Source organism: Neovison vison, chromosome 12, assembly GCF_020171115.1.
Source record: "Neovison vison isolate M4711 chromosome 12, ASM_NN_V1, whole genome shotgun sequence".
NCBI classification, from domain to species: Eukaryota; Metazoa; Chordata; class Mammalia; order Carnivora; family Mustelidae; genus Neogale; species Neogale vison.
In genome coordinates, this window is record NC_058102.1 from 95,134,696 (window position 1) to 95,270,730 (window position 136,035).

General features: G+C 44.5%; 3 protein-coding genes and 2 pseudogenes across 4 annotated transcripts; 4 read left to right on the forward strand and 1 right to left on the reverse strand.

Moving 5' to 3' along the window:
* Positions 1–9,717: 9,717 nt before the first annotated feature.
* Positions 9,718–10,290, reverse strand: LOC122890973 (annotated as a pseudogene).
* Positions 10,291–20,787: 10,497 nt separating this feature from the next.
* NANOGNB (NANOG neighbor homeobox) lies at positions 20,788–77,611 on the forward strand. The gene is made up of 6 exons (XM_044226393.1): positions 20,788–20,806; positions 25,208–25,357; positions 70,248–70,391; positions 76,267–76,535; positions 76,641–76,720; positions 77,605–77,611. The coding sequence occupies exons 1-6, from the start codon at positions 20,788–20,790 to the stop codon at positions 77,609–77,611; spliced, it is 669 nt and encodes a 222-aa protein (XP_044082328.1).
* A 16,304-nt stretch (positions 77,612–93,915) lies between these two features.
* On the forward strand, positions 93,916–95,217 carry LOC122891957 (NF-kappa-B-activating protein-like). The gene is given in 2 exon segments (XM_044228014.1): positions 93,916–94,320; positions 94,323–95,217. Coding segments are annotated over 2 exon segments (1,239 nt in total). The 5' UTR covers positions 93,916–93,932; the 3' UTR covers positions 95,174–95,217.
* Positions 95,218–95,401: 184 nt separating this feature from the next.
* LOC122892737 lies at positions 95,402–95,555 on the forward strand (annotated as a pseudogene).
* An 18,571-nt stretch (positions 95,556–114,126) lies between these two features.
* Positions 114,127–119,288, forward strand: NANOG (Nanog homeobox). Of its 2 annotated transcripts, none has more exons than XM_044227678.1 (4): positions 114,127–114,405; positions 117,452–117,717; positions 118,636–118,722; positions 118,860–119,288. In XM_044227678.1, exons 1-4 carry the CDS (start codon positions 114,255–114,257, stop codon positions 119,286–119,288), a joined length of 933 nt encoding a protein of 310 aa, XP_044083613.1. In that variant the 5' UTR covers positions 114,127–114,254. The 2 variants fall into 2 exon arrangements, with proteins under 2 accessions (XP_044083613.1, XP_044083614.1); XM_044227679.1 differs by having other exon boundaries at positions 114,318–114,405; positions 118,908–119,288.
* Positions 119,289–136,035: the final 16,747 nt, after the last annotated feature.

Below are 136,035 nucleotides of genomic sequence, written 5' to 3' on the forward strand. Positions count from 1 at the left end.
TATCCAACCCTCAGGGACAGTTGGGAACCTAGGGTCAAGAGAGTGAGGGACTCACCCAGGACAAATGAGGGGCACAGAGTCCAAGAAGCAGGCTGATCTCCAGTCCCAAGCCAGCCCCAACCCTCCCATGAGATTTGCTTTGGGGGTGAGAGACCCTCAGATCCCCAGGGATAATGACCCACCCCATCCCATGTGCGGACACGACCTTGGGCATCCCCAGACAAGTAGAGGCATGTGTGCCTGACACGCGCGCACACACACACACACACACACACACACACCACTCTGACTGCCTAGCTCATTGTCAGAAGGGGCAGACACCCTGAGAACGAGGTGGATGACAAGGGGTAAAGAAGAAGGAGGTCAAAGACAGCTGGGCCATGGAGCAGGGTTATCAGGACCCCTGGCAAGAACCCTGGCAAGATCCATAGCATGGGGATGGGAGACAGGCCAGGCTGATAGTCGGTGGGTCCCCAAGTTGTCCAGGAGGGTTTCCAGGGCACTGGGAGAGGATAGGGTCTGGGGTCTGGTGTCCCTCACCATCCTGAGCTACTGGAAGTAGTAAGAGATACACCCCCAAAGTCCAGACAGCACAAAAGGCCTCAGCTTACTCTTCTGTCAATTGGGCCATAGTGATAGGGTATCCCTAGAGTCCTACAGGCTTGTGGACAAGTCTGTTGGCCTTGGATCTTCATCCCTGATCCACTGTGCTCCCAGTCCTAGGAAAATGCTTTGTACTTCCTTGAGATCCTTCTAAGCAGAGGACAGCCTGGGGGCTTGGGGGCCTGATGACCTGGGTTTGCAGAACATGGCAGAGCACTGGACCACTGGTCTAGGGACCAAGGTCAGTACCCTCCTTGTTGCAGCCTCAGGGTCCCCATTTGGAAGAGGTTCCAGAGTCAGTGCTCTGGTCTGGATGAGGAGGCCTTAGGAAGGAACCAAGCACCAGGACAGGAGAGGAAAATGGGGAGAAGGTAGGCTTCTAAAGTTTCTCACATCACCCCCAGAGCCCCCAGGTCCTGCTCCTGGGAGAGACACAGAGAAGACAAAGATAGAGAATGAACACAAGAGAAAGAACCAGAAGAAGTCACAGACTTTCTTCAATCGGTTGGAAACAACATCCCATCATTTTGCTCCATTCTATTCCTTACAGCGCAGTCACACAAGCCATCCACCCTGCAGGGGAGAGAATTCCACAGGGATGTGTGACCAGGATTTGGGAATGCCAGGAACCACTGTGGGGACTGCCCAGCACATGGGGACAGACGAGGCCCTGGGACTGGGCCCAAACCTAATGGGAGCCCCTGGACATCTGTGTCTCAAGAGGACAAGGTCAGAATCAGCTCACTGCAACCTTCCCACAGGGGCTGGGAGACAGGCAGGAGGAGGATGGCTTTGCCTGGACCCCAGAGCAGTCCCAGCACCCTCTGAGCTGTGTCCTATACCCCCCAAGCCCCCTCACTCATCCTTGCATTGCCAGGTGCATGTCTCGGCCTCCTGTGATAGTAGGAATGTATGTAGAGATCCTACCCTTAATGGTGTCCCTAGAAGTAGAAGACAGAAGACCCCACTGTGCAGATGGGGAGCCTGGGGAGGACCTGAGAGGCACAGGGTCTGTCCAGGGTCACAGTCCTGGGCATGAGCAGGAGCCTGGTCTGAACCCAGTTCTGTGTCCTCACAGTAGGGACACTGTCCACACCCAGGCCTCACAGGGGCTGTGGGGAAGCTGTGTGGATGTCACTGTATGGATGGGGCATGGGGCAGAGGATGAGCATTGAGCAGCTGGGGGAGGTGGCCCTCAGGGGCCTCTGGTGTGAGGAGGAAGTCAGGTAAGGGGTCCCCAGACAGTGGTGACTTCACTTCCCTGACAATAGAGCCTAACAAAATTTGGAACCCAGGTAACCAGGCACCCACATTCCAGAGACAGTCCCCTGCCCAGCTTATGTCATTGGAGATCCTCAAAAGAAGAACTTGTTCACATATTGCATCCCAAAGTCCAGAGGCTGCAGGCTGAAGAAAGCACACCCTGCAAACACTTTCCCTCCCTGCGGATGTCATATCAGGGATCCCTGACATCTCTGATCATTTGGCCTGAAGTATAGAAAGGTGACACCATGAGGCCCAGAGGCAGCCCCCAGCCCCATATGCTCTGATCCGACCTGTGCAGTCCCCAGTCTCCTCCCCATGCCTGCATGTGTGTGTGTGTCTGTGTGTTTGTAAAGAAGGCTCACATGAGGTGTACCAACCACATTCAAGAGCAGGGGTCAGATGCCCAGGGGGCAGGTCATGTTCACACCCCAGGTCAAGGCTGGCTGGGTGGGATGGGGTGTGGGGGGCTGCAAGCTTCTTTCTGGGGTTTATCATGTGTCCTGCAGCTATGGGTCCCTGTCCCAGGTGTAGGGCTGTGCATGCACAGGTCCGTGTCTGATCTGGGAGCAGCAGGGGGACTGGGTAGGAGGACAGTGAGGGTGGCCGGGCAGGGCTGTGATGCATCCAGGCCAGCTACCAGTCCCTGTCTTTGCAGAACACCAGGGATGATGAAACAGGGAGGAGGGTGATGAACACCAGCCCCATCCCCCTGAAACAGGGAGTGACCGTAGGGGGCTCTCCAGGAGCAGGGACTGGGGACTGACAGGGAAGGCCTCTGACACTGCTCAGGCCACTGTCCCTGCTGGTACCACACCGGACTGTGGTCCAGCACACGGAGGCTGAGTCCAAGCATGAGAAGCTGGGGGCTGGTTGTATGTGGGCGTCTGGGGATGGGACAGTGCTAGGCTTCACAGGCGGGAGACCCCAGAGGCTGGTGTGGAGCCAGGAGCAAGGACTGGGCTCAGAGCACCCACTGGGTGGACTGCAGTTGGGGAGATGTCCTGGTGAGGGTTCTGTCCTGGCTGTAGCCACTCTGGGAGGCCCTGGGCTGAGCTCTATCTCTGCAAAGGCAAGCAAACATGTTCTTTGTTCCACAATCTCCAATGAAATGAGCTGGGCAGGGGGCTGTCTCTGGAATGTGGGGGCCTGGATACCTGGGTCTAGCTCTGAAGAGCCAGAGCTGGCCCCAACTTCATCCGCAGCTTCAGATGGGGGGATGGTGCCTGGAGAAACTTCAGCAGGAGACCAGGAGCCAGCAGGTGACCAGGCACCTGCCCAGGGAAGAGCTGGCACCTGCCCCTGCCCCAGCCCCTGCTCCTGCTCTAGTTCCTGCTCCTGTTCCTGCCCCTGCCCCTGCCAGAGCCGCTCCCCCTTCCCCTTCCCCTGCCCCAGCCTGTGCTCCTGCTTTTGAATCTGTCCGGCTTCTATCCCTGCCCCTATCCCAACCCCTGCCCCTACTCCTGCTCCTGCGGGGGCTCCCAGAGCCACACCCAGAGCCCGCAGCCCGGCTCCTCCTATGATTATCCCTCATTCTATCCCCCAAACCCTGACAGCCTGCAGGAATATTTCATCCCCTACCTGTATATTCTCTCTGGTACATATTATTTTATCTTTCCATGGTCTGCATACTGTTTATTATTTATTTTAAGTAAAATTACTTGTTTTCACTTGAACACATCACGAGCGTTAAGTATATTCCCAACACTGTACCACCGCACCACAGAACACCGCTGCAGGACATCTCCTTCCCCAAAGGAGACCCTGAACCCAAAGCCATTTCTCCTCCAGTCCAGCCTCTCGCAACCCCTAACCTGCTTTCTCTCTCTGTTCCTTTACCTATTCTGGATGTTTCTGCATGTGGAATCACACAATATGTGCCTTTGTGTCTGCCCACCTATTATCAAAGAGGACTTTTTCTGTGTTTATGTGACATAATTTCCTTTATTTGATATTGAGATGCCCGATGGATTACAGATGAGATGTAATCATAGAGGCCCCATTAGGCATTATGAGCATAATCTCAGGGTCAAGACCCCTGTTCCTGCTGGGACACCACAGCCTGACCCCAGACAGGACAAGGCTGGTTACTCCTGTGGCCCTCACAGAAACCAGGGAAATGCAGAAAGCTGGCAGACACACCAGAGAGGGCAAACACATCGCTCAGAACCCAAGGCCAGAGAAAAGTTCCACCTGATTCTGCTCCCAATCAGGCTTCAAGTCACGGGGTTCCACAGGGACAGAGACCATATGCATGAGAGTCCAGGGGGGAGGACAGGCACGTGGGGAGTGTATGTCAGAGATGTGGGAGCTCTCGGGGAAGGGCTCTGGCAAAAGAAACTCTATGAAGGCAGCGCTGGTCACCCTCAGAGGGGCAGGTGTCTGATCTGGGGACCGGCACCCTGGGAAGAATGTGAAAAATCAGAGGTCCAATGCAGGTGCCCTGGAGAGAGGGGTGATGGGCACCCCCATCTGGGAGAACAGTGAGCAGCGCCCATCCCAGGCCGCAGGTGCACCCATCACCTAGCAGTGCTCGGCCTCAGCCCCAGAAACTCTGCCATGATTTTTCACAGATGTATTGTCAGGCGTGTTCAGCACATCGGTGGTGGAGAGAGCAGGGAATGGAACAGTGCTAATGCTCAAGGAGATGGTTGGAATCCATGGTCCCGGTCCTCATAATAGAATGTCCTGTAGCTACTGTCGCACGGTTGTCCGGGCACAGGGTCTGGGAAGCCCCTCCTGAGACACCCCCCACCTCCTGCCACCCTGCTCCTGGGAACATTCAGAATTGTTTGAGAAGGTGGAGAGGAGCCAGGGTGACAGCAGGGCCAAGGAGAAGGAAGGTCAGCACTGGGAGGACAGAGGAATGTGCCCTGTGCCACCATCCAGGGCCCAGGCTGTGATGCCCTCAGACCTCGCCCCAAATAATGGCTTCTGATGTATGGACCAGACTTCTGCTCTTTCACTCCCTGCTTTCCTACCTCATTTATTCACCATCTCATTCATTACCCCGTCTCTCCTTCCACTCCACCCCTCCCTCCCCTCCCCCACTGCATCACCCTCCCTGTCTCCCTCACATGCCTCCTCCCTCCTTCCGGTCACTCCCTCCCTCTCATCCTTCCTCCTTCCTTCTCCTCTCTCCCTCTCATCCTTCTTCCCTCTCTTTCCCTCTCCCTCCCTCCCAAGCTCCTGCCTTCCCTCCCATCCCACCTCCCCCACTCCCACTCTGCCATCTTCCTTCCCTTTCTCCCTCACTACATCCCTGCCTCCGCCATCCCTCCCTCCCTTCCTTCTTTCCTTCCTTCCCTCTTTTCCCTCCCTCCCTCCTCACATTCCCTCCCTCATACCCTCCTTCATTCAGCAGATCTGGGGTCCCTGCTCTGTACTGAGCACTTGGGCTTCATCAGTGAGCACTCGCCCAACCCACGTGGTCCTGTCTACTGTGGGAGGAGACAGGGGGCAGCCCTCAGGCCTAGCAGTGGTGAGGAGCACCAAAAATCTCCTGAGAACAGAGGACAGTTGCACAAAGAATGGAGACACCCATGCTTAGCACTTCCTCCAGAAAAATCTAGTCCTGAAAAGTGATGAAAAGTAAATATATCCTAGACTTCATGCAACGTGAGTGCTAATGGCCCATACGCCCTGAAGCAACAAAGAGTAAGTCATCCAGTGTCGACTGGGGGGTCTCTGACACAACTTTTCTGACCAAATGACAGCATTTCAGCCAACATCTCCAGGGCCTCCGAGTTTTCCCAAGGGTCTCTGTGATCCTCTGACTCTTCCATCGACCTCCTTGTGAAGCTCTGTCCTTTCATCTTCCTTGTCTTCTGCCTTTTCTGCGACCCTTCTATGGTCTTCCCTGCCCACACCAGGGCCACCTCACCAGGATTTTCCATGAACCTTGGCTGGGTGCCCACATCCCACACTGGGCTCCATGACCCCTATGTTTTGTGCAAGGCCTATGGGCTCCCTCTGGGGTCACCTGGCTTCTCCATTGAAGCGGCCTGCATCTTCCTGCTCTGGGTCTCCTCTGATGAGTCTGTGAGGCCAGCCTGTGCCCATGTCATAGGCATGGAAGCGCGAGTCCAGAAGGTCCAGACAATCTGCTCCCAGTCTTAGCCTGGGCCAAGAGTGATGCCTGAGCAAGGGAGGAGTTGGGCCCAGGGAGCCCCCAGGATGAGAGTGAGCACCGTGGGGGCCTGGCGCTCAGGCCTGCTGGGATACCATGTCCCACCTGCACTGGATCTGTCCCCAGGGCTGGAGGTGTTCGGGGGTATACACCTTCCCAGGCTGCAGGCTGGGAGTGACTGGCAAGGGAGGAGCACAGCTGGTGCAGGAGAGAGTCCTCGGGTAGAGAGGAGGGGGCAGGCACTCCCCAGCAGCAGGAGAACTGGGGCAGAATGAGGGGGCATCAGTGGACAGCAGTGTCTGCAGCTGGGGTTTCCACACAGACCCCCTCCTGAGGCTCAGCACAAGCTTGTCTGGATGGCCTATGTCCCCAACCACAAAGTCTGGCCCAGGACCTCCCCTCAAGCTCCTACTCCCAATCCTTTGTACTCAGCTCAAGTGCAAGAAATGGCCAATAGTTTAGGTGGTGTTGGGCACACAGAGACATGTGATTTTCTGGCCCATGCTGTAACACTGCTGGCATTTTAAAGATCTCTGGGCTTTGATTCAAAAATGGTAGAATGCGGGGTGCCTGGGTGGCTCAGTGTACTAAGCCTCTGCCTTCAACTCGTGTCATGATCTCAGGGTTCTGGGATCGAGCCTCACATTGGGCTCTCTGCTCAGTGGGGAGTCTGCTTCCCCCTCTCTCTCTGCCTGCTCTTTCTGCCTACTTATAATCTCTCTCTGTGTCAAATAAATAAATAAATAAAATCTTTTTTTAAAATGGTAGAATGCCAGGGACCCCAGACAGCTTTCTAGAGACCTGCCTTTGTGTCTTGCAGCCCTCCTATTCCCCCAGCTCTGCTCAGAAACCCTCCAGGCCACAGGTCCATGGTCTTGGGTCCTCAGATGCCCAGATGATTTACCTTCAAAAAGCGATCTAGGTGGGGCAGCAGGACACACTGCGGATTCCAGTAACCCCCACTCCCAGAAAGTGAGGGTACTGCTGGACAAGCTGTCCAAAAACAGCCAGATCAGCATTCCAGGAAGACACCAGAGGCACAGGAGTAACTGAGGAGCATCTGAAGGTCAGATAGGGACAGTGGGAATCTCGGGTGGTTTTGCCTAGGGGCAGCTCCTGTCCCCCCAAACCCTCAGGGTGATGGCTCCACTGGGGGATGGGGGTTGGGCCATGCCTGGAGGACCCGTGGCTCCACTGGTGGCCAACTTGATCTGTGCACAGGTGGGAAAACCCAGCCACATCCCGAAGAATTTCTGGAAACAGTAGCCATCTCAGGAGCAGCCGACCTGGGAGGTCAACCTTCCATCTGCCCGAGGCAGGATCGAACCACAGACCAGCACCCTAGCCAGAAAAGGAAGGAGGAGAACTGCTTCTTCATCCCAATAGTTTCTGAGTTACCGGTTTGTTCTTATGGTTAGTATACTGTGCAAGGCCTTGAAAATGTTCTCCTCATGTTCTCTGCTGGAAAGGATCTTGAAAAATCTCTGGTTTAAAGGCAAAATCACCCAGAATTGACCTTGGTTGGCACAACCATGCTGGGAAAAGTATGCAGTTTCCCCCCCCAATACTAAAAATAGTAGTCCTGTATGATTCCACTATTGGGTCATTTGCAGGAAATGAAGTCAGTTTCTCCAAGTAAGATCTGCACACTCTCACCCAGTCTCCCCGAGGAGCGGCAGCCACCCTTAGCAACAGGGTACCCGTGTGGGAAGCTTCCCCACGAGGCAGGTGCCTCCCTGGACAAGGGGCTGCCCCAGGGCTGGGAGGTCTCCACAGCAGTGCATTCAATGTCCTGGTTACTAGGAGGAGACAAAGTGTAGCACCAGGCCAGTGAGGGTCAGGACACACTGCCCCAAATATGGCACGATGGCAAATTAAATATAGAAACTGAAAGAATTTTCCATAGAGCAGAAGCGGGAAGGTCCCTCTGATCCCCAGCCGTCAGCCCTCCTTCCCTGAAGCAGGTCAGAATACTCCCATGTGGCACTTTCTCTCCCCAGATGGCAGGGAGGACATGCTTATCACCAGAGTCAAGGAATTTAGAGCCACAAAGGCTAGAGAAACAAATCTGGTTAAACTAACCTTTATCGGGTCCCTGGGTGGCTCAGTGGGTTAAGCTGCTGCCTTCGGCTCGGGTCATGATCTCAGGGTCCTGGGATCAAGTCCCACATCAGGCTCTCTGCTCAGCAGGGAGCCTGTTTCCCTCTCTCTCTCTCTCTCTCTGCCTGCCTCTCTACCTACTTGTGATCTCTCTGTCAAATAAATAAAATCTTTGAAAAAATTAACTTACCTTTATCTTCCTAGTTACTTTTTTACCATTTACCAGTCCTAGCTCAAACCCCTGTGTCTCTCAGTTCTTCACACATTGATTGCTTCTTTGCCTAAAACGTAGAAGAACTCTCTGCTTCAATTTCCTCTGCTGGTCTCCATATTCTTGTGAGGCTCCCAGCAAAAAAAATCAATACGCTTTGCCAGTTTTTCTTCTGTTTATCTGTCTTTGTCAATTTCTAGACCCAGTCAGGGACCTTAAGAAGAGGTGAAGAAAACTTCCCTCTCTTGCAGCCCTGGACCGGAGAGGGGAGTGGGATATGTCAGAAAAATCTATCCCATCTTCCTGACCTTGGTTAAAACTGCCCTCTGCTGGGAAGCAACACAGGGCTGTGCAGGGCTGGGGGAGCCAGTGAGAGGCAGGTGGAACATGTAGGAAGCTACCTAACCCTCAGCCAGGGAACTTGGTCCCACTGACAGAAGGGACGGGGGTGGGAGGATGGGGTAGCTGGGTGACAGGTAATAAGGAGGACATATGCTGTAATGAGCACTGGGTGTTACAGGCAACTAATGAACCACTGAATGCTCTATTAAAATCTACTGATGTACTATATGTTGGCTAATGGATTTAAATTTTTTTAAGATTATTTATTTATTTATTTGACAGACGGAGATCACAAGTAGGCAGAGAGGCAGGCAGAGAGAGAGGAGGAAGCAGGCTCCCTGCAGAGAGAGCAGAGCAGAGAGCCCGATGCGGGGCTCGATCCCAGGACTCTGAGATCATGACCTGAGCAGAAAGCAGAGGCTTTAACCCACTGAGCTACCCAGGCACCCCCTAATGGATTTAAATTTTAAAAATTAAATTCAATTAAAAAACAAAAAATAAAACCAAGGCAGAAACCATACATAACTCAGAGGAATCCATGCTCCTGGAGGCTGAGCTGGTGGTCACAGCCCAGGCCTCTGGCAGTCAGGGGTCAGGGCACTGAAGGTCTGAGAGATGGCTCAGTGCAGCCCTGCCCCTGAAGCCCCACGGCTGTGGCAACGTGTAGGCACTGGGAGGGAAGACCCGACCAGAAGCCATCCATGGCCACTGCAGGATCACTCCCAGCCCCAGCAGGCCGTGTCTGTCTAAAACCAGGAAGAAAACCTTTTCCCTTGATTGTTTTTTTTTAAAGATGGTTTCTCAGCATTGACACAGAATCATCCAGCAAAACTGGAGCCATTCAAAGCTGCAAATGACCCAGAAGTTATCAAAATGTAAAGACCATAAAGAGAGGACCTTGTGTCCCCCACCTCCTGGGTGTAGGTGCTGCTGGGGGCCCTGGACATGCCTGTGTGGGCAGAGCTAGGCTCCACGGTCTCCCTAGAGGAGACAGAAGTAGGAACCTGCTCTCACAACTCTGCTCAGGACAGCACCCCCTGATGGAGATGGGGACAGCCCCTCATGAGTCCTAGATGTCCTGGTGATTCTTGGGCATAACCTGAATCTCAACTTCTTCATGAAGGGCAGGGAGGGCAGCCCAGCCACCACCGGTCCCACAGGTCCTCCGGGTGTAGCACGTTGGTGGGCTTGTGGTCCAGCAGGTACCTGTTCAAGTGGCTCTCATCACGCCATACAACCTTGATCCCATTGGCCAGGTCGATCCCCATCACTGGGTGACAGGCCAAGATCAATGAACCTCCACCACCAACCCCTCAAAAAAGGCCCTCGTGTAATAAATGTCACCCTGGTCCCTGGGGATGTGGGCCTGGAACTGTGTCTGGCACTGGTAGCTGAAGTCTTCATGGGACACTCAGTAGAAACTGGGGCGCAGGGTGCCAAAGAGAGAGGACAGGATCTTCATGCCCACATGGTTGCAGAACTTCATGTTCGCATCCACACATGGCAGGTCGTCCACCTCACGGAGGAAATGCTGCTCACAGATGCAGCTGACCATCGCCACGTGCTGCATGGAAACATCCTGCCAGTGTGGGGTGCCAAGGACCTCGAGGGCCACCACCCTCCCGCCTTCCCAGGGGGACATACAGGCCTGGCAGCCCGCTGGTCGGTGATGACCTAGTAGGTGAACTTGTGTCCCACCATGACAGGCTTCTCTGCCCTCTGCAGGGACAGCTCCAGGACGATCACCGATCTGCAGGGATGAGGGACAAGGTGGGAGGAGGGTCACTGTCAGAGGCTGGCTGCAGGACTCCAGAGCTGACGGCCATGGACGTGTACATCTTCTATAAGGGGGCAGGCCCTGGGCTGCTTTAAGCTACAGCCACTCCCTCAGTCTGTCCTGAGTAAGTCGGCTTGTGGGGCCTCCCTACCGTCTGCTCCCAGAGATGGGGGCCATCAGCACCCCATCAAAGGGGAGCCTGAGGCTTCAGAGGCAGGAAACCAACCACACAGTCAGCATTTTGGAGGCAGGAACACTCCCCCTGTGCCAAGCTCCCAGGCAAACCCTGCGGGTGCCCTTCCCTGGCTGACCCCCTGCAGGTCCTGTCCCCACCTGCCAGGAGCGGAGCACCTCTGGGCAGAGCCCTCCTTTCCATGGCCTACAGACTGCCTAGAATCAGCATGGCTGGCCTCCTGCCCCACTTTGTTTTGATGGGGGCTGTCGCTGGCCCCCACAGAGCTGTCTCCATATCCATAGGGTCCTCCCTCAAAGGCTACTGGGCCTCTTGCTGACAAGATCCATCAGTCAACCAGTGCTATTCCTAGGAGGGTCACCATCGAACTCCCCCAGATCAGGAATCAGGGCCAGGCTGTGGGCAGGAAAGGGGAAAGAGGACCACTGGAAGAGGAGGGGGCTTGCTTAGGCCCCAGCTGTGCATCCAAGAGTGGAAGCTTCCAGGTCCAAGTCTACAACTCCTAGGCTCCAAGAAGTTGGAAGTCTTGTCTCTCTGAGGGGACTATTTGTGGGGACAGCAGCTTCCCCCACTGTTAGCAAGGGTGGTGAGCCCCTTTGAGACTGATTTTTGTTAAGGTTTTATTTATTTGACAGAGAGAGAGATGGCTAGCGAGGGAACACAAGCAGTGGGAGAGGGAGGATCATGCTCCCCCATGAGCAGGGAGCCCAACATGGCAGGGTTCAATCCCAGGACGCCAGGATCATGACCAGAGCTGAAGGCAGATGCTTAATGACTGAGCCACCCAGGCACCCTGAGACTGATTTTTTCACACAGGCACTATGGCTACTTCCCAGTGCCTGCCCCATACCTGGAGGCTTAGTAAATGGCTCATACAGGGAAAGTGGGCACTACATTTTAAATAAGGGACAAGGCGGGCACCTGGGTGGCTCAGTGCGTTAAGCCGCTGCCTTCGGCTCAGGACATGATCTCAGGGTCCTGGGATCGAGTCCCACATCGGGCTCTCTGCTCAGCAGGGAGCCTGCTTCCTCCTCTCTCTCTGCCTGCCTCTCTTCCTACTTGTGATCTCTCTCTGTCAAATAAATAAATTAAATAAATAAATAATTAAATTAATAAATAAATAAATAAGGGACAAGGCCACACACAGCGGGCAGACACAAGTCAGCTCAGCGGGGGACAAGTCCAGGTCTAGCCAACAGGGGAACAAGCCGGCCGTGAAGCAGGGGGACAGAAGAGTGCTCCTGGAAGAGGGCAGAGAGAATGTGAAGGCCTGGAGTCAGGCCTGAGGCACATGGAGGATGACCACACACCTGGGAAGGGATACGGTAGGAGAAGAAAGATGGGAGGACAGGCAGCTGGGAGCAGATCACAGAGAGGCTCAAAGGCTATGTTCTGAAAAGATCACTCTGCTGGTTACCGGAGAAGAATGGGCTCTGTACAGTGGGGGCAGGAGACCCTAAACCTAAGCCCTAAACCCCGCCCTAACCCTAATCAAACACTGTGCTCAATTTTAAGGACTGACCGCTCTGCTCTGAAATCACAAACAAGTCTATCATGCTGGCTTTCACTCCTTGCTCAGTATTGCACTGAAAGTTCTACCCAGAACAATAAGGCAAGAAATAAGGAATCCACATGTGAAAGGAAACAGTAGAACTAGGTCTATTCACAGACCAGAGATGGCAGCATCTTATACAGAGAGCTTCCTAAAGAATCACCAAAAATGATCACAGCCAGTTCCCTAATTCCACAAAGTTACAGGACAAAATATTAATACACAAAAATCTCTTATTTGTATACACTAGCAATGAATCATCCAAAAAGGAATTTAAGGGGCACCTGGGTGGCTCAGTGGGTTAAGCCGCTGCCTTCGCCTCAGGTCATGATCTCAGAGTCCTGGGATCGAGCCCTGCATAGGGCTCTCTGCTCGGCAGGGAGCCTGCTTCTCTCTCTCTCTGCCTGCCTCTCTGCCTGCTTGTGATCTCTCTGTCAGATGAATAGATAAATAAAATCTTTAAAAAAAAAAAAAAAGAACAAAAAGGAATTTAAGAAAACAATTCCATTTTAGGGAACATCAATATTGACAAAATACTTACAAATAGATGTAATCAAGGTATATGTCTTATACACCAAAAATTACAAAACATTGCTGAAAGAAAGTAAGGGAAGCCTAAGTAAATCTGAGAATACTGCATGGTGATGAAAAGACGTACTAATGATAAGATGGCAACAGTACACAAAGCAATGTGGAAATTCAGTATTTTCCGGAGAAATTTCACAAAGGCCTTTGGGAAGAAATGCACAAGCTAATTGTAACAGTTATATGGAATTTTAAGGGACCACAAAATAGCCAAAACCACCTTGAAAAAGAAAATCAAAGGTGAAAGGTCATACTTCCAAAGTTCAAATCTTAATACAAAGCAACAGTAAATAAAACATTATATGCATGTATGGTATGCATATGCCCTGAAACAAATAATATATTATATGTTAATTAAGTGATTCTAAATTCACACACCAAAAAATTTTATAAATAAATAAATAAAAATAATTTTTTTTAAAAGTATGCATACAGATCAGTGGCATTTAACTAAGAGCCCAGAAATAAATACTTTCATCTATGGTCCACTGAATTTTGACAGGGGTAGACAATATTACACTGGGGAGGCAGAATAGTCTTTTCAACAAAGGGTCCTAGACAATCAGCTATCCATGTACAGAAGAATAGAACTGGACCCTTACCTCACCCCACATATACACATTAACTCAAAATAAGTTAAAGGCTTAAATGTAAACCCTATAAACCTATAAACCCTAGAAGAAACAAATGGGGATAAGTCTTCATAACCTTCATAACCTTGGATTTATCAATGCTTTTAGATCTGACACCAAAGCATAAGAAGACTCCAGACCAATCGTGAAGCGGGTGTGGATATGTGAAGGACCCTGCAGGGCCGAGGCGCGAGGATCATGAGCTACGAGACAGGCGCCCGCTCCCTGACTGCAGACTCTCTCGGGAGCCCCAGGAGCCGAATCTGTGTGTGCACAAAGCCCAGAAAGTGGAGACCCCACAGCCCTGCTCACAGCACCACAGGAGGCCATGTCACCACACACAAAACCACAGGACCCCCAGTGTCTACACAGCACGGCCTTCCTCCACCGGGTCCTCAGACCACGCAACACCTCGATAGTCCCTGCTCAGGCGGCTTCTCCTCACTTTCTCCTCCAGGGGCCGGTCCTGAGGGGGCTGGACTGTTGTCAGTGTGGACACAGCCCCACGTCCTCCACAATGTGTCCTGTCAGTGTGGATGTGGACCCACATCCTTCCCAGCTTGTCCTGTCAGCAGGGGAGCAGCCCCACCTCCTCCAGAAGTCTCCACAGCGGGTCCTGAGGAGGCCAGGCTCCTGTCCCAGCTGGAGATGCACAGGCCAGGCTCAGGGCAGGAGCTGGGGTCCTGCGCCCTCTGCAGGCGGTGGAGGGCAGTTCAGGACTAGGGGAGCTCACCCTTCCATGGAAGCACCTGCTCCCTCCCAGGGTCCAGCTGAAGCCATTTCATTCTGGAAATTCAAGCTACATGGAGCCCAATATTCCCCAACTTCTCCAAAAAGAGCTAAGGAACAATGAATTGGAAACAATATGGAATGACAACAGTCCCAAGCATGACCCTGGCCCTGACACAGACGCACAAGCCTGACCCTGACCCCAATCCAAGACCCTAACCCTAGCCCCCAACCCAAACAGTGTTCACAAGAATCAAACATAGAAACTGCAAATATCCATCAGTGGTGAATGCATAAACAAAGTGTGGTGAAGGGATTAAATTTGGGTTCAGGTTCAGGTTTCAGTCAGAGTTCTAGATCAGGCTTTGGGTTTAGAGATTAGGCTTTGGGATTTAGAGTGAGGGGCAAGGAAACAGAGTTGGAGTTTGCGGCTTTAGGTTTATGATTTAAGGTTTAAGACTCAGGGCTTCTGGGATAAATTTCAAGGTCAAGTTTGGGGTTTGGGTTCATGCTGGGATTTGGGTTCAGGATTCATGGCTCAGAGTTCTGGTTTAGGGTTTGGGTTCACGGTTCAGGGCTTGGATGCAGGGCTCAGGTTCAGAGTCTAGGCTTTGGGTTCAATTTCATGTTTGGGATTCAGGGTTCCAGTTGGGGCTTTAAGGTCAGGTTAGGTTTCAGTTTAAAGTTAGGGGTTAAGGTTAGGTTTAGGGATGACACATTTTCTTCAGTTGTCATGGACACAAAATTTCTATCTGAACTTTCTAAATCTGAAATGCATTTGTCTGGGTATCAAGAGCTGGTTCATATTTAGGATCTCAGTAACTCCCTACCGACAGCATTCTGATCCCAGGGTCTCCCAGTCACCCAAATTCGCTTTTGTCTTGGCTCAAACATACCCTTGGCAGAGAAGGCCGAGCTGGTGCCAAAGTTGGGTTGACTTTACAATGGTAGAGGCGTGAAACCAAATATCGGGGAAATGTTCATGGAAAATGAAACAGGAGATAAATAATTGGTCGGCTCCTGATTCTTCCACAATAACAAAGACCAAGTCTCCAATAGAATCTAATTATATTCCCTAGGAAGGCCTATGGTCCTCATTAGCAGTACTGAAAGAGGGCCCCTGCCCCTGCTTTAAACTAAGAATCACAGCAGGACACTAGGATACTTCCTACTTTGTGTCAACAATAAAATTTTATTAGTTGGCTGTTCCAGTGTACAATTTGTGGAAGCACTGACAACATTTTCCTTTTTCAAATCCTCATGAACACATGGGTAGAATGCAGGCAACATTGTAATGCACTGCTCATTGGAACACCGAATGCAAGGAGGGCTATCAGAAGCAATAAAAAGGTATCGAATATGAGACTCAGAAAAAGCACCCTTGATGGGCACTCAATGAGATCCCTAACCATAAGATCTAACATCTCATCCTATGGAATTCACCCATATAACTCATCAATAACAACAGCCTGCTGACCACCATAACCACCTCACCATTGACTTCTAGGCTTGTAATACACACTCCAAACGCTAGAGACACACTTCTCAGCAGCAGAATGGGTCTTGCCCACTCCCAGTGGACCAGCTCTTACAGTGAAGCCAAAAACTCCCAGTCCTTGGAAATCCCAGCCATTAGGACACAGTCACAGAAACCACACCCAGAACTCAATAAAGGACAGACATTTCATGAAGTGGTCGCTGCAGATCACCACCACTCTGAAGAAGTAATTCTACAGTGGACTCCAGGTCTGTCCCTTCCCGGGATTACACGGGGCACCGCATTCTTCCATTACTCCATCCTCAGAACAAAACCATGACTGTCCTCATCAGTCCTGTGTGCAGGCTCACAGTGAGCCCTGAGAAAGCCAGATACCTTCTTGAGAGCACTCAGCCTCTCACACCTCTCCTAGCAGGTGGAGGGTACAGTCTCCCCGACTTCTGTACCAACTAGAGAATACTTGGAACAAGCCTTGCCATACTCCATGCAAAAGGCATTTTCTCCATCTGCAAAATCATGGACAGTGAAATGCCATGGATTCCCTGCACCTTCTTGAACCTAGATAAGGTGGAGCTACATCTTGGCCAGAGCTATTATCCCCAACAACCCCTCCCCCACAAACACACACACACACATCCTTCCCTTGTGCACTCGAGACCAGTTTCCATCCACTTTGCTCATTCTCGGGCATTGTCTCTGCATGGTAGTACAGTAGAACTGAGGTGCTGGGACTGAGGTGCTAGGTGCTAAGCCAGCACCTTGAACCCACATACTATCATAAGTTAATATTCATTTTATTAACAGATGCATCCCAGAAGAAATTGCCACCATGGCCATTAGAAAAGTCATTACCTAACAGCCTGTCCTGACAGCCTGTGCCAATCTCCATGGCTTCACTCCCTGGCTCCAGGGATTGGCCCATCCATGAGCATGTGACTTGGTCTCTGCTAATGAGCTGGGAGGAACCTTGGGTCTCAGCCTACAGAGCCAAGCAGGGGGTGGACCACCCATGCCAGGGACTTTTCTATCATGACTGCAGAAGTGGCACAAGCCAGGCCTGAGCCAGTGCCACAGAGGGCCAGGAAGCCAGGTGCTTCATAACGTTGCTGAGAGTGCAATCAGACTCGTCCTGAAGCCCACGCATGCACTCAGGAGAACCCCAATGTGCTCATGGTCTTGGCCTGAACAAGATGAACGTTGGTATGGTATAGAACCCATAAGGTATAGAACCTGCAAGATTTTCAGCCAAAAAATACCTACATGGAATTCAACCACAGACAAATGTGTTGTGGGAAGCTCAAGGCCTCTGGAGATATGGGAGGGGTGGGGGGGTAGGAGGGAATTCCTGAGGCCTTAACTGTTGGCCAATCTCACTCTCATCTTTTTTTCCTTTCAAGTGCAGGGGCCGAGGTCATGCAGGACAGATCCCACTCTGCCCCTGGAAAAGAAGAGCCCTCTCCCCCATCATCCATCCTGTTGTAAATCTTGGGTGTGGGAAACTACCACCCATGGACCAAACGGACCTCCCCCTGTATTCTCTCCATCAAGTGTCTGGAACATTCGTTATGGACGGTCTGTGGCTCCTATCAAGCCACAATGTAAGAGTGGAGTCATTGTCAGAGACACCACATAGACTGCAACACCTAACAGAAAATCTTTCCAGAACACTTTCCAGAAAATTCTGTGCCAATCCCTGGCCTCCAAAATCCTAGGATCATGTCCCTTCTTTGAGGATAACATAGCGCCTTATGGGTTAAATCTTATTTCTTCACCCTCACAGGCAAGGACTTCCATCCTCTTAGCCAGAACTCCATCTCCATCATCCTCTGTTGCACCTTGAATGGAGTGTCTACAGGTCTGCAGCCCAACGGCAATTCACCATCATTTCCATGGCAGTGGTGCTCAGAAACGGAGGTGTAAGTGTGAATTTATGAGGGTGAGCATGTGTTTCCTCTTTGGTAGCCAGAGTGTGCAAGGAAGATACAATACAGCGGCATGCTTTTCTGTCCCACAGGAATGGCCACACAATGTGGTTGCATAGTGATCTCAGAAGGAAGCCACCTTCACAGAACAAACTTCATCTGGGAAGACTCCCAAGTCCCTTGTCCTGGACACTAGGTTCCACCGAGGCTGGGGGCACACAGAGGGACAGAGACTCTCCCTACCCATCAGGGTTTGTAGGATGCCTGCTGTTCCAGGACAAAAGATTCCGAAACCACTCATCCACCTGTCACCCAGCCAGACATCTGTGAGAGAGATCTACTCCAAGCAAGAAGGACAGACAGAGAAACAATGAATGACAGCCTTAGTGACAAGTGCCATGACAGGGGACACTCAGGAGGACTAGGGGTGTGCAGATTGGCCAGACCTGGGGGTAGGGGTACGGGAATGCTCCAGGAGGGTGATCACAGCTGTGTCACGACGGTGGATGCTCAGGAGGACTGGGGGTGTGCAGGGTTGGCCAGACTGAGGGGGCAGGGTGACCAGGGGTGTTCCAGGAGGATGTCACAGATGTGCCCTCCGGTGGCTACATGTATCAGTGTGACTGGGCATTGGCCAAATCATCAATGACAGTGTGGGCAAGGGGTGATATCCCTAAACAAGGGAGTCCCCCCTGCACCTGGTCCCTATGCTGCCCTTGAGCAGAACAGAGGATGGACTGAGCTGTGTGTGGCTGTCAGAGGGAGAGAGCCAGCTAGCCACAGATGCTACCTGCCAAGTAGCTGTAGGACCAGGTCCTGGTCCTCAGCTAAGATGAAACAATCATTATGTGTAGTGACCTATTTCCGGGGACAGGTCGTATGCTCAGTGCTTTGATGATTATATCCTCTCCCATTGTATTTTTTAAAAACACCATAGGCAGGTAAGATAGGCCTACAAAAATCTGTCCCTCGTTAATGTATGTAACTTGACCCTGGCCCTAACCCTAATATCTAGTTAAGAGATACTCGATTTAGAATACTGCTCATAAATTAGAGGATGGTATTTAGGAGCTAAGGAATTCAGGGACCAACCTTCTTTGGTCTTACTCTCCCTTGAATCTGGTAAACGGGAACACATTGGGCCACGTGCTATCTGGAGAGTGGCCACACGGGGGCAACAGTGAGTACACAGTGCTCCAAATGCCACTGCAAAGCCCATTCTTCCTTCATCCTGTCCAACCTTGTTCATTCAATGTTTACAGATCATTGTATAGATGATGAAAAGAGTGACTTTGTTGAATTTTTTAAAAAGCAAACTAATTCTTTCAACCTGCCAGAACAGAAGATTTTTTCTAAAATCTCAGAGTTGGCGAGCACATGAAGGCCGAGGGGCCTGGGAAAGGCTATTACTATGGAATCTCTTCAGGTCTACTTAGGAAACAAGGATGGCTTCTATTTCACTTCTTTTCAGGAAGAATTTCTGTCAACTATCAGCCCTGAATCCACACAAAATACTGCAGCTCAGAGGAAAACAAAAGGAGAATCAACAGCCTCCAAAAGCAGAGACAGAGCCACACCCAGGAACAAAGAAGACAGACCACACGGAAGGCTCTGCTCAGGCCAGTTTGCATTTCTGTGGATCCTCTGGAGCTAGAATCCCCCCAGTGCCCTCTGGAGCTGCACAGAACCCTCAGAGTGGGGGAAACCTGCATGCACCCCTCGAGGCCACCCACACACTCAGCAGCCCCCCAGGCCACAAACCTGGAGCATGAAGCCCCATCTGAACCCCGCTCTCCACTCAGCACCACCCCCCCAGCGACCCCGCCTCAGCGCCAGCAGTTAGGGCTAGCTAGTTTGAGTTGTCAGGCTTCTGTGCCCAGAGGCCTGGCCTCCCCAATCCCCCCAGATTGGGGACCCCTGAGCCATACCCCAGGACTCTGTCTGCCACCCAGGAGGAAACCATGCCATTTGGACCTGTGCAGAACCCTCAGAGGGGCAGAAACCTGCATGCCCCCCTGAAGACACCCCCACCTTCTGCAGCCCCCTGTGTACAAACCCGCAGTCCGACATGCCGCCTGACCCCGCCCTCAACTCAGCGCCCCGAGGGACTCGCCTCAGCACTGGCAGATCAGGCCTGCCATGCCCTTAGCTCAGCTCACCTCAGGGACCCCGTCAGCTCTAGGCAGACCTGGAACTCCCTCTGCCGCAAAGCTCTGGGATCCCCCCTCCTTCTTCCAAAATTACACCGGCCTAAGGCTTTAATGAAAAAAGGAAAAAACTACCTCCTGAATGCTTAACACCTCCTTTCCTCTTCCATCCTATTTCTCTCCATTGATCTTTGTACCTGGGCAAACTGTAAGGAACATATGAATGGAACATGGACAGGCTCTGAGATCTGAACCTTTCACTGCAGCTTTCTGAGGACTCCTTGTGTAAACAGAAACTAGTGTATCCTACCACAGTGTGTTTGAAAATGAAGAGCGAAAATCACTCCATTTTTACCTCACTCTTCATGAAGCAGAACAGAGTCTTCTTTTCTTCATTCACTTCAACTCCAATTCGCTTTCATGCAGTGTTCATTCTTCTGCTTCAGGTATAGGATTCCGTGATTCCTCACCTGCATAGAACACCCAGAGCTCATCACAAGCCATCCCTAATAGCCATAGCTATTAGGCCATCCCTAATAGCTATATTAGGCCATCCCTAATAGCCATAGCCCATTTAACCCTTCCCCTCACACCCCTGCCCTCTAGCAACCCTCCGTCTGTGCTTTGGTGGAGTCTTTTTCCTCATTGGCCTATCTGTCTCCCCTCACTCTGTTCATCTGTTTTCTTTTGGAAAATTCCATAGGAGTCAAGTCATGGGGTATTGGTCTTGTCCTACTGATGTTGCTGAGCTTAGTCCAATCTAGATCCATCCACAGACTTGCAGATGGTAAGATTTCATTCTGTTTGAAAAGCTGGGTCCTTTTCCATTGTGTGTAGATAGAGACAGAGATATGGATATAGATATAAATCTCCCCCATCTTCTTTCTCCATCCTTCACTGAATGGATATTGGGACTCCCTCCATAGTTCAGCTATGGTTCATAATGCTGCCATAAATATCGCGGTGCTTGTACCCCAATAATGTGCATTTTTGTGTCCTTTGGGTAAATACCTAGGAGTGCAATTGCTGGATCCTAGGGTTGTTCAGTTTTTAGCCTTTGGAGGAACTACCATACTCTTTTCTAGAATGGCTGCAACATCCCACATGCCCATCGACAGTGCAGGTGGGTTCTGCTTTAAGCAGAATGTTCTCTGCCAGCAATTTCCTAAGGAGGAAATGGAAAGCCTGTGGGATAACCTGACTCACTCAGCATCAGGCAAGAAATTCACTCCAGGGTTCCTTACACCAAGCTCCTTGAAGCCACTAGCATGCCTCTATCCAAGAGAATTCCCAAAGACTCCTTCTGACTTCACCACCCATGAAACTGCAGAGAAAATGTGGCATATCCAACTCTCTAAATGGTCCACTGAGTGAAACAAGAAAGTCAAGCTTCCCTTTTAAATCGTCCAAGGCTCCTTGGAATCATTTTGAATTTTCCCTCTGCCCTCATTGAAACTCTTTGGATGAAAAGATAAATCCATTCAGATACATCACCTTTAACAAAGGAGAAAGCATCATCCATGTCTCTATCTGACCACAAACAGCCACCTCACTCTAGAGGCCGGCCATTCCTCCACAGCGTAGGCCCAATGAAATAAACACTGTTAGATGAAGGAACACATTCTATGTTAAAAACACACGCAGTTAATCTCCTCTTCCCTTTCTAATCAAAGGGATTACCTAGGGAAGAGATGTTCCAAATACCTTCGTAAGCCAGAAATAGACAGAGAAATGGGATCCCCTGCCATGTACCCCCTGCAGGGAAACTCAGGAACCCTGGCACCCACTCTAGATTGCTGACAGCTGCTTCAGTGCGACTTTGTGGCTCTACTGGAGACAAGAAAAGCCCAGGAGGTTTGGGGTTCAAGAGAAGTTTTACCGGGGCGCCTGGGGGGCTCAGTGGGTTAAGCCTCTGCCTTCGGCTCAGGTCATGATCTCAGGGTCCTGGGATCGAGCCCCGTGTCGGGCTCTCTGCTCAGCGGGGAGCCTGCTTCCTCCTCTCTCTCTGCCTGCCTCTCTGCCTGCTTGTGATCTCTCTCTGTCAAATAAATAAATAAAATCTTTAAAAAAAAAAAAAAGAGAGAGAGAAGTTTTACCTCCGGTCGTGACATGGATGTGAGACATTGCGCCCAACGGACCTGCTGTTTTCTCTGAAAGCTGACGCCCTGGGACAAGCTGCATGACTGAGTCAGACGCTGATTTCAAACCTTCAGGTCTCGTGGAGCCAGAGTGAAGAAGGGTTGTCATATGGGCATAAGCAGGCAGCTCCCAGCTAAAGCCTGCACACCTGCTCCGATTCCTGGGTGAAGGAGAGACACCTGCTTGTTTCTTAAGCGGTAATTAACTTCCTTCTAAGATTGACCAGTAACATTGTCCCTTTTGGAGAAGCAAATATACTCTTCCAAACAAACACTCAACTCATCAGTTCCAAATGCAACATGAGTTGGGTTTGGTTCCCCAGGGACCCCTGATCCCCACCCCAGGACTCCACCTGCCACCCAGGAGGAAACCAAGCCATAGGGAGCTGAGCAGAACCTTCAAAGCAAGAGGAACCTGCATGAGCCCCTCAGGCCACCCCCACCTCTGGCAGCCCCTTCGGGCCCAAAACCCTAAGCCTGATGCTCAGCCTCACACCCTCCCTCAACTCTGCCCCCAGGGAGCTCGCCTCTGTTGGGGCCCTCAGGGAGCCGTGTGGGCCCAGCTGGCGGTCCCCCATGCCCCAACATGCACCTAACGAGAAAGCCCTCCCAGCTCGGTGCTGGCATGCGGCCCCAATCACCGCCCAACACCAGCCAATTCTCAGGAGCTTTCTGCCTAAATCGACATAGATTTGGGCAGAAATCTTGTAAGAATTGGCCAGAAAGCCCCGGCAAACTCGCTTCCAGCAGCAGGGACCTTGAGGGGAGACGCCTGGGCCCGTCCCAGGGTCCCGCATGGTCGCGGCCCGATGCCTGCAAGAAAGCGCTCTAAGTGCCAGGTGCTCGCCCAGCCCGGGTCACCTCCCAATGCTGGCCAACCCCACCCTCTACTCAGCCCCCCATCCCAGCCCACCTCAGCACCGGCAGGTGGGACCTGCGAAGTCCCTGGACCCTTACCCTAACCCCGGGTTGGGTTCTCAGACTTCAGTCCCCATGGGCCTGGCTTGCAAGCCCTCCAGACTGGGGACCCCTGAGTCATACCGCAGGACTCCGCCTGCCACCCAGGGGGAAATTGTGCCATTGGGAGCTGTGTAAAACACTCAGAGCAGGAGAAACCTGCATGCCCCTCTCAGGCCACCCCCACCTTTGGTGCCCCCTTCTGCCAAAAAACCCAGAGCCTGAGGCTCAGTCTCACCCCCTCCCTCAAATCTGCCCCCGGGGACCTCCCCTCCGTGGGGGGCCCCAGGGAGCCACGTGGGCCCAGCTCACTGTCCAGCATGGCCCCCACACGCACCTAGTAAGAAAGCACTTCCCTAAATCTGTTTTCCAGGGCAGGGTTGAGGCAGAGGAAGAAATTATATATATATGTGTATGTATATATATATACACATACATACACATAGATGGGGGTAAAAAATATAAAATATATAAATAAATATATATAATAAATATATATATTTATTATATAATATATAAATTATAAATAAATATATATTTATATATTATATACATGTTAAAACATATATAATATATAAATATATATATTTAATTTATATATATATATAATTTTTTTTAACCCCCGTATGACATGTGGCCTAAGTTGGTGAGTACTGCTGTTGATTGTCTTCCAGTGTCTATAAAGACATTCCTACCTGAGGTTTCACGTTCAAATTTCCTTCTCAGGAAAGAAAAAGCGATTCTAGGGAAACCTTGTATGTAATTCGCATCTCTCAATCCCCAAAACCTTATAATTTTTAAATTCTTTTTACTCCCAATACCTCTCAAACTGAGAAGACAGAATCAGTATGATGTTGAGAGCATCACATACTAAAGCTCCGACAGATTATAAACTCAGTCAGTAGGTCTCAACTGGGGCCATTCCCCTCCTGCCCCCAATTTGGCAATGTTTGGAGGCACTTTATTGGGTGTCACAACTGGGGGAGCGCTACTGACATCTAGTGGGGAAAGGGGGTAAAGGCCGCCGATGCTGGCATCTGCCACGCAGAGGATAGCCCCCTAATGCAAAGAATTATCTGATATGAAATGTCAACAGTGTTGGGGCGCCTGGGTGGCTCAGTTGGTTAAGTGTCTGCCCTCGACTCAGGTCATGATCCCAGGATCCTGGGATTGAGACCCGCATCAGGCTCCCTGCTCAGCAGGGAGCCCGTTTCTCTCTCTCCCTGCAACTCCCCCTACTTTTGTGCTTTCTCTCTCTATGTGTCAAATAAATAAATAAAAATCATTTTTTAAGATTTTAATTTATTTATTTGATAGAGAGAGAGATCACAGGTAGGCAGAGAGGCAGACAGAGAGAGGGGGCGAAGCAGGCTCCCCACTGAGCAGAGAGCCCCATGCTGGGCTCGATCCCAGGACCCTGAGATCCTGAGCTGAGCTGAAGGCAGAGGCTTTAACCCACTAAGCCACCCAGGCGCCCCAATAAAAATCTTTTTTAAAAAAGTCAATAGTGTTGATCATATTTTCCAGTGTCCTGAAGTCCAGAATTTTTAATTTTTTTCAGAATTTATAATTTTATTTATAGTTCTTTTTAAAAATTTATTTGTCAGAGAGGGAGAGAGGGCACAAACAGGGGGAGCAGTAGGCAGAGGGAGAAGCAGACTCCCAACTGAGTAAAGAGCCTATCGTGGGGCTCCATCCCAGGACCCTGAGATCATGACACAGTGGAAGGCAGATATTTAAACAATTGAGCCAACCAGGAGTCCCAAGTCCAGAATTTTTTAATCCTTCATGTTCCCTGAAGAAATGAAGCCTAACATTCCCACTACTCTTTTTATTCATTTAATACTATGATTACAAAGTGCATAAAGAGAATCACTGAGGATCAAATTTAAGAGAGATAAGGACAAAAATAAAACATTTTATGTTGAGGGAGGAAGGGATGCAGACAAAGGTGGCTATCGGTACACGTTGAACTCTTACATATCCAGAATTGCTTTTTCATATTTACTACAAACTTATGGAAGCAGAGAAAAATCTCCTAAATAGCAGAGGAATAGGAATGATCACACTTATGTCCTGATTTATTCACTTATTTGGAGAAAACAAAGAACATGATTCAAGAAAGCTTATAAAAGAAAAAAAAAAAAACACCCCAAAACCTAAGAGTGATGGAACCCAGCCCTGGGAAGGGCCTGGCACGGGAGTGGACCCTTCCACCCAAGTCACAGAAGGAAGACGAGGTGATCCAATTCAATCAGTGGCACATTTCTGTGAGATGATTTCGAGGGGGGCAGCTGGGTAACCCCGTGGGGCACAGTGATCTGGAACCAAGCCCTGATAAACGGCGAGTATATAAAGAGCGTGGGTGGCCCAGCCACTCTCTCTTACATGGACTTCTGAGTCTGGTGTCTCTAAATCCTGGGCCACAGGTGACAGTTTGGGGAAATCAAGCTTTGTCGACCTGCTCAACCCTAAGGACGTAGAGGCAGAGACCTTGGAGCCAAGGCAGAGTTCTAATCTAACTTCGATGGAGGAGTTCCTCCGCACTCCCATTCGGAAACCTCTACCGCAGGATTTAGGTGAGCCGAACGCCGGCCTTCAAGGCTCTCCAGCAGCGCTTCTCAAGTATTACGGTGCTCACAGATGCCCTGAGAATCCTCCCAGCACTCGGATTCTGATTCAACGGGCCTGACGTTGGGTCTGCTCTCCCGCGATAGTGATGCTGCTGACTGGCGGACCCCATTTTGGTGGCCTAGAGAAAAAGGTTAGGGCCAGAAAGGGTCCTTCCGGGTCACGGTCTTGACAATAATTCAAAATGTCTGAAGAACTCATTAAAGGGTATGGTCTTTGCTGAGATCACTCTGCTCTAGAGTATAGGGCCCTCCTATAGTATAGGGACTACACGGTGGGGCAAAGGGAGAGAGACCCGCAGGGGAGAACTGGGCGTGATGCCCCCTACTGGTCAGAATACTCCATTACCCCAGAACGGAATTGCAAGGAGTGATCTTCTCTCCTTATATTGGTGTCCAGACCAATACACAGCTTCATCAAACTTTCCTTATCAGCACTAAGTCTAGGATGATGGAAATGTACACAACTCAAGATATGCAGAATTCTAACTAACTGGAAGTCTTATTTAAGTATATACCTGTGGGCGCCTGGGTGGCTCAGTCCTTAAGCATCTGCCTTTGATTGAGGTCATGATCCCAGGGTCCTGGGGTCGCCAGCAGCTTCCTGCTCAGCAGGGACCTGCTTCTCCCTTTCTCTTTCCCTCTGCCTCTCCGCCTACTTGTGCTTGCTCTCTGTCTCTCAAAGAAATTTAAAAAAAAAAAAAAAAAGTTACTCAGTATTTGGACTATTTCAGCACCATGGAAGTCTGTCCTGCATTGCTACTCACTGTCCACCTCAAGCCAAGTAAGCGGTTGCTGTAGACAGCCACTCAGAGAGTGAACATGTGTTCTCTAGAGTTTGGCAGACAGGTGCCTGTCTCATTTTATTTAAAAACAAACGTCTAGGGGTGCTTGGGTGGCTCGGTCAGTTAAGCCTCCGGCTCTTGATTTCAGCTCAGGTCATGATCTCAGGGTGGTGAGATGGAGCCCCGCATCAGGCATGCTGGCCATGGAGCCTGCTTAAGGTTCTCTCTCTCCTCTCCCTCTACGACTCCCCCTGCTCTTTTTCTCTCTCTCAAAATAAGTAAATAAATAATAAAACCAAAAATCTAAAGGTGAGTGGTCTGATTATTTTCCCATTTGTTCTCTGCTCCATTTCATTCTCCTCTGGAATGGAAACGGAGGGCCTATCCTTGTGCTCTGCTCTGTTTTGCAGAGGACCAGACCTCTACAAATCGGATTTCCTGGAATCCCTGGGCAGCTGGCTTCTAGTTGTGTTTGACCAAACAGGGGAAGCCCTGGGGGAGATTGGAACACAGGAAAAGGGGAGAAGGCATTGTTCTATCTCTGTTTCTGGATAGCTTTCCTGTAGCAATGCAGGGCTGCAGGCTATAGCCTTGGGCAGTTTCGGCAGCAGAAAGTCGGGGTTCTGGCAATAACTTGGCAGGGAGTGTGTTCTGTGCTCAGGATCTCCCGGCCCTGGGTGTGGATCAGCTGCCTGCAAACACTGAACTTTGGGTTACCTACCCTCCCTTCTCATTTTGCTCCATGAGCTCTTCAGATATTTTTATAACAAATCCTCTTCATAGATTTGGTATGTTTGAACTACCTAGCATCGTTTCAGCCTTCCTGTCTGCACCCTGACTGATAGCATGTTTGAAATGGGTTAGTATAGCGATGCCTGGGTAGCTCAGGCGGTTGTAAGTCTGCCTTCGACTCGGGTCGTGATCCCAGGGTCCTGGAATCAAGTCCTGCATGGGGCTCCCTGCTCTACGGGGGAGGCTGCTTCTCCTTCTATTTCTGCCTGCCGCTCCCCTGCTTGCGTTCTTTTCCTCTGTCAAATACAATCTTAAAAAAAGAAAAGAAAAGAAAGAAGAATGGGCTAGTGTGACTGAACAGAGACAGAGGGCTCTGTTGACAACTGTCAAGGCACTGATCCAGAATTAATCTGCTCAATACCAATCTAGCAAGTGTGTCAGGTTAGTGGGTAGACACAGAGGTTTTTATGTTTTTAAAGGGGGAAAGTAAGTATCATTTATTGATTTATTTATGAGAGAGAAGGAGAGCACAAGGGGCAGGGGTCAGGCAGAGGAGGAGGGAGAAGCAAACTCCCCACTGAGCAGGGAGCCTGATGCGGGACTCAATCCCAGTTCCAAGACCATGACACAAGCTGAAGGCAGACACTTAACCAATAGAGCCACCCAGGCACCCCGACATAGAGATTTTTGAGTGTGTTTCTCTTCTTTTGTCTTTTATTAGAGAAGAAGTATAATATGGGATAGACTTACTAGCATGCCTTCTGGTAATACATATGCTTTCTGAGCCTGCTCCTCCACATTATATCCCAGTAGGCGTTATAGAAATGGACAGGCTGACTAGTCAGGAAAAGTGAGTCAGGCTCGGTCTAGAATGACCTTCAGCTCCTGACAAGGAGCCCCAAGGAATGTATCTGCTCCTTGAAAGCCACAGAATTACAACCGCAGGAGCAACAATGATTGAGAAAGTAGAATGCCCTGATAGCTGAGATGATGCTTATGTGAATTTTTGCTTTAAAAAAAAAAAAATTTTAATTTATTTATTTGACAGGGAGAGAGAGAGAGCGAGAGAGCACAAGCAGGGGGAGTAGGAGAGGGAGAAGCAGGCTTCCCACCGAACATAGAGCCCAATACAGAACTCCATCCCAGGACCCTGAGACCATGACCTGAGCCAAAGGGAGACAATTAACGACCAAGCCCCCCAGGCACCCCTGAATTTTTTACCCTTTATAAAATTTAGGTTTTAATTATTTACTTAACAGGTATGTATAGAGTACCTACCACATGCCTTACATTGTTCTAGGAACTTATAACACAAGCAGGAAACAAGTGTCCCATGTCCCCACATTCTGGTGAACATAGAACTAATTCTGAAAGTTCTGAAAAAAAGAGCACTTTGCTATACTTAGACAAATCCAGGGGCTCCTGGCTTCCTCAGTCGGAAAAGCATGCAAATCTTGATCTCAGGGCTGTAATTTCAAGCCCCACATTGGGCATGGAAATAACTTAAAGTCTTCAAAAGAGAAAAAAAAATCCAATGCAAGATTTTAAAGGTGTGTCATGGTGTGATCTTTTCTTAAACATTCTGGTCAGCTCCTCAAATTCTGGCAAGAATTGTTTGGTTTCAATCCTCCCTGCCCACAAAAGCAGAAACACTGATGATGTGTTTTCACATAGGCTGGTGAAAAGTACTTGTGGTTACAGATGCTGGAAGCTTTTCTTTTTTTTTTTTTTAAAGATTTTATTTATTTGACAGAGAGAGAGAAATTACAAGTAGGCAGTGGGGGAGGAGGAACAGGTTCCCCACTGAGCAGAGAGTCGAACATGGGGCTCAATCCCAGGACCCTGAGATTGTGACCTGAGCCGAAGGCAAAGGCTTAACCCACTGAGCCACCCAGGCAGCCCAATTCTATAAGCTTCTGTTTGAGGAATTACTACAACATGAATTCCCTGAGATTTTTTTTTAAAGATTTTATTTATTTATCAGAGAGAGAGAGGGGGAGAGAGCGAGCACAGGCAGACAGAATGGCAGGCAGAGGCAGAGGGAGAAGCAGGCTCGCTGCTGAGCAAGGAGCCCGATGTGGGACTCGATCCCAGGATGCTGGGATCATGACCTGAGCCGAAGGCAGCTGCTTAACCAACTGAGCCACCCAGGCGGCCCTCCCTGAGATTTTTTTTAAGTAATCTCTATGTCCAGTATGGGGCTCGAACTCACAACCCTGAAGTCGAGAGCCTCATGCTGTACTGACTGAGCCAGCCAGGTGTTTCCCCCCACCCCCACCCGCAGAGACCATCTTATAGAGACTACCCCAGGGGTTTGATGATCATGTGGAGAAGGAAAACTTTGTAATAACTTCAATCCAAAGTCTGAAGGAGGAAAAGAGGAAAAATCCTTCAAAAACTCATTCACGGCTGAAATGTCCTCATCTCGTTTCCTGAGAAAGTTCCCTCCTTTAGTCATGGGGGAGGTCCTGGGTTAGTAGACTGATCACAATATGGATGGCTCTTCTAACCCATGAGGACAACTGCTTAATTATCCTTGACCCTGGAACACATCCGTTCTGGTTAGAATTGGACTGTGCTGCCCAGTGGTTCTGAAAGGGGTCCCTGGGCCAGCAGCATCAGTTCCCTGGGAACAAGTCAGACTTGCCCCTTCTTGAGCCTCACCCCAGGGTTAGTATCTACGGAGGGGGAGGGTAGAACACAACAATCTGTATTTTAGCAAGCTCTCCAGGTGATTCCAATGCCCCCCAAAGTTGGGAGCTGCTGGTATGAAGCCCATGTCTCAAGTGCACTTGACAGAGTCTCCACTGTTTTCCTAAAGCTCCGTGATGCCCCCAAAATGTATCCGGCCGTGCAGACATCATTTACATATATTAAGAGAAAATGATTGTTCTTTTTTAATAGAAAGTTTTTTTTAAAGATTTTATTTATTTATTTGACAGAGAGAAATCACAAGTAGGTGGAGAGGCAGGCAGAGAGAGAGAGAGAGGGAAGCAGGCTCCCTGCTGAGCAGAGAGCCCGATGCGGGGCCCGATCCCAGGGTCCTGGGATCATGACCTGAGCCGAAGGCAGAGGCCCAACCCACTGAGCCACCCAGGGGCCCCTAGAAACTTTTTTTTTACTTGTATCACTTCAAGAATTTCACCCCTAGTGGCGCATTACGAATGTCCCCAGCCATCCCTCTTCATCATGGTCTCCGTTTCAAAAGCCAACACAAGAGCATTAGAGTTCTGCTCCACCATTTCTAGCTGTGGTATCCAGGTGGCTCTGGTTTGCTTTGAATACTCTTTTCCAAAGTCAATGCTTTGACTCCCACCCCCACCCCCGGACACTTCACTAAGAGCATGGAGTGGGCACGAAAGGGCGGGCGGGCAGTGGCTCCCCTCTGCCTTGCCACAGCAGCCCATCAGCTCCTGAGAGCTGGGTGTGAGTGTTTTATCTGCCGCAACTTTAATATCCTCTCTTACAGCTAGAATTACTGCGGCTGCTGGCACCAGACCTGACCTCCTATAGATCCTCATTAAAAGACTTAAAGTGGATGCACTCCATTTACAAGACCTTGAAAGGGTCTTGTATTGCTACTTTTTGCCATTACCACCTCCTGGTGAGGAGGGGGTAATGTGCACCCTTGCTTGAGTTCTTTGGACGAGGTAGCTGTCTGTCCTACTCCCTCTCCTGAAAGGAGCTCTGATTCCCCATCACCTGTGGTCCCACGGTAGGGGAGACACAAGGGGACGCGTGCATGTGGGTGGCTCAGTCAGCTGGGCATCTGCCTTTGGCTCCAGCCATGATCTAGGGGTCCTGGGACTGAGCCTTTCTCCCTCTCCCCCCTGCTCGTGCTCTCTCTCAAATTAATAAATAAAAATCTGTAAAAAACAAAAAACAACATCCACAGAAATTCATTTCATGTGTTTGGATTTTTTTGTTTCTTATTTATTTGTCATTTTTTCCCTCTTTATGCTTTTTATATGTTTTAAAATCTTCTACAATTAAATGAAATATATTTACTTAAAGGGGAATGCAAACTTTATGTTAAAGGCATTTGTTACATGTTGATAGATTTAGATGCTACCACTTGTAGGAAATACTGAGTTTACAAAAGGACAGGTGTTTTGCTCCTTGGTGAGAGTATATTTAAAAGCAAGGGAGGGGCACCTGGGTGGCTCAGTGGGTTAAGCATCTGCTTAGGTCATGATCTCAGGGTCCTGGGATAGGGCCCTGCATCAGGCTCTCTGCTCAGCAGGGAGCCTGCGCCCCACACCCCGGCCTGCCTCATCTGCCTAGTTGTGATCTTTGTCAAATAAATAAATAAAGTCTTTTTAAAAAATAAAGTAAGGGAGTTGTTACCACAATAAAATTAAATAAATACCCATTAAATTCCCGGCAAATACCCATCGGGCTCCTGGTTCAGCAGGAGTCTGCTTCTCCCTCTCCCCCTCATCCTGTTTGTGCTCTCTCAAGTAAATAAATAAAAACCTAAAAAACAAAAAAAAAAACAAAACAAAACAAAACAAAAACACAAAAAAATGAGTCAAAAATTGGTTCTTTAAAAGGACTAATAAAATTGATAAAATTCTGAGGGCCCCTGTCAGGGTCAGTTGGATCATGTGACTCTTAATCTTAGAGTGTTTTGGGTTTTTTTTTTAAGATTTTATGTATTTTTTTGAAAGATTGAAAAAGAGACAGCACAAGCTTGGGGGGGAGGGCTGGGGAAGGGCAGAGGGAGAGAGAGAAGCAGACTCCCAACTCAGGGCTCAATCCCAAGATCGCAGAACCATGACCTGAGCTGAAGGCAGACGCTCAACTAAGTGAGCCACCCAGGTTCCCCTTGCTCTTGAGGTTTAAGTTTGGGTGCAGAGATTACTTAAAAAATAAAATGTTTTTTTAAAAATTTGATAAAACTCTAGAAGGACTGTTAATTATCTTAAAAAGGTAAGGCACGAATTCTAACTTTAGGAATGAAAACACATGATGTTCTTATTTATTGAAAAAGCTCTAAAAATATAATAAGAGAGGCTCCTGGGTGGCTCAGTGGGTTTAATCTCTGCCTTTGGGTCCTTCCCAGGGTCCTGGGATCGAGCCCCACATCAGGCTTTCTGCTCAGCGGGGAGCTTGCTTCCCCCTCTCTCTATGTCTGCCTTTTTGCCTACTTGTGATCCCTCTCTCTCTCTGTCAAATAAATAAATAAAATCTTTTTAAAAAACTGATTAAAGGGGCGCCTGGGTGGCTCAGTGGGTTAAAGCCTCTGCCTTCAGCTCAGGTCATGATCCCAGATTCCTGGAATCAAGCCCCGCATCGGGCTCTCTGCTCAGCGGGGAGCCTGCTTCCTCCTCTCTCTCTGCCTGCTTCTCTGTGATCTCCGTCTGTCAAATAGGTAAAATAAAATCTTTAAAAAATAATAAATAAAAATAAAAATAAAAATAAAAATAAAAATAAAAAAAATAAAAAAATAATAATAAATAAAAATAAAAATAATAAATAAAAATAAATAAAAAATAAAAAAACTGATTAAAAAAATAAAAATGTAATAAGAGAACCTCATACTTGTTAGAATGAAAACTGTCAAAAAGACAAGACATAACAAATGTTGGCAAGAATGTGGAGAAAAGGGAACCCTCACGCACTATTGGTGGGAATGTAAATTGATACAGCCACTGTGGAAAACAGTATGAAGGTTCCTCAAAAATTTACAAATAGAACTACCATATGTTGCAGCAATCCCACTTCTAGGTATATATCCAAAGGAAACAAAATCACTGTCTCCAAGAACTATCTGCATCCTTATGTTCATTGCAGTATTATTCATGATAGTCAAGACATGGAAACAACCTAAGTGTCACAGATGGATGAATGGATAAAGAACATGGGATACGTATATATGTATAAAATGGAATGATATTCAGCCATAAAAAAGGAAAGAAATCCTGTCATTTGCAATAACAAAGATGGACCTTGAGGGCATTTTGCTAAGTGAAATAAGTCAGAGAAAGACAAATACTGTATGATCTTACACGTTTAATCTAGAAAAGTCAAACAAGAGAAATGGAGTAGAATAATGTTTGCCAGGGGCTGGGGGCGGGGAGAGAAATGGGGAGATGTTGGTCAAAGGATACAAACTTTCAGTCCTAAGAGGAGTAAGTTCCAGGAATCTAATGTGCAACGTGGTGCATGGTTAACAATACCGTGTTGTATCCTTGAAAGCTGCTCTAAGAGAGAAACTTTAGGGGCACCTGGGAGGCTCAGTCGGTTAAGCAGCTGCCTGTGGCTTAGGTTATGATCCTAGGATGCTGGGATCAAGTCTTGCCTCTTGGAGCTCCCTGCTCAGTGGGGAGTCTGCTTTTCCTTCTCCCTCTACCCCTCCCCCATACTCATACTCTCTCTCTCTCAAATAAATAAAATCTAAAAAAAAAAAAAAAGTAGAACTTTAATGTTTCCACCATACCACCCCTACCACCAACAAAAAGGTAATTATGTGAGGTGAAGGATGTACCTAACCTCATTGTCATAAGCATTTTGCAATATATATATATATATATATATATATATATATCAAATCATCACATTGTACACCTTAAACTTACATGTTTTATGTCAATTATAAAGCTGAAATAAAAAGAGATGATGTAAATCCTTACCCTGATAAATTTGAAATTTATATAAAAATGAAAATTTTCCTACAAAATCACAACATACCAATAATATCTGAGGATGGAAACAATTTGAAGAGTTACATACATATTTTTAATCAACTCTAGGTAACACCTTGTCACCAAGGAAAAAACCTAGGGTGGAGTACTAGGAATATAACAGCAGCTGCAGGCTTAAAATGTAAACAAACACTGAGCCATAATGCTACTCACTTAGTCCTTAGTCTGGGAGGATTCTGACAGAACAGTATCGAAGGAGGGGCACCTGGGTGGCTCAGTGGTTTAAGCCGCTGCCTTCAGTGGGGGTCCTGATCTCAGGGTCCTGGGATCGAGCTCAGCGGGGAGCCTGCTTCCCCCTCTCTCTCTGCCTGCCTCTCTGCCTGCTTGTTTTCTCTTTCTCTGTCAAGTGAATAAATAAAATCTTTTTTAAAAAACAAAAACAAGGGGCGCCTGGGTGGCTCAGCGGGTTAAGCCTCTGCCTTCGGCTCAGGTCATGAGCCTGAGGGTCCTGGGATCGAGCCCCACATCGGGCTCTCTGCTCAGCGGGGATCCTGCTTCCTCCTCTCTCTGCCTGCCTCTCTGACTACTTGTGATTTCTGTCTGTCAAATGAATAAATAAAATCTTTAAAAAAACAAAAAAAACAGCAGAAAGAGGCCCAAGATTCCCAATGGCCACTGACTTTGCTTAGTCCCCAAATCTAAAATGTGAAGGATGAAGTCATGCTCCTCTTTCTTTCTTTCCTTCTCTCTTTCTTTCTTTCTTTAAGATTTTATTTATGTATTTGACACACAGGCTTCCTGATGAGCGGGGAGCCTGATGTGGAGCTCTATCCCAGGACCCTGGGATCATGACCAGAGCCACCGAGGCGCCCCACGTTCCTCTTTCTGACAGCAGATGGAGCCATTGAGACACATACAACGGGCCTGCCGCAAAAACCTAAAGGCACCTTGGACCTATGATCATTTAACAGTAGAATGTAAGGGGTTCTGGGTGATTGAAACTGGCACAGTTCCTGGCTCTAATGTGCCAGACCTGGTAAGAATTTCAATCCTGGTAGGTCCACCTCTCAGAAACCAAGAGCTGGGATACATTGTACATCCTGCGGAGAAGCAAGGGTTTTGTTTCAAGATCTGCACCCCAAGAGAATTTAAAAGTGAAGCCACCACAGAGTATGTCTCGCTCCTATCAGGAGAGACACGAACATGATGTTCATCGGAAGCCTGTCCACAAGCAGGAAAGGAGTCAGCAGAGAAGCTCAAATGGCCAGGTGAAAATACTTTTTTTTTTTTTTTTGAGAGAGAGAGAGAGAAAGAGAGCACAAGGGTGAAGGGACCAGAAGCAGAGGGAAAAGCAGGTTCAGCACTGAGCAGGGAACCCAACGCAGGGCTCAGGACTCGATCCCAGAACCCTGAGATCATGACCTGAGCAGAAGTCAGACTAAGCCACCAAGGCACTCTTTATTACAGAGAAATGTTCCCACCACACCACCCCCACCCCCAGTGGTGCTGCAAACCATCCCTGTGATGAGGGCAAAATTATACAGAAGAGAGTGAAATATCTGCTTTAAGAGAAGAAAAATCATCTTCTGGTCAAAACACCTGTGTTTGGGTCCACCCGGGAGGCTCAGTCATAGACCATGACCTCAGGTCAGGTCATGATCCCAGGGTCCTGGAATGGACCCCACATCAGGCTCCCTGTTCAGTGGGAGGCCTGCTTCTCCCTCTCTTTCCCCCTGCTTGTGTTCCTCTCTCTCTGTGTCTCTGTCAAATAAATAAAATCTTGGGAAAAACAACAACAAGAAAACACCTGTTTTGCTGGTTAGAATTCAAGATCTATGTATCTAAAGGACACTTTTAGGTGTTTTGGTTTTTTTTAAGATTTTATTTTTTGACAGAGAGAGAGACACAAGAGAGGGAACACAAGCAGGGGGAGTGGGAGAGGGAGAATCAGGCTTCCCTCTGAGGAGGGAGCCCCAGTTGGGGCTCGATCCCAGCACCCTGGGATCATGACCTGGGACCATGAGCTGAGCTGAAGACAGATGCTTAACAACTGAGCCACCCAGGCGCTCCTTATTTTGGTTCATTTTTATAATGCATTTTGTCACTTCATTCTTTATTAACAGAATGGTGGGATGCAATCTGCTTTTAGGAACACCCTTACCCGACACACACACGCAGTACTGGTAAAAAGTTAAATGTTACTTTCCGACCATGGAGCGGGTGGAGGGAATCATAGTTCTGTGGTACTGGCTAGAAACACAAAATCCATGGTATTTTTTTTTTTTTTAAGCAGTAGAGTTATTTGATACTGAACACTTTCTAGTGGTGAGTCTAGAAAATTTTTGAAAAATTACACCATCTTTTCACTTGTGACACTCTGTGCAGTGACTATCATGACCCCCATTATACAGACTGGCATCCGTAAGAAGAAATCTTAGAAAACCTGAACGTTTGACTTAAGTCACAAGCTACGAACAAGAGAAACTGAAGCCAGATGTGACAAAAATTATGCTGTACAAATTCATTCTCTGAGACGACGTCTAAAATGTGTGTTTCGAAGTCAGGAAATGGGTGGTGTGGGCACTATCTTGTCTAGATTAGGGACACAATACTGCATGATCTCATCGCAACTGCCTCTGCAATTAGTACACTCTGCCGGGAATTCACTTTCTTAGAAATGAAAAGGGCTTGTCCATTCTTCCAATGCCATCTTCTAGCAGCTGAAAATATATTCCCTTCTCTAATTCTGGGACAAAACAGAGAAGACACCCCAAAAACTAAGTTTTAAAAATTTAGAACCAGGGGCTCCTGAGTGGCTCAGTCCGTTATGCATCTGCCTTCATCTCTGGTCAAGATCCCAGGGTCCTGGGATCCAGCCCCACATCAGGCTCCCTGCTCAGTCGGAAGTCTGCTTCTCCCTCTCCTTCTGCCGCATTTTCTCAAATAAATAAATAAAATCTTAAAAAAAAAAACAAAAATCTATGAATAAAAAAAATAAAAACTTACAATCACAATAAACTGAATATTGATTTAAATATAAGGAAATGTAAAACATTTAAAAGCCTCACTCAGGGGGCGCCTGGGTGGCTCAATGGGTTAACCCTCTGCCTTCGGCTCAGGTCATGATCCCAGAGTTCTGGGATCGAGCCCCACATCGGGCTCTCTGCTCAGCAGGGAACCTGCTTCCTCCTCTTTCTCTGCCTACCTCTCTGCCTACTTGTGATCTCTGTCTGTCAAATAAATAAATAAAATAAAATTTTAAAAAAAAAAAAGCCTCACTCAGCTGCTAACTTCAAGTTCAGGTTTGAAGAATCTGCCTGCTGAAGAATCCTGGTCCATGTAGCTATCAAGCGTCCCAGGGCACCAGCTCCTCGCAGATGGTGGAAAGAGCCGTGTGAGCTGCAGACCATTTTCTTGGCACACCCTTCAGCTCTTCACGTTGGCTCTTCGGCAAGACGAATGGCCAGTTCTTAACCAGGTCATTGTAACTGCAGTCGAAGGTGATGGGTTACTGGCTGGTCCTTATAACGCTCTGACACGGGGACACAGCCTACACCGAACTCCCTTTCCTCAACCCTGCCAGTTCAGGAATCCTAGTCCTGTTGAAGATAGGTCGAGTTCAGTAGGGGAAAAAAGAATAAAAAGGCAAAATTAAAGCCATGTAGAAAAAAAGCAACAGCTCAAAAGTGAGATATCAACACAATTCAGCTTGTGAGTTTGGGGATAATTTCTTGGCCAAGGACAGTTTCCCTGACCTGAATCATTTGACTCAGCTAAAAATCATTTGTCTCGGCTAAAAATCATTTGTCTCTGAAAGGCACTGGAAGCATGAGCCTTCACAACTGAATGATGATTAATAACCTTAAATAACCCAGGATAGCTTCAGCTGGGTATCTGAAAAATATAAAATGTAAGAACCTTTTTTTAAATTTATTTACTTATTTGACAGAGAGAGATTACAAGCAGGCAGGAGGCAGGCAGAGAGAGAGAAAGGGAAGCAGGCTCCCTGCTGAGCAGAGAGCGAGATGCGAGGCTCAATCCCAGGACCCCAAGATCATGACCTGAGCTGAAGGCAGAGGCTTTAACCCACTGAGCCACCCAAGTGCCCCTGTAAGAATCTTTCTTTTCTCTTCTTCTTCTTTTTTTTTTTTTTTAAAGAGAGAGAAAGAGTGCAAGTGGGGAGGAGCAAAGGGAAAAGGAGACTGAGAATCCCAATGTGGGGCTCGATCCCTCGACCTTGAGATCATGACCCGAGCAGAAATCCAGAGTCAGATACTTAACCGACTGAGCCACCCAGGCACCCTAAATGTAAAAATCTTGATATGAAAATAGGAATGAAGGATTAATGTTGTTCTGAATACAGAAGAGAGTGGGAAATAAAGCTGACAAAGATCTAGACTTTACTGGCCCTAATTCTCATTCTAGGGGGGAACAACACAAAGAAAAAAATGTTTCAGTTTTTCAGAATCAATAAGGAAATGAAAGGCAGTCTCAAAACTGAGAAGCAGAACCTTCCAGCTTGGATTGTGGCTGACTAGCTTGTATCAGGTGAACCCTCAGGTGAGAGCTGGGGAAGCAGGATAAACATAAAAACAGCTACTTGAAAGCATTCAGTGCTGTAAGGAATTGAAGAAGTCAAGGTGTTAGAGAGAAGGGAAGTGTGGACATGGCATTTGCCAATTCTGAGCAGTGCCAGAAAGTATCCTGAGTATCCTCACAGAAAGTGGCAATTCGGAGGCTGGTAAGCTGACTAGTTTCGGGAACCCCACAGGTTATGAGGGGGAAACAATATAGGACCCACCCCGAACTGCCCTAGGAATATTGGAGGGCTAAAAATAGACTCTGACCTCAAAAAGACTGGCAGGTGCAAAAGTAAAATTTTCTCTGGGAAAAGGGAAGACAAGTAAGCACATTTCTATATCTTTTTAAATTTCTTATTTTTTTAAGATTTTATGTATTTATTTGACAATGAGAGAGAGAGCACAAGCAGGAGGAGTGGCAGGCAGAGGGAGAGGGAGAGGCAGGCTCCCCCCTGCGCAGGGAACCTAACTCGGGACTTGATCCCAGGACCCTGAGATCATGACCTGAGCTGAAGGCAGACACTCAACCAACTGAGCCACCCAGGTGCCCTACACCTTTTTAAAAATAAACTTAATCTTTAGAATAGTTGCATATTTCAATAGAGAACATAGTGCAGAGAGTTCCTGCAACATACCCAGTTTCCCGACTACTAACATGGTACCGATATCAGTATGGTACCTTTGTCACAACTAATGACCTGACAATAATACATTATTATTGACAAAAGCCTATACTCAATTCAAATTTCCTTATTTTATAACCTAATGTTCTTTTTCTGTCCCAGATTTACCCAGGATACCACGTAACATTTAGTCATCAGGTCTCCTTGAACTTCCTCAGGCTGCGACAGTTTCTCCCTTGTTCTTGATGACCTTGAAGGAAGAATACTGGTCATGTATTTTATAGAAGGTCCCTGTAGTGAATGTGATATATTTCTCAGGATAAATTAATTTTCAGGTTTTTCAGGGCAAAACCAGGAGTAAAGAGCCATCAAGTGTACATACTGTCAACATGCTCATTGTTCTTGATGTTGACCTTGAGCCCCGGGCTAAGGTAGTGTTTGTTGGTTTCTCCACTATAAAGTTACTCTTTTATCCTCCTTTGTATTGTACTCTTTGGAAGAAGTCACTATTCCCATTTGCATTTAAGGAATGGGGAGCTATGTTCCAACTTAAGTTTGTATACATAATATCGAGTATTCAACTGACAATATTAGACATACAAAAAGACAAGAGTTTACCTAAAACAGAAAATAAGATAAAACCCAGGTCCAGAGGCTAGAGTTATTAAAATCAGACTTAAAATACCTATGATTGGGGCACCTGGGTGGCTCAGTGGATTAAAGCCTCTGCTTTCAGCTCAAGTCATGATCCCAGGGTCCTGGGATCCAGCCCCGCATCGGGCTCTCTGCTCCGAGGAGAGCCTGCTTCCTCCTCTCTCCGCCTGTAATCTCTGTCTGTCAAATAAATAAATAAAATCTTTTTTAAAAAAATTTTTAAATATCTATGATTAAGATGCTTAAGAATATAAGTAATAAGATGAAAATTTTCAGCAGAGCACTAGAAACTAAAAAAAAAAAATAGAATTGAAAAATAAAGTAACAAATTAAGAACTTTTTTAAAACTGTGCTCAATGTGGGGCTCAAACTCACAACCCCACACCAAGAGTTGCATTCTCTATGGACTGATCCAGCCAGGTGCCCCACAAATTAAGAATTTATTTAATTTATTTTTTTTTTTAAAGATTTTATTTATTTATTTGACAGACAGAGATCACAAGCAGGCAGACAGGCAGGCAGAGAGAGGGAGAGGAGGAAGCAGGCTCCCTGCAGAGCAGAGAGCCCGATGCGGGACTCGATCCCACAACCCCGAGATCATGACCTGAGCCGAAGGCAGCGGCTTAACCCACTGAGCCACCCAGGTGCCCCTAATTTATTTTTTATAAAGATTTAATTTATTTATTTGACAGAGAGAGAGGACACAAGAGCGGGGAGAATGAGAAGCAGAAGCAGTCTCCCCACTGAGCAAGGAGCCCAATGAGGGACTCGATTCCAGGACCCTGGGATCATGACCTGAATCAAAAGTAGATGCTTGGGGTGCCTGGGTGGCTCAGTGGGTTAAAGCCTCTGCCTTCAGCTCGGATTATGATCCCAGGGTCCTGGGATCGAGCCCCGAGTCAGGCTTTCTGCTCAGCGGGGAACCTACCTCTCTTCCTTTCTCTCTGCTTGTCTATCTGCCTGTTTGTGATCTCTGTCAAACAAATAAATAAAATCTTTAAAAAAAAAAAAAAAAGCAGATGCTTAACCAACTGAGCCACCCAGGCGCCCCACAAATTAAGAATTCAATAGGTGGGGGCGCCTGGGTGGCTCAGTGGGTTAAGCCTCTGCCTTCGGCTTGGGTCATGGTCTCAGGGTCCTGGGATTGAGCACTGCGTCGGGGCTCTCTGCTCAGCGGGGAGCCTGCTTCCTCCTCCCTCTCTGCCTGCCTCTCTGCCTTCTTGTGATCTCTTTCTGTCAAATAAATAAATAAAATCTTAAAAAAAAAAAGAATTCAATAGGTGATTTTCACAACAGATTAAACACAGCTGAATAAGAAATTAGTTAGGACACCTGGCTGTCTCAGTGGGTAGAACATCCGAATTGAATTGATCTGGGGGTTGTGAGTTCAAGCCTCATGTTGGGCATAGATACTACCTTAAAAAAAAAAAAAAAGAAAGAAAGAAAGAAAAGAAATAAGTCAACTGAAAGATCGGTAAGAAGAAAATATCTGTACAGAAGAACAGAAGGACAAAGATAGGAAATGCAGCAAAGAGCATAAGTGGCATATGCGGGTCACTAAAAGAAGGTCCAACATAGGTAATTGAGTCCCAGAGGGAGAATTTAAAAAGAAGGAAGTAGAAGACATTTTTGAAGATATAATGGCCAAGATTTTCGAAAACTGAGAAATGACATCAAGACACAGAATCACACCCATGGATTACAAAACAAACAAAAACGAAACAAAATGATGAGAATATCTTGAAACAACCAGAGAACAGAAAAATAGGAAGCAAAAGTACAGAACATGAAGGGCAAAGATTATGTAGAGAATGGTAGCTTTTAACAATTTTTTTTAAAGATTTTATTTATTTATTTGACAGACAGAGATCACAAGTAGGCAGAGGCAGGCAGAGAGAGAGAAGAAAGCAGGCTCCCTGCTGAGCAGAGACCCCCCCCCAATGCGGGGCTCAATCCCAAGACCCTGAGATCATGACCTGAGCCTAAGGTAGAGGCTTTAAGCCACTGAGCCATCAGGCGCCCCAACAATTTAATATAATAGTTTGGGAAACTGATATTTTATGCTTTTTATTGAATATTATTTTTCAGTGAGTAGCAGTGGAAGAAGACTCTTAATGCTGCTGTAATTATCAGTACCAAATAGGTGTATAAAAATAAAATATAGGGCGCCTGAGTGGCTCAGTTGGATGGGCAATTGCCCTCGGCTCAGGTCATGATCCCAGAGTCTGGAATCGAGTCCCGTGGACTCCCAGCTCCATGGAGAGTCTGCTTCTCTCTCTAACCTTCTCCCCTCTCATTCTCTCTCTCATTCAAATAAATAAAAAAAATTTTTTTTAATTTTTTAAAAATATGGGGCACCTGTGTGGCTCAGTGGGTTGAAGCCTCTACCTTAGGCTCAGGTCATGATCTCAGGGTCCTGGGATCGAGCCCCGCATCGGGCTCTCTGCTCAGCAGGGAGTCTGCTTCCCCCTCTCTCTCTGCCTGCCTCTCTGCCTACTTGACATCTCTGTCTGTTAAATAAATAAATAAATCTTTAATAAAAAATTTTTAAATAAAATAAAATATTAAAATTAAACATCAGAGGCACCTGGGTGGCTCAGTGGGTTAAAGCCTCTGCCTTCGGCTCAGGTCATGATCCCAGAGTCCTAGGATCGAGTCCCACATCGGGCTCTCTGCTCTGCAGGGAGCCTGCTTCCTCCTCTCTCTCTCTCTGCCTGCCTCTCTGCCTACTTGTGATCTCTGTCAAATAAATAAATTAAATCTTTAAAAAAAATTAAATTAAACATCAGAAACTAATATAATTATTAAGTTGACTGAAATTAAAATTAAAACCTTTAAAAAATGAAACATCAGATACATTTAATAATTTCTTTCTTTCTTCCTTCCTTCCTTCCTTTCTTTCTTTCTGAAAGAGAGAGCATGTGCATGCATGAGAGGGGAGGGGGTAGTCAGAGGGAGAGAGAGAATCCCAAGCAGGCTCCATGTCCAGCATAGAGCCTGATACAGGGCTTGATATCACGACACTGAGATCATGATCCAAACCGAAATCAAAAGTTAGATGCTGAACCGACTGAGCCACCCAAGTGTCTCCCACTTGGAGAGATCTCTGTGTCCTTCTCACTGCCGGCCCCCTCCTCCCTCCACACATGCACTGCTGTTGGGCAGAGAGAGATTTTAAAAGCCTGAGTATGATTAAAAGAAAGAGACATACAGGTAATATCAAAGAATCAGTCCAAAGAAAAAATAGTTATTACTTCGGTCAATGTTCTAACTAGATTGCAATCACTCTGAGCGTACATTAAGTTTTATCCTATATAGGGCATTTCAGATTTTGACTCCCATACTTAATAGACATATCAAGAATGGAGGGAGTAGAAAAGGATCATGATTAGAGAGACTCAGGGGAAGATGTTGATGGAAGGAAAAGTGTACAACCACATGGGAGGGGCTTGCAACAGGGTCCAGAAGTGCTATACCACAACTATTAAGTATGTCTTCATTACCCAGCACCAACTGCTTTTATGTGGGATAATAAGTATTCTAATATGAGATCTTTGCCCTCAATAGCCTTTCATTATTATTCAAAAGCTTTTAGCAATATGTTGAGATCAACTCTGTTTTTGATAGAATGTGGATATTTCCCAGAAGTGGAAAAGAAAAAAAAGTGTCTGGGTAGTAGGGCCATAAGATCACAAACTGGCAGACAATATTTTACTCAGTAAGGTCTGAGAGTTTTTCAATACATTAGGACCCCCCTTGATCCTCCTTGATGATGAATTTGATGGTAAGGCAGACAACTATTATAGAGGCTTGGGCTGAAAGCTTTGTTGGTGGGATATAGGACTGAATAGATACAAAGGAAAAAAACCATGACAGGCTACTCATAGGAAACCACTTGGATGTCCAATGCAAACATAAATACCAAAGGACAAAGACAGAGAAACATTAGAAAGGAACCCCAAAGCAACTACACACCAAATCTTAATATGGGAAAGTTGTCTTGAACCGTCATTGTTTGACACCCACCAATGACCCATCACTCATTCTACAGTTAAGCTTACTTTAGCATCAACCTTGACACTTACCCTAACACCCCCAACCCAACCTCATCAACACCAAATGGCCATCCACCCAGTGAGTGCTAATTACTCTTCAAATAAAACTATTTTGAAGGATAACTGTACCTCTCAAAATGTAAAACACACATGCCGTATCAGCAAGCACTTCCAGAAGACTATGTTAGACACATGCAAAAGGATTTATGGTTCAAGTATTTTCATTTCAGCATACTTTGTCACAGAAATATTATAGAGTGAATATGTTTTTAACAAATTAAATTATTTCTATATTATAAAATTGCCTTCTGACCTTGGAGAGATGAGTTAGACTTTCCAGGACTGACTGGGGATATTCATATTTATATTTCTGGGAGGTTTTTTTTTATTAAGCTATACATAAATGCTTTTAAGAAGTGAATCAGGGGCACCCAGCTGGCTCTATCGGTGGAGCACGTGACTCTTGATCTTGGGGTTGTAGATCCTAGCCCCACGTTGGGTGTAGAGATCACTTAAAAATAAAATCTTAAGGGGTGCCTGGGTGGATCAGTGGGTTAAAGCCGCTGCCTTCAGCTCAGGTCATGATCCCAGGGTCCTGGGATCGAGTCCCGCATGGGCTCTCTGCTCAGCAGGGAGCCTGCTTACCCCTCCCTTCTCTCTCTGCCTGCCTCTCTGCCTCCTTGTGATCTCTGTCTGTTAAATTAATAAATAAAATCTTTAAGAAAAAAAAATAAAATAAAATCTTAAAAGGAGAATGGAAATCAAAAAAAAATATTGCCTCTAACTTATCACTTGCACCCACATGCTCTGCCTTTTCTCCTGCTACAACAGACAAACTTCTCTCTGCTCCTAACTAACGCCAAACTCAGCACTGGTACACAAAATCCCATCCCACGGTGTTGTTCTGGCCAGTTCTCCCCTCTCTCCTTCTTCATCAAGTTTTTTCCCCCTCCGTGGATTACATCCATGAGCACCAAAATTGTTCCCATTTCTCCCACTTCAAATCCACCTTCTCTTGAAGCGACTTTCACCACCAGCCACTGCCCCATGTCTATCATTCCCTTACAGTGAATTCCTCAGAAGAGGACAGCATTTCCATCCCTCCAGATCACACTGTAATTTCTCCAATCCAGCAGTCTCTCTTAGCCACATTGCCTGGGGGAAACTGGAACTTACATTTGTCCCGGTGTGAAGCTATATAAAATAGGCATCGATTATTTCACATTGTTGAGGCACCTGGGTGGCTCAGTTGTTTAAAGTGTCTGACTCTTGGTTCTGGGTCAGGTGATGATCTCAGCCCCGCACTGGGCTCCCTGCTCAGCCTGCTTGTCCCTCTCCTTCTGCTCTTTTCCCTGTTCACTCTTTCTCTTTCTCAAATAAATAAATTAAATCTTTTTAAAAAATATGTTATATTGCTGGCAGTAATACTACTCTATATAATGACCAAGATTATTTAACTTCCAGTTTATAGAAAATTTAGGGCATAAAAGGAAAAGTTAGGTGACCCCGGGAGAAAATAAGCAGAAAAATCCAAAATATGAGCCATTCTAGAGAATCCAGTGTCTTCAGCATTTCACAATGTCACAAAAGAAAGACTGTTCTAGATTTAAAAAGAGACGTAAGGGGTGTTACAGACAAATGCGACACATGGTTTTACACTGGATTGGGTGACGGAGCCGCAGGACCAGATTCTGAGCAAGACCAAGCCCTAAGAAGACAGCAATCTTCAAGATTGAAGAGTAGTCTGATTTCTCATTTTTTCCTGACTCACTAAAAATAGTATTTCAGATGAGTTAGAAAAGTTACTGAGAAATCACTGAATTCCCATGAAGCACTCCATGTCTTGGGCAACCAAACAGACACAAGCAGAACAGTCATCTACTAACCCTTGCAATCTGCCCTAGGAGATACGCCCTTATTCCCCCACACAGCTGGCCACCATCTACCCTGAGATTTTTTTTTTTTCTTCTTCCTCATCTGGTCAGCTGTTTCCCTGAATATATTTCCTTTATTGTTATATACTTAGGTTTTATGATAGCACATAGCAATTCATTTTGTTTAGTTTTTCAGCTTCTCTTTTTTTGAAAAAGATTTTATTTATTGGGGTGCCTGGGTGGCTCAGTGGGTTAAACCTCTGTCTTTGGCTCAGGTCATGATCTCAGGGTCCTGGGATCAAGCCCCACATCAGGCTCTCTGGCCGGGAGCCTGTTTCTTCCTCTCTTTCTGCCTGCCTCTCTGCCTACTTGAGATCTCTCTCTCTCTCTCTCTCTCTGTGTCAAATAAATAAATAAATAATCTTTTTAAAAATCCTTAAAAATAAAAATAGATGAAGGATTTTTTTTTTTTAAAGATTTTATTTGGGGCGCCTGGGTGGCTCAGTGGGTTAAGCCACTGCCTTTGGCTCAGGTCATGATCTCAGGGTCCTGGGATCGAGTCCCGCATTGGGCTCTCTGCTCAGCAGGGAGCCTGCTTCTCTCTCTCTCTCTCTCTGCCTGCCTCTCCATCTACTTGTGATTTCTCTCTGTCAAATAAATAAATAATTTTTAAAAATCTTTAAAAAAAATAAAATAAAAGATTTTATTTATTTATTTGACAGAGGGAGAGAGATCACAAGTAGGCAGAGAGACAGGCAGAGAGAGAGGAGGAAGCAGGCTCCCTGCCGAGCAGAGAGCCCCAAAGCGGGGCTCGAGCCCAGGACCCTGGGACCATGACCTGAGCCGAAGGCAGAAGTTTAACCCACTGAGCCACCCAGGTGCCCCAGATGAAGGATTTTTAATGGCCTACCATCAGATATCCCCAGATGGCTCCAGAATTCTGCATTAGTAGTATGTTTGTACACTGACGGGAAACATCTAGTACTGGAGGAAATAGGTGATGACGCAATAGACAGCCGCAAGAGTTCCCGGAGCCCAAGCCGGGAGCGATCAGAGAGGATGAGCGCAACGCAGGCCGTACCCGCCTTAGAAAGGAGCAGAGACATATCATGTGAGGACGGTTTTATGATGAAGGACTGGAACGACTTTGCTTGTAGTTTTGGGGGAGGAAGGATATTTTCTTCCATTTCCAGGATTCTTTTTACTCACAACTTTTTATTAGAAGGGCTACATTCTCAAAGCTGAACACAGAAAAAGAAGCAATTTTGAGAACTTGGTATTGACAATGGAGGAAAAAAATTAAACTCTTAGAGAGCTTTTGAACAACTGGAATTGAGAAAGAAAATGCGAGTCCTTCAACTGAGAAAGGAGCAAAGGGTGGTTCTCCACTTTTTTTTACTACTTTTTTAAAATTAGCACATAATGTGTCATTTGTTTCAGGGGTAGGGGTCTGTGGTTCATCAGTCCTACATAACTCACAGCGCTCACCGTAGCACATACCTGCAGTCCCATCACCCAGCCACCCCAGCCCTTTCACCCCCTGCCCCTCCAGCAGGGTGGTTCTGCATTTTATACTGATTGCTGAGAATATAGACAATTGTTTGAGAACAAAGGATGATTCTGCACCTCTTGGAAAAGAATTCTCCTTGACACTGTTGATGCCTCTCTGTGAAAACAAAGGTTCAAGCTTTGTTGCTTGGAACTCACAAAAATCCACAGGTCTGTTTGCTTACGGTTCACAACTCAGATACATTACGTATTATTTCTGTTAATAACATTGCTGGGAAGACAGCTCCAACTTGTGTCCTAAATTTAATTCATGTCGAGTAATAAATACATGACATTTTTATGACTATAAAAGATAAAACAGCAGCAGTCAATAATAATCTGTACTGGGACGCCTGGGTGGCTCAGTTGGTTGGACGACTGCCTTCGGCTCAGGGCGTGATCCTGGAGTCCCGGGATCGAGTCCCGCATCAGGCTCCCAGCTCCATGGGGAGTCTGCTTCGCTCTCTGACCTTCTCCTCGCTCGTGCTCTCTCTCACTGTCTCTCTCTCTCAAATAAATAAATAAAATCTTTAAAAATAATAATAATAATAATAATAATAATCTGTACTTAGTGGGAAAGCTTGCTTAACGAACCTAAACCTTATTTCCCAAGTGATCATGAATGGGCACAACCCGTTATCACCTTGTGAGATTCTTCATAAAGGAGTAAACAAATTTTGATAGGCACACAAGTGCAATATGTCTGAGAAATTTTGCATTAAAAAAGAACATAAACCATTAAGTAGTCGGCTTTTACATGTTTTACCTGATCAGATAAAACAAACAAAACTGTAAACTTTTGTGTATAAGCAAAAAATGTATACCTTTTTTGAGCAAATGTGTATGTCTGTAAAAAGTCATAACTATAGAGGTACCTGGGTGATTTGTTTGGTTAAGTGTCTGACTTCAGCTCAGATGGCGACCTCAAGGTCCTGGGATGGAGCCCCACATTGTCCCTCTCCCTTTGCCCTTCCCCCTGTTCGTTCTCTCCCTCGCTCTCTCTCAAATAAATAAAATCTTTTTAAAAAGTCATAACTATAAATTTTAACATTTTTATACTAAATAAAAAATATATTCTAAATCCTAACTATATCAAAGGCAATAAATAAAAATAGCATTAAAATAATGTAACTAATGTGTTTAATAAGAAGCTCCTTTACTTTAAAGATTTATTTACTTATTTGAGAGAGAAAGAAAAAGAGGGGAAGAATAAGTGTGATGGGGGAGGGGCAGAAGGAAATGAGGGAGAGAGGAAGCCAACTTCCTGCTGAGCCTGGAGCCTGACATGGGGCTCGATCCCACATCCCTGAGATCATGAACTGAGCCCAAACCAAGAGTCAGATGCTCAACCAAATGAGTGACCCAGGCACCCCAACAGCTCTTTTACTTTGCTATAATATTGTTTAAGTAAGGCTGGCCTTCATAGATGTGATTGAAAGAATATGGTCTTATATTTGGCTTATCTACAGCCAAAACAGCAATGTTTTTTTTACTCTTTAATGCCTTTCTTCCAACTGAGTCTGTTTTCTCATTAAAAGAAAAACACTGGGATGCCCGGGTGACTCAGTCAGTTCAGTCACTGCCTTCAGCTCAGGTCATGATCCCAGGATCCCACATCGGGCTCCTTGCTCAGCAGGGAGCCTGCTTCTCTCTCTGTCTCTGCCTACCACTCTGCCTGCTTCTGCTCTCTCTCTCTCTCTGACAAGTAAATAAATAAATAAAATCTTTAAAAAAAGAAAGAAAAGAAAAGAAAAACACTTGGGGGCGCCTGGGTGGCTCAGTGGGTTAAGCCTCTGCCTTTGGCTCAGGTCATGATCTCAGGGTCCTGGGATCAAGGCCCACATAGGGCTCTCTTCTCAGCGGGGAGCCTATTTCCCCCTCTCTCTCTGCCTGACTCTGCCTACTTGTGATCTTTGTCAAATAAATAAATAAAATCTTAAAAAAAAAAAAAAGTAGAGACATGAAATTATTTGCCCCATGATTTTCATAAAATTATACTATGAGTAACCAGTGAGAGTAGCTCATGCTGTCAAGCTCTTATCTGCCATTTTTTTTAAATATTTTATTTATTTATTTGACAGAGAGAGATCACAAGTAGGCAGAGAGGCAGGCAGAGAGAGAGAGGAGGAAGCAGGCTCCCTGCTGAGCAGAGAGCCCGATGTGGGACTCGATCCCAGGACCCTGAGATCATGACCTGAGCCGAAGGCAGCGGCTTAACCCACTGAGCCACCCAGGCGCCCTTATCTGCCATTTTTAAGTCTCACAGAACAAGTCCTCCTTCCTGTGGAGCTCTCACAATTGTGTCCCCGGCGCCAGCTTACCAGGACCAGTCAAGGCTTTCCTGTAAATGAAACGCAGGCCCTCGCTGCCTGGGCAAGCACTCACTATCATTCACACTGCCCAAAGTACCAGGAATGGAAGTCTATACCACAAAAACACTGCAAAAAAAAGTTCTAGTACTGTCACGCTTGGTGGTTCAGCTGGTTGAGCCTGACTTTGGCTCAGGTAATGATCTCTGGGTCCTGGGGTCAGCCCCACAGTGAGCCCTGACTAAGGCCTGAGTTGAGCCTCACACTGAGCCCAGCTTAGTTACTGCTTTGGCTTCGGGCTCCACGTTCAGCAGGGAGTCTGCTTCACCCTCTCCTTCTGACCCTCCCCCCTACCACCCATGCTGTCTCTCAGTGAAATAACATCTTAAAAAAAATAAAATAGGGACGCCTGGGTGGCTCAGTTGGTTAAGCAGCTGCCTTCGGCTCAGGTCATGATCCCAGCATTCTGGGATCGAGTCCCACATCAGGCTCCTTGCTCGGCAGGGAGCCTGCTTCTCCCTCTGCCTCTGCCCACCATTCTGTCTGCCTGTGCTCGCTCTCTCTCCCTCTCTCTGACAAATAAATAAAATCTTTAAAAATAAATAAATAAATAAATAAATAAAATCTTTATAAAAATGAATTATAAATTCACATAATATAGATAGCAATGTATGTGATAGATAATTGTAGTATTTATAAAAACAAAACATTGTAGATAACACAAATGTGATCATAAGAACTAATGGATGATGCTGGAGATATATAGACTAAATTATTATACACCCAATAAAACTCATATATTTTGAAAAATGTTTAATAGAAGGAAACATACTTGATGTAATTTGTGAAAAAAAAGTCAGAGGACATTGCCAGAGGATTTAAGAAGGTAAAGAAGTAAGCACTGGGATTCCCAAAAAATGAATTAAAATTTTCCCAACGGGGCGCCTGGGTGGCTCAGTGGGTTAAGCCACTGCCTTCGGCTCAGGTCATGATCTCAGGGTCCTGGGATCGAGTCCCGCATCGGGCTCTCAGCTCAGCGGGGAGCCTGCTTCCTCCTCTCTCTCTGCCTGCCTCTCTGCCTACTTGTGATCTCTCTCTGTCAAATAAATAAATAAAATCTTTAAAAAAAAAAGAAGTTTATAAATCGGCATGTATATGGTTTTCACAACTTTCTTTAGATTGTGCATACAAACAAGTATATATATATTAAAAATAATGAAAAGAAAGGAACATCTAAATTATTATTTTTGTATTGGACTGTTAGGGTAAAGGTGATTACATAATTTTATTTTCTTTTGTTCTTCCCATTTCCAAACCCAATTTCCTTTGATACTCACTTAATCTGGGATGCCTGGGTGGCTCAGTTGGCTAAGTCGCTGCCTTCAGGTCAGGTTGTGATCCCAGGGTCCCAGGATCAAGTACCACATTGGGTTCCCGCTCAGCCGGGAGCATGCTTCTCTCTCTTCCTCTGCCTGCCTCTCTGCCTGCTTGTGCACTCTCTCTCTGACAAATAAATAAACAAATAAATAAAATCTTGAAAGAAAAAAATTACTTATTCTTTTATTAGCCAGAAATATGTTACTCCCTTTTTTTAGAGCCCATGTCTGAGCTAGACCTGGTCTCTACCCAAAATAATTCTATAGCTGAACACATATCACTCTCCAACCATAACCTACCTGGTCATATCAACCCTCAGGCAGTTATTTCTTTTAGTAATTTTTCTAATGAATCAAGATGTGCAAAATAAAGGGCGCCTGGGTGGCTCAGTCATTAAGCATCTTCCTTAGGCTCAGGTCATGATCCCAGGGTCCTGGGATGGAGCCCTGCATCCAGCTCCCTGTTCCGTGTGAAGCCTGCTTTTCCCTCTCCCACTCCCCCTGCTTGTGTTCCCTTTCTCACTATGTCTCTCTCTGCCAAAGAAGTAATAAATAAAATCTTTAAAAAAAATTTTTGTGCAAAATAAATAAATAATTTAAATAATTTTATGGGGTGCCTGGGTGGCTCAGTGGGTTAAAGCCTCTGCCTTAGGCTCAGGCCATGATTCCAGGGTCCTGGGATGGAGCCCCACATCGGGCTCTCTGCTCAGCAGGGAGCCTGCTTCCTCCTCTCTCTCTACCTGTCTCTCTGCCTACTTGTGATCTCTGTCAAAAAAATAAATAAAATCTTTAAACAATAATAAAATATTTTATTAAATAAATAAATAAATAAATTTTAAGAAGATGTGCAGTGTGGGGTACCCGGCTGTCTCCGTTGACAGAGCATGAGACTCTTGATCTCAGGCTCATGAATTCAAGCCCTGCATTCGGAGCGGAGCCTACTTAAAAAAATAAAATAAAAACAAAAATGAAAATGTACAGTGCTTTTCACCTCCCACGTCCTCCGTTCTTGACTAACTTGTCAAACCCTTCTACTTCTTGGTCTCAGTAAAGCCTCAGTATTACCCTCTAACTGATCTTATTCAAATTAAGAGTTTCTTGACTTATTATTATTTTTAAAGACCTTATTTATTTACTTGATAGAGAGAGCACAAGCAAGTGGAGCAGAAGAAGGAGAAGCAGGCTCCCTCCCTATTATAGCAGGCACCCCTATTATTATCTTTAAAGTAGGCTCCACACCCAACATGGAGCTAGAACTCGAGGTGGAGGATCACATGCTAACTCTTGACTGAGCTCCAGGTGCTCCAGGTGCACTCACCTTTCTGACTGAACAGTATCTCCTAATTCTAATAATATCTGTACCTGTTTCTCTACTTGGCCTTGATATTCTAATTGAACTGACATTTGTCTTTCTAGAGATTTATTTTTTTTAAAGATTTTATTTATTTATTTGAGAGAGAGACAGTGAGAGAGAGCATGAACGAGGAGAAGGTCAGAGAGAGAAGCAGGTTCCCCGTGGAGCTGGGAACCCGATGCGGGACTCGATCCCGGGACTCCAGGATCATGACCTGAGCAGAAGGCAGTCGTCCAACCAACTGAGCCACCCAGGCGTCCCTCTAGAGATGTTTTAACTATAGTTTTTACCTTTATATTTTACTCTTTGCTTGTATTTATTGAACAAACTGATTGAGAACAAGAGATGGAGGATGAAAAAGGGGGACTAAATGTAACCCACTCTTTGAAGAACTTTGTAGGTTACAGGACAAGATGGTAGGTGCTTAGAGTGAGGCTTAGGTTTAAGAGAGAATTGCGCTTTTCAAATAAGAGAATTTTGAGCATGTTTAAGTGCTTAAGGCATTAACCCAACATTGTTGCAAGTTGCCTAAATTCAGTATACAGTGAACTAAATTTTGATATGTTGCATTTCCTTATTAGTTCCATAGATTATCACAACCCCAACCCAACCCTAATAGCTACAGCAGAACAGAGGAGGGACACCTGGCTGGTTCAGTCAGTAGAGCATGCAAATCTTGATCTGTGGACATGAGTTCCAGCCCCATGTTGCACATAGAGATTATTTTTTTAAAAAGAAGAAAAAGAAGAAGAGAGGGGAAAAAAAGAAAAAACACAAGAAAAAAAGGAAGGGGAAAAATTTCAGAAGTACTGGAGCAGCTAAAATCAAAACACCAATTTCTTGAAAATAGCACTTCCCAAACAAAATTCTTCCCATGGCTCATCAAGTCTTAAAACAAATCCACGATTCTGTTACTCACAAGCAATCACAGTGAAGACTTGTGAGGTCTATACACAAGAAGCAGGCAGGAAAAACAAAGAGAGAGAAATGTTCTCATGGCTTCACACTCAAAGTGGTGACACTTTTCTAGGAAAAAATCCCACCTATTAGTTTAAAAATTACTTAGAAATCTTGGGGTGCCTGGGTGGCTCAGTGGGTTAAGGCCTCTGCCTTCAGCTCAGATCATGATCCCAGGGTCATGGGATTGAGCCCCACATCAGGCTCTCTGCTCAGCAGAGAGCCTGCTTCTCCTCTCTCTCTGCCTGCCTCTCTGCCTCCTTGGGATCTCTGTCTGTCAAATAAATACATAAAATCTTAAAAAACAAATTCTCACAAGTTTCTTTTTTTTTTTTTTTAAGATTTTTTAAATTTATTTATTTATTTATTTGACAGAACAAGAGCTCACAAGCAGGCAGAGAGGCAGGCACAGAGAGAAGGGGAAGCAGGCTCCCCACCGAGCAGAGAGCCTGACGTGGGGCTCGATCCCAGGACCCCAAGACCACGACCTGGGCCAAAGGCAGAGGCCCAACCCACTGAGCCACCCAGGTGCCCTCTCACCAGTTTCTAAAGGTTAACTTGCTCCTCTGCTTCTCATTTCCCAGAGGAAATCTTCTAGCCTTGCAAACACCTCCCTTTTCTCACTACAATGTAAGCTTTGTTCATTGATGTATCCCAAAGACCTAGAAGACCACTGAGCGCATAACAGGCCCTCCATTTGGACTAGATGAATGAATTCATCAATGATGACCTCTAATGCACTCTTGTCTTCTTGCTAGATTTAGAAATTTGCAAAAGTGGCACCATCAACCACTAAGTTGTTCCTGGGACTTTCCTTTAATTTTTCGTGTCAACATCATGGATGTAAAAGCTGTCTTTTTCTTTTACTTCTCCTTTTCACCGCCAGTTCCCCCAAGGCTGAACTGTGCTTGCACTAGCAGTAGACTGTATTGAAAAATCGGCGAGCTTCCCAGCAAAGTTCTCCATGTGTGCTACTCAGAGGCCCAACGCCCCCTCCACACACATGTTCATTCCTCTGCTCAGTTTCTGCTGTGTCCCTCGCCTACTGTGTGATTTTTTTTTTTTTAACTGTGTGATTTCTTAGGACAGGGAACCCTACCACTCAGAGACACTCCCGTACCCCACATTACCAAATGTACTCTAATAGAAAATCCCCCCAACCCCAATTTCAGAATGGTAGCTTGAATTCTTGGTGCTTTCCCAGCCTGCACCTCCAGGGGGGATGATGAGGACTAATACAGAGTCCTTCACGAGGGGTCCTTTCTCGGCTTTTGAAAGAACTTCACTCCCCTAATGGGAGCCTATTACTTCCTGATCTGCCATACTTTGGTCCTCTCCAAGAGTCTGTTTTCCTCAGAAGTTCCCCTACACCTTTCATTTGTTTCCATTGAGTTTTTCACACTACAACTTGCTTCCTGCCCATCCCCTCTCATTAGGTTACAAGAAAGTAACTGTCACCTTACACAGACTCCATTACACTAAAAAGGTGAACTAGCAGCAGTAGCGACTCATGGGAGCCCATGAGACATGCACATTCATGGGTCCCACCCAACACCTCTTAAAACATCATCTACATTTTATTTTATTTTATTCTTTTTCTTTTTTTAAGATTTTACTTATTTATTTGACAGAGAGAGAAACACCATGAGAGAGGAAACACAAGCTCCCTCCGAACAGGGAGCCAGATTTGAGGGCTTGATCCCAGGACCCTGGGATCATGATCTGAGCCCAAGGCAGATGCTTAACGACTGAGCCACCCAGGCGCCCCTCCAAAGAATATTTCTGAAGATTGGATGAGGAGTGGGCAGTACAGTGGAATGGTTAGATCAAGGTTCAGCTCTTCCACTGGCTGTGACCTTAGCCAACAGTTTCCCCATCTGTACAACAGTGATCAAAGTATGAACCGTCACAAGTTCTTTATCTTGAGTGGTCATCTGATTCCTCTCTCTCCAGATTAGAACTCAGTATCATAAACCCATCGGATTTTCTTCACTAAAAAGGCTATGAAAATCACAAAGATCAGGGCAGAAATAAATGAAATAGAAAGCAGAAAACCAAAAATGATTAACAAAACTAAGAGCTTTAAAAAAAAGATTTAAAAAATTAACAGACCTTTAGCTAGACTAAGAAAAAAAGGGAGGGGCACCTGGCTGGCTTAATCTGTGAAGCCTGTGGCTCTTGATCTCTGCTCTTAGGGTTGTGGGTTCAAGCCCCTTGCTGAGTATAGAGATTACTTAAAACCAAATCTTTAAAAAAAATTTCTACTTTTTCAGTGAGTGGATAAAAAGCAGCCCATAGTCATGCTGGTTAGGAAACAGTAGGCTTCCTTGCTTTCTTCCTCTCTGGGCCCCACTTTTTTTTTCTTTTTTTTTTTAAGATTTTCTTTTTAAGTAATCTCTACGACCAATGTGGTGGCTTGAACTTAGAGCCCCGAGATCAAAAGTCTCATGTTCTACTGACAGCGGGCTCACGACCCTGGGCCCCGTTTTCTGATAGTTCATGTGTACAGAGCAAGTACACAGGAGTGAGAAGTCCCATCGGGTCACATATCTCAGTAGTTTTAATCTGACCTGGAAAACCTCTAACGGGCCTGGGTGGAGGCAGCATTGCTTTCTATCCTGGCCAGCTCTTCCTGTCTCAGTTGCCCCCGCTGCGGGGGAGGGGGGTTAGCTCGACTGCAAGTCGCTCCGGATGCAGAAAGAAAACTCAGCAATCACTCAAAAGTACCTGCCCCACTGGGCTGCGGTTCAACAGGAAGCCCTCGAATTGTATAAATGTTATTTGTGGTCAAGAGTTTGCTGTTTGTTTGCTTGTCTGCTGATGCTTTAACATTTCTCAGACTATTTTTAGTACTGAAGTCTGGATGGTTCTGAGTTCAGAGTAATCATGGCAGCCCTGCCCACGGAGACAACGGACTCGGTACATGGACGTGCGTATGTACGCGCGCGCGCGCCCACATTGGGTGGGATGATTTAACAATTGACAGTGATGTGGGCTTTTTTATTGCACTGAGATGTGCCAAGGATGTGCCAATGTTTATATTTGGCCCAAAAGGCCCTTCCAAATTGCAATAAATATTTATCAGACTCCGCAGCACTAATATCAATCAATAAGCCATAGCCTTAAAATAAAACAACAACAACTACAGTATTTTCTCTTAACTTTGAAAGTATTAGATTTTCACCATGGAGAAAATAAATAATGTAGAAAGTGAAAATAAAAAAGAAAAATCACCTGCAATTGAATGAGCCAGCCTGGACATTTTTGTTGTGTTTCTTCCCAGTCTTATTATCCATAAATATACGATGTAATGTTTGTATCATCACATCCTTCTTGGAGATTTCAAGGGAGGCATCAGTTAGAAATGAGCCTGCCCCAGGCACAGCTGTAGGGCTAGAGCCCAGACCGGACAATCTATTAGTCCCTGAGACAGAAACAGAGAGTTAGAAGCCTCTCCAGCAGGCAGGTCCCAGCGCGGAAAAGAACATTATGTTTGACCTTGGGGATTTGAAAAGAACAGTGTATTTGGCATTCAGATGATAGGCCAGTGCCTTTCACCTAACTACAGAGAATTTTTCTCAAGGAACAAGTTGACAACATTCTATCCCATCCACACCCCCCTCTTTTTTTTTTTTTTTTTTTGTTAATCTCAGATATTGGATAACCCTCTATGGCAAATTTTATACCTCCATTAAAAAACAGTATTATAGATCTTTCCCTCACTGTCCTCAAAAAAAAGCCAATCTTTCCAACTCCTTGATTGTATTCTCCTAGCCTCCAGAACTGTAAGTCATAAATGTTGTCTACACCACCCACATGGGATACTTTGTTACAACGTCCCTAAGTTTAACTTTACTCAGAAGAGGTGAAAAATATGTCTCAGGTCTTAACCTATTGTTGTTATTTAAATTCTGCTCCAGGTGGATGTCAGAATTGCTATTTTCTTTTCTTTTTAAGATTTTATTTATTTATTTGACAGAGACAGACACAGTGAGAGAAGGAACACAAGCAGGGGGAGTGGGAGAGGGAGAAGCAGGGTCCCCCCCCCCCCCCCGCCTTCCCACCAGCAGGGAGTCCAATGTGGGGCTCCATCCCAGTACCCTGTAATCATGACCTAAGCCAAAAAGCAGCCGCTCAAAGACTGAGCCACCCAGGTGCCCACCTATTATTTTGAAAATATACCACCTATACTTTGAAAATAAATAATACTATTGCCCCTCTTAAAAAATATTTTAAAAGTCTGATATAAAGATACTATGAGTGCCTCTCTACAAATGGATGTCTGGGAGTTTACACTTCACATTTTAAAACTGCCAGCATTGAAAACACCAGGACATTTTTCAAGTCTAGATAAAATATATTATCACTGTTATTTGACTTTTAAAAAAATACTTACACCAGAATTGGAGTTGCTAACAGAATACGGGGAAGAATTTTCCATCACACAGGATGCCTGGGTGGCTCAGCCAGCTAAGCATCTGCCTTCAGCTCAGGTCATGATCCCAGGGTCCTAAGTCCCACATCAGATTCCTTGCTCAGTGGGGAACCTGCTTCTCCCTCTGCCTGCCACTCTCCCTGCTTGTGCTCACTCTCTCTCTCTCTGATCTAAAAACAAATAAAATATTTTTTTAAAAAAGAAAAAAAGGAAAGAAAAGAATTGCCATCAGAAGCATCAGAGGCAGGGGCGCCTGGGTGGCTCCGTGGGTTAAGCCTCTGCCTTTGGCTCAGGTCATGATCTCAGGGTCCTGGGATCGAGCCCCGCATCGGGCTCTCTGCTCAGCAGGGAGCCTGCTTCCTCCTCTCTCTGCCTGCCTCTCTGCCTGCTTATGATCTCTGTCAAATAAATAAATAAAATCTTTAAAAAAAAAAAAAAGAAGCATCAGAGGCAGACCACTTAAGTATTCTCTGATGGTCCTATGGCATAAAGCACCAAGTTTTCCTAAAACCTGTTTTGTAGAGAAAACCTACACAGCAGGTCTTTATGATTCTTCAAGACATTGTTGCCTTGATTCTAGAGACTACTGTAGTAAACACCTGCTGCTTTCAGCTGGTGACGATTTAAATGAGATCCATTCTCAGCTCTCTGTGTCATCCCTATTATGGTTCAGCTACTGTTACTCTGGAAGTTAACAAATCTTTGCTCTTCGTCCTCTGGAACAAACTATAGATAGTCCCTTATAGTGGGCAGGAGGGTCCGCTCTCCTTCAGGCATTCGCTTGCCAACACTTCCAATCTCACCCAAGGGCCTACCCTTCGTAATACTCCAGATAAGCATGTGATATGAAGCAAGCCAGAGCGGTGATTCTCAAAGTGTGCTCCCTGGGTGAGCAGCTTGGCACCACCGGGGAGCTTGCGAAACATGCCCGGTTTTGAGTCTCACCTTTGAGCTACGGGATCAGGAACTCTGGGGGTGAATCCCAGGAGCCTCTGCTTTAACAAGGCCTCCTGGAGATTATTATTCCTGCAAAAGTTTGAGAAGCACTTGCTGGGTAGAGAAGGGGCGATGGGGGGGTTAGGAAATGTTGCCAAAGGGGTTTTGCTAACCTCCTTTCATAAGCCCGTTCTTCAGTAGAACAGCTATGAGGAGCATTTGTAAGAAGGAAAATGTACTACAGCCTCTGTATAAAACCTCTGCACAACACTAGCCTCTAGCCGGATCGCTGTGAAGCAGATGTGTCCTTTGGACAAATGTACCCTACAGAGATTTCAGAAGATTTGCTGATCTGGAAAGGTTCTGACACATTTCCTTTCATCACTTATCTGTACTGCTGTTCTTTTTCACTCTGGAAACACAAGCCTTCTGTTCATGTTTTAAGTACAGGTGGTTATTATTTCAACCAGCTAAGTAGGTCAGAACAGAAATACCTCACAGTGTGATTCTCAGATTCCCCAGGGATGATCCCTTTAGCCTTCCTGGACAGCAGCCTGACTTGGACGGTTTGGAATCAGACAGTCCTTTCTCTCCGTCACTGCTAAACTGTGACTTAACCCAGCTGCTGACCTGCTCTAAGCGGCAGCTTCCTCATTCATGAAATGATTATAGTAGTTTCTATCTCCTAGGGCTGTTTTAAGTGTTAAATAAAATTATTTAATATTCTTATCTTTTTTTTTTAAGATTTTATTTATGTATTTGACAGAGAGATCACAAGCAGGCAGAGAGGCAGGGTGGAGGAGTGGGAGGGGAAGCAGGCTCCTGCTGAGCAGAGAGCCCATGCGGGGCTCGATCCCAGGACCTCGAGATCATGACCCTAGCAGAAGGCAGAGGCTTAACCCACTGAGCCACCCGGGCGCCCCTATTTAATATTCTTATCTTAATAACATATTATTGGGGCTCCTGGGAGGCTCAATGGTTAAGCATCTGCCTTCAGCTCAGGTCATGATCTCAGGGTCCTAGGATAGAGCCCTGCATCGGGCTCCCTGCTCAGCGGGAAGCCTGCTTCTCCCTCTCCCACTCCCCCTGCTTGCATTCCCTCTCTCACTGTTTCTCTCCCTGTCAAATAAATCAACAAAATTTTTTTAAAAAATAACATATTTTTGAATAGAAAGCATTCACTAAACAGTTTGTATCATTGTTATTCATTGTTCTTCATCTCACCCATGGAACCCTGCCTCTCTACAAGCAGATACCCTCTCTCCTAACTCACTGACAAACACTAAGGCCATTAAGTGTGATTTTCTTCAATCCCCTCCCAGCCCTCCCAACCATTCTCCCCCAAAAGCATCTCACAAAGTTACCTGAAACCTGTTGCTGTCACTTCTGAGGTCTAACCATAAAGGCTGAGGGACTCCTCCTTTTCCTCCTTCTGTTCAAAGCCAACCACTCACTGAGCCTTAACTCTTACCATTTGGTCTGGTCCAGAGACATTTTCTGCTTTTTCCTCCGTCCTTTGAATTTGGTCTCACAATAGCTTCACCCATCTCTCTCCTTTTTCCATTCAAACTTCTGCAAGGGTTATCCATATTTCCTTGTCCATTTTCCCCCAATGCCAGGGAAAATATTTACATTAAGACTGTCAGAAGGGGGGGCGCCTGGGTGGCTCAGTGGGTTAAAGCCTCTGCTTTCGGCTCAGGTCATGATCCCAGGGTCCTGGGATCGAGCCCCGCATCGGGTTCTCTGCTCAGCAGGGAGCCTACTTCCCCACCCCCCTCTCTGCTTGCTTCTCTGCCTACTTGTGATCTATGTCTGTCAAATAAATTAAAAAATTAAAAAAAAAAAAGACTGTCAGAAGGGTACCCGGCTACCTCAGGTGGAAGAGCATGTGACTTGATCTCAGGGTTGTGAGTCTGAGCCCCACCTTGGATCAAGAGATTATTTAAAAAAACAAGAAACAAAAACAAGTTGTCAGTGATTATCAATATGCGGCTGATCGATTTTTCCCCTTTAATTTTGTTGTTCCCAAAATATTCGTCTTCTGAACAATCGGGTTTTCACAGGGGGTTGGGGCACAAAGTATGGTCTTGAAAATATGATTTTAAAAAAACAGCTGCCTAGATAGAAAAAAAAGGGAAGTCTTTGACTAGTTAAGATAGAGATGGTGGTGATTCACCACATTTTTCCACCCTGAAGTAACTTCGGAAAAGCCATTTGCTGTGTTAAGCAATCTCTGGCTGCATCTCATCCAATTTAATCATTTCGGTACCATGCTGATGGCTCGCAAGTTCACTGTCTAACTCTGACCTTTCCTTTAAAGTCATATCTTCAGCTGGGAGCATGTGTCTTCATTTGTATCTGCAAACTAATTCACACACCCACCTATTTCTCTCCAAAATGTTCTGTTTCTGCTGTTAGACCATCATTCATCAAGCTAGAAACGAAAGAATTCCATCCTTTATTCCACCGCAGTAGGATAATTCCCTTCTCTGGTGGATTTCTTCAGCACCAATTCATTTGCTTATACTCAAGTGTGGCAAAATGAGATGATGGAAGTGTCCAAGTTCTTGGCTTCAAGTCCACAATGTGCAGTTCTGTGTACGATACAAAAGATTTTAAAGAAAAAAAAAAACTAACGGGAACTAGCTTTGCTCCTTTCTTTTTCTTTACTAAGTGTGGATCAAAGATCCTTTCACGTATTGGAAGAAGTTTGCAATCTAAGTTATAGGGGATAGGGGAGGGAAAAGTTTTCCTTAACTCATTTAGGGTCCCTGGCTGGGTCTGAAAATTAAGGTAACAAAGAGAGATTAATGGGGGAAAAAAGGATACAGATATATTAATATAAGTTTGACGTGACCCTGAAGACTAAGAAAGTGAAGACCCAAAGAAATGGTTAAATCTAAGTATTTTTATGCCAGGTGTGATGGAGAGCAGACGGCTGAGAAGAAATACAGGATGTCAGAGGGTCTGAGATAATTGTAGGGAACTAGGGGAATTCCAGCCAGGCCTGTTTGTTAGGATTCTTCTTGGCAAATTTTTGTCTTCAGAGATAAGGAAGGTATTTTCCTCTGGGTATAAAGAGAGCACCTTTCACATGAGGGTTTTATGGCCCATTTCTGGGAACAGGAGGAGTGGGGGAGGTCAGAGCAACATTCCTACTCCTTCTGTTTTCTCAGACTCCTTCAGCTGAGAACATTGAATGTAGCAAAATGCTGTATTTCGGAGCAGCCTCTCCTGAACCACGTCAAGAGTGTAATAATGTCAGTGAAGGAGATGTTGCATCTAGACTCTGCCTTAAACAAAGTCCGAGACTTGGTAATATGAGACGATACTCCTTTTCAAGAGATCTGGGAGTAGAAACAACTTCATATCCCGCTTTCTAAATAAGTTCTTGATATGGCAAACCATTAAGTAGAATCTGGTTTATTCAGTGTCTGTTCCTGAGAGGGCCAATATAATCCCCAGTTTCCCTAGAAGGTAACAATAGATATTTTAAATCAAATGCATAATAAAGAACTCACATGATACTGATAGCATTGCCCTATGCTCCCCCTCGACACAAGTCAGGACAAAACAGACATTAATTCTGTGATTTAACTATGCCTCTGGGATGCCTAGGAGTTCCAAGGGTCTCTGGCCAAATTTCATACTTCAATCCCAACCGTTCAGTTTCTACCAGGTTTTTTGTCAGGGCTTGGAGGGACAAGTTTTTGGCTTGAAAAAATATATACTTTTTTAAATTGCCTTGGAAATGTGAGAAACTCAATGCATTTCCTTTTCTTTTTTTTAAGATTTTTATTTATTTATTGGACAGACTGAGACACAGCAAGAAAGGGAACACAAGAGAGGGAGAAGCAGGCATTCTGCTGAGCAGGGAGCCCAATGCAAGGCTCGATCCAGGACCCTGGGATCATGACCTGAGCTAAAGGCAGACAGATGCTTATCGACTAAGCCACCCAGACACCCCTCAGATTATATTTTCTTTTTTTTTTTTAATTTTTTTTAAAGATTTTATTTATTTATTTGACAGAGAGAGATCACAAGTAGGCAGAGAGGCAGGCAGAGAGAGAGGAGGAAGCAGGCTCCCCGCTGAGCAGAGAGCCCGATGCGGGACTCGATCCCAGGACCCCGAGATCATGACCTGAGCCGAAGGCAGCGGCTTAACCCACTGAGCCACCCAGGCGCCCCCTCAGATTATATTTTCAAGGGGTGCCTGGGTGGCTCGGTTGTTAGGCCTGCCTTCCACTCAGGTCATGATCCCAGGGTTGTGGGATCAAGCCCCACATCGGACTCCCTGCTCGGTAGGGAGCCTGCTTCTCTCTCCTCCACTCCCCCTGCTTGTGTTTCCTCTCTTACTCTCAAGTAAATAAATAAAATCTTTAAAAAGAAAGAAAGAAAGAAAGCAAAGAAAATATAATTTGAAAAAAAAATAACTGCCTAGGGACGCCTGGGTGACTCGGTCAGTTAAGCGTCTGCATTGGGCTTGGGTCATGATCCCCAGGTCCTGGAATCAAGTCCTTCATCAGGCTCTCAGTTCAGCAGGAAGCCTGCTTCTTCCTCCCTGCCCTCCCTTCCCCACTGGTGCTCTTTCTCTCTCTCTCTAATAAATAAATAAAATCTTTAAAAAAAAAAAAAAACCTGCCTAGATAGGAAAAACAAGAAAAAGCCATTGGCTAATTGAGATAGAGGTGGTGATGATTCATTACTTTCTCCCCACCTGAAGTAACTCCTGAAAATCCAGAATTCCTAATGATTTTTTATAGGTTTGTCAGTACACAATTAAGTTTCAGCTTAATGAACAAAGGGTAAAATATGTGAAGTCAGTTGATTCATTAATCTCACCATGCAACATAGATGGCTGTTGTAAGATCACAAGCATATGGACAGGACTAGAGACGGAAACAGTGCTGAATATGTTGTCCAGTTGTGTTCCCAAAGTTTCTGGACCTCAAAGTTCAGACTTTTAAGGAACTGCCATTTAAATCAGTGGCTTAAGATTGTCAAAAGAGGGGTGCCTGGGTGGCTCAGTCAGTTAAGCCGCTGCCTTCGGCTCAGGTCATGATCCTAGGGTCCTGGGATCGAGTCCCACATCAGGCTCTCTGCTGAGCAGAGAGCCTGTTTCTCCCCCTCCTTCTGCCTCTGCCTGCCTCTCTGCCTACTTGTGTTCTGTCTGTCAAGTAAATAAATAAAATCTTTAAAAATATATATATATTGTCAAAAGAGTTTTCTGTCTAGGATTTAACATGTTCTTCAAATAACAGACTGATCAGTCATAGGATGAAATGCCTTTTCTAATAAAAAACAATTTATTTTTGTTTTTTAAGACTTTGTTTATTTATTTGAGAGAGAGAGAGCACGAGCAGGGAGAAGAGGCAGAGGGAGAGGGAGAAGCAGACCTCCCACTGAGCAGGGAGCCAGATGCAGGGTTCTATTGAAGGACCCTGAGATCATGACTTGAGCTAAAGGCAGATGCTTAACTGAGTGAACTATCCAGGCACCCCCCAAAACAATTTCAAATATATCACTGGAAATGCTTTAAAAATTACATGAGATCTTGCACCTCCTCAGCCTAACAGGGTCTGACTCAGCTAGATGATAGGCAGATTAAAGAAAAAGAACAAAGTCTTACATTGTCGGTGTGATTGTAACTCTGCCAAGTGTGTCCCTCAGGCACGGCAGAGATCATGCTTCTGGCACTTTCTGTTGTCTTTGTATGTCTGCTCTTGGTGCCTTTCTCATGAATTTTCTCTATGAGGGCTGTACCTCTTACACCTGTCCTGTGGTACTCCCTCCTCAGCACCAGTCTTCTGGTAGTCCCTGTCCCTTTCAAGAGGGACTGTTAGGGGTCACCTGGGTGGTTAAAGTGGGTTAAAGCCTCTGCCTTCGGCTCAGGTCATGATCCTCAGGTCCTCGGATTGAGACCTGCATCAGGTTCTCTGCTCAGCAGGGAGCCTACTTCCCCCTCTCTCTGCCTGCTTCTCTGCCTACTTGTGATCTCTCTCTCTCTCTGTGTCAAATAAATAAATAAAATCTTTAAAAAAAAAAGAGGGATTTATAGGACAGATGATCTGGGGAGCCATAGAAAGCACCCCTGTTATGACACGCCAAATCCAAACCCTGTCAAATGGTGATATGTATGGCCTGCCTACTCCTCATCAGCTTGTTAGTGAAGCCACTACCCGCAAGTCCTTCTCACCACCATGGACAGCTCCCAATGGAGCCTCTCAGGCTTCTCAAGCTTTCCAAGTTTGTCTCACAGAACTCAGAGACAATAAAGTCATTTAATTGCTACAGTCTTTATAGTGGGAGATTTGGTGAACTCTGGAGGATTGTTTCTTCAAGCCAATGACCTGTGTGAACTCAATCCTATCGCTATAACCAATTCCTTCTGGAGAGATTTTTTTCTTTTATTGTATCTTGAGTTAAAATTTTCTCAGGATATAGACCTAAGAATATCTTCTTTTTTTTTTTTAAGATTTTATTTATTTATTTATTTGACACTCAGAGATCACAATTAGACAGAGAGGCAGGCAGAGAGAGAGGAGGAAGCAGGCTCCCCGCTGAGCAGAGAGCACGATGTGGGGCTCGATCCCAGGACCCTAGGATCATGTCCTGAGCCGAAAGCAGAGGCTTTAACCCACTGAGCCACTCAGGCGCCCCTAAGAATATCTTCTTAATTATTTAAACACTGCATCTTTTTTTTTTTAAAGATTTTATTTTTTTATTTATTTGACAGAGAGAGATCACAAGTAGGCAGAGAGGCAGGCAGAGAGAGAGAGAGAGGAGGAAGCAGGCTCCCTGCTGAGCAGAGAGCCCGATGCGGGACTCGATCCCAGGACCCTGAGATCATGACCCGAGCCGAAGGCAGCGGCTTAACCCACTGAGCCACCCAGGCGCCCCTAAACACTGCATCTTGTGTGAGATATTTTCTCTTGATGTTTAAGATTTGCTCTGTTGTAGGGAGGTTTAAAAATACAGAATTCCGGGGCGCCTGAATGGCTCAGGTCATGATCTCAGGGTCCTGGGATCGAGCCCCGCGTCGGGCTCTCTGCTCAGCAGGGAGCCTGCTTCCTCCTCCCTGCCTGATTCTCCGCCTACTTGTGATCTCTGTCAAATAAATAAATAAAATCTTTTTAAAAAAATACAGAATTCCTGTCCTTACCCCTGATTTTCTGAATAAGAATCTCTAAATTTAGGCACTCAGCACCAGTGTCTTTATCTTTCGACATTAATTCATGCTGTGGAGAAGTCTGGAATTACCATGAATTTAATGCCCTTTTAAAGTAATTTTAAGGGGCGCCTGGGTGGCTCAGTGGGTTAAGCCGCTGCCTTCGGCTCAGGTCATGATCTCAGGGTCCTGGGATCAAGCCCCACATTGGCCTCTCTGCTCAGCAGGGAGCCTGCTTCCATCTCCCTCTCTCTCTGCCTGCCTCTCCGTCTACTTGTGAACTCTCTCTGTCAAATAAATAAATAAAATATTTTAATAAATAAATATAAATAAAATAACTTTAAATTTAAATTTAATTTATACCTTTTTTCCCATCAAAGATGGGAATTCTTGAATTTTAAGAATTCACCAGAATAGGGGTGTCCGGCAGACACAGTCAGCAGAATGTGTGACACTTGTTCTCAGGGTCATGAGTAATCTCTACATTCAATCCTCAGGTTGAATGTAGAGATTACTTAAAAATAAATTAATTAATTGATCAATTAATTAAAAAAAGAATTCACCAGAATATGTATCAGTATAGATTATGCACCATTTAAAAAAAATTGCACTCTAGAGGCAAATAATAGAAACAAGAGCAAAAAGTGTCTCAGGATCTCACATGAGCTTTATCATCCCATTGTCCAAAGTGTAAAACTTCCAGCTGTCTTTCCACTGTCAAATGATCTATTCATCAGGGGTGTGTGGGTGGCTCAGCTGGTTGAATGTCTGCCTTCCGCTCAGGATATGACCCCAGGGTCCTGAATTGAGCCCCAAATTGGGGTCCTTGCTGTGGGAAGCCTGCTTCTCCCTCTCCCACTCCCCATGCTTGTGTTCCCTCTCTCCCTGTGTCTCTCTCGTCAAATAAGTAAAATCTTAATAAATACATAAATAATCTGTACATCAGACACTCGCTATCCTGCCTCGTCTGAAACTTCTTCCGTAAGTACTACATTCCCAACACTATTTTTTTCTTTTCATTTGCTCAAGAAAAGAGAGAATGACACTAACTTCCAATGTTTACTTCACCTGGGCACAGCACACAAAACAGTTCACACTGACTATTTTTTAAATCTATCAGACTGGCATAGTTCCTTTATGAGAACCAGATTTATAACTACCAAGAACTGGTGTGCTGATATCATCATCATTCTTGACATCTGTCTGTGATTTAATTAAAAGAAGATGGATGAGTGGAAGGCTGTGGCCTCATTCCTGATGGCATATTGGGATCACCGGAGGGACTGTATAAACTACTAATGCCTGACCTCTCCCCTGCCCTGCCGGAGTCCTGATTCAGTTGCTCTAAGGTGTAGCCTAGGCTCTCCCAGGTGATTCTAATGTGCATCAAGGGCTGGGAACGACTGGCGTAAAGATGGTTTGTTGCTCTAGGAGGTGTGTCTAGGGTGGATATGAGGGAGTGTCTGTTGCCTGCATGACCTAGAAAGTCACCAGATAATTTGCACTAATGTTCACTGAATAATTTGTACAGTGGTTGCATCTCCGATAATACACTTTTTAAGCATCTGAGATAGAGATCAAATCATAAAGATAATTTCCATACTACACAAAACAACTTAACTATATCCTTTGTTTGCTGGGAAACTACTTAGCTGAAGAAAAATCTAATCCTAGATATTATTTTCATTCCTTCCCTTAAAATTCTCCAAGAATTGGATAAGTGGGTATGCTGGATGGCCTAAATGTGTAGTCTATTCTTTCTATTTACTTTTATTATACCAGTGGTCCTGCCCATTACAGAAATGCTAACAACTAGAAGCAAGCAAAACGTTAAAAAATTTTAAAAATCACTTCCAGGGACATGGGGGTGCCTCAGTTCATTATGCATCTGACTCTTAGCTTTGGCCAACAGTCTCGTGGGTCCTGGGATTGAGCCTCAGTTGGACTCTGAGCTCAGCAGGGAGTCTGTTTGAAGATTCTCTCCCTCTGCCCCTCCTCCTGCTCTCTCTCTCAGGTTCTCTCTAAAATAAATAAATCTTTTTAAAAAATGACTTCCATCCACATCTGCGAGAAGAAAACCCTTTTAACATTTTGGCACACATTCTAGATTGCCCATGCACATATTTGCCATCTACATGGCCAGTGGTCAATAAACATTTGTATTAATATAAATTTTTTATAAAAATTGCATCATACTGCAAATAATATTTTGCATATCTATATACATACATCCCATTATTTAAGATTTAGTTTCTTTGCATCTTGATTAAATTGAACATTTTTCACACACCTACTGGAAATGCATTCATTTTTTTAACTCTATATATATACTTTACCCACACAATCACTGGCTGATCATTTTTGTGGCCCACTGACAACCAAGATACAGATAACACCCACCTTAATTCTGGTCACCATTATCACTGTAATCACTCCTACAGTCACCTACAACCTTTCAATGGTGTTCAGTAGTCTCAAATATTTAGCACAAACTCCTTAGCCTGAGTTGGAAAAGCCCTCAGTCTCCTGACTGGCATCCAGATTAGAACACCTCTAATCAATTTTCCAATTTAAGTTTTACCTGATCACAACCCAGATTAAAACTCCCCATCGGGACACCTGGGTGACAGTGGGTTAAAGCCTCTGCCTTCGGCTCAGGTCATGATCCCAGGGTCCTGGGATCGAGCCCCGCATCGGGCTCTCTGCTCAGCGGGGAGCCTGTTTCCCCCATCTCTCTGCCTCTCTCTCTCTCTCTGCCTGTCTCTCTGCCTACTTGTGATCTCTCTGTCAAATAAATAAATAAAATCTAAAAAAAAAAAGAAAAGGAAACTCTAGATAGTTTCCATTTACCCTCAGATCCTAATCCATAAACCCTAATTTCATCAAATACTGACTCAAATCCCATTTCTGGTCGCTGCCTCACCAATAAATGTACTTGGAGACTTGGAAAGTAAACCGAAGGTAAGAGAACAGGTCATGTTTTTATTTTGAGAAATAACTTTCTAGGCAGAGGAAATAGCATAGGCAAAGTCCGTAGACTGGGACTGTGCTTGGCTTGTTTACTAAAAACTCTGGCAACCAAATAAATAAATAAAATCTTTAAAAAAAATAAATTTTTTAAAAAATAAATAAAAATTTAAAAACTCTGGCAACCAGAGGGAATGGAGCAAAGAGAGTGAAGGGAAGTGTTAGCAGGTAGGGTGCCTGGGTGGCTCAGTGGGTTAGTGTGCTCTCTCTGCCTTCAGCTCAGGTCACGATCTCAGGGTCCTGGGATTGAGCCCCGCATCAGGCTCTCTGCTCAGCGGGGAGCCTGCTTCCCCCACCCCTCTTTCTCTCTCTGCCTCTCTGCCTACCTATGATCTCTGTCAAATGAATAAATAAATATTTTTTTTAAAAGAAATCCAAAAGGAAGCAAGAGATCAAATCCTACAGGATTTTATAAGCCCTCGTAGTCTTCGGCTTTTACTCTGAAAAAAAAAATAGATATTGTCAGCTTTTGAGAAATGGAATGGTATTATCTAATTTATATTTAAAAGGGCCACTCTGCTCTGTTGGAAGTAGACTATGGGGTAAGAAGGCAAATACAAAAGGAGAGAGTTATGAAACAAATCTAGTTTAGAGATAATAGAGGTTAAGAAGTGGTAGTAATGGGGCGCCTGGGTGGCTCAGTGGGTTAAGCCGCTGCCTTCGGCTCAGGTCATGATCTCAGGGTCGTGGGATCGAGTCCCGCATCGGGCTCTCTGCTCAGCAGGGAGCCTGCTTCCTCCTCTCTCTCTGCCTGCCTCTCTGCCTACTTGTAATCTCTCTCTGTCAAATAAATAAAAAAAATCTTTAAAAAAAAAGAAGAAGAAGTGGTAGTAATATTCTGAGAATTTTGAAGGAAGAAAAGCAAAATTTTCTGACAGATTGAGTTTGGACTGTGAGAAAAGGAGAAGAGTTAAAGATGCTATCAAGGTTTTTTAACTCAGTAAGCTGGATGAATGGACTTGACACTGTTCAGGTGTGGAGTACTGGGAGTGGATCAGGATTCAGTGAGAGGGATCCTGACTGAGTCTAGGATTTTTTTTTAAAGATTTAATTATTTGAGGGGCACCTAAGTGGCTTAGTCAGTTAAGCGTCTGCCTTCAGATCAAGTCATGATCCCAGGGTCCTGGGATCAAGTCTGCATCAGGTTCCCTGCTGGGTGGGAAGCCTGCTTCTCCCTCTCCCACTGCCCCTGCTTGTGTTCCCTCTCTCACTGGATCTGTCTCTGTCAAATAAATAAATGAATAAAGTCTTTAAACAAAAATAAGATTTAATTATTTGAGAGAGAGAGAGAACGTGCAGAGGGGAGGAGCCGAGGGAGGGAGAGACCCAAGCAGGGCTTGATCTCATGACTCTGAGATCACAACCCGGGAAGAAACCAAGAGTCAGAAGCTTAACTGATTGCACCACCCAGGTACCCCTGAGTCTGAGAATTTTAAGTTTGACTTAAGTTACCTAGAGGATGTCCAAGCAGAGATATTGAATTAGGAGTTGGATATATGAGCCTAGAGATAAAAATCTGCACGTAGACACCATTTGGGTGGTACTAAATCCTTCAGGTTGGATTACCAAGGCTAAGACCATGTATATATAGGAAAGAAGAGATCTAGGGATTTGGCCTTTAGTAACTGGCTGGGGAAAGGTGGGAGGAAAGAGAAGGAACAAAGAAAACCTTGCTCCTTTTGTTTTGACGTTTGTTTATTTATAATCTCTAAAGCCAATGCAAAGCTCAAACTCTCCTATCCTGAGACCAAGAGTCACCTGTTCTACTGACTGAGGCAGCTAGGAGCCCCAAAGAAAACTCTGAAGGAGCAGTCATTGGTATAGAAGGAAACTCAGAAAAAGACGGTATCCTGGAAGCCATGAGAAGAAAGCTTTTCAAGGTGGAGAGGACTCCTGACACCTCAAAAGATCCTGATATTTCAAGTAAGATGGGGATGGGGTGGGGGGCAGGGGTACCAGGGTGACACAGTTGGTCAGTTGGTTAGGTGTCTGACTCTTGGTTTAGGCTCAGGTCATGGTCTCAGGGTTGTGAGATCCAACCCACTTCTGGCTCTGAGCTCAGCGGGGAGTCTTCTTGGCACTCTCTTCCTCTGCCCCCTCATGTGCGCTCTCTCAAATAAATCAATCTTGGGAAAAAAAAAAAAGATGGGAATAGGGAATTGATCATTAGATTTTTGCATCATTAACTTGTGACTTTGACAAGAGGCGTATCTGTGGAGATCGGATGTGAAAGTCTGATTGGAGTATTCAAGAGAGAAAGAGGAGGGGAAAATCACCAGCATGCAAATACAGAGAAATTTTTAAAAGAGTTTTGCTATGAAGAAAATACAGACTTAGAGTAGAAGCAATAGATTCAAGAGAGATGTGATTTTTCTTTTTTTTCCTAACCTGATAATAATTACAGTATGTTTATATCACTAGCAGAAATGATAGGGGAAAATGATGTAACTAACTAATGATTTGAATTCCACAAATTTGAAGTTGTAAATTTTAAAATGGGAATTAACAACTTGAATTTAAATTTCAATTATTTTTTAACGCATCTATGCAATTTAACCGTAGTGTGGTCTGAAATCCTAGGTCATATGAGCAATTTAAAAAATTGAGATATAGGGGTGCCTGGGTGGCTCAGTGGGTTAAAGCCTCTGCCTTTGACTCAGGTCATGATCCCAGGGTTCTGGGATCGAGCCCCGCACCGGGCTCTCTGCTCAGCAGCAAGTCTGCTTCCTCCTCTCTCTCTCTGCCTGCCTCTCAGCCTAATTGTGATCTCTGTCTGTCAAATAAATAAATAATCTTTTTTTAAAAATTGAGATATAAATTATAAACCATAGAACTCACCCTTGTAAAATGTAAAATTAAAAAATATATAAAATCCAATTTTTTAAAATACAGTCACAATGTTGTACCATCAACACCACTATTTTGTTCCAGAACATTTTCGTCACATTTAAGAAGAAGCCTATTAGGGGTGCCTGGGTGGCTCAGTTGGTCAAACCTCTGGCCCTCAGTCTCTCTCTCTCAAATAAATAAACAAATCTTTTTAAAATATTTTATTTACTTATTTAACAGAGAGATCACAAGTAGGCAGAGAGGCAGGCAGAGAGAGGGGGAAGCAGGCTCCCTGCCAAGCAGAGTGCCCGATGTGGGGCTCGATCCCAGGACCCTGAGATTTTAAAAATCTTTTTAAAAAATAGTTTTCTTGGGGAACCTGGGTGGCTCAGTGGGTTAAGCCTCTGCCTTCGGCCCAGGTCATGATCTCAGGGTCCTGGAATCAAGCCCCACATCGGGCCCTCTGCTCAGCGGGAAGCTTGCTTCCCCTCTCTCTCTCTGTCTGCCTCTCTGCCTACTTGTGATCTCTCTCTCTCTCTTTGTCAAATAAATAAACAAAATCTTTAAAAAAATAAAATAAAAAATATTTTTTCTTTTCTTGAACTGTCTGGTTTCAGCATCAGGGTATGACAGTCTTATGAGCAACTTGCCTAGAGACTCAGTTACTCAACAGTAATAGAGATACTGCTGAGATTTTTTTTTAAGATTTTATTTATTTATTTGACAGAGAGACACAAGGAGAGAGGAAATAGAAGCAGGGGGAGTGGGAGAGGGAGAAGCAGGCCTTCCACCGAGCAGAGAGCCCCATGCAGGGCTCGATCCCGGGACCCTGGGATCATAACCCAAGCCAAAGGCAGACACCCAAGGACTGAGCCACCCAGGTGCCCTATCTGAGATTTTCAAGGTCTCTTTTATTTTTTTTTATTTTATTTTTTTAAAATATTTTATTTATTTATTTGATAGACAGAGATCACAAGTAGGCAGAGAGGCAGGCAGAGAGAGAGAGGAGGAAGCAGGCTCCCTGCTGAGCAGAGAGCCCGATGCGGGGCTCGATCCCAGGACTCTGGGATCATGACCTGAGCCTAAAGCAGAGGCTTTAACCCACTGAGCCACCCAGGAGCCCCTCAAGGTCTCTTTTAGATGCAAGTAAAATCCCTATCAGTTGACTTGTAGGGGAGATTTTTTTCTTTTTAAGATTTTATTTATTTGTTTGACAGAGAGAAAGAGAGAGACACAGCGAGACAGGGAACACGATCAGGGGAAGTAGGAGAGGGGGAAGCTGGCTTCCCGCTGAGCCCGGAGCCCCATGCGGGACTCGATCCCAGGACCCGGGATCATGACTCTAGTTGAAGGCAGACACTTAACCCACTGAGCAACCCAGCTGCCTTGAAGTAGGGAAGATTATCCTAGATACCACAGTAAGCCGAATTCAATCAATTAAAGCTTGAAAAGAAGAGCTGAGGCTTCTCTGAAGAGAATGAATTCTACCTGTGGAGACCAGCTTCACCAGGTGCCCAAGAATGCCAGGCTTCCTTTTCTCAGGGCTTTCCTAAGGATTCGGAATTGCCTGGACAGTTCCCACAGCCGTGTAAGTCAATTCCTTATAATAAATATCTTTTTTTAAAAAAGATTATATTGGGGCGCCTGAGTGGCTCAGTGGGTTAAAGCCTCTGCCTTTGGCTCAGGTCATGATCCCAGGGTCCTGGGACTGAGCCCCACATCAGGCTCTCTGCTCAGCGTGGAGCCTGCTTCCCTTCCTCTCTCTCTGCCTGCCTCTCTGACTATTTGTGATCTCTGTCTGTCAAATAAATAAATAAAATCTACAAAAAAAAAAAAACTTTATTATTAAAAAAATAATAATAATAAATAAAAAATAAAAAAGATTATATTTACTTATTTATCAGAGAGAGCACAAGCAGGGGGAGCAGGAGGCAGAGCAGGCAGAGACAGAAGCAGGCTCCCTGGAGCCCAAAGCAGGACTCAATCCCAGGACCCCAGGATCATGACCTGAGTCAAAGGCAGACACTCAACCAACTGAGCCACCCAGATGTCCCTAAATATCTTAATATATACCTCCTACTGGTTCTGTTTCTCTAGTTGAACCCTGACTGATAACACAGGGTAATCAATACTGGCCTCAGAGAATGAGTTGGGAAGTATTCCTTTCTCTTCTATTTTGTGGGAAGAGTTTGTGAATTGTTTAATTATTATTTAAATGTTGGTAGATTTCCCCAGTGAAGCCATCTGACCATGCGAACATTTATAAAATTTGTTTTTCTGTCCAAGAAATTCATTCTACCATATGTGCTAATTTTTTTTAATAGCATCTTTTTTTAATTTTTTTAAAGATTTTTTATTTATTGAGGCACCTGGGTGGCTCAGTGGATTAAGCCTCTGCCTTTGGCTCAGGTCATGATCTCAGGGCCCTGGGATCAAGCCCCGCATCAGGCTCTCTGCTCAGCGGGGAGCCTGTTTCCCCCATCTCTCTGCCTCTCTCTCTGCCTGTCTCTCTGCCTACTTGTGATCTCTGTCTGTCAGATGAATAGATAAATAAAATCTTTTAAAAAAAAAAAGATTTTTTTATTTATTTCACAGACAGAGATCACAAGTCAGACAGACATCACAAGTGGCCAGAAAGGCAGGCAGAGAGAGAGGGGGAAGCAGGCTCCCTGAGCCACCCATATGTGCTAATTTGAAGTAGTTCTTTTTCTTTTTTTAAGATTTTTTTTTTAAGATGTTATTTATTCACTTGACATAGATTGAGAGAGAGTGAGAGAACTGCAACAGGGGGACGGGCAAAGGGAGAGGAAGAAGCAGTCTCTCCACTGAGTGGGAGCCCAACACAGGGCTTGATCCCAGGACCCCAGGATCATGACCTGAGCCAAAAGCCAGACAGACGCCCAACTGACTGAGCCATCCAGGCACCCTGAAGTGGTTCTTTTACTTCAAATATATCTGGGACATCCATCTTTCCATGTTAATATTCACTGATGCACTTAGTATTTTTTAATTGCTGAATTATATCCCATAGCATAATACATGAAGTGGAGTTGGGGGGGGTAGTTGGGGTTTTTTAGCTTGGCAGATCTGAATTTTTTTTTAAGGATTTTATTTATTTGAGAGAGAGAGAGAGAGAGCAAGCAGGAGCAGAGGGGAGGGGAGGGGCGGAGGGATAGGGAGAAGCAGACTCCCTGCTGAGCAGGGAGCCCAACTCAGGACTCAATCTCAGAACCCTGGGATCAGGACCTGAGCTAAAAGCAGACACTTAACTGGCTGAGCCACCCAGACACCTCTGAGTTTAAATCTTAACTACAAATCTTACTAGCAGTGCAAGTTTGGCTTCTATCTATCTAACTATCTATCTATCTAAGGGACTAGGACAGAACTGTCGAAAAGCTGGATTTATGTGCTCATGTTCTTTCAATGACGCTCCCTATTCTCCAACATCTATCTGATCCACATCTCCCAGCATGCTCTCAAGTCTTCTGTTTTTGTTTTGTTTTCTCTATTCAGTCTCCCTGTAGATAAACTTTTGATTTTAAAATTTTATTGATGGTGGGTAGGGAAGGGGGCATCTAGGTGGCTCAGTGGGTCAAGCATCTGCCTTCGGCTCAGGTTATGATCCCAGGGTCCTGGGATCAAGCCCCACATCGGGCTCTCTGCTCAGCAGGGAGCCTTCTTCCCCCTCTCTCTCTCTGCCTGCCTCTCTGCCTACTTGTGATCTCTGTCAAATAAATAAATAAGACCTTAAAATTAATAATAATAATTAATAAAATAATAATAATAATAATAATGTCCATTTATGGGCATATGCCAGAACTATCCTGGGAAAACTGAAACATATGAACAAATTTCTATAAAAGTATATATCTTACCAAAATTCTCTCAAGAGGAAATAAAAGCCTGAATAGTCCTTTAAGTAAGGTCACTCATAACTTAATTTTTTTTAAGCTAACTTTTTTTTTTTTTTGTAAGATTTTATTTGACAGGCAGAGATCACAAGTAGGCAGAAAGGCAGGCGGGGAGAGAGGAGGAAGCAGGCTCCCTGCCGAGCAGACAGCCAGATGCAGGGCTCGATCCCAGGACCCTGGGATCATGACCTGAGCCAAAGGCAGAGGCTTTAACCCACTGAGCCACCCAGGTGCCCCTAAACTAACTTTTTTAAAAAGATTTTATTTATTTATTTAGAACACAAGCAGGGGGAGGAGCAGAGAGAGAAAGAGAGAAAGAACCTCAAGCAGATTCTATGCAGAGCACAGAGCCCAGTGTGATCTCATCATTGGGCTTGATCTCACAACCCTGTGATCATGACCTAAGCCAAAATCAAGAGGCAGGCACTTAAACTGACTGAGCCACCCAGGCACCCCAAGGTAATTTATTTTTGACTAACATCACAATGAAACATTAATTTCAGCCCCTTTCTTTACTTGGTCTATATTTAAATCCAAAAATAAATTATTTTTAAACTGATCTTTTGGGATACCTGGGTGGCTCAGTGGGTTGGGAATCTGCCTTCCTCTCAGCATGATCTGGGGGTCCTGGGATCAAGCCCCGCATCAGGTTCCCTTCTCCCTCTCTCACTCGTTTTCTGTTTCTCTCTCTCTCTCACTCATTCTCTCAAGTAAATAAAGAAAATCTTTAAAAATAAATAAACTGATCTTCTTATGAAAATCTTCATTGATTTTGATAACCTTAATTTTTCTTTCTTCCCTTATTTCCAACAATGTACAACACTGCTGGCCACTTGTGATGTCTGTCTGACTTGTGATCTCTGTCTGTGAAATAAATAAAAAATCTTTTTTTTTAAAGATTTTATTTATCTATTCATCTGACAGACAGAGATCACAAATAGTCTCACACTGTAGAATGTGGACTATGATCTACACATCAAATTTAGCTGCAGTTTGAGTTTACTCCACAGATTTTGCTATACAGAAAGAACGAACTATGCTTTGTGATCAAAATCCAGGACAAGCAAAGAGGAATCGTAGTGAAGATGAAAGAAAGGGAAAGAAAAAATGGCAAGAAAGTGAAAGAGAAGAAAAAGAAGTGGAAATAGAACACGGACTGGAAGAGGAACAGGAAAAAGAAGAGAAAAATGAAGAACAATATCCCCAGAAAAGAATAGTCAGCAAACCCCTCATGGACACTCTCTGGGCAAACTTTAAGTTAAACAAATGCCCCACAATAGGAGATATCCAATCACTTGCATTTGAATTTAACATGACAGTAAAACAGGTATGAAACCTATTTATCAACAGAGTCACCTTGTAGTACTATCACTCATGTAAACCAATATCCTTATTCCTTCATTCATCATCTCCCCACCTCATTTTTTTACAGATAAAGCAATGGTTTTGTAAAAGGAGGAAGAAATACAATAAAGATATGTACAAGCAGAAACCTAAAAAAAGACCCAAAAGGTAAGAATGTTTTATACATAGAACACTAAGTAGTAAGGAAATAAAAAAGGAACATATTGACTTCCAGAGAAAGACTGTGTCCCATCGTTCTTGGATATCCCATCAGCTTTTTACAGTCCACCATTGCCATTTAGCTCTGTCTGGAGGGTTGAGTACTGAGCATTGTGAGAGCTCAGATTGCTATCAGACATGGCCCATGGACACGGAGGTGAACTTGGTTACATTAAACCAGAACTTCCAGATTATAAACTGTGGAAGATAAATGGAAAACCATTAGACACTGCCCAGAAGCTGGCTGCACAAGGCCTAAGGGATCCATGGGGCCTCCATGACGCTTGGAGATATACGGATGGTTTTGCAAACAGTGTTTCTTTTGGTGCATTATTAAAACAATTCAAATAGGGATTTGCTGCATTTGTGGTAGCTGTAGGGGCTGAGAGTAGGATTTAATAAAGTGAGAATACATGTTAAAAAAAAAAAAACTTGGGGCGCATGGGTGGCTCAGTGGCTTAAAGCCTCTGCCTTTGGCTCAGGTCATGATCCCAGGATTCTGGGATCGAGCCCCACATCGGGCTCTCTGCTCAGCGGGGAGCCTGCTTCCTCCTCTCTCTCTGCCTGCCTCTCTGCCTGCTTGTGATCTCTGTCTGTCAAATAAATAAATAAAATCTTTAAAAAAAAAAAAAAAACTTTTCATGTTCCAGCCAGTGACACAAAGAACCATTGACTGCCCTATTTGTTATTCTGCTCAACGTACAAAGAGGCATGTGCGTACACAGACATGACACCATTACCATGTAGTCATATTCCCAAATATACTAATAAAGCCCTTAAATGTTTATTGACTGCAATATGGAATTAATAATTTCATCTTTTTTTTCCCTTAGATGCTGAGTATTTGTGATGCTTGTCTTTTCTGTGTTACCTACTGGCAGAATCTCATGTGACTGGAAAAAGTGAAGATAAGAACAACATCAACATTTTTTAAAGTACTAGACTATAAACAGAATTTTTATATATTACTTATGTATATTTATATACAATTTTTTTGTGTATTACCTCACTTGATCATCACTAAACCATTAGCGAGGAAATTGAACTGTTGGGAAATAATGCGGTTTTGGGGACATCTGTGTGGCTCAGTCAGATAAGCATCTGCGTTCAGTTCAGGTCATGATCTCAGGGTCCTGGGATCGAGTCCTGCATCAGGCTCCCTGCTCAGCAGGAAGCCTACTTCTCCCACTCCCTCAGCGGCAACTCCTGCTTATGTTCCCTCTCTCTCTCTGTCAAATAAGTAAATAAAATCTTTTAAAAAAAAAGATATATCAAGGTTATAAATATATTATGCTTCTATCCCTTGTTTTTAAAATCTCATCTTGCCTCCTATTATGAACTCACCCCCTTCAACTCAGGTTTCATCAATCAAAATGCACATTTCATTCCCCACAAGATGAATGGATCTCAGAGTGGGGGGAGTCAAGATGGCAGAGGAGTAGCAGACTGAGATGACATCAGATCGCAGGAGTTCAGCTAGATAGTTATCAAACCATTCCAAACACCTACAAACCCAACAGGAAATTGAAGAGAAGAAGAGTAGCAACTCTAGAAACAGAAAACCGATCACTTTCTGAAAGGTAGGACATGGAAGTGACAGGAAGATAGGCCACGGGGGGAGGGGCCAGCTCCCAGTAAGTGGTGGAACAACAGAGTGCAAAATCCGAACTTTTAGAATTCTACTCCACTGAGGGACATTGCTCCAGAGGCTAAGCAGGGGTGGAGCCCTCATGGGAACAGGGTGGTCTCAGGTCCCATGGGGTCACAGAAGGATTGGGGTGTCTGAGTGTAGCACAGCTCCCTGGTATCAGAGCAGGGAAGCCAGCTACAGAGACAGAGCCAAGGAGTGAGCTCTCAGCTTGGGATTACCATAAACTGTGATCCGTGGCACAGTCGGACCACTGCTCTTTGAGCAGGGACCCCACAAGTGGCAGATCCAGGGAGACCCACCTTCCTCCACTTGAAGAGCAGCACGGCAGCAATCTGCTGGGTTTGGGGCTGTGTGCCAGAGACAGAGATGCTTGGTCACAGGCTGGGTGGGCTCAGAGCGTGGCCAGAGACCAGGGAGACGGGAGTGATTGAGCGCTTTTCACTGAGGGTGCACTGAGGAATGGGACCCTGAGCTCTTGGCTCTTCTGGGCCAGAACTGGGAAGCTGCCATTTTCATTCCTGTGGGAACAAAAGCTCCTGAGAGCAAATCTGAGCAGATTACTTAGCCCAGCCCCTGGCAAGGGGGGTACAATTCTGCCTCAGGCAAAGACACTTGAGAAACACTGCAACAGGCAGTGATTAGCAAGAACATCCAGCCAAGACCAAGTTCACTGATCAATGAGAACTGCGGAACTCCAAAAGAGGAGAGTAAAGCATGGAATTCATGGCTTTCTCCCCATGATTCTTTAGTCTTACAAAGTTGAATAAATTTATTTTATTTTATTTTTTCTTATTCTAATTTAACTTTTCTTCTTTCCTCTTTTAATGATTTTTAACTAGTTTATCTTAATACCTTAAAAAATTTTTTTAGGGGCGCCTGGGTGGCTCAGTGGGTTAAGCCGCTGCCTTCGGCTCAGGTCATGATCTCAGGTTCCTGGGATCGAGTCCCGCATCGGGCTCTCTGCTCAGCAGGGAGCCTGCTTCTCTCTCTCTCTCTCTCTATCTCTCTCTACCAGCCTCTCCATCTACTTGTGATTTCTCTCTGTCAAATAAATAAATAAAATCTTTTTTTTTTTTTAAAGATTTTATTTATTTATTTGACAGAGAGAGATCACAAGTAGGCAGAGAGGCAGGCAGAGAGAGAGGGAAGCAGGCTCCCTGCTGAGCAGAGAGCCTGATGTGGGGCTCGATCCCAGGACCCTGGGACCATGACCTGAGCCGAAGGCAGAGGCTTTAATCCACTGAGCCACCCAGGCGCCCCAATAAATAAAATCTTTAAAAAAAAAAAAATTTTTTAAACCTTCATTATTATACTCATATTTTATCCTTCATTGTATGTAACATTATTTTTTGTATACATATAGGGTTTTTTCTTCTAAAAAATTTTGGGATACAGTTTCTTTTAATAGATCAAAATATACCCTAAATCTAGCACAGGGCTTTGTTCTGGTGTCCAGCCTGAGCAAATTCTCTCCACTTTCTTTTTCTTTCTTTTTCCAACCAACTTATCTTATCGATTCCTTTTTTAGAAATTTTTTAAAATTTTCTTTATATAAACATATATATGTTTAAATCATATTTATTTATTTATTTATTTATTTTTTAGATTTCTTTTTACCCCCTTTCTTCTCCCCCTCGTTTCAGGTCTCTTATGATTTGGTTAGCATACATTTTTTTGTGGTCTTTGTCACCCTTTTAGTATTTTATTCTTATCTAATATCTTATCTAATATCTTATTCTTATCTAATATCTTATCTAATATCTTATTCTTATATATTTATATATATATAATATATATTTATATATATTATATATATAAGAATATAAGAATATATTTATATATTTGTATATTCTTATATAAGAATATTCTTTATATATAAGAATATATTTATATTCCAGAATATATTTATATTTATCCAGATAAGAATATATAAATATATTCTTATATATAAAGAATATTCTTATATAAGAATATATAAATATATTCTTATAGAATAAGAATTAGAATTTATAAGAATAAATATATTCTTATAGAATAAGAATTAGAATATATTTATATATTCTTATATATAAAGAATATTCTTATATAAGAATGTATTTATATATTCTTATCTGGATAAAATGACAGGGCAGAAAAGCTCACCACAAAAAAAAAAGAACAAAAGGCAGTACTGAAGGCTAGGGACCTAATCAATACAGACATTGGTAATATGTCAGATCTAAAGTTCAGAATGACAATTCTCAAGGTGCTAGGTGGGCTCGAAAAAGGCATGGAAGATACTAGAGAAACCCTGTCTGGAGAAATAAAAGCCCTTTCTGGAGAGATAAAAGAACTAAAATCTAACCAAGCTGAAATCAAAAAAGCTAATAACGAGGTACATAAAAAATGGAGGCTCAATGCTAGCTAGGATAAATGAAGCAGAAGAGAGAATTGGTGATATAGAAGACAAAATGATGTAAAATAAAGAAGCTGAGCAGAAGAGAGACAAACAACTATTGGACGACGAGGGGAGAATTCGATAAACAAGTGCTATCATAAGATGAAACAATATTAGATTATTTGGGATTCCAGAAGAAGGGGGGGCAGAAGGTATATTAGAGCAAATTATAGTAGAGAATTTCCCTAATATGGCAAAGGGAACAAACATCAAAATCCCAGGAGGCACAGAGAAGTCCCCTCAAAATCACTAAAAATAGGTCCACAACCTATCATCTAAAAGTGAAACTTACAAGTCTTAATGTCAAAGAGAAAATCCTGAAAGCAGCTTGGGACAAGAAGTCTGTAACATACAATGGTAAAAATATTAGATTGACAGCAGACTTATCCACAGAGACCTGGCAGGCCAGAAAAAACTGGCGTGATATATTCAGAGCACTAAATAAGAAAAATATGCAGCCAAGAATACTATATCCAGCTAGGCTATCATTGAAAATAGAAGGAGAAATCAAAAGTTTCCAGGACAAACAAAAACTAAAAGAATTTGCAAACACCAAACCAGCCCTATAGGAAATATTGAAAGGGGTCCTCTAAGCAAAGAGAGACCCTAAAAGTAGTAGACCAGAAAGGAACAGAGACAATATACAGTAACGGTCACCTTACAGGCAATACAACGGCACTAAATTCATATCTTTCAATAGTTACCGTAAGTGCAAATGGTCTAAATACCCCAATCAAAAGACATAGGGTATCAGGATAAATAAAAAATAAAACCCATCAATGTGTTGTCTGCAAGAAACTCATTTTTTTTTTTAGATTTTATTTATTTATTTGACACACAGAGAGAGAAATCACAAGTAGGCAGAGAGGCAGGCAGAGAGAGAGGGGGAAGCAGGCTCTCCGCTGAGCAGAAAGCCCGATGTGGGACTCGATCCCAGGACCCTGAGATCACGACCCGAGCCGAAGGCAGAGGCCTAACCCACTGAGCCACCCAGGAGCCCCAAGAAACTCATTTTAAACTCAAAAACACCTCCAGATTTAAAGTGAGGGAGTGGAAAACAATTTACCATTCTAATGGATATCAAAAGAAAGCTGGGGTGGCAATTCTTATAAGAGATAAATTAAATTTTAAGCCAAAGACTTATAATAAGAGATGAAGAAGGACACTATACCATACTCAAAGGTTCTGTCCAACAAGAAGATCTAACAATTTTAAATATCTATGCCCCTAACATGGGAGCAGCCAACTATATAAGCCAATTAATAATGAAATCAAAGAAACATGTCAACAATGATACAAATAATAGTAGGGAACTTTAACACTCCCCTCATTGAAATGGACAGATCATCCAAGCAAAAGATCAACAAGGAAATAAAGGCCTTAAATGACACACTGGACCAGATGGTCATCACAGATATATTCAGAACATTCCATCCCAAAGCAACTGAATGCATATTCTTCTCTAGTGCACATGGAACATTCTCCAAAATGGATCACATCCGGGGTCACAAATCAGGTCTCAACTGGTACTGAAAGATTGGGATCATTCCCTGCATATTTTCAGACTGGAATGCTCTGAAGCTAGAACTCAAGAGGAAAAAGAGGAAAGTTGGAAAGAACTCAAACACCTGGAAGCTAAAGAGCATCCTACTAAAGAATGAATGAGTAAACCAGGAAATTAAAGAAGAATTGAAAATATTCATGGAAACAAATGAAAATGAAAACACAACTGTTCAAAAATCTGTGGGACGCAGCAAAGGCAGTCCTAAGAGGAAAGTATATAGTGATACAAGCCTTTCTCAAGAAACAAGAAAGGTCTCAAATACACAACCTAACCCTACACCTAAAGGAGCTAGAGAAGGAACAGCAAAGAAAGTCTAAACCCAGCAGAAGAGAAATAAGAAAAATCAGAGCAGAAATCAATGAAATAGAAACCAAAAGAAGAGTAGAACAAATCAACGAAACTAGGAGCTGGTTCTTGGAAAGAATTAATAAGATTGATAAACCCCTGGCCAGACTTATCAAAAAGAAAAGAGAAAGGACCCAAATAAATAAAATCATGAATGAAAGAGGAGAGATCACAATCAACACCAAATACATACAAACAATTATAAGAACATACTATGAGCAACTATACACCAGCAAATTTGACTATCTAGAAGAAATGAATGCATTCCTAGAGATGTATAAAATACCAAAACTGAACCAGGAAGAAATAGAAAACCTGAACAGACCCATAACCAGTAAGGAGATTGAAGCGGTCATCAAAAATCTCCAAAAAAAGAAGAGCCCAGGGCCAGATGGCTTCCCAGGGGAATTCTACCAAACATTTTTTTTTAAAGATTTTATTTATTTATTTGACACAGAGAGAGAGAGAGAGAGAGAAAAAGAGAGAGAGAATGAGATCACAAGTAGACAGAGCTGCAGGCAGAGAGAGAAGAAGAAGCAGGCTCCCCGCTAAGCAGAGAGCCCGATGTGGGGCTCAATCCCAGGAGCCTGGGATCATGACCCAAGCAGAAGGCAGAGGCTTAGCCCACTGAGCCACCCAGGCGCCCCTCTACTAAACATTTAAAGAAGAATTAATACCTATTCTCCTGAAACTGTTCCAAAAAAAATAGAAATGGAAAGAAAACTTCCAAACTCATTTTATGAGGCCAACATTACCTTGACATTACCAAACCAGACAAAGACCTCATTAAAAAAGAGAATTACAGACCAATATCCTTGATGAACACAGATGTGAAAATTCTCACCAAAATACTAGCCAATAGCATCCGACAGTACATTAAAAGGATTATCCACCACAACCAGGTGGGATTTATTCCAGGGCTGCAAGGTTGGTTCAACATCCACAAGTCAATGTGATACAATGCATTAATAAAAGAAAGAACAAGAACCACATGATATTCTCAATAGATGCAGAAAAAGCATTTGACAAAGTATAGCATCCTTTCCTGATCAAAACTCTTCAAAGTGTAGGAATATAGGGTACATATCTCAATATCATCAATGCCATCTGTGAAAAACCCACAGCAAATATCATTCTCAATGGAGAGAAACTGAGAGCTTTTCTACCAAGGTCAGGAACATGGCAGGGATATCCATTATCACCACTGCTATTCAACATAGTACTAGAAGTCCTAGCCTCACCATCAGACAACAAAAAGAAATTAAAGGCATCCAAATTGGCAAAGGAGTCAAACTATCATGTTTGCAGATGATAGGATAATTTCTGTGGAAAACCCAAAAGACTCCATGACAAATCTGCTAGAACTTGCATAGGAATTCAGTCAAGCATCAGGATATAAAATCAACGCACAGAAATCAGCTGCATTTCTATATACCAACAAGACAGAAGAAAGAAAAATTAAGGGGCACCTGGGTGTCTCAGTGGGTTAAGCCTCTGCCTTTGGATTAGGTCATGATCCCAGGGTCCTAGGAACAAGCCCCCACATCGGGCTCTCTGCTCAGTGGGAAGCCTGCTTCCTCCCCTCTCTCTGCCTGCCTCTCTGCGTACTTGTGATCTCTCTCTCTGTCAGATAAATAAATAAAATTAAAAAAAAAAAAAAAAAGAAAGGTAGAGGGGCACCTGGGTGGCTCAGTGGGTTAAGCCGCTGCCTTTGGCTCGGGTCATGATCTCAGGGTCCTGGGATCGAGTCCTGCATCGGGCTCTCTGCTCGGCGGGGAGCCTGCTTCCTCCTCTCTCTCTCTGCCTGCCTCTATGCCTATTTGTTGTTTTTTTTTTTTTAATTTTTTTTAATTTTTTAAAAGATTTTATTTATTTATTTGACAGAGAGAGAGATCACAAGCAGTCAGAGAGGCAGGCAGAGAGAGAGGAGGAAGGAGGCTCCCTGCTGAGCAGAGAGCCCGATGCGGGGCTCGATCCCAGGACCCTGAGATCATGACCTGAGCCGAAGGCAGTGGCTTAACCACTGAGCCACCCAGGCGCCCCCTCTATGCCTATTTGTGATCTCTCTCTGTCAAATAAATAAATAAAATCTTTAAAAAAAATATATATATATATAGAAAAATTAAGGAGTCAATCCCATTTACAATTGCATCCAAAACCATAAGATGCCTAGGAATAAATCTAACCAAAGAGACAAAGAATCTGTACTCAGAAAAACTATAAAGTACTGATGAAAGAAATTGAGGAAGACACAAAGAAATGGAAAAATGTTCCATGCTCATGGATTAGAAGAACAAATATTGTGAAAACGTCTATGCTACCTAAAGCAATCTACATGTTGCAATCCCTATCAAAATACCATCCATTTTTTCCCCAAAGAAATGGAACAAATAATCCTAAAATTTATATGGAACCATAAAAGACCTCAAATAGGGACACCTGGGTGGCTCAGTTGGTTAAGCAGCTGCCTTTGGCTCAGGTCATGATCCCAGCGTCCTGGGATCGAGTCCCACATCGGGCTCCTTGCTCGGCAGGGAGCCTGCTTCTCCCTCTGCCTCTGCCTGCCTCTCTGTCTGCCTGTGCTCGCTCTCTCTCCCTCTCTCTCTGACAAATAATTTAAAAAAAAAAAAAAATATATATATATATATATATATATATATATATATATATAAAAAAACTCAAATAGCCAGAGGAATGTTGAAAAAGAAAGCCAAAGTTGTTGGCATCACAATTCCAGACTTCAAGCTCTATTACAAGGTTGTCATCATCAAGACAGTATGGTAATGGCACAAAAACAGACACACAGATCAATAGAACAGAATAGAGAGCCCAGAAATAGACCCTCAACTCTATGGTCAACTAATCTTTGACAAAGCAGGAAAGAATGTCCAATGGAAAAAAGACAGTCTCAGGGCGCCTGGGTGGCTCAGTGGGTTAAAGGCTCTGCCTTTGGCTCAGGTCATGATCCCAGGGTCCTGGGATGGAGCCCCACATCGGGCTCTCTGCTTAGCAGGGAGCCTGCTTCCTTCTCTCTCTCTGCCTGCCTCTCTGCCTACTTGTGATCTCTGTCTGTCAAATAAATAAATAAAATATTAAAAAAAAAAAAAGAAAGAAAAAAGGCAGTCTCTTCAACAAATGGTGTTGGGAAAATTGGGCAGTCACATGCAGAAGAATGCAACTGGACCATTTCCTTACACCACACACAAAAATAGACTCAAAATGGATGAAATACCTCAATGTGAGACAGAAATCCATCAAAATCTTTGAGGAGAACACAGGCAGCAACCTCTTCTACCTTAGCCACAGCAACTTCTTCCTAAAAACATCACCAAAGGCAAGGGAAGCAAGGGCAAAAATGAACTATTAGGACTTCAAGATCAAAAGCTTTTACACAGCAAAGGAAACAGTTAATACAACCAAAAGATAACTGACAGAATGGGAGAAGATATTTGCAAATGACCTATCAGATAAAGAGCTAGTATCCAAAATCTATAAAGAACTTATCAAACTCAACACCCAAATAACAAATAATCCAATCAAGGAATAGGCAGGGGCATCTGGGTGGCCCAGTGGGTTAAAGCCTCTGCCTTCGGCTCTCTCTCTCTGCCTGCCTCTTTGCCTACTTGTAATCTCTGTCTGTCAAATAAATAAATAAAATCTTTAAGAAAAAAATGCAACCTGCTACTTAAATATTCTATTTTTCCTTTCTACCAATCCTGCTGCTTACAGGGTATAGGGGAGATGAAATCTCCATTCAATGCCATGCTCTTTTGCCCAGTCTTGCATATCATGACCTTGAAACCTGACCTCCCAACTCTATTGAGTGGAAGTACTTGGTACTCAACTTCTCTAATTCCCTAACGGTGGCAGCCTGGTTTTGCATGGTGATAGGGAAAAACTTGGGTTCAACCCAACACAGTGTCTACACAAACCAGGACTCATTTAGAACCTTCTTCAGGGGTTCCCTGGGTGGCTCAGTTGATTCAGCATCTGCCTTCAGTTTTGGGTCTTGATCCTGGGATCTAGCCCTGAATCAATAGGAAGCCTGTTTCTCCCTCTCCCTCCCCTGCTCTCCGCCGCCTTGTGCTTTCTCTTGCTCTTTCTTCCACTATCTGTCAAATAAATAAATGAAATCTTAAAAAAAAAAAAAAAAAGAATGCTCATTCAGAGGGAGGGGCTACTATAATCAATTTGCCAACCACTCAGTGGTTGGGTACTATGGCAAATAGATCCACACTTTTGTGGCAATTGCCTTCGGTGTTGTTCCAAACACAAGGGGCATGCTGTTACTTCATGAACCAAGTCACTGTATCTCCAGAGCAAGCCACCATCCTTGGCAAAATGCCATCGCACCCAAGCACCTCAGTGGCCACTCTTCCTATGCACCCAATTTGCTCTGTCTACAGTGGGGCAGTAGCTTCCCGACTGCCAGGGGGTGTCAGTCCCTTACACAGGGATAGACGGTAACAACTACTTCAGGCTCTTGCAAGAGAACCCAAAAGTCTTTCCATATATATATTCTTTTAATTTTTAAAGTCATCTCCACTAAACCCAACATGGGCCTCAAAGTCTCCACTCCGAGGACAAGAGTCTCGGGTTCCACCAACTGAGTCGGCCAAGCACCCGTCTTTCCACATATTCTGACCCTACAAGGGTTTATTGCTAAATATCCACCCCTTAGCTTCTCCCCAGCCGAGCCAAAGGGTAAGATCCCTTTAGAGCAGGCCAGCTGTCAGCACAAAGGGTTAATGGCTAGGCTTTCTGAGTGATCACCCACCAAACTGCTCTAAGTCCAACCCAAGGGAGGCTATAGTTCATTCCTCTTCCATCCAGATGGTGTCAGTGTTGGGCTGAAGAGCCACTGCGATCCCCAGAAGCAGATGGTCCCACTAGATCTGTAAACAAAGCATTAGCGGGAATTCCTCCCCTCCCCCTCCCTCTCTACCCGCCACAGGGGTCACCTCAGGAATAGGGGTGGGGCATTTGGAGGATTTTCATGGATTTACAGGGCCTACTTGCGCTGCCTTTCTGGACCAAGTGGGCTGGGGACGGAGTGTTCTGTTACAAACAGGCATGGCTCTTAATCAAAGTGTAAGTTTGAGCCATGGCAAATAACACACGTAATGGTAAAACGTTCAAAGCTTTCCCTTTTAGACTGAGAGAATAATCTGTAGCTGCCCATGATTCCTACGTCTGTTTGGTATTGTACTGGAAATCCTGATAAGTACAATAATGACACATGACAAATTACAAGGTATACGAATCTTAAAAAGGAAAATATATGATTATTTACATGATAATTATGTGTGCAAAAACGTTTTAAGTCTACAGATAAATTATTAGAATTAAAAAATTAAGAAGATCAGGGCGGGGGTGCCTGGGTGGCTCAGTGGGTTAAAGCCTCTGCTTTCGGCTCAGGTCATGATCTCAGAGTCCTGGGATCGAGTCCCGCATCGGGCTCTCTGCTCAGCAGGGAGCCTGCTTCCCTCTCTCTCTCTCTGCCTGCCTCTCTGCCTACTTGTGATTTCTCTCTGTCAAATAAATAAATAAAATCTTTAAAAAAAATAAAATAAAATAAAAAAATAAAAAAAATAAAGTACTTCAGCAGATAGCAATTTTTTTTCCTGGTAGTGACTTAAACTCACCTATATTCTTCAAGGACCATTAATGGTCCTTCCTAGATTGGGTTATTGTCATTTTCTATTGACCCTAAGGATAGAGCATGATCTCCAGGCCAGCAGAACATAACACCATTGGGACTGGAAGCCAAAATTTCCCTAGTGGGGGCGCCTGGGTGGCTCAGTGGGTTAAGCTGCTGCCTTCGGCTCGGGTCATGATCCCAGGGTCCTGGGATTGAGTCCTGCATCGGGCTCTCTGCTGAGCAGAGAGCCTGCTTTCCTCTCTCTCTCTCTCTGCCTGCCTCTCTGCCTACTTGTGATCTCTGTCTGTCAAATAAATAAATTTTTTTAAAAAATCTAAAAAAAAAAAAAAATTCCCTAGTGGATCACTAGACATAATAGTACAGATACACTCCTATTTCTACACCTTGGATTCCTAGACTTGTAAATTCTGGCTATGGGAAGACAATGCCAGGGATTGGATGATGACTTAGAGCACACGCAGCCTACTGAAGGACACTGCCCCAGACTGGAAAGGTATTGCTACCTAGCTGAGCACAGCAACTGAGTCTTCCGAAGTCTGTTCCTTCATTTTATCGACCCAAATACTTTTTTTTCCCCTAAGATTTTATTTATTTATTTGAGAGAGAGAGCAACTGTGAGAACACAAGTAGGAGGAACAGCAGAGGAAAAGGGAGAAGCAGGCTCCCTGACTTGGGGCTTGATCCCAGGACTCCAGGATCATGACCTGAGCTTAAAATAGATGCTTAACCAACTGAACTACCCAGGTGCCCCAACTCAGCTACTTTGGAATGAAGGGAAATACCGTGAGACCAGTGAATTCCCCAAGCATGAGCTCAGTGCAGCACTCCCTTTGCAATAATAGCTGTGAGCTCCTCCATTCGAAGCAATTCTGTGTGGATAATGCGCTCTGTAGGTCCACAGATGGTAGTTTTGGCAGAAGCACTGCATTCAGGAAAGGCAAATTCATGTACACACAGTATGTGTTGATTTCAATAAGAACAAAGTCTTATTATCTTTCCAAGATGGAAGTGATCCAATGTAATCCACCTGTCACTAGGTAGATGGCTGAGGACCCACCCTGGGGAGTGGTGCCGTGTTGGGAATGCAGTCTTGGTCTTCACTGCTGGCAGATGGGGCACTCAGTGACGGCTGTAGCCAGGTGAGTCTCAGTGAGTGAAAGTCCCTGTTGCTGAGTCTATACATAAACTCCATCCCTGTCATCATATTAGTTCCCACCATGCCCCATTGTCTACTGGACTCCCTGCCTGACCCTAACCTGAGATCTGCCAGATACCTTTCCTACTGAAATATAAAAATTAAGGGGAGGGGGCGCCTGGGTGGCTCAGTGGGTTAGGCCGCTGCCTTCGGCTCAGGTCATGATCTCAGGGTCCTGGGATCGAGTCCCGCATCGGGCTCTCTGCTCAGCAGGGAGCCTGCTTCCTCCTCTCTCTCTCTCTCTGCCTGCCTCTCTGCCTGCTTGTGATCTCTCTCTGTCAAATAAATAAATAAAATCTTTAAAAAAAAAAAAAAAGACATCTTATTCCAGCAATATCTGGATGTATCTCAGATACATCAGTCTAAAAACACCTGAACTCTAATTAATTCTATTTCTCCACTTATAATTAAAAATTGAGTGATTGAAAAAGTAAGATGAAATAAAATCGAGTGACTGGCAACTATGTCTACTAAGACACTCGAGCCAGAAGAAGTGTCTTGGAGATCCCCATTTGTCTTGCCACCTACATCAAATCAGTGGCCAACCCTGATCCAGTTCTACCTATTTTTCTTTTAAGATTTTATTTATTTGACAAAGAGAGCACAAGCAGAGGGAGGAGAAGATAAAGGGAGAAGGAGAAGCAGGCTCCTGGCTGAGCAGGAAGCCCCACATGGGACCCAAGCCAAAGGCAGACACTTAACTGACTGAGCCTCCCAGGTGCCCCTCAGTTCTACCTATTAATGTAATTTGTATAAATGTAGTTCAAACACATTCACTCCCACTTCTCTCTGCATGGCTCCCACTTTCCCAGAGACTCTGATCACTTTTGCCTACATCCAGAGTCAGCAAACTTTGTCTGCAGAGGGTCAAGTAGTACATATTTTAGGATTTGCAAACTGTATGGTCTCTGTTACAGCTACTCAGTTCTGCTGTTGTAGCAAGAAAGCAGCCATGAACAGTATGCAAATAAATGAGCATGGCTGTGTTCCAATACAATTTTATTTAAGGACACTGAAATTTGAACTTCAGGTACTATTCACAAGTCACAAAATATTAATCATTTGACTTTATCCCCCAACCATCTAAAAATGTATAAAATGGGGTACCTGGGGATGCATGGGTGCCTCAGTTGGTTAAACATCTGCCTTCAGGAGCACCTAGGTGGCTCACTGGGTTAAAGCCTCTGTCTTCAGCTCAGGTCATGATCCCAGGGTCCTGGGATTGAGGCCCACATCGGGCTCTCTGCTCTGCGGGGAGCCTGCTTCCTCCTCTCTCTCTGGCTGCCTCTGCCTACTTGTGATCTCCGTCTGTGAAATAAATAAATAAAATCTTAAAAAAAAAAAAAAAAAGTCTGCCTTCAGCTCAGGTCATGATCTCAGGATGCTGGGATCTGAGTCCCCTATCAGGCTCCTTGCTCAGCAGGGAACCTGCTTCTCCCTCTGCCTGCCACTCCCGCTGCTTATGTGCTCTCTTTCTCTCTCTATCTCTGACAAATAAACAAAATCTTTAAAAAAAAAAAAGAGAAGAAGAAGAAAAGAAAATGGGGTGCCTGGCTGGATCAGTTGGTAGAGCATGTGACTCTTGATCTCAGGGTCATGCGTTTGAGTCCCACGTTGGGTGTAGAGATTATAAATAAACTTTTAAAAATTAATAATTTAATTACAATGTAGGAATTATTCTTGTATTCATGGACTACATAAACAGGATCCTGCTCCATCCTCTTGCATAAATTCTCTTTAGATGTTCTTATAAGACTGATTATATCGGGGCGCCTGGGTAGCTCAGCAGGTTAAAGCCTCTGCCTCTGGCTCAGGTCCTGATCGCAGGATCCTGGGATCCAGCTGGGCTCTCTGCTCAGCAGGGAGCCTGCTTCCCCACCTCACCCCACCCCCACTCTCTCTCTGCCTGCCTCTCTGCCTACTTATGATCTCCATCTGTCAAGTAAATAAATAAAATCTTTAAAAAAAATTTTTTAGGGCGCCTGGGTGGCTCAGTGGGTTAAGCCGCTGCCTTCGGCTCAGGTCATGATCTCAGGGTCCTGGGATCGAGTCCCACATCGGGCTCTCTGCTCAGCAGGGAGCCTGCTTCCTCCTCTCTCTCTCTCTGCCTGCCTCTCTGCCTACTTGTGATCTCTCTCTGTCAAATAAAATAAAATCTTAAAAAATAAAATAAAATAAAAAAATAAAAAATAAAAAATTTTTTTTTTAAATTTTAAAAATTTAAAAATTTAAAAAAATATATATTTTTTAAAGATTTTATTTATTTACTTGACAGACGGAGATCACAAGCAGGCAGAGAGGCAGGCAGAGAGAGAGGCAGAGAGAGAGGAGGAAGCAGGCTCCCCGCCGAGCAGAGAGCCCAATGCGGGGCTTGATCCCAGGACTCCGAGATCATGACCTGAGCTGAAGGCAGCGGCCCAACCCACTGAGCCACCCAGGCACCCCTTAAAAAATTTTTTTAAAAAGACTGATTATATCATTCCCCACTTTTTAAATTTAAATTCAATTAATTAAAATGTACTGGATTATTGGTTTCAGAGGTACAGACCTGTGATTCATCAGCCTTATATAACACCCAGTGCTCATTCCATCACATGGTGCCCTCCTTAATGTCCATCACCCAGTTACCCCATCTCTCTACCCTCCTCCACTCCAGCAACCCTCAGTTTGCCTCCTATGATTGGGAGTCTCTTATGGGTTGTCTGCCTCTCTGGTTTCCTCCTGTTTTGTTTTTTTCCTCTCTTCTCCTCTGATCCTGTCTTGTTTCTTAACTTCTGCATACCAGTGAAATCATATAATACTTGTCTTTCTCTGATTGACTTATTTTACCTAGCATAATACCTTCTAGTTCCATCCACATTGTTGCAAGATTTCTTTTTTTTTTTTTTTTTGCAAGATTTCTTTTTTTTGATGGTTAAGTAATACCCCATTCTGTATTTATATACCACATATATATGGTCATATATATATGACCATGTCAATGGACATCGGGACTCTCTCCATAGATTGGTTATTGTGGACACTGCTGCCGTAACCATTGGGGTGCAGGTCCTCCTTTGGATCATAATATTTGTATCACTGGAGTAAATACCAGTAGCGCAATTGTCGGGTTGTAGGGTTTCAACTGTTTTTTTTTTTTTTTTAATTTTATTTTTTAAAGATTTTTATTTATTTATTTATTTATTTGATAGACAGAGAGAGATCACAAGTAGGCAGAGAGGCAGGCAGAGAGAGGGGGGGGGGGAAGCAGGCTCCCCGCTGAGCAGAGAGCCCGATGCGGGGCTCGATCCCAGGACCCTGAGATCATGACCTGAGCTGAAGGCAGAGGCCTAAACCACTGAGTCACCCAGGCGCCCCCCCCCTTTTTTAAAGATTTTTATTTATTTATTTATTTGATAGACAGAGAGAGATCACAAGTAGGCAGAGAGGCAGGCAGAGAGAGGGTGGGGGAGGGTTTCAACTTTTGAGGAATCTCCATACTGTTTCCCAGAGTGGCTGCACCAGCTTGCATTCCCACAAAAGTGTAGGAGGTTCCCCTTTCTCCACATCCTCACCAACACCTGTCGTTACCTGACTGGTTAATTTTAGCCATTCTGACTGGTGTGAGGTCGTATTTCATTGTGGTTTTGATTTGTATTTCCCCGATGCCGAGGGATGTTGAGCACTTTTTCATGTATCTGTTCGCCATTTGAATATCTTCTGCCCATTTCTTTTTTTTTTTTCCAAAGATTTTATTTGTTTATTTGTCAGAGAGAGAGAGAGAATGCGAGTGTACAAACAGGAAGAGCAGCAGGCAGAGGCAGAGAGAGAGAAGCAGGCTCCCTGCCAAGCAAGGAGACCAATGTGGGACTTGATCCGAGGATCCTGGGATCATGGCCTGAGCTAAAGGCAGAGGCTTAACCCACTGAGCCACCCAGGCACCCCTCTTACCTTTTTATAAAAAATGGCCAGGGGTGCCTGGGTGGCTCAGTGGGTTAAGCTGCTGCCTTCGGGTCCTGGGATCGAGTTCCGCATCAGGTTCTCTGCTCAGCAGGGAGCCTGCTTCCTCCTCTCTCTCTCTCTGCCTGCCTCTCTGCCTACTTGTGATCTCTCTCTGTCAAATAAATAAATAAAATCTTTTTTAAAAAAGAAAATGGCCAGTCACGTGATAAAGACTAAAACACTTCTAGGAATTTTTATGAGTTCGTTTATCAAAAACATTTTGTAAGAAGGCGCGACGGCGGCTTAGAGACGCGAACCGACCGAGATCTTCCTAGGCTCGCGAGAACGCCCCCTTCCCTAGCGGTTTAGGGGATCCAGCGGCCGCGATGGCCCCTGTGTCGGGTTCGCGCAGCCCTGAGGGATCGGCCTCGGGCTCCGGGGGGAAGCGTCGCAGTTCGTCCAGGAGCCGTAAGCCCAGCCGATCCGCCCGCTCCCCGCGGGGCCGTCGCTCGCGCTCGAGATCTCGCTCGCACTCTTGCTCTCGGAATGGTCTCAGCCATCAGCTGGGCAGCTTCGGTCAGGGCTCGCGAAACCAGTCCTACCGTTCCCGCTCGCGGTCTCGCTCCCGGGAGCGGCCCTCGGCGCAGCGGGGCAACACCTTCGCTTCAGCCTCCTCGACCGCGTATTATGGCGGCTACTCGCGCCCCTACGGGAGCGACAAGCCGTGGCCCAGCCTTCTGGACAAGGAGAGGGAGGAGAGCCTGCGGCAGGAGAGATTGAGAGAGAAAGAATTGGAGAACTGGGAGCTCCTGAAGTATGGGGACTTTCTCCAAAGAATCCAGAAGCAGACTCTGATGAACACACCCCAGTGGAGGCCGACGAGCCGAAGAGAGGCACCAGTTCAGCGTCTACTTCAGAAGAAGAAAAGAAGAAGAAGAAGTCTAATCATTCAAAAGAGAGGTCCAAGAAAAAGAGAAAGAAGAAATCCTCTAAAAGAAAACGCAAGAAGTACTCTGATGACAGCGACAGTGACTCTGACTCAGACTCCAGCGATGAAGATACAAAAAGAAGAGCAAAGAAAGCCAAGAAAAAGGAAAAGAAGAAGAAACATAGATCGAAGAAATACAAGAAAAAGAAGTCTAAGAAGAATAGAAAAGATTCCAGTGATTCAAGCTCTAAAGATTCCCAGGAAGAGTTTCTGGAGAATCCCTGGAAGGATCGATCAAAGCCTGAAGAACCCTCAGACTTAATTGGCCCAGAGGCTCCAAAAACACTTGCCTCTCAGGATGATAAACCTTTGAACTATGGCCATGCGCTGTTACCTGGTGAGGGTGCAGCTATGGCTGAATATGTGAAAGCAGGGAAACGTATCCCAAGAAGAGGTGAAATTGGCTTGACAAGTGAAGAAATTGCATCATTTGAATGTTCGGGTTATGTAATGAGTGGTAGCAGGCATCGCCGAATGGAGGCCGTGCGACTGCGGAAAGAGAACCAGATCTATAGTGCTGATGAGAAGAGAGCCCTGGCGTCCTTTAACCAAGAAGAGAGGCGAAAGAGAGAAAACAAGATTCTGGCCAGTTTTCTAGAGATGGTATACAGAAAAACTAAAGGGAAAGATGACAAATAGGCATTTTCTGATTGTTCAGCAGACATTTTTAACAAAAAAGTCTGGATTCCATATATACATACAAAAAGATTACTATGATCTGAAAAAGCTTTATAGTGCTCCTGTGCCTTCTATTAAACTCTTTCAGTCCTTCAATAAAAAGCTGCTTACTGATATAATTTTAGCAAGTTCTTTGGGTTATTTTTGGATTGGCCATAATAACTTTCTGGTTTAAAAATCCAAATTACAAGCTTTGCGCAGTGGCAGTATCGTAGCCAATGAGGTTTATCCGAGGCGCGACTATTGCTAATTGAAAAATCCAAATTACAAATAAAATCATACTGTGCTTGGGGAGGTGGCATTGAGAGAAAGTGTCAGTAAGATCAGAAACAACTCTCAAATCATGGGGCAGTGCTCCTATTAGCTCTCCGTGATGCCTGTCCCCCACCCCCACCCCCACGGAACTGGTGGGAAGTCATCATTCCTCTCTGTTGAATGTGTTACAAATGGACTTGATAGAAACATACAGGAGTCCACTTTTGTTAACAAGTTGAAGGCATTGCTGAAAAAAGCAAATCTGGAATTTGAAAATCGACTTGTATAATATATAGTCTGCCCTGGAAGTATTGTATTTTGGTTTTAGTCCCTACCTCTACCCCAGATTCAACAAACAAGCCAGAAAGACTAACCCACAGATTTACTGAGTTGAAAATGTGAATGTTAGAGTTTTAAGTTCTTAAAATTTTGAGTTCTTAAAAATGGTTCTTCAAATATAAAATACTGGGAGAGGTACAGTTGTGCCAATATAAGTACATTATCCATCTAAGCTATGGATTTGAATACTGAAAATAAATGGGAGTCAACTATGGTTAGGAGTTTTAATAAGGAAAAATATACTGAAGCATTGTTGTTTTTTTTTTTTTTTAAAGATTTTATTTATTTATTTGACAGACAGAAATCACAAGTAGGCATAGAGGCAGGGAGAGAGAGAGAGGAGGAAGCAGGCTCCCCGCCAAGCAGAAAGCCCGATGCGGGACTCGATCCCAGGACCCTGAGATCATGACCCGAGCCGAAGGCAGTGGCTTAACCCACTGAGCCACCCAGGCGCCCCCTGAAGCATTGGTTTTAATTTAGTTTTGTAAGGATGAAGTTAAAAGGATATTAAATATATTTTAACTGTGCTTTATGTAATAAGCATATTTCATTTTAAACATTGTTAAACGTTTCAGTTTACTTTTTACATCTGTCATTTGGTTTAACTTTTTTTTTTTTTTTTAAGATTTTATTTATTTATTTGACAGAGAGAGATTACAAGTAGGCAGAGAGGCAGGTAGAGAGAGAAGGAGGAGGAAGCAGGCTCCCCGCTGAGCAGAGAGCCCGATGCGGGACTCGATCCCAGGACCCCGAGATCATGACCTGAGCCGAAGGCAGCGGCTTAACCCACTGAGCCACCCAGGCGCCCTGGTTTAACTTTTTTTATAGAACTCCTCACTTTATCACTTTTTTAATGGCTGCTATTGAACTTTTAAGTTTTGGAGAAATGGGACTAGCAGTTCGTGATCCTTCTTCCTATTATTTTGTTCAATTTGAGTTGTTAGGTGAAGGGAAAGGGGACAGTGGAAGCTTTGGCTGTTCCTGTTAAGGTTGTTTTGAGCTGTGTTGTTATGTATCTAGAGTAAGTCTAAATTACCTAGGGGATGGGGAAGTTTTAACTCTGTGGTTATAAAACGTCCCCTCTCTTTGTAATAGTTTAAGGTGTTTTTTCCCCTGAGTTTTAAAAGAAGGCAGTCATATTTCAAAGCATAGGTAAGAAGTTTTACTATTTAACATGTGTTCTGGGAAAGTGTCTGCCTTTAACCCACAGCTGAGGAACTAAACCACTTGGCATGTAGCAACATTTATGACCCCTGAATCTGAAATGATTTCTGTTTATCATCGTTGCTGCCTAACCTGATAAATATCTTGTTTCCAAAAGGTAAAAGGAAGCTAGATTCCAAATTTATGAGTTATAATCCATCTACTTCCCTGCATAATAAAACCTAAATTTATAATCCTTATTTAAGAATTTTGTTCTCTAAGAACATTATTTTTTGTTATTGGCTCCTAGAGACTGAATGAGTTTGCACTCTTATTTTCAGTAGGCAAAGCTGCTTAAGTGCAACAACTCTGTGATAGAGGATTATTGTGGGTTTTTATTGGGTTTTCCTGTGTCCTTCACAGAGTAGATATTCAGTAACTGAAAGAAAGCATATTAATGTATTTCAGAACTTTGTCATTTCTTTCATCAGGGTTTGTTCAGGAAAGATCTGCCAAAGAACAGCTTCAGTAGCATGTTCTTTGGCAAAGAGGAGGGTAGAATAAAAGGGCTGAAAAGTATTTTATTTTGAGCTCATGAGAGTTACTGCTTCAGACTGTGTTGAGTCATCTGAGCCATAAGTCCAATAGGGGACCTGTTGTATTTGAAATGTCTGTTTTGTTCTTCAGGAAGACTTATTTAGTTTTCCACCTCCTTGCCTGTTGTTCTGATAAGATTTTCCCTTCTTTTATGTTTATTGCACAAATGTAACAGTTAAAGAAGAAAAATGACCCACAGTCTTACCGCAGTTGTCCTTAGTATTCTGTGTTCCCTTCCAGTGCTTGTCTGCATAAATATGTATTCTGACATGCCTGTAAGTAATCACCCACAATGTAATCTTGTCTTTGGTGTTTTAAACCTTTACAGTCAGGCAAGACAGCCTCCCAGGGATGGTAGGAACAAGTGGTGATCTGGTGTGAGGACGGAAGGAAAGCGGACCAGAAATAAGTAAGGGTGGCAGTCAGCCCTTCCCTGTTTGATGGCGCCTGTCAGGAAGCCGCCGCGCTGCCATCCCAGCTGTGACGCTGTGTGGTGCACAGCACACCGGGTGGCGGTGTGGGAGTGGACTGGCTAACCGTGAGGCTTACGTCACCCTGCGTGAAGGGGTTTGTGAGTGGGCAGATCTTTAGACTGGCTATCTTACGTGCTGCAGAACTGTCACCATTTCTCTTTGCCCCAGTTTTGCCCAGTAAAGAGGAGTGTCTGCTAGAGAATGAGGCTCAGGTGGGGGAATAAGCAGCCAAGTAACACTCTCAGTTTTTACCCTGACAGGTGAATTTTAGCAAATCTCTAAACTTGGCTTCTGTACCTGTAAGACTCAAGTGATGTAGACAGTGATGGGAATGACCACCTAGAAATGGAAAACAGCTTACTGGTTACTCTGCTAATGTGATGGAAGTTGCCAAATGGAAAGTGAATGAATGAATGCAAAAAATGCAGCCGGATTGTTTGCCACAAGTTTATTATTCAATAAATATTCTGTGGTTTGAAAAAAAAAAAAAAAACATTTTGTAAGAACTCACTACATAAAAAGTTCCTTTGGAATTTGGTCCACAAATTCACTTAACAGGCCAGAAATTTAAAACCTTTAAGTAAACAAGAAAGTGGAAAATCCCTAATCCTATTACGTGTAATTACTAAAGGGATATACACACATATCAAAAAGTTTTGCTGGGGAGCCTGGGTGGCTCAGGGGGTTAAGCCTCTGCCTTCAGCTCAGGTCGTGATCTCAGGGTCCTGGGATTGAGCCCTGCATCGGGGCTCAGCAGGGAGCCTGCTTCCCTCTCTCTCTCTGCCTGCCTCTCTGCCTACTTGAGATCTCTCTGCCAAATAAATAAATAAAATCTTAAAAAAAAAAAAAAAAGTTTTGCTTACACAAGGTACAAACTATAAATGGGAGGTGCTTTTTTTTTTTTTATAGATTTTATTTATTTATTTGACAGACAGAGATCACAAGTAGGCAGAGAGGCAGGCAGAGAGAGAGGAGGAAGCAGGCTCCCCGCTGAGCAGAGCGCCCGATGCGGGACTCGATCCCAGGACCCTGAGATCATGACCTGAGCCGAAGGCAGTGGCTTAACCCACTGAGCCACCCAGGCGCCCGGGAGGTGCTTTTTGAGTAAAAACAAAGAACTAGCTGATATCCTTGGTTTTGTCACCATAGCTCAGATGAAGAGACCCAAATTTGCTGTCAACTCCCGTGACTGAAAAAATTGAAGATAAAAAGCTCAATTAGTTTTATTTCATATTTTTCCAGTCATTAATGGAGATGTAACTATGAAAGATTAAAATTGCCTTAAAAGGGGGTTGAAATAGCAGCTATGAAGGCAAAATTCAAGCATGATTCCAAGGATGCTTTCAGCGTTAGAGTTAGCTTCCTTTGTCAAACAAAAATCTTCGCAACTTCATCAAAAACTTCATCAACAGGAGTGCCTAGCCAGCTCATAGGTGGAGCAGGCAACTTTTTTTTTTTTTTTTTAAAGATTTATTTGTCAGAGAGAGAGAGAGTCAAGCAGAAGGAGAAGCAGGCTCCCTGCCAAGCAAGGAGCCCAATGCAGAGCTCTGATCCTGGGAACCCCAGGTTCCTGATCTGAACCAACTGAGCCAGCCAGGTGTCCCAGAGCCCGAAATTCTTGATCTCTAGGCTGTAAGTTCGAGTTCCACCTTGGTTGCAGAGATTACTTAAAAATAAAATCTTAAAAAAAAAAAATAGGGGCGCCTGGGTGGCTCAGTGGGTTAAGCGTCTGCCTTTGGTTCTGGTCACGATCTCAGGGTCCTGGGATCAAGCCCTGCATCGGCCTCTCTGCTCAGCGGAGAACCTGCTTCCCCCTCTCTCTCTGCCTGCCTCTCTGCCTACTTGTGATCTCTCTAGCTGTCAAATAAATAAAATCTTAAAAAAAAAAAAGGGGGGGGCACCTGGGTGGCTCAGTGGGTTAAGCCGCTGCCTTCGGCTCAGGTCATGATCTCAGAGTCCTGGGATCGAGTCCCGCATCGGGCTCTCTGCTCAGCGGGGAGCCTGCTTCCCTCTCTCTCTCTCTGCCTCTCTGTCTACTTGTGATTTCTCTCTGTCAAATAAATAAATAAAATCTTAAAAAAAAAAAAAAAAAAAAAAAAAGGGCAGGGGGCACCTGGGTGGCTCAGTCGGTTGAGCACCTGCCCAGGCCATGATCCCAGAGTCCTGGGATGGAGTCTCGAATCACCTCCCTGCTCATCAGAAAGTCCGCTTCTCCCTCTGCCAGCTGCTCCCCCTGCCTATGCTCTGCCTCTCTCTTAAATAAATAAATACAAATCTTAAAAAACAAAAAAAAAAAAACAAAAACAAAAAAACCCACCATAGAAAAAAGACACTCTTATGAGGCACCTGACTGGCTCCGTGGGAAGATCATGGGATTCTTGATCCAGAGCTCGAGCCCCACGCTGGATGTAGAGATTACTTAAATAAATAAATATTAAAACACCACCACCAGCAACTTCATCAACAGACTTAGAGGCTATTATTTGCTTGACTTTCTCCATTCCTTCACATAAGTCAGTAACTGGCTTGGTAAGCTAACTATAGGTCTGAATTCTCCTTTCCAAGCTGCCTTCTACCACTTCTCTTTCTCTTTCCAAGACATCGGTCCATACAGATCTCCTTATCACAGTCAAAACACAGACAGATATATATATAGATCTATCTATCTATCTATCTATCTATATATATACACACATATATATGGCCTGTAGCCTGCCTTCCCACCCCTGGTCTTGTCCCAACCTTGAAGGTTGTCTTTGATTTCTTGGAAACCCCCCAAACAGGAATCTATTCTGCGCAAGGGCAGCCAGCATCGGATCCCTTTCCCTCTTGAACAGACGGATGGTTATTTCAACTGTCATAATCTTTCCATCTTTAATGGGCTCAGATGAGCCTCAGAGTCTCACATGAGCTCAGAGTCCTGTGAATCTGGGTTCTTCCTTTTCATCCTGAAGTTCTTCCGCAGAAGACTGTGTGTAGCCCTATTTCTCGCGGACACGGGCGCACTGGGTCCCCAGGCCGGAGTGGGGACTGTGGTGGATAAACGCCAAGGTCAGCAGAGCGCGGTTCCAGCACACGACGTGCAGCGGCCTGCAGCCATAGCGGTTCAGCTTCAGCGTACACCCCTTCTCTGCCAGACCCTGAGGGAGCTGACAGCCGCAGGGTGTGGTGATACTCCGGTCTCTTAACTGATTTCCCTCCGAGACTGCGTACTCTTGCTGTGTTGTGCACATGCACCACAGTTCCGTCACACCTTAACGCACTGCTCTGTCCGCGTGGCTTCTCTTCTATACCACACTATAAAATGCTTTGGTGCAGGAAGCATGCATAATCCGTTTCCTTTTCCTAGCACTTGACATCTCAGACATGCTTAATACATACGTGTTGAGCGAGCGAATTTAAGCATTCCCTAAAACATAGCCTGCATAGAGAAAATACAGCGGCAAACATGGACGGAGCATTTCCTGCGTGCCATGCCCACATCTGATCAGTTTGTATATATGTATCCTCGCTTGTTACAAATATGAAGGAAACAGGCATAGAAATGGGAAACCACTTGTCACTTGAGAGTGGGTAGAATGGGGATTCAAATTCCCTCGGGGAAGGGGGATGGCTGGCTGGCTCAGTCCCTACAGCCTGCAACTCTTGATTTCAGGGTCCTGAGTACAAGCCCCATGTTGGGCAAGGAACCTACTTTTAAAAAATAAATAAATAAATAAAAATTCACGTTGTCTTACCTCATGTTGGAAACACTTTTGTGTTTTCTTTTGAAACTGACAAAGGTCTAAGGGACATTGGATTTTGAGATTCTGAGCATTTAACAAAACTGCAAACTAGCCTACTTAGGTGCTGAACTGGTTTGTCTCTTCAATGGATTTGTATACATAAGTAAAAAATTAATCAAGCTGTACAACTTGAGATTTGCTCCTTATATGCAAATTATTTCTTAATTTTAATTAAAAAAAAAAAAAAAAGCTTTGCCTCATTTTCTCACCCTCACTCTTAATAGTACATTCAACAAACGCTTCCTTAAACTTGAATTCCTAGGGTGCCTGGCTGGCTCAGTCAGAAGGGCATGTGACTCTGGGGGTTGTGGGTGTAGACATTAATTTTTTTTTTATTTTATTTATTTATTTATTTATTTAAGATTTTACTTGTTTATTTGACAGAGAGACCAGAAGTAGGCAGAGAGGCAGGCAGAGAGAGGGGGTGCGGGAAGCAGGCTCGATCCCAGGACCCTGAGACCATAACCTGACCTGAAGGCAGAGGCTAAACCCACTGAGTCACCCAGGCGCCCTACTTAAAAAAAATAAAATCTTTTAAAAAAGTTCCTTTTTCAACATCACACTATTTGCCTTAGCTTTGAACTCTTTTATACGATTAAACTTACTTACTCTTGGAAGGCAAGAGGGAAGGACCCTCTTGTTCCCTCTTCCTCTATTCCTTTTACAATATTAGAATACTCAGATGTCCTGAGGTATTATAATATTTAGGTGTGATATTTTGAGGGTTAACAGCTTTATTTCACCAGCCAATTATAGCAACAACTAAGGCGCTAGATTTTTCCCTTATTCTCCCCCCACCCCTCACCAGCTACCATCAAACCCCACATCCCTCAGCGCCTCCCACCGCCTACTTTTTATCCTGTTCTTTATCCTGTTCTCCCACCTGAGAAGCCAGGAGCCTGTTCTCCTTGGGGCCACTTATATCACATTGTTCCAGAGCAGTTTTATACTTTGTTAAATTTTGGTAGACATTCCTAGGTGTTCCTCCCCTCCCCGAGAGTTTACCAAAATAGGGGGCAAAATAGGAATCCCTTTTTACATTGGGTCAAAGATCCCCTGAGGGTAAGGTGGGAAAGAGGGAGTACCGCCTTGCTATCAACAGTGTTGCTCAGGGTCAGGGTCTTTGACAATTCAGTTTACCCTTTGAACTCTCGGCAGGGAGACCTTAGAATTTGCTACACATAATAATTTAGTTCTTAAATATTAAAAGCCTTTAGTTAAACTTTGACAAATACAAAACAAAATCACTGGGAAGTTGTTCTTTGGGGATTTTTTTTCTTTTTGAGAATTCTTGTAATTCCCTATTTATCTGAATATCAGTGTTTTAAACACAAGAGCTGTGTCATTAATTCAAAAAATACGTATTGAGGATTATTTTGTTGTTTGTTTTTTAAAGATTTTATTTATTTGACAGAGATCACAAGTAGGCAGAGAGGCAGGCAGGGTGGGCCGGGGAAGGATAGCAGGCTTCCTGCTGATCGGAGAGCCCGATATGGGGCGATGGGGGACTGGATCCCAGGACCCTGAGATCATGACCCCAGCCGAAGGCAGGGGCTCAACCCACTAAGCCTCCCAGGCACCCCTGGTTTGTTTGTTTGTTTGGTTGGTTGGTTGTTTTTTTTTGCTATGGGTAAGCACTGTATTCTCTCTAGGGCAATAGTTCTCAAACTTCGTAACGTACAAGAATTACAGATTCCTAAAAGGCGGATACTTGAGTCCCACTCCCGAAGACTGCGATTCACTAGGTCGGGTTAACACGGAGCCCACGATTTCAGTTTCTAACAAGCTCTCATGCGATGTTGATATTGCCAGAAAGGACGACACTTTGAATAACATGGCCCTGGGTCAGAGTAACAAACCAGGCCCTTAAGGAGTTATTACTCCAGCCAGCTACTATTCTAAACACAAAAACGTAACTAAAAATACACAGTGACCACTGCCATAGGAAGATTTAGGCACAGAAGAGAGACACTTAATTCACTGGGAGAAGGGGACTGTGGAAGGTACGTCTGACCCGAATCTTAAAAGATAACTAAGAGGGGGGAATACTTAAAAAAAAAAAAAAAAAAAGATAGCTGAAAATGAACCAAACAAAGGGGGCAGGTAAGCATTCAGGGAAAAGGGGATTGCTTGGGTACAGCAGTTTACCAAAGCTCAGAACAGACTTGAGAAGCGGGCAGAGAGTGACAGTAGCTTCCTTAGACAACACTTAAGCAGAGGGATGTTGGGGCATCACTCCAGAGGCGCCTGCGTGGCACAGTGGGTTATGTATCTACCTTCCATTCAGGTCATGATCCTGGAGCCTGGAGTCAGGCTCGCATCAGGCTCCCTCGGGCTCCCTGATCAGCGGGGAGTCTGCGTTTGCGTCTCCCTCCGCCCCTCCGCCAGCTTGTGCACTCTCTCTAATAATTAAAAATATTTTTTTTTCTTTCTTCTTTTTTTTTTTAAAGATTCTATTTATTTGACAGAGAGGGAGCACAAGGAGGGGGAGCAAGAGGCAGAGAGAGAGGGAGAAGCAGGCTCTCTGCTGAGCAGGGAGCAGGATGTGGGGCTTGATCCTAGGAGTGTAAGATCATGATCTGAGCCAAAGGCAGATGCTTAATGACTGAGCCACCCAGGTACCCCATCTAATAAATAAAATCTAAAAAAAAAAAGAAAAAAAGAAAGATCACTCTGGTACACAGTTGGCTCCATCTATGGAAGGGTTACTAGAAGTGTGCAGAGGTCTAAGAGATGGTGCCTGCAACCAGGATCAGGCGAGTGGTGTTGAACGTTTAGATGGCAGCCTGGAGAAGTACTGGGAAGTAAGATTATGGTGACACAGCTGTTGATCGCCTGACCAGAAGTGTGGATAGTGGAAAAGGGGGTCAGTGATGTCTCACATATTTTGTTGGGTGAATTTTTTACTGAACTTCAAACCTTGTGCTCATGGTAAAGTCATCGATAAAACAAGAGTGGTTATGAAAAAATTATTTGAACTGGATGACAGGTTCATTCAGAGGGTTTAAAGTATTGACCATTACATAAGTTTTTATTTATTTATTTATTTATTTAAAAGATTTAATTTATTTATTTGACAGAGAGAGAGATCACAAAAAGACAGAGAGGAGGGGCGGGGAGGGGGAAGCAGGCTCCCCGCTGAGCAGAGAGCCTGATGCGGGGCTCGATCATGACCCTGAGCTCATCACCGGAGCCAAAGGTAGAGGCTTAACCCACTGAGCCACCCAGGCATCCCAGTATTGTTTGTTTTTAAAGATTTTATTTATTTATTTGACACAGAGAGAGAGATCATAAGCAGGCAGAGAGGCAGACAGAGGGAGAGGGGAAAGCAGGCTCCCTACTGAGCTGAGCACTTGATGCAGGGCTCAATCCCAGGACCCTGAGACCATGACCTGAGCCCAAGGCAGAGGCTTAACCCACTGAGCCACCCAGGTGCCCCAAGTGTTAAGATGTTTGGTTTTGGGGGCGCCTGGGTGGCTCAGTGGGTTAAAGCCTCTGCCTTCAGCTCAGGTCATGATCCCAGGGTCCTGGGATCGAGCCCCGCATCGGGCTCTCTGCTCAGCGGGGAGTCTGCTTCCTCCTTCTCTCTCTCTGCCTGCCTCTCAGCCTACTTGTGATCTCTGCCTGTCAAATAAATAAATAAAATCTTTAAAAAAAAAAAAAAAGATGTTTGGTTTTGGTTTTTTTTTTAAAGATTTTTATTGAGATTTTAAAAGATTTTAAAGATTTAAAAATTTTTTAAGATTTTAAAGATTTATTTTAAAAAAATAATTTTTTTTAAAAAAATCACTCATCCTCAAAAAAAAAAAAAAAAAGACTTTTATTTATTCATTTGACAGACAGATACCACAAGTAGGCAGAGAGGCAGGCAGAGAGAGAGGGGGAAGCAGGCTCCCTGCCACGCAGAGAGCCCGATGCGGGTCAAGATCCCAGGGCCCTGGGATCAGGACCTGAGCAGAAGGCAGCGGCTTTATTTAACCAGAGCCACCCAGGCACCCCCCCCCAAGTGTTAAGTTTTGTATAATAAGTTTCTTTTAAGGGAAGAAAAGTGGTTTTGCTCTTATAGCTATAACAGGCAAAATAAGTGGGGAATATGCTTTTGTAATTCTATTTGTAATCTCTATCACAGCAGTTTGATGCGGTTCATCTTGAGAACACAGGTAAATTCAAAGTAATCTATCTCCCAGAAGGGCCAGAAAGATTGAAGTGGATTCTTTTAGAAGAGCTTCAGGCTCACTGAATTTAGTTCAACGGACTTGAGGCAAAGAGCATTGTTGCTTTTTAAAGATTATTCTGTATTTTACATTGAAATGCAATTTAATATTTAAATGTAAGGAAATGGCTCCTACCCTCTATTTGCTTACAAAGGCCTAGGTCTCATTTAAACCCATTCTTTCATCAACAAATAAAGATCAAAAATCTATTATCTTCCTAGTGCCTTTCTAGGCTGTAGTTCTTAAACAAAGGCATGCTAAAGAATCACCTGGAGAATTTTTTTTTTTTTAGATTTTATTTATTTATTTATTTGAGAGGGAGAAAGAGCATGAGGAGGGGCAGAAGCCAAGGGAGAAGGACAAGCAGACTCCATGTTCAGTGCAGAGCCAGACCCAAGATTCAATCCAACAACCCTGAGATCATGACCTAGAGCTGAAGTCAAGAGTTGAACATTCAAGTGAGCCACCCAGGTGCCCCACCTGGAGAACTTTGTCAACAGATTCCCCAGTCACGCCCTCCAGAGATTCCTATTCAGTATTTCTGTGGTAAAGCCCACCCATTTGTGTCCCGAACAAGTTCACAGGTGATGCAGATGATGGCGGCCTATGGACCACACTATTCTAGGGCTAGGGATACTACACTGAACAAAACTGCCAAAAATGGGGGCGCCTGGGTGGCTCAGTGGGTTAAATAAAGCCTCTGCCTTCAGCTTAGGTCATGATCCCGGGGTCCTGGGATCAAGCCCCGCATTGGGCTCTCTGCTCAGCGGGGAACCTGCTTCCCTCTCTCTCTCTCTGCCTGCCTCTCTGCCTGCTTGTGATCTGTCTCTCTGTCAAATAAATAAATAAAATCTTTAAAAAAAAAAAACTGCCAAAAATGAAAATAATTGCCCTCACAAAAATTATCTATGTATTTCATTTTATTTTTAAAGATTTTATTTATTTATTGGACAGAGAGAGAGATCACAAGTAGGCAGAGAGGCAGTAACAGGCTCTCCGCCGAGCAGAGAGCCCGATGCGGGGATCGATCCCAGGACCCCGAGAACACGACCCAAGCCGAAGGCAGAGGTTCAACCCACCGAGCCAACCAGATGCCCCATCTATGTATTTTAAAGATTTTTATATTTTTAAGTTATTATTTATTTAAGTAATCTCTGCACCCATCATGGGGCTTTAACTAAAAACCCCAAGATCAAGGGTCACATGCTCTGATGACTGAGCCAGACAGAAGCCCCATCACATTGTTCATATTTTAACAACTTTTTAAAAAAAAAGTATTTATTGATTTTAGCACTCTCTACACCCAACATGGGGCTCGAACCCACGACCCTTAGATGAAGAGTCACACATGCTTCCCGCTGAGCCAGCAAGGCATCCTTTAGTTTATAATTTAGTTGTAGGTAAATAGAAGATAATAGATGACAGAAGATATAGATAGATACATGATAGATAGCCTATATTGTCCAAGAAGGTGACAAGAGTTATGAAGAAAAATCAAGAGGAAAAGGATAGGGAGCAGGAGACATTACTGTGAAGGTAATATTAAAGATGGAAAGGAGGGCGCCTGGGTGGCTCAGTCAGTTGAGCGTCTGCCTTTGGCTCAGGTCATGATCCTGGGGTCCTGGGATTGAGACCCCACATCGTGCTCCTTGCTCAGCAGAGAGCTGCTTCTCCCTTTCCCTCTGCTCTTCCTGCACTCATGCTCTCTTGTACACTCTCTCTGACACACATGCTCTCTCTCTCTCTCATAATCTCTCTCAAATAAATAAATAAAATCTTTAAAAATTAAAAAAAAAAAAAGATGGAAAGGAGGTGACAGATCAGCTGGGTAGGTTTTTTTGGGGGAGGGACAGATCAGCGAGAGATAAGAGTGACAGCAAAATCCCTGATTCGGGAGAGCTTCAGGCTTGTTCTAGGATGGGAAGGTAGTCGCAGGAGGGTGGAAAGGCACAAAGGTGACAGGACAGAGGTGTTCCTCCCAACGTGAGAACACTGAAAGAGGATTTTGAGCAAAGGAATAGCTTGATACCACTTGTCTTCACACAAATTCACTCTGGCCAGTATGTGGAGACTACTTTAGGAAGGCTAGGGTACAAACAGGGAGACCAGCTGGGAGGCTGTTGGAATAATCCAAGGGTTGGATGGTGGTGTGGAGAGAGTGGTAATCTTGGAGAGATCAGAAAAGATCAAATGCAGCTTAGGTCGGCACACTTGCTAGAGGTCACAGGTAACTTCAAGCCCCCAGCTCTCCTGTGACGTGGGCAATAACACAATATATAAATATTCCTTAAAAGAAATAACCAGGGGCACCTGGGTGGCTCAGTGGGTTGAAGCCTCTGCCTTTGGCTCAGGTCATGATCCCAGGGTCCTTGGTTCGAGGACCTTGGTCTCAGGGTCCTGGGATCAAGCCCCGCATCGGGGTCTCTTCTCAGTGGGGAGCCTGCTTCCTCCTCTCTCCGTCTGCCTCTCTGCCTACTTCTGATCTGTCAAGTAAATAAATAAATAAATCTTAAAAAAAAAAAAAAAAAAAAGATAAAAAGAAATAACCAGAGGCGCCTGGGTGGCTCAGTGGGTTAAGCCTCTGCCTTTAGCTCAGGTTGTGGTCTCGGGGTCCTGGGATCGAGCCCCACATTGGGCTCTCTGCTTGGTGGGGAGCCTGCTTCTCCCTTTCTCTCTGCCTACTTGTGATCTATCAAATGAATAAATAAAATCTTTAAAAATAAATAAATAAAAATAAAAGAAATAACCATTTCTTTTTTTTTTTCTCTTTTTTTTTTTTTTAATTTATTTATTTGACAGGCAGAGATCACAAGTAGGCAGAGAGGCAGGCAGAGAGAGAGGAAGAAGCAGGCTCCCTGCTGAGCAGAGAGCCAGATGTAGGGCAAGATCCCAGGGATCCCAGGACGCTGGGATCATGACCTGAGCCACCCAGGCGCCCCAAGAAATAACCATTTCTTGCTACTCTGCTGGTTTTCTAAGCCCTAGTTCATGTGATCAAAACTCACTCCAAGAACTGAAAAAAGAAACACTGGAGGACACAAAGATTAAAAGAAAGAAGTAACTGGATTCAAGACATATTTTGAAGGCACAGTCCACAGAGATGGCATTAAGGTTTTGGCCTGAGCAACTAAAAAGATGAAATTGGCACACACGGAGATGGAGAAGACTATAAGAAGAACCCATCTAATATTTCAATATTAGTTTGAAATACTAATTTTGTGATGCTTTTTAGAAATCCAAATGGGGATGTGAGGTCATATGAGATTGTGTTTGGGGAATAGGTCTGGGATAGACGTACATTTAAAGGTCAAAAGTATATAGTTAGGGGGGCACCTATAAGCATCTGACTTAAGCTCAGGTCATGACCTCAGGGTCCAGAGATCCAGCCTGGAGTCAAGTCAGGTCCTCAGGGCAGGCTCCACCCTCAGCAGGGAGTCTGCCTCTCCCTCCGTCCCACCCCTGCCTGGGCTCTGGGTTCACTCGCTCACTCTATGCCTCTCAAAATAAAAAAAATCTTAAAAAAAAAAAAGCATATTGAGGGTATTGAAAGTCATAAGACAGGAAAATCACCAATATAGTGAGTGTGGATAGAAAAAGAGGTTTGAGGGGTGGCTGGGTGGCTTAGTTAGTTAAGGGTCTACCTTCTGCTCAGGTCATGATCTCAGAATCCTAGGATCCAACCCTGCCTCAGGTTCCCTGCTCAGCGGCAGTCTGCTTCTCTGTCTGCCCTCTCTCCACGAATGTGGATTTATTTCTCAAATAAATAAAATAGAAGGAGGGAGGGAGGAAGGGAGGGACGGAAAGGAGGAAGGAAGGAAGGAAGGAGGGAAACAGGAAGGAAGAGAGAGAGAAAGAAGGAAGGAAGAAAGGAAGGGAGAGAGGGAACAGACGAAGGAAAGAAGGAAGGAAGGAAGGAGAGAAGGAAGGAAAAAAGGAAAGGAGGGAGTGAAGGGAGGAAGGAAGGGAACAGAGGAAGGAAGAAAGAAAGGGAGAGAAAAAGAAGAAAGGAAGAGGGGTCACCTGGATGGCTCAGTGGGTTAAGCTTCTGCCTTCCATTCAGGTCATCAGGTCATGATCCCAGGGTCCTGGGATTGAGCCCGGCATCAAGATCCCTGCTCAGCAGGGTGCCTGCTTCCTCCTCCCCCCGCTGCCTATTTGTGATCTCTCTGCCAAATAAATAAAATCTTTAAAAAATAAAAAGAAGAAAGGAGAGGGTTGAGAACTAAGCTTTGGTACACTCTTAACTTTTAGATGTCTGGGGATGAGAAGAACCAGAAAGGAGACAGAGAACCATCAGGATAGCAGGTGGAACACCAACAGAGTATAAATTAAGGAAAGGACGTTTAATTCAAAACATGTAGTTTTGGGGGCGCCTGGGTGGCTCAGTGGGTTGAAGCCTCTACCTTCGGCTCAGGTCATGATCCCAGGGTCCTGGGATCAAACCCCACATGGGGCTCTCTGCTCAGCGGGGAGCCTGCTTCCCCCCTCTCTCTCTGCCTGCCTCTCTGCCTCCTTGTGATCTCTGTCTGTCAAATAAATAAATAAATTTTTTTTTTAAATGCATTTTTTGTTTGTTTGTTGTTGTTTGACTATTTGTGGTCACTTTATTACCTCTCAGGTCTCGTGACCATATTTTCCAATGACCCATTATTTTCTCTAAGACACTGACTTTTGCCTTTGCCAAAAGAAGGGAATTCGCTTCCCTACAATTTCAGCTTTTCCATCTCTGCTCAATCAAAAATCCTCCCAGAAGTCTTCTCTGATCACCCTCCCTGGCCACACCTTCCTTTGTTTGTTCTCCCTCAGCCTCTAGTGCACATGTCATTTTTGGTTTTTTATTTTTGGTACTCATCACACGACATTATAATTGTCTTTTGGTCTATTTTGATCTACTCAATAAATTGCTAGCTCCTCAGAAGTGAAGATGTTGTTTAATTATTTTTTTTCTCTCCAGCACAAGATAGGCACTCGTGAACTATTAGTTAAATAAGCAATAAATGGTTCCTAGCCTATAAATGTTAAAAATCACTAAATATATCTATAAACACACATACGTTTGTACTTGGACAAGAAACAGCTACTTATAGACTGGATTTATTACGCAGAGTGAACGTAAAGAAGCAAGAAACAGAGGCAGAAACTTTTACGAGAATTAAATGAAAACAGGGGACCGCCTCCCAGTTTGGATTACACTCAGGTAAACTCAAACGGACAATGGGTGAAGGGTAAAAACAACGATAAGTCGATAATCAATCCGATGATCCCACCAGTGATAAATTAATAATAAGTTTGATAATTCCACATTTGATGCGTACACTATGCCTGAAAATCGAGGGGCAGCGAAGTCTATATTAATACGCATCATGACTGTCCCTTCCTGACAGGTCAGTAATATCTAAAGCTGGGACACCTGTGTTCTTAAAAGATTCCGTCTCCTAACGTGCATTTCTTAACTTTAAGTGAGGAATAAATCTTTTCTGAAAAATATTTTTCATGTTTAATATTTAGCGCTTTTTTTCTTCTCCCTTCCGGATTATGCTCCTTGGAAAACAAAATCTAAAAATCACTTTTGCATTTGCAGGCCTGGACTCTACTTGTAACACACCCCTCCTCCACCCACACAGCCCACCCCGACAAATCCAAGGTCTCTGACACCTTCCTAAGCATTCTCTCAACCTTATTCAAATTGCTTTCCTGGGCTAAGAATGTAGTAAGTTTGCCTTCTAGCTACCAGCCCCCTTCCCTTTGGTCTTTCACTCCAGAGGCTCTGACCCCAGATACAATGAGACACAGGTGGGGGATGGGAGGGAATTTGGCCCAGGCTTTAGGCGAAGACCCCCATCAGCAAAGAACAAAGCTTCTGGGACCTGGGGTTTAGAGAGCTGCAGGCAAACTAAGGAGTTTTGTGGCCTTGACGGCACTCGTTTACCAACTGTGCTAACTGAAAGCCAGGAAGTCAAGTTTTCTTCTTTTTTGTTTACTTTTACCCCAGTTTTATTGAGACGGAATTGACATATGGCATTGTAGTAGTTTAAGGTGCACAACACACCTTAAAGGGACTTAAGGGACTGATACACGTAGATGGATGTTGCAAGTAGATCACCACAATTCGTTCACTCCATCCATCCCTCACATTACCCCTTTAAAAAAAAATCATACTCTATCTGTAATGAGACAGAGACTGTCTGCCTGAACCCAATGTATTTCCACCCACCTCTTCCTTGAAACTCTATTTTTACTCTTCTCCCTTCCAGAATGATAGTCTGTGAAGACAAAGAAAAAAATTACAGAGAATTGGATCTCCGCACTTTGGTCCTGGGATCTCTCCTAGGCTCACAAATTGGCATCCTTGAGTTAAGAACAGAAATTGTTGCGACAGCAAAGCCAGCAGGTCTAGGTGGAGACCCAAGGAGCAAAGCGCATGCGAGGATTAGTCTGGCTTGCACCTCCGAAAAAGATACAATCAAATTTGCTAAGTGTTTACTTGGAGGAGTAGGAGACTGAAAATAGGAAGAAATCTTAGCTTTCTCGAATATTGAATTTGAGAGTGGGGAGGAAAATTGAATGCTGTGAACTGTTACCTTTGTCTATAAATATGTTTGTGCTGAAACCCAACCATAACAACTGGTCCTTTGGAAAACATACGGAAGAAACCAAAACGAAAAACAAAAAAAACAATTTCAGAGCGGGGATGGAGTGGAGTTGCAGGACATGGCAGAAATGCCAGGCCAGGGAAAGAAAAGTGGATTTAAAAAAGATCCAGAAGAGGAAAGAAAGGCCGGAAGAAGATGTTTGCTTAGGAGGGTCCAACAGAAATTCTAAAAGGAACTGGTCACAAACGCTTTGGCAAGACCATTCACAGGAATATCATTTGCTCAGGGAAATGTTCTTCTTGGCCTCCCTCTTTCCAGGTCAAGAAGTTTCATTATTTTACATCCAGGAATGTCCCAGATAAAATTAGAAGGGGTGCCCTCAATCTATCATGTTGTTTACTGGATTAAAATAATAATCACAACAAAAAGGTAGTTTTGAACTTGAAAATCGTGAGCATAGATAAAATTAGATAAAATTAGAAGGGGTGCCCTCAATCTATCATGTTGTTTACTGGATTAAAATAATAATCACAACAAAAAGGTAGTTTTGAACTTGAAAATCGTGAGCATGGGATAAGGATAGAATTTCTCTTAAGAGCCCCGATTTGTAGGTGATGGGTGTTGAGAACTATTAGGATTTAGGTCTGTATTTTCTTTACTTTTTACAGCAACACAGAAGGAGGCACAGATGACGAAACTGAGCAACAGGTACATGAAAACCACTTATAAATTTCCCATACTGATAGCCTATGTGTAATTACCTGCAGGCACCAAAGTCAGCGGGTCAGCGGCTACAGCTCCTTTCCTCGGGCTTTTATTAAAAAGGAGACAACAGTCCTGGGGGAAAGACTTGCCCAGCTCTGTGTCTCTCTGAAAGCTAAAAAAAAAACAAACCAAACCAAACCAAAAAGAAAAAAACAATGAGAACACCTTGAAAATAAGTCCTATTTTTAATATCAATTGACACCTTAGCAACACACAATAAGTGTTTTATTGTGACCTTAGGGGGACTCGAAGAGGAAAACCAAGCTCCCTGGGCGAAGCTTTTGCCAGCAGTAGCTCCATTTGGAGACCCTAAGGGGTCTTAAATCAAGGAATTAATTGTTCTAGTGGAAGATTCGATCACCTTAGGGAGCCTTAGGTGCATCTCTGATTTGAAAAGATGGAAACGTGATGAACCCAGAAATATTTAATTGTTGGGCTTACTTTCCCTCTCGAGGTCTCGGGGCCCCCGTTTTCCCGTTCCCCACCCAGTCTGGACTACCCGGCAGCCACCTTTTACATGACAATGGCCTTGGTGAGACTGGCAGACAGGATTAACCCAGAATTTCCAAGGGTGTGTGTGGGCGTGGGGCTGCCAGGAGGGGCGGGTCTGAGGATGGCGGAGCCTTCCTTATAAATCTAGAGCCTAGAGAATCTTCACCTTTGACTCCATTGGGCTGAGCCTAGAGAATCTTCACCTTTGACTCCATTGGGCTGCTTGGCTCTTGCCCTTTCGGGGGTGACCTCCTTCATTCTGTCTTTCTCATACTCTTACACCTGGACGTCTTTCTATTTCTCTCGGCTCTTCCACCTGGATCCAGAAGCCTGGGCCTTCCTTACAATCTTGCTCTTTCCCCCACCTCTACCCTCAGCTCCCCAACATGAGTGCGGATCCGGCTCCGCCCCAGTGCCCGCCTGGCCCCAGACCGCCCGGGTCTAGGGACTCTTCAACAATGCCTGAGGTTTGCAGGCCTGAAGAAAATTACGCGTCCCTACAAATGTCATCTGCTGAGACGCCCCACGCGGAGACCGGTAAGGCAAACGCGAATCCTCGGAAAGCTGATCTTGAGGGAACGTGAAGCAGGAGGAGGGTCAGGGTCCTTCGTTTCCCTCGTGAGCAATTGTAGGCCATTCATAGTAGCAGGTGTCCCCAGTGAATCCTCTCGGCACCTGTCTCGGTTGTAACTTGGTGGCTGAGCCCTTCCACCTGTTCCAGGTTGTCAGTCGAGGGACGAGGGCCCCGGGGTGCCGGCATCTGGACCGTTCACTGCGTATTTGAGCGATGAGGTGCCTAGGCACTGTGGAAACGCAGATGTGCCGGCATAAATGAGCTGATCGTCTTAATCTCGCGGTGCAGAGCGCACGCAGTAGGGGTGTCCCTGCTAGAGCCAGAAGTCCTGGCATCGCAGCTGGGGGATGCGGGGAGCTTCTGAACTTTCTGATTAGTCTTTTTCAAGGGAGTGCCAGAAGCGGCGTGGTAATTGTGAATCTCGCCTTCTTGAAACGTTTTTGCCTTTGTGAGACACCAGTAATCGCCTCTTCTCCCACTCCTGAGCTCTGCGAGTTACTAACCCGGGCAGTTCTGAGTTCCTGGGAGCCTGCTATGCCCACCTCTCCTACATGCCGGGGAGATGTGCATTCCATTTTATGGTAGCTAGTTCTAGGTTTACTCTGCTGACAGAGTGGCTAGAGCCCAAATCTGAAACTCGGGTTGGCTTCTAAATGGTGACTACAGGTGGAGCGGGGGGCTGTGCTCAGGACACTGTAAAGGTAGTACTTTTTGTAAATCGGGCAGGAGTTGTTGAAAATGAAAATGTAAATTTTTACCATTTTTTAAAGACTTAGGGTAAAGATAATTAAGACTTTAAAAAGTTCTTTACATGATGATTGCCCCTAAAATTAAGCTGTGCGGGGCGCCTGGGTGGCTCAGTGGGTTAAGCCACTGCCTTCCGCTCGGGTCATGATCTCAGGGTCCTGGGATCGAGTCCCGCATCCGGCGCTCTGCTCAGCAGGGAGCCTGCTTCCTCCTCTCTCTCTCTGCCTGCCTCTCTGCCTACTTGTGATCTCTCTCTGTCAAATAAATAAAATCTTTAAAAAAATAAAATAAAATAAAGCTGTGCGGAAGGGGGAAGTAGGCAACTACTTTAATGGAATGTTAGATTTTAATGTTAGGCTGTTTTCCTAAACTTCGGGTTGATGTCCTTTCATAATTTCAAACTTTGGAAGTAAAGTGCTGAGTCGTGAGAAACAGCTTGAGCAAGTAGACGTAAGCAGGTGGGCATGCCCTCCTTAGCAAGCCAAGTGCAAGTTTGTAGATAAAGTTGTTAGGAGATGCCCCACCATAGTCCTTGGTCTGGCCCCACTTTCTTTCCTTCTAGATCTACTTAAAGGAAGCATAAGATTGTGAATTTTTGCCCCATACAGGTTGTCTTTATTCCATGACAACTAAAATTGAGCATGGGGAATAAATACCTCCGTGCAATTAATAGTTTAAGAGGCTACCAAATAGAGGCAATATAGGAAATTCATTTTTACTTTATTATTATTATTATTTTTTAAGATTTTATTTATTTGACAGACAGAGATCACAAGTAGGCAGAGAGGCAGGCAGAGAGAGAGGAGGAAGCAGGCTCCCCGCTGAGCAGAGAGCCCGATGTGGGGCTCGATCCCGCTGAGCAGAGAGCCCGATGTGGGGCTCGATCCCAGGACCCTGAGATCATGACCTGAGCCGAAGGCAGAGGCTTTAACCCACTGAGCCACCCAGGCGCCCCATTTTATTATTTTTTTAAAGACTTAATTTGTCACACAAGCAGGGAGAGTGGAAGGCAGAGGGAGAAGCAGGCTCCCCACTGAGAAAGGAGCCCGATGCAGACTCCATCTGAGGACATGACCTGAGCCACTCAGACATCCCAAAGAAATTTTTAGTTAGTAAGTCGATACACGTGAAGTCCTGGTGCTAAGCAATTTTCTCTGTCACTTTGCTTTAATCAATGAAGGAACTCCGTGAAGGACAGAAATACTTTCGGAAATGTGGTCCCAGAGCTAGTAAAGGCAGAGTTTGTACTGAAACTGAAGCCTGTCAGAATTCTCAGTTCCTGCTAGTCCTGGTATTTGGAACAGGGCAGTGGTAAACTGTGGATTTTATTTTATTTTTATTTATTATTATTATTTTTAAAGATTTGTTTATTTATTTGTCAGACAGCGAGAGAGGGAACACAAGCTAGGGGAGTGGGAGAGGGAGAAGCGGGCTTCCCGCTGATCAGGGAGCCCAATGTAGGGCTTGATCCCAGGACCCTGGCATCACGCACGGCCTGATAGAAGGCAGATGCTTAACGACTGAGCCGCCCAAGTGCCCCTAAACTGTGGATTTTAGAGAGTCTCCAGAATCTGATGTAAATGATACGACTAATTTTACAGAAGGGAGTCCAGTGATCATTCCCAACTTTCTAAGCAGCCACAGTGTGGGCTCTGGAGCATTAATTTGCAGTAAAAAGCTTTTGTCAGGGGCGCCTGGGTGGCTCAGACGGTTGGGGCCTCTGCCTTTGGCTCAGGTCATGATCCCAGGGTCGGGCTCTCTGCTCAGCGGGGAGCCTGCTTCCTCCTCTCTCTGCCTGCCTCTCTGCCTGCCTCTCTGCCTACTTGTGATCTCTGTCTGTCAAATAAATAAATAAAATCTAAAAAAAAAAAAAAAAGCTTTTGTCAAAGAGGTTCAAGGAGGCTCCTGGCTGGCTCAGTTAGAGGAACATGTGTGACTCTTGATCTTGTCAATTTGAGCCCCATGTTGGATGTAGAGATTACTTAAAATCGTTTAAAAAAAAAAAAGTCTGAGTCCCACTCTGCTTCCCAGCAGGTAAGCTATTGGCCATGTCCACTGGATGTGAAATGGCCACAACTAGTATACACTTACTGGGTTGGCATCATACAAAAGTGAGCCAAGTGTTCAGGGTCATGGAAGAGTTTTTATTTACTACCTAATTCTGAGGTTGTGAGAACTTCAAAAATACTTTGGAAACAATAAATTTGTGAATATGATTTAATCTTCAGAAAGTTTCAGAGAAAAATGTTTTATTCCCGACAGTGTCTCCTCTTCCTTCCTCCGTGGATCTGCTTGTTCAGGACAGCCCCGATTCCTCCACCAGTCCCAAGGTGAAACTACCGCCCACTTCTGCAGAGGAGAGAACTGGGAGGAGGGAAGACACGGCCCAGGGCAAGAAACAGAAGATCAGGACCGTGTTCTCTCAGACCCAACTCTATGTCCTCAATGATCGATTTCAGAGGCAGAAATACCTCAGCCTCCAGCAGATGCAAGAACTTTCCAACATTCTGAACCTTAGCTATAAGCAGGTAAGGTGGGGTGCCTGGGTGGCTCAGTGGGTTAAGCCGCTGCCTTCGGCTTGCGTCGTGATCTCAGGGTCCTGGGATCAAGTCCCGCATCAGGCTCTCTGCTCAGCGGAGACCCTGCTTCCCTCTCTCTCTGCCTGCCTCTCTGTCTACTTGTGATCTCTCTCTGCAAAATAAATTAAAAAAAAAAAAAAAAAGCAGGTAAGGTGTGTTTTGCTGTCCTTGCAGTGACAAATAAAAAGGCTTATTTGAAGGGGAAAAAAAAGGCTTATTTGCAGATGAGCCGTACTAACATCTGTGTGCTGTGTTTGTGTGCCCCCTACAAATAATTTTAATATAAAAGTGGGATCTTGATAACATTTCATGACTGTCTTTATTTTTTTTAAAGACTTTTATTTATTTAGGGGCACCTGGGTGGCTCAGTGGGTTAAAGCCTCTGCCTTTGGCTCGGGTCATGATCTTGGGGTCCTGGGACCAAGCCCCGCACTGAGCTCTCTGCTCAGCAGGGAGCCTGCTTTCCATCCTCTCTCTCTGCCTGCCTTTCGCCCTGCTTATGATCTCTGTCGGATAAATAAATAAATAAAGTCTTAAAAAAAAAAAAGATTTTTATTTATTTGACAGAGAGGACAGAACGGGGAGGGAGAGGCAGTCTAGATCCCAGGACTCTGGGATCATGACTGAGCCAGAGGCAGACGCTTAACCAGCTGAGCCACCCAGGCCACTCCTCATGACCATCTTTAAAGCCAACTAACTTGAGGGGCTTTGACATTCATAAACAGAGCATTGTTTCCAGATTACCGAAAGGACTCTAGAAGTCTCCATTTTAGGTAATTGTGCTTGTTAGGGGGGAAAAACGTTAACAATACTGGTACATGCACACTACCAGTATTTTATATTTTCCTGTCACTTTTTTTTTTGTAGGTGAAGACCTGGTTCCAGAACCAGAGAATGAAATGTAAGAGGTGGCAGAAAAACCATTGGCCAAAGGAGAGCAAGAGTGTGACTCAGGTAATGGGAAGCTTTTATTCCTCTGGTTTCTTTTCACTGACTTCTTAGTTTTTTTTATTGTTAAACCGGACAACCTCTGCCACAGACAATTCTGATTTCCCTCCGAGCTTTTCAGGTAATCTGCCATTCCCTTTCAGAATAGCACAGCAGCCACGGAATACCCAGCCTTCTACTCCTACCACCAGGGACACCTGATGAACACTTCTGCAAACCTTCCAATATGGAGCAGCCAGACCTGGAATAACCCGAATTGGAGCAACCAGACCTGGAACAGCCAGTCTTGGAGCAACCACTCCTGGAATGGCCAGTCTTGGAGCAACCACTCCTGGACCAGTCAGACCTGGTGCCCCCAAGCTTGGAACAGCCAGCTCCACAGCTGTGGAGAGGAGTCCCTGCAGCCCCAGATCCAGTTCCAGCAAAATTCCGTCAGCGATTTGGAGTCCCTCCTAGAAACTTCTGGGGAAAACTTTAGTGTAATACAGCAGTCCGCTAAATATTTTAGTACCCAGCAAATCATGGATTTGTTCCCAAATTACTCTGTGAACATCCAGCCTGAAGATGTGTGACGACGAGTATTAACTCGATCTTGCTTTGGGCAATGGCTGTGTCACGTCTCCTAGGTTTTGTCTTTTAGAGTCCTGTGTCTTTGCCTTAATACTGTATTTCCCATTATTCTTACTATATCTATTGAGGGGGTACGATTGGAGTCAAAGCTCTCAGTAGCATTGGCTGTGCACAACATGGAACAGGTGTTTCTGGCTGTAGCTAACTTAGCTAACTGGATACAGTCCTACTGTGGGTATCCTCAGGCTCTAGAATCTAACATCAAGAATAGGAAGTAAAGATACAAAGACATGTGATGAAGGATAATGGTATATTTTGAGATTTTGAGGCTTTCTTGTTAACAGCCTTAGTTTTTAATGGTGAAGGGTAAAGCTACAATGTGCTTCATTGATTTCCTCTGCCCCTTGTGAGGTTTTACTAGAACTGTTAATTCTAGTATTTGTAGAAAGATATTTTGTATTTTAACATCTGATAATAGCACCAGTTTGGCTGGTTGGTGGATAGTTTAAGTACAAATAAATAAAAATACCCACTTTACCCTTTGTTGTCTCTACCTTGATTTTACCAGTAGTACAGTGAGTAAAAATTGGATTTAGTTTTTTTTTTTTTTTTAAAGATTTTATTTATTTATTTGTCAGAGAGAGAGGGAGAGAGAGCGAGCACAGGCAGGCAGAGAGGCAGGCAGAGGCAGAGGGAGAAGGAGGCTCCCTGCCTAGCAAGGAGCCTGATGTGGGACTCCATCCCAGGACTCTGGGATCATGACCTGAGCCAAAGGCAGAGGCTTTAACCCACTGAGCCACCCAGGTGTCCCAAGATTTTTATTTTTTAAGACCTGTAAATGTCAGCTTTTATTAAATAAAAAAGACCTTATTAAGTTTACAGGCCAACTACAAAACACAATGTTTTAAAGTATAAATCAGTGTTAACATAGATTGTTGCAGAGAATAATCTATAATAAGTTCTGAGACAAATACTGTAATAGACATTTTTGTCCAGGGTACGGTATGTTCTCACCTTAGGATAGGTTAGGCAGACTTCTATGAATGACACTAATACTTTTTTTTTTACTTCTTTTTTCCCATTCTGGCTCACCCCTAAATTGGTCTGGTTGAGTCAGTCCACCTTCCTCAGTGGCCTTCCAGCTCCACAGGAACATCCATTTCCCAAAGCAGCAGAGAGAGAAACTAACCAGGTGGTTTTCCTGGTCCTTTCCCTCGTGGTTTCCCCAATTGTCCAATGTTGTGAAACCTCATCCAAACTATCTAGACATTTCACAGAAGAAATCTGGGATAATTTCTGCCAAGACCTGAGGACAACACAAAATCTTAAGCTGTCCGCTATTTATTTGAGTTTTGTGCCAAGTACTATATTAGGAATGGAGAAGATAATAAAAACAGTACTGATCACGGGGCGCCAGGGTCCCAGGATCCTGGGACCATGACCTGAGCCGAAGGCAGAGGCTTTAACCCACTGAACCACCCAGGCACCCCGTAGATAAATCTTTAAAAAACAAAAAGCACTGATCCACCAATTAAAATAGTACATGAAATCACTTCTCAATCCCCACATCTTAGTTTTATAATTCAACCAGATTTAAATATGACTTTTTTTTTTTTTAAGATTTTTATTTATTGAGCAGACAGAGATCACAAGTAAGCAGAGGGAAAGGAGGAAGCAGGCTCCCTGCTTCGTAGAGAGCCCCATCTCGATCCCAAGACCCTGGGATCGTGACCTGAGCCTAAGGCAGAGGCTTTAACCCACTGAGCCACGCAGGCACCCCTTGAGTAGGACATTTCATAGCATCTCACTGTTCTGCCACTTTTTTTCTCTTAAATTTTTTTTCTTAAATACTGTGACACTGGGACCCTGGCTTGCTCAGCTGGTGGAGCCCTGACTCTTGATCTCAAGAGCCCTGAGTCCAGACCCCACATCAGGAATAGCGATTACTTTAAAAAATTAAAAAAGAAAACAATACATCACATTTTTACAAAATTCTTTGCATGTAGTGAATTGCCAGTACATCTGAGGAAATACTAAATGGTGACCCAGACCCTAGAAATGGGAAAACCGTGATTATAAAGTGATAGTCTTTTTTTTTTTTTTTTTAAAGATTTTATTTATTTGACAGAGATCACAAGTAGGCATAGAGGCAGGCAGAGAGAGAGGAGGAACTGAGCAGAGAGCCCGATTTGGGACTCGATCCCAGAACCCTGAGATCATGACCTGAGCCAAAGGCAGCGGCTTACCCCACTGAGCCACCCAGGTGCCTGGAAATGGCTAAGAATTAAAGATTTAGAGCAGTTGGGGCACCTGGGTGGCTTAGTGGGTTAAAGCCTCTGCCTTTAGCTCAGGTCATGATCCCAGGATCCTCGGATCATGGGCCCTCTGCTCGGAAGGGAGCCTGCTTCCTCCTCTCTCCCTCTGCCTGCCTCTCTGCCTACTTGTGATCTCTGTCAAACGAATAAATAAAATCTTTATAAAGATTTAGAGCAGTAAAAAAGAACACTTTTTTTTTTCTTTTTTAAGATTTTATTTATTTGAGAGAGTAAGCAAGAGAGAACAAGCTAGGGGAGGGGCAGAGAGAGAGGGAGAAGCGGTCTCCAGGGACTCCATCCTGGGACTCCCAAAACCATAACCTGAGCCAAAGACAGACGCTTAACCGACAGGCACCCAGGCACCCCCAATACCTATTTAAAAAATACTAGAGAGGCGCCTGAGTGGCTCAGTGGGTTAAGCCTCTGCCTTCGGCTCAGGTCATGATCTCGGGGTCCTGAGATCGAGCCCCACATCGGGCTCTCTGCTCAGCAGGGAGCTTGTTTCCCTTCCTCCTCTCTCTGCCGGCCTCTCTGCCTGCTTGTGATCTCTCTCTGTCAAATGAATAAATAAAATCTTTAAAAATAAATAAATAAAAATAAAAAATACTAGAAGGGAAAAATAAAGATTGAAAGAAGAAAAAAGGAGAAAGATGATTTCTGATGATTTCTGATTATCTTTTGGAGATAAGGAATTCTGGAAATACCGTTCACCCACTCTTCTTCCCAACAGGTGAATGTTAGGGTAAAGACAAAGGCAGAAGAGGACAGCGAAACCCAGGATCATCAGGGAAACAGAGAGAGTCTGCATTTATCTTTTCAAAAGATAGGACCTCTTGGGTGCCTGGGTGGCTCTGTGAATTAGACATCTGTCTGGCACTCTGGTAATGATCTCAGTGTCCTGGGATTTAGTCCCCCATCGGGCTTTCTGCTAGGTGGGGAGCCTGCTTCTCCCTCTCACTCTGCCTCTCCCCTCCCCCTTACTTGTGCTCTCTTTCAAATAAATGAATAAAATCTTTAAAAGATATAATAAGTTGGGAGTGCCTGGGTTGCTTAGTCATTAAGCGGCTGCCTTTCGCTCAGGTTATGATCCCAGGGTCCTGGGATCAAGCCCCATGTAAGGCTCCCTACTCAGGGAGGAGACTGCTTCTCCCTCTCCCACTCTCGCTGTTTCTATTCTCTCTCTCGTTGTATCTCTCTCTGTCAAATAAGTCAATAAAATCTTTTAAAAAGAAAGATATAATAAGTTGGGACACCTGGGTGGCTCAGTCGGTTAAGCAGCTGCCTTCGGCTAAGGTCATGATCACAGGGTCCTGGCATGGAGCCCCACATTGGGCTTCTTGCTCAGCCAGGAGCCTGCTTCTCCCTAGCCTGCCATTCTCCCTGCTTGTGCTTGCTCTCTGTGTCTCTTGCTCCCTCACTCCATGTTAAATAAATAAATAAAAGGGAAATAAATTAATAAAAGATTGGTCCTCTTCCTCCCTCCCCTGCCAAAAAGGGTGTTTTTATGAAAGCACAGGGGCAGAGCCCACAGGCAGAAGATTCCTGGACTTTTTAGATTGCAAAATTAAAACTTGCTATTAAGAACAAATTTAAGGGGTGCCTGGGTGGCTCAGATGGTTGGGTGCCTGCCTTTGGCTCAGGTCATGATCTCAGGGTCCTGGGATCGAGCCCCACATCGGGCTCCCTGCTCAGCGGGGAGCCTGCTTTTCCCCTCTCTCTCCCCACTTGTCCCCTCTTGCGTGTGTTCTCTCGCTCTATCAAATAAATAAAATCTTAAAAAAAAAAGACTTAAAAATAAAAATGAACAAACTTAAGCAATAGAGAAATGTATAACGTGGTTGGTTTTATGTAAATTTTTACGGATACCATACATTCTCCTCTAGAAGTTTGTTGTGTATCTTTTTTTTTTTTTTTTTTTTTTAAAGATTTTATTTATTTGACAGAGAGAAATCACAAGTAGATGGAGAGGCAGGCAGAGAGAGAGAGAGGGAAGCAGGCTCCCTGCCTAGCAGAGAGCCCGATGCGGGACTCGATCCCAGGACGCTGAGATCATGACCTGAGCCGAAGGCAGCGGCTTAACCCACTGAGCCACCCAGGCGCCTGTTGTGTATCTTTTCCACTTAGCATTATATCTTCAACCTCTTTGCAAGTCAGAATTTAGAGGTGTATATCTATTTGGAAGAATCTTAAATATTGATAATTACTTTTTTAAAAATTTATTTATGAATTTATTTAGGGCATCTCCATACCCAACATGAGGCCAGAACTCACAACCCCAAGATCAAGAGCCACATGCTCTTCCAGTGAAGCCAGGCAGGCACCCTGATAAGTATGTTTTTAAAAAGGATTTGGGGGGGCGCCTGGGTGGCTCAGTGGGTTAAGCCGCTGCCTTCGGCTCAGGTCATGATCTCGGGGTCCCAGGATCGAGTCCCGCATCGGGCTCTCTGCTCAGCAGGGAGCCTGCTTCCCTCTCTCTCTGCCTGCCTCTCCATCTACTTGTGATTTCTCTCTGTCAAATAAATAAATAAAATCTTTAAAAAAATAAAAAGGATTTGGGGGGTGCCTGGGTGGCTCAGTGGGTTAAGCCGCTGCCTTCGGCTCAGGTCATGATCTCAGGGTCCTGGGATCGAGTCCCGCATCGGGCTCTCTGCTCAGCAGGGAGCCTGCTTCTCTCTCTCTCTCTCTCTCTCTCTCTCTCTCTGCCTGCCTCTCTGCCCGCTTGTGATTTCTGTCAAATAAATAAATAAAATCTTTAAAAAAAAAAAAAAAGTATTTGGGGCACCTGGGTGGCTCAGTGAGTTTAGTCTCTGCCTTGGCTCAGGTCATGATCTCAGGGTTCTGGGATCGAGCTCTGTATCAGACTTTGTGCTTCTCCTTCTCCCACTCCCCCATCTTGTGTTCCCTCTCCCGCTGTGGCTCTGTCAAAAATATATATATATTTTTTTTAAGATGCCTGCCTCTTTGTCTGCCTGTGCTTGCTCGCTTTCTCTCCCTCGGTCTCTGACAAATAAATAAATAGAATCTTTAAACAAACAAACAAACAAACAAACAAACAAAAAAAACCCTACTCAAACAATATTAAAACAAGATTACAAAAAGTTAACTTTTTTTTTTTAATTTTTAAAAGATTTTATTTATTTGACAGAGAGAGAGAGAGAGAGACAGAGCAGGAACACGGGCAGGGGGAGTGGGAGAGGCAGAAGCAGGCTTCCATGACCCAAGGATCAGGACCTGAGACGAAGACAGAGGCTTATTAACCATCTGAGCCACCCAGGTACCCCTAAAGTTAACTTAAAATTTTTTTTTTTTAGGGACACCTGGGTGGCTCAATTGGTTGGACGACTGCCTTCGGCTCAGGTCATGATTCCAGAGTCCTGGGATCGAGTCCCACATCGGGCTCCCAGCTCCATGCGGAGTCTGCTTCTCCCTCTGACCTTCTCCTTGCTCATGCTCTCTCTCACTGTCTCTCTCTCAAATAAATAAATAAAATCTTTAAAAATAATAATAATAATAAAATTAAAAAAAAAAAATTTACTTATTTGAGAGACAGACAGAGATACCAAGAGAGAGCAGAAGAGGAGAGGAGAGGGAGAAGCGGGCTCCTGGCTAAGCAGGGAGTCTGAAGGGGGATCAGATTCCAGGACCCTGGGATCATGACTTGAGCTGAAGGCAGAGGCTTTAACCCACTGAGCCACCCAGGCGCCCCTAAAGTTAATTGTTTTTTTAAGTTAACTTTTTTTTTTTTTTTAAGATTTTATTTGTTTGACAAACAGAGATCACAAGTAGGAAGAAAGGCAGGCAGAGAGGGGAAGGGAAGCAGGCTCCCTGCTGAGCAGAGAGCCCAATTCGATGTGATGTGGGGTTTGATCCCAGGACCCCAGGACCCCAGGACCATGACCTGAGCTGAAGGCAGGGGCTTTAACCCACTGAGCCACCCAGGCACCCCTAAAGTTAACTTTTTTTAACATCATTGTTAACTTTCAAATTATCTTTGCAGACATTTCCATGTGTATACATGACACACAACAGAATTATAACACAATTTTCCTATCCAAATACGGAATTTCATCATGCATTTTGTTCTGCAACCTACTTTTTCTACTTAAGAATATATCAGGGGAAAAAAAAAACATTTGTATGTCATCGAGGGGGTGCCCAGCTGGCTCAGTCAGGAGATCGAGTGACTCCTGATCTCCAGGTTTGTGAGTTCAAGTCCCAGGCGGGACAAAGAGCTTACTTACAATAAATAAATAAATAAATAAGATCAAATGGATGGTGCGTGTGAACACAGAAGCACGAGTGGGTTTTGTTTTTTGTTTTATGTTTTTTTTTGTTTGTTTAGTAATCTTTATACCCAAAAGTGGGGCTCAAACTCACTGACCCGGAGATCAAGAATAGCAAGCATGCTAACCAACTGAGCCAACCAGGTGTTTTTTTGTCGTTGTTTATGGGTTTTTTTTTTCTTTTAACAGTTTTGTAAAAATCTATTTTTTTTTTTTTAAGATTTTATTTATTTGTCAGAGAGAGAGGGAGAGAGAGCGAGCACAGGCAGACAGAGTGGCAGGCAGAGGCAGAGGGAGAAGCAGGCTCCCCGCTGAGCAAGGAGCCCGATGCGGGACTCGATCCCAGGACGCTGGGACCATGACCTGAGCCGAAGGCAGCTACTCAACCAACTGAGCCACCCAGGCGTCCCTAAAAATCTATTTTTTGACAGAGAGGGAGCATAAACAAGGGGAATGGGAGACGGAGAAGCAGGCTTCCCACTAAGCAGGGAACTCCAGGGCCTGATGACCATGACCCGAGTGGAAGGCAGACGCTCAATGACTTAGACACCCAGGTGCCCTGTTCTTTTGTTTTCAAAGAATGTATCATAGAGATTTTTCCACGTGAGTAAATTAAGATCTGACTCAACTGTTGTATAATATTACCTATTACAGGTGCACTACAACTTATTTAAAATTGCTTCCATTTTGTTTTTTTTTGTTTTTTTTTTTTAAAGATTTTATTTTATTTATTTGAGAGAGAGAGAGACAGTGAGAGAGAGAATGAGCGAGGAGAAGGTCAGAGAGCGAAGCAGACTCCCCATGGAGCTGGGAGCCTGATGTGGGACTCGATCCCGGTACTCCAGGATCACGCCCTGAGCCGGAGGCAGTCGTCCAACCAACTGCGCCACCCAGGCGTCCCTAAAATTGCTTCCATTTTGGTTATTTGCCACTATAAACTATGTTGCTATTAACATATATATTTATTATATATATAAAATAAATACATATTTTATATGTATGTAAAATATATACATATATATGTAAAAAACAAAAATATATATAACTATATATAGAGACACCTGGGTGGCTCAGCCGGTTAAGCAGCTGCCTTTGGCTCAGGTCATGATCCCAGGGTCCTGGAATGGAGTCCGGCATGGGGCTCCTTGCTCAGCAAGGAGTCTGCTTCTCCCTCTGCCTGCCTCTCCCCCCTGCTTGTGCTCACTCTCTCTCTGATTAAAAAGGAAAATAAATAAATAAATAAATAAAATTAAAAATCCGGTTCTTTAAAAAATATATATATAAAAACATATATAACGTATATAAAATATATATAACAGTATAAACAGAAATATGTATAACATACATATATGTATTATATAATAAATACCTAGGAAGGTAGAAGGTTGCTGTTTGAGAATAAAGTTAATAAAAGCAAAAAAAAAAAAAATTCACTGTCTTCATAAGTAAGCCACATAAAAGCTTGAAGAAGTTGCCAAGAAGAATTAGGAGAGAGAGGTTGCAAACTCAATTTAAAGCCGTTGAGTTTATCCTTTTGGTCACAGACTCACCCACAATATATACTAGCAAAATAGAGATAAGTCACAAAGGTGAAATTACTTATAAATTCACCTGCCACCCCCTCCATCTTTTCACTTCCTTTTCTTTTGGAAAATCTTGCTCTCCCCATCTTCCAAAAGGACATGGTTGTTACTTCCAGTGTCCTATTTTATTTGCTTTACCATATTTTAGTTTTTAAAACTTACGTTTTCTTCATGTTCGGCTTGCATTTCCCTCTTAGTTTCTACCTGAAAGGGAAAAGCACCCTTGGGTCGATCTGCCTGGCTCTCCTGAATTTCACAGTGTGGCTTCAAAGCTCTCGAGTGGGAGGATTAGAAGCCTTGCTTACTGAATTTCAAGCACCTGGTTCTCCCGGTAAAGGACATGCTTCATTCTGTTCTGAATAATCCTATTCAGAAAACTTCGTGTCTACAGGGAAAAAACAGGCCAGGACTGCAAACCTGAAGGTAAAGGCAGACACCCGCCAGACAGGGGCAGGAAAGTGGGGGAGGAACTTTAGTAAATATTGCTTGCCTCCTGGGGCCCAGTGAGCTTCGCCTCAAGCGGGAGATAAAGGGAATTTGTTAAATAAAGAAGCCAGTTGGGGCAGACAAAAGCTTAAGGCGCAGGAAGTTAGTTCGATTAAGGATGCTGGAAGGTAGGCATTTGAATAGGCGCCTCTGTGTGGGGTTGAGTGAAACCCCATTGAAAAGCAACAGCAGCAGCTGGTGGCCGGGGCTCTCCTTAAAAGAGTCCTAGTTTCTGGGTGGTTGATGGACCACTCTGTGCTCCTAGAAGAAAGCGTTCTCGGGGATTTTGAAAGTTTAAGGTAAGAAAGGACTGGAATACAGCGGTAGCGCTACCTCCCCGTGTACGAGCCTGCAAGGCATCAGAAAAGCTCGCGGATCAAATGAAGACGCTAGACTGGTCTTCAATTCATCTCCTCAAATTCTCAGGGCACGGGGTATGCGCATATGCGATATACACGCTCAGCGTGCAAGTGATGTTCCCAGGACAGGTCTCTGGTGCATGACTCGGGGCAAGGGCGGAGGCCGAGAACTTGACATTGGTGGGCCGGGCTTCTGCAGAAGGAAGATACCTGGACACAATCCCACGGGCTTCTCTTTCGCAGACACGGGGGCCAGCTCTCCTAAGCTTGATGAACAGTTATGGAACTTATTTTCACTACCTGAGCGGAGTACTTGGGGGGCTGGTTTGGGGGGTCAATGATGGATGGCCATGTTAAGTTCATAGTTAGAGCTGTGTAAGAGTATTCAGGGTTAGGCTAAATAAGAATATTAGGTGCCTCTTTCCATTTCTTTCTGGGCTCTCTGCACCTGTACTCTGCCTATCTAAATCTAATCTGTCTTACTGGTTACTAATTGATCTATAATTTTTTTTAAGATTTTTTTAAAAGATTTTATTTATTTATTTGACAGAGATCACAGAGGCAGCCAGACAGAGGAGGATGCAGGCTTCCCGCTGAGCAGAGAGCCCGATGCGGGGCTCGATCCCAGGACCCTGGGATGATGACCTGAGCCGAAGGCAGAGATTTTTTTTAACCCACTGAGCCACCCAGGCACCCCTAATGATTTTTTTTTAAGTCATCTCCGCTACCAATGCAGGGTGAACTCACAACCGCGAGATCAAGAGTCACATGCTGCACCCACTGAGCCACGGAGGCCGCCTGACTTACCTCTAATTAATGTGCTTCCTATGTTACATACATTCCAATTGTTTCCCATGGTTGAAGTGAACATTCTCAACAATATGGTAAGTGCACATTAAACCAGATTAGCCACACAGTTCCTGTCCTTTTTGCAACCTTAGATCTTCCTTGATTCTCAGCCTTCTCTACATGCCAGATCTTATTTCCTAAATCTCAAACCTTTCCTCAGCCACTTAATCTTACCGTCATACTTAATTAACATTCCCCAAACTGTGTAGGTTTTGCTGGTCTCTTGGGTGCTGCCCAAGGAACCCTTAAGCACAAATAAGCTAATTTCCACTGGTTCCTTGATCAATTCTTATTTATTACGTCAAGAAAAAGGGTTCTTTTTTTTTTTAAGATTTTATTTGCCAGAGAGAGAGCAAGAATACAAGCAGGCTCCCCGCTGAGCAAGGAGCCTGATGTGGGACTCAATCCCACAACCCTGGGACCATGACCTGAGTTGAAGGCAGGCGCTTAAGGGACTGAGACACCCAGGAGTGCCAAGGGTTCTTTTTTATCTGTTCAGACTCTGCACTCTGCAGTCTTCATCAGGCTAAGAGAGAGATGTTGATTATTAACTCCCATCAGTGGCTCTGCACTGTGTCTTTCCTTATGCCACTGGCATTTTCCAAAAGAATAAAGAAAAATAAGCCAGTTTTGGGGCATCTGGGTGGCTCAGTCATTTAAGTGTCTGCCTTCGGCTCCGGTCCTGATCCCAGGGTCCTGGGATGAGCCCACACCAGCCTCCCTGCTCAGCGGGAGCCTGCTTCACCCTTTCTTTCCCACTCATGTGCTCTTCTCACTATCTTATTTCTCTCTTTAAAATATATAAATAATAAAATTTTAAAATATTTTATTTATGTCAGAGAGAGGGAGAGAGAGCACAAGCAGGGGGAGTGGCAGGCAGAGGGAGAAGCAGGCTCCCGGCTGAGCAGAAAGCCCAATGCAGGGCTCGATCCCAGGACCTGGAGACCATGACCTGAGCTGAAGGTAAGAGGTTTAAGCTACTGAGCCACCCAGGCACCCTATATGTTTTTTCTTTTCTTTCCTGAATTAGGCTCCACACCCAACATGGGGCTTGAATTCACCACCCTGAGATCAAGAGTCACATGCCCCATGAACTGAGCCAGCTAGGTGCCCCTCCAATATTTTTTATTTGTTTATTTCTCTCTTTAGTTCTGTCCATTTTTACTTTATGTATTCTTAAATAATTTTTTTGATCCAAGACTAAGGCATTAGGCCTTCCTGATATTTTATTTTATTTTATTTTTAATTATTTGATGACAGAGATCACAGGTAGGCAGAGAGGAAGGCAGAGAGAAAGGGAGAAGCAGGCTCCCTGCTGAGCAGAGAGCTGGACTCAGGGCTTGATCCCAGGACCCTGAGATCACGACCTGAGCCAAAGGCAGAGGCTTTAACCCATTGAGCAACCCAGGTGCCCCAGGCCTTCCTGATATATTGATTTATTTTGTTGTTTCTTAAAAATCATTTATCATCCTGTTATTCTTTTTCTTTTAAAGATTTTATTTATTTATTTGAGAGAGAGAGAGAAGCAGTGGTGCGGGGCAGAGGGAGGGAGAGAAGAAGACTCCCTGCTGAGCAGGAAGCCAGATGGAGGGCTGGATCCCAAGATCCAGGTATCATGACCAAACCAAAGGCAACCAGCCACTCAACCGACTGAGTCATCCAGGTGCCCCTCTATTATTCTTTAATACTCTCTTATCTTGGGGGTGCCTGGGTGGCTCAGTGGATTAAATCCTCTGCCTTCGGCTCTGGTCATGATTCCAGGGCCTTGGGATCAAGCCCCGCTCAGGCTCTCTACTCGGTAGGGAGCCTGCATCCCCCCCTCTCTCTGCCTGCCTCTCTGCCTACTTGTGATCTCTGTCAAATAAATAAATAAAATTTAAAAAAAAAATCACTTATGATCTCCATATTGCTAAACACAATGGCAATTCTCAGCCCGTGTCTTAACTAGCCTATAAGGAGGAAATCACCCTTTCCATAATAAAAAATAACCAAGTCACCTATTAAGATAAGCATTCAATTAATAGAAAAGATGGTAAATATTTAACTCCCTTGGACAAACATCATAGCACATTGAGAGAAATTAAGTATTATATTTTTGTTATTCTAAACAGTGTTATCTTTTTGTTTTCAAAGATATGTAATCAGTATCTCTTTCACATGTACGTTATCAATATGCCTTTTCAGTAACCTTTTTGGAGATTGCTAATTTATAGTCCAGTCCACCTGTTCCTTACCTGCTAAGTGTCAAAAGTCTAATCTTCCATAGAGGTGTCATGAAGCCCTTCCTTCTCTACTTAGCCCCAGCAAATCCTGGGAGTAGGTCTTTGGTATATTAACATATAAAAGGAGACCCTACAATTTTCACTTTAAAGCCTGGGGTGCTGGTACTTTGATCCTGTCTTGTGAGCATTTTGCTTACTTTCTACATTATAATTCTCATAAATTACAGTGTTTTCTTTCTAATTTGTTTCTATGGTCTTTTTCTACAGAAAACTGGCATTTTACTGGAAGGATCTGGACTGTAAGAACAATATATGAGACTACTATTGGTCCTTCAAAATTGAGGGGTCCTAAAAAACCTGCTTTATTTGTCCTAGTTTGGAAGAATTCAAGAAACTTGACCTCTAGTTACTACCTGGGGTGATGTTCTTGCAATTAATCAAAATAAATGATGAGAGGGCCTAAGTTATTTGGCCTGACCCCAGTTGGGAACCAAGAGCCGTATGCAAATGAGTGGGTAAAATAGTCATTGGGTGAAGAAATGACATTTGTAGGATCCTTGACACAGTAGCCCCATGCTCTGTGGTTCTTTAATCTGCTGGTGAAGTCCTAATAGGGGCTACAGTTCACTTGGGAGGATATAAGAATTCAAGGGATGAGATTAAGGTGAAAATCTGGATAGAAATCAGTATGTTTGAAGAGGCTTTATGTGAAATGGTGTGTCTCCTTTAACTGAATATATTTATAGGAATAAATATTGTGCCTGACTGGGAAATGCTTTCCCTATTTAGCGTTGTAAAACAGAAGGCATACAAATCCACCCTTCCACCCACATTGATTGGATGCACTAGTAAACCAAAATAGTACTTTTTATTTTTTATTTTATTTATTTATTTATTAAAGATTTTATTTATTTATTTGACAGACAGAGATCACAAGTAGGCAGAGAGGCAGGCAGAGAGAGAGAGAGGAGGAAGTAGGCTCCCCAATGAGTAGAGAGACCGATGCGGGGCTTGATCCCAGGACCCTGGGATCATGACCTGAGCCAAAGGCAGAGGCTTTAACCCACTGAGCAACCCAGGAGCCCCTATTTTCTAGGTTCTATTAAACCTACTTTTCAATACTAAAGATGCTATTTGCAATAAGCACCTATAAAATAAAATGATATAAAATATCTTCTAAATATTTTATTTGAGAAGTTCTATGAGTAAAACTATAAAACTCGTCTGAGGGGGCTGCCTGGATGGCTCAGTCAGTTAAGCAGCCAGCTCCTAATTTCTGCTTAGGTCATCATCTCAGAGTCCTGGGATGGAGCTCCAAGTCAGGCTCCACGCTCCTTGCTCCATGTAGAGTCTGCTTCAGATTCTCTCTCCCCCGCCACCCCTCCCCTTGCTCACACTCTTTCTCTCAAATACATAAAATCTTAAAAAAAAAAAATCTTAATAAAAAAGCAAAACCCAAAACTCTTCTGAGGAATATAGATAGGAAAACTTAATATCATAAAAATGTTGGTGCTTCTTGGATGAATTTCTATTCAATGTCATCCCAATGAAAATATTAGGACGGGTTTCTTTTTGGAAGTTGAAAAAATTAATCTGGAAAATTCCAAAAAAGGAAAGTGAGGAGGGACTAGCCCAGCAGATATTTTTGAAATATGTAAACAATTTGGTTCTGCAGAAAAACAGATCAATGGGACAAAGATGGCCCCAATAGCCCCACGTACATATGAAAATTTAATGTACAGCAAAGTTGGTATTTTTTTTTTAAGATTTTATTTATTTATTTCACAGAGAGAGATCACAAGTAGGCAGAGAAAGAGAGAGAGAGAGAGAAGCAGGCTCCCTGCTGAGCAGAGAGCCCGATGTGGGACTCGATCCCAGGACCCTGAGATCATGACCCGAGCAGAAGGCAATGGCCCAACCCACTGAGCCACCCAGGTGCCCAAAGTTGGTATTTCAAATCAAAGAAGAAAAGATGGATTTTTGAGTCTAGGTATTGAGGAAAAAAACACAAAGATGAATCCTTATTTCACAGCATACCCACAAATAAATCCCATAGAAATCAAGGCTTTGAACATAAATGAAAGCTATAAAATTACTAGAAGAAACATTAATGTTTAATATTTAATACTTATACTGGGATGAAAACGTTTTTTTAAGAAGGAATTAATACACAAAGTTATAAAAGAAAAGATTGTTAAATTTGATTAATAAAAAAAAATTTTTTTTTTAGATTTTATTTTTAAAAAGATTATTTATTTATTTATTTGACAGACAGACATCACAAGCAGGCAGAGAGTCAGGCAGAGAGAGAGGAAGGGAGCAGGCTCCCTGCTGAGCAGAGAGCCCGATGCGGGGCTCCATTCCAGGACCCTGGGACCATGACCTGAGTGGAAGGCAGAGGCTTTAACCCACTGAGCCACCTAGGTGCCCCTGATTAATAAAAATTTTTAAGGGGCACCTGGGTGGCTCAGTGGATTAAAGCCTCTGCCTTCGGCTCAGTTCATGATCCCAGGGTCCTGGGATAGAGCCCCACATCAGGCTCTTCCTAACGCCGGGAGCCTGCTTCCCCGTCTCTCTACCTGCCTCTCTGCCTACTTGTGATCTCTGTCTGTGAAATAAATAGATAAAATCTTTAAAAAAATTTTTAAAGATTCTGTAGGGGGGGAAAAACTGCAAAATAAATGGCAAACGAAATGTTAATTTCTTTCATATACAGAGGAGGAGAGTCCATGGGAAAGAATTCGACTATTGCAAGTTTTTAATCTGCTTAGCCTACGGTTAATAGAAATTGATAGGTTGATTTCTCCGTTATGATTGATTTGCTAATTTTTTCAGTTTTGCTATATATATATGTATATATACATATATAAATAGAAATTATTTATATATATACATATATACGTATATATGTACATATTTATGTATGTATATTGTATATATAAGTATATACATATATATATTTAAAGAGTTTCTTTTTTTTTTTTTTTTTTCCATTTGTCAGAGAGAGAGAGAGAGAGAGAGAGAGAGAGCGCACACAGGCAGGGGGAGTGGCAGGCAGATGGAGAGGCAGGCAGCCCTGGCCCCAGCCCTATCCCTCTGCTCCAGAACACCCCCCACCAAGGAGGAGCCTGCTTGTCCTTCTCCCTACGTCCCTCTCCCCGCCCATGCGCTCTCTCTCAAATAAATAAATAAAACCTTAAAAAAATTAAACACTTTAATAATATTTAGGTAAATATATGTAGAAACTGGCACCCTTACACCTTATTGGCTACTTAACTTTATTCCCGTCCCTGAGCATTTAGTCAAGAGACAGAGGTACTTTTGCCAATTCATTCATTGCTCTCAATTTCCTCATTTAAAAAAAATGAGATTTGGATTTAATTTCTGAAATCTATCTAATGTAACTCACGTGATTCAGCCTTATCAATTAAGTCACTAAGCCTAGAGCCATCTAGGAAGGAGTAGTTAAATTCATTCATAATAAGACAGGTGAGAAATACCTGCTTTGGAAGGTTTTCTGGGATACGACCTGGACTAGAACCAGAAGTGGTTTCAAGGATCTTGAACCAAACGGGATACGGAGTAGAGGTCTGTGGCCGTTCACGCCTGCGCAGTGAAGAGGCGGCTGAAGCCCAGCTTCGCTTCCCTGGCCCGCGGGGGAGGGCGGGGAAAGGGCGGAGGAAGTGGGCGATGCCCGCCGCAGGGCCACGCCCGGGGCTAGAGAGCTGGAAACCTGCACGCTCTAGAAGCCGGCTTCCGGCAGCGGTCCCAGAGGGAGCCTGGCGGCCACTCGAGGCAAGCTCGGCGCTCGCGCGACGGCGGTTACACCTGTGCCCTCGCGCGACGGCGGTTACACCTGTGCCCTCGCGCGACGGCGGTTACACCTGTGCCCTCGCAACCAGGGCCCAGATCCAGGACACAGATTTGACACTAGGTGATTCGTTGGGGTCACTTTGGGAATCGACACTCAAGTAGTTCTCCCCGGTGATAGGATGGCATAGGGAAGCCCCGGGAAGGTAGAGCCAGAGCTGGAGGACTGGGGCTCACCTGTGGTCTGGTCCCCACCTGTGGCCACTCCCCAGCATCTCACAGCGCCAGGCGCCAGGCCCAGGGGCACGCCTGCCTCTCCCCGTGTCCCTTTCTCAACCCTGGGCTGCGGCCGCCAGCCCAACTTCCCCTGCAGCCACCTTGACCAAAGGTTCTGCAAAAACCCTTTTAGGCTAAAAAAGAAAGAAAGAAAACGGTGGTACGTTTTAGCTTGAATTTTATCAAAAGCACAGATAGACTTTGGGAGCCCAGGACCACTTCAGCCAGCCATCTCACATTTATTCTGCTAGTTACTGATTTTTTGCCTCTCCGCTCCAAATTCATCCTTTCGGTAATGGATGGAAGGCCTTTAGATCATTTCCTCTTGAGAGTGTTAAGCACAGTGAAGTTTTCTCAGTAGATGGTGCTGTTAGGATACTCTAGGAAGAATGGGGCTTTTCCTGCTTTTTCCAGTGGCCTTACCATAGATGAAAAAACGTTTGGTGGCACTCTGCCCCAGTCATGCACCCAGAATACAAGCTCCATCAGTCACCTCACAGCCCCAGCCCATGTCTGGCAATCATTTCCCACAAGGCTCCAAGGACCGCCCCCCCCATTGGTGCCCT

Coding starts and splice junctions, on each gene's coding strand:
- NANOG (XM_044227678.1), top strand. CDS start 114,255: ATGAGTGCGGATCCGGCTCCGCCCCAGTGCCCGCCTGGCCCCAGACCG. Junction 117,718..118,635: donor TGAACCTTAGCTATAAGCAG/GTAAGGTGGGGT, acceptor TTTTTTTTGTAG/GTGAAGACCTGGTTCCAGAA. Junction 118,723..118,859: donor AGAGCAAGAGTGTGACTCAG/GTAATGGGAAGC, acceptor ATTCCCTTTCAG/AATAGCACAGCAGCCACGGA.
- NANOGNB (XM_044226393.1), top strand. Junction 70,392..76,266: donor AAAAGATCCTGATATTTCAA/GTAAGATGGGGA, acceptor ATCAAAATCCAG/GACAAGCAAAGAGGAATCGT. Junction 76,536..76,640: donor TTAACATGACAGTAAAACAG/GTATGAAACCTA, acceptor ATTTTTTTACAG/ATAAAGCAATGGTTTTGTAA.